General features: G+C 47.9%; 1 protein-coding gene across 1 annotated transcript; it reads right to left on the minus strand.

Moving 5' to 3' along the window:
- Positions 1–34394: 34394 nt before the first annotated feature.
- Positions 34395–112869, minus strand: GUCY2F (guanylate cyclase 2F, retinal). Its single transcript, XM_054387283.1, has 18 exons — positions 112131–112869; positions 109242–109543; positions 106240–106594; positions 99633–99717; positions 91759–91855; positions 90837–90971; positions 90171–90251; positions 88398–88574; positions 85493–85649; positions 81690–81839; positions 77546–77694; positions 75403–75566; positions 74159–74351; positions 73796–73970; positions 61882–61980; positions 54825–54919; positions 51283–51368; positions 34395–34533 (listed from the first exon to the last, which is right to left on the minus strand). The coding sequence occupies exons 1-18, from the start codon at positions 112867–112869 to the stop codon at positions 34395–34397; spliced, it is 3378 nt and encodes a 1125-aa protein (XP_054243258.1).
- Between the last annotated feature and the right edge of the window lie 30752 nt (positions 112870–143621).

Here is a 143621-nt window from a genome sequence, read left to right on the forward strand (position 1 = left end):
AGCTACTGTCTGCCTTCTTCTCTCTGTCCTCTCCCCGCATGCACCTCTATCGTTTGGCCAACAATATTTCCCCACCAAAAATGAACATTTCCAATTAACTGGACAAACAAGGGCTTAGCCAGTCCCCCTACTTCATTCAGCTCTCTCCAGGAAAGAAATGAGAATGAGAACTGCATGAAACACACCAGCCTGGAGACTTTGTGAGCTGGCCAAAGGGGCAACAGCAGAAGGGAAAAGGAGAACAAGAACACTTCCATCAACAAAAAGTGACATGAGCTGGCATTTACAGATTAAATTCTCTGACCTCAAAATGCTTTCCCTGGAGAAACTCAAATTCAGGAGCTAAAGGACTTTGTTGTTTTTTTTTTTTTTCCCTCACCAGCTTTAATGTAGCAAAGAGACAGAAAAATTTGGCTTTTAATTCAGCAACTTTTCTGTTACTGAGAGTGGAGTCAGTGTGTGAGAAAGGGTGGACTCCATTTATATGATCCAACAGGAGATGAAATGAACTATTTCTGAGAGATGTGTCTTGCATGATACCAATACCCACCCTTGAATCCATCCATCACTGTATTAGTAAAAGGCCAAGCACTGACACCATCACTAGGCTGTAACCATCTCCTTTAAAAAGAGGAGACTGGTTGTGAAGTTTTGTTATTGAGAACTAATGAATTTCTGTGTTTTAAAAGAGTAATAAAATGATTTTAAAGTTTCAATCATGATGTCTTAGTTAAAAAAAAAAACAAAACAAAACAAAACAAAGCAACAACAAAACAAGCAAACAAACAAACAAACAAAAAAAAACAACCCCCAAACCAAAAAACCCACAATAAACACAAACCCAATGGATTTCCACTGCTGTGGAAAACCAAACTTTTGGCTTCTGTTTAAAGGGAACTTTAAACAAAAGTGTACTTTTAGCAAAAACACAATAGGGTTTGGCTTTAGAAGATTATCTTTGACTTTCATATAAACCAGGATTTTCTCAAACTTCCCTGAGTTTCCAAAGATTGCCCAAAGAAGAATTCCTCAGGGTAACAGTCCAGATGCAGCAAAAACGCTGTCAGTAAGTCATCCTTCCCCCCAAGGTGACATTCAAGCTGTCAGCATCTTAAGAGGAGGAAAAAAACAACCCTGTCCTCTCACACCTTGTGCTCCAGCAGGGAGAGTTCAGTGACAGCACTGATAGTGAGAAGAGCAGACAGCATTTTGGCCATCCCACCCCAGGCACTGTGTGATTTGCCCATGGCTGTGTTAGGATTCGGTGAGCTGGGTGAGCAGCACTTAACCGGCGCATCCCTGCAGCACTCCTGCTACAATGCAGCAACACCAGAAATAGACTGAAGTCCCATGAAGAGAGAAAGAAAGAAAGGAAGAAAACCCACCCCACCGACATCTCCTCATCTTCCATAGTTGTAAACACTGAGAATTACAACAAAGCAGGCAGATGACAGCTGTATTGTTATCAACTAACCGGTGCCTCCTTAAAGTAAAGGCTCTAACTCGCTGCAGTGCAAGTCCCTGATGGATTAAATATACAGCTGTGTGCATAGAGCCATCTACACAGGGTGTTTAGTCCCTTCCTCAGCCTATTCATAACACAGCATATTTTATTTATACAGTACCTTCCTCATCTGTGTTATTTTTTAAAGGCTGCAGCTCTAAAGTCACCACAGAGCCCCCATCTCTCCTGCAGTCGAAAGCTCAACTTTCCAGCAGGCTCCCGGTTTCGCACGCGTCTCCACGTACCTGCTCCGCGGCTGGAGGAGGAGGAGGAGGAGGTGGAGGAGAAGGAGGAGGAGGAGGTTTCGCCTCTGCTTGCAGCCTTCTGCCTCCCAGACTCTCCCAGCAGCCTTTCCAGCTCAAGCTGAGGAAGAGTTTCCTTGGGGAAGTCGTACCTCTGTTGCATGCCAGCTGACTAAAACTCTGCGAGCTCCGAGAGAAGTTTGAAGTCACAGGGAAAAAAAAAAAAATAGAAAGAAAGAAAAAAAAAATACTCCCCATAGACTGGTCCTTGAATTCATTCCTTTGCAGTCATGAGCTGTTATATATTCCCAGGCTCCCATGAGCACGTGAATACATACCTCTGTAATAGTTTTAAAATGTGTGTGTGTGTCCTCTGCTCGTCGCTCGATTTTCCATGTCGTTTGTTCAGCCTTGGCTGGCTTCCTGCAGTTTCTCAGCTGGTAATTACGCTCCCCTCGCACTGACACATGAAACACTCTTGTGATTACCACAAAAAAAATCCCCTCCACAAGCTGCAGGCACATGTGCTTGCCTCTGAAGTTCACCGTGCCTGTCCCTGAACCAAGTTCAGCCTGCCTGTCCCGCATATGCGAGCTGTGCCTTCAGCCCCGTGGACCTGCAGGTTCTGGAGGGCAGAGGCTCTCTCCAGGACTGGAGTAAATCACAGGATCACAGAAACATTCAGGTTGGAAAAGACCCTCACAGAATCACAGAATTAACCAGACTGGACCTCAGAGATCATCAAGTCCAACCTGTCACCCAACACCATCTAATCAGCTAAACCATGGCACTAAGTGCCTCAGCCAGGCTTAGTTTAAACACTTCCAGGGACAGTGACTCCACCACCTCCCTGGGCAGCACGTTCCAATGGCCAATCTCTCTTTCTGGGAAGAATTTCTTCCTAACACCCAGCCTAAACCTCCCCTGGCACAGCTTGAATCTGTCCTCTTGTTCTGTCACTGGTTGCTTGGAAGAAGAGACCAACCCCCTCCTGGCTACAACCTCCCCTCAGGTTGTTGTAGACAGCAATGAGGTCTCCCCTGAGCCTCCTCTTCTCCAGGCTAAACAACCCCAGCTCCCTCAGCCTCTCTTCTCAAGGCTGTGCTCCAGACCCCTCCCCAGCTTTGTTGCCCCTCTCTGGGCACATTCCAGCATCTCAACATCTTTCTTGAATTGAGGAGCCCAGAACTGGACACAGTACTCAAAGATCACCAAGTCCAACCCAGAACCCTACTCTACAAGGCTCACCCCTAAACCATATCCTCAAGCACCACACCCAATCCACCTTTAGACACATCCAGGGTTGGTGACTCAACCACCTCCCTGCCCAGCCCATTCCAATGCCTGACCACTCTACCTGGGAAAGAATGTTTCCTACTGTCCAGTCTAAACCTACCCAGTGGCAGATTGAGGCCATTCCCTCTTGTTCTATCACTAATTACCTGTGAGAAGAGACCAGCACCAGCCTCTCCACAATGTCCTTTCAGGGTATGAGCTCAGTGGAAATCCTAAGTTTCAAATCCATTCAGGATATTGTGTGTGGGAAAAGGGAATGTCAGAGGGGAAGCATCAGAGTAGGGCAAACACATCACATTTGGTGTCCCAGCAGCTCAGGTGTGTCTTTGTGGCACAGCAGTGGGATAGCCAAATGTACCTTTGGGGGAAAGGATAAATTCAATTTAATGCTTGGATGGGTAATAATGTAAATGTCTTCTAAAAAGGGCAGTGGGATGGATTTCTCTTTCTTCTTCTTGGGTGTGAAAATTCCTTTTATTCCAGAAGCAATACTCCTGTGTAAATTGATAGGAGACCTGTAAATTGCTCCTGTTGTCTTCTGCTTAGAAGCATCCTGGTATCTGGGCAAATGTCCACTGGCTCCCCATGATTGCAAGAGTACAGCCTGCTAAAAGGGTTTTGCTAGCTCCTGGGTAGGTGTCTTAGGAACAAATTGAGTCTTGACTTTACCAGCTAGGACCCTACCTATTCTGGGTCACCCTATTGCAGAACTCCCACAGACATCAGGGTTCACTGCAAATCTCCTAACCTTCTCTCCTAGGTGCATGAAAAACATCTCCACCAAGTGACTTCCCTCTCAGAGGAGAGGTTTGGCTTCAGCATTGTGCATTTTCTCTTAAAGTTTGACTTCACCATCATGTGAAGCCCTCAATATAGGACCTGACTGAGCAGATCCAGAGGAGAGCTAGGAAAATAATCAGGGAGTTGGAGCACCTCTGCTATGAGGACAGGCTGAGGGAGCTGGGGGTGTTCAGCCTGCAGAAGAGAAGGCTCTGGGGAGACTTAATAGCAGCCTTCCAGTACCTGAAAGGGGCTACAAGAAGGATGGAGACTGTTTACAAAGGCCTGCAGTGATAGGATGGGGACCAATGGCTTCAAACTAGAGAAGAGGAGGTTTAGATTGGATGTTAGGAACAAGTTCTTTAGCATGAGGGTGGTGAAACATGGAACAGGTTGCCCAGGGAGGTGGTTGGGGGCCCATCCCTATAGATATTCAAGGTGAGGCTTGACAGGGCTGTGGGCAACCTGATCTAGTTGAGGATGTCCCTGCTGACTGCAGAGAGGATTGGACTGGATGACCTTCAGAGACCCCTTCCAACCCAGACCTTTCTATGCTTCTATGATTCTGATTGCATGTGTTTTCCCCCCACCTTTCAACCAAGACATGCACTGGTGGCCAACAATCTGCTTCCAAAAACTGGCTGCTGACTCCCTTCTCCTGGACAGCATCAGTTCTGCCTCACTTTCCTGGATCAGCTTATTCGAATCAGAGAGAAGCCATGGCCTTTTACACCATGTGCCAAGCACCATCTCCTAGCCCTTCCTCACAACAGGTTACTGCTCATTTGCTGCAGCATGCCAGCTCCTGCGAGTTCCTAAGGTCTGTAGTACACTGGGAGACTCCAGATGAAAACATCCACAGATGTGAAACCTGTGGTTCATTACAAGAAGGACGTTGAGTTGCTGGAGCATGTCTAGAGAAGGGAAATGAGGCTGGTGAAGGGCCTGAAGAAAAAGTCTTGTGAGGAGTGGCTGAGGGAACTGGGATTGTTTAGTCTGCAGAAGAGGAGGCTGAGGAGAGACCTCAGTGCTCTCTACAACTACCTGAAATGAGGTTGGAGTGAAGTGAGATCTGGTCTCTTCTCCCTAGTATCAGGTGATAGAATGAGAGGAAATGGCCTGAAATTGTGGCAGGGAAAGTTCAAATTGAATATTATTAAAAAGTTCTTTGATGCAAGACAAGGAACAGCAAGTTCTCCATGGAACAACAATGTGCTCTTGTGGCCAAGAGAGCCAATGGGATCCTGGGATGCATCAGGAAAAGTGTGTCCAGCAGGGCTAGGGAAGTTCTTCTACCTCTCTACTCTGCCCTGGTGAGACTACACCTGGAATCCTGTGTCCAGTTTTGGGCTCCCCAGTTCAGGAGAGACAGAGACCTGCTGGAAAGAGTCCAACAGAGAGCCAGGAGGATGCTTAGGGGACTTGAGCATCTCCCCTGTGAAGAGAGACTGAGAGGCCTGGGGCTGTTTAGTGTGGAGAAGACTGAGAGGGGATCTGATCAATGTCTCTCAATAGCTGAGGGGTGGGTGTCAAGTGGAGGGGGCCAGGCTCTTTTGGGTGCTGCACAGTGATAAGCCAAGGAACAATGGGTTCAAAATTGAACAGAGAAGATTTCAGCTCAACATGAGGAGAAATTTCTTTGCAGTGAGGGTGACAGAGCCTTGGAACAGGCTGCCCAGAGGGGTTGTGGAGTCTTCTTCTCTGGAGACTTTCCAAACCCACCTGGATGTATTCCTGTTTGGACTACCCTAAGTGATGCTGCTCTGGCAGGGGGGTTGGACCTGATGATCTCTGGAGGTCCCTTCTAACCTCTGATATACTGTGAGACTGTGAGGAGTGGTCAGGCAGTGGAACAGGCTGCTCAGGGAGGTGGTGGAGTCTCTGAAGGCATCAAAAAAATGTGTGGACATGGCACTTCTGGCCATGCTTTAGTGGGCATGGTGGTGTTGGGTTGATGGTTGGACTTGATGATCTTAGAGCTCTTTTGCAACCAGACCAATTCTGTGATTCTGTGATTCTGTGATTAAATATTGCAGTAAATATGTTTTGCACATTTGGGACATGGGTTAGGGAGGGTGGTAGTGTTGGGTTAGTGGTTGGCTGTGATGATCTTAGGGATCTTTTCCAACCTTAATGGTTCTGTATTGTTGCAGTGAGTGTGTAATAAGAATAATAAATTTAATATTGACAGGTAGCTAATGCTAGGTTGATTCTGATTCTAAGCACTAATGATTTTGTTGCTGCAGGACATGTATAGCTGTGCATGTTTATCTATTAAAGGGCTTATCAATTAGTGCACAATTTCTCACTGACTTGTCTTGCCAACAGAACCAGATCCTGTGGAGAACTTTGCTCCTGTATAGCAACCCCCAAACCTTCTTGATGTCCTCAGACAGCATTACTATGGGATATAGATGGGGCAGGACCAAGGAGTGAGCATATGGTCTGACAAACCTCTGTAGCCCCAACAACCCTGTGCAGTGACTAAACCAGCTGTCCACCATTCTTCATCACTCCATCTTGTGGCATCATGCCTAGTGAATATGGCTGCAGCATTTGGTTTGCCATGAGCTTGACTTCAATGTGTTGATGCAGATCTTCTACCCAAGCTGGTACTCACCTCTTAGTTCCTTCCTTTGGTTATTAGGCCAGGACTGACCCATGATAAGAGTTCACTGAGGCACAAGAACATATTGTATCCCCTCCTGTGACCATGCCAGGCCAACTTAATGGCCAACTTGATGTCATAGCAGCCAAACCTGGAGGATAGCTCTGGAACTGCTGTTTAGAGATGGGACTCCAATTGCATTTTCCACATGGTGCATGGCAGGCTAAGAGGAAAATGCCCTACCATAGAATTATAGAATCAACAAGGTTGGAAAAGATCTCAGAGATCATCAGGTCCAACCTATCACCCAGCACCTCATGACTAACTAAACCATGGCTTCAAGTGCCACCTCCAATCCTTTTTTGAACACCTCGAGGGATGGTGACTCCACCACCTCCCTGGGCAGCACATTCCAATGGCAGATCACTCTGCAGAAAGGACAAGAAGTCTCCTGAGGATCAGTTTCAGACTCATATGGAAGCAGAAGGAATTGTTCCCACAGATCTTGCTGTTGTTAGGCCTCGATCTCTGGTGTGCAGGCAGCAGAAATCTTGGGTCAACCTGTGGCTGATTCTCAGTGACATTTGAGTACTGGTCAGCTTCTCCAGTTACACCTCTCCCACTAAAGATGCCTCTACCAGGGAGTCATCTCTGGCCTGATCTGCACAGACTTGGCCAATCCTCTAGAGAAAACTGGTGATGCCTCAGTATCACAGTATCACACAGTCTCACAGGATATCAGAGGTTGGAAGGGACCTCAAGAGCTCATCAGGTCCAACCCCCCTGCCAGAGCAGGATCACTTAGGGTAGTCCAAACAGGAATGCATCCAGGTGGGTTTGGAAAGTCTCCAGAGAAGGAAACTCCACAACCCCCCTGGGCAGCCTGTTCCAGGGCTCCATCACCCTCACACCAAAGAAGTTTCTCCTCATGTGGAGCTGAAATCTTCTCTGTTCAAGTTTAAACCCATTGTTGCTTGTCCTATCACTGTGTACAGAGTAAGCATCACTCAGATGTCTAACTCTGGATGGTGTCCCCACAGCCCTGAGGTCACTGTTCCACTGTTACATGTCTGCCAGAGTGCCTTCAATAATGTGGGGACACCATACAAAGCCCTCTGGAATAGTGTGGGAGGACCTTGTGGAGCAGAAGCAGCCAAACCAGATGCAGGCCCTGAAGGAAACTCCAGAACTACACCCAAGCTGGTTTGGTGGGGAAGGGTGCCCAGGAGAGAGAGCTAAACCTCAGTGTGGGGAGGCAGATTACCTGACAAGGTTGATGTACCCATGCATACCCCATGAAAGAACCTGAGGACACCAGGAGGGACACCACACCCTGAAGACTTGTAGCATCATGCCTCCAAAACTGCTGACAGGCACCAGTCCTGTGATGATTTCTGCTGCTACCTGCATGCCCTCACATTAGGGCAGCAGGATGTGGCAAGAGGGAAATCCCACTTCAAACAAAAGGCCACAGGTCAGTGCTTGGTGACACAAAGTCAAGCATGGGCCATGTCCTACCTTAGGCTCAACCTTTCCTAGTGTCTTGGAATTCTCACTCTACCACGGAGGAGATGAGAAGGCTTTGTTGATGGGGCTGGCATGGAGATAAGCAGAAGGGCATGAACAGAAAGCAAAACTTGAAGCTACTGAGATGCTCCAACGCCTCATTGCCACTATAACATAGGATGAATCACAGAATCATAGAATGGTCCAGGTTGGAAGGGACCTCCAAAACTCATCCAGTCCAAACCCCTCTGCAGTCAGCAGGGACATCCCCAACTAGATCAGGTTGCACAGAACCTCATCGAGCCTCACCTTGAATATCTCCAGAGAAGAGCTCCAAATCACCTCCCTGAGCAACCTGTTCCAGTGTTCCACTGCCCTCATGCTAAAGAACTTGTTCCTAACATCCCATCTAAATCTGCTCTTCTCTTGCTTGAAGCCATTGCTTCTCCTTCTGTCACTGCAGGCCTTTGCAAACAGTCTCTCTGCAGCCTTCTTGTAGCCCCCTTCAGGTACTTGCAGGTTGCTATTAGGTCTCCCTGGAGCTTCCTCTTCTCCAGGCTGAACACCCCCAGCTCCCTCAGCCTGTCCTCATAGCAGAGCTGCTCCATCCCCCCCGAGCATTTTCATGGCCCTCCTCTGGACCTGCTCCATCAGGTCTGTGTCCTTCCTGTATTGGGGGCTCCAGACCTGATGCAGTACTCCAGGTGAGGTCTCAGCAGAGCAGAGCAAAGTGGCAGAATCTCCTCTCTGGATCTGCTGCCAACACTGTTTTTCATGCAGCCTAGGATGTGCTTTACCTTCTGGGCTGCAAGCTCACACTGCCTGCTCCTGTCCAGCTTCTTGTCCATCAGCACCCCCAAGTCCTTTTCCTCAGGGCTGCTTTCTATCCCCTCCTCCCCCAGACTGTATTGAGACTGAGGATTGTTCCAGCCCAGGGGCAGAACCCTGCACTTGCTCTTGTTAAACCTCGTGAGGTTCACCTGGGCACCACCTCTCCAGCTTGTCCAGGTCCCTCTGGATGCCATCCTGTCCCTCTGGCATATTGACAACACCACCCAGCTTGGTGTCATCTGCACACTTGCTGGTGGTGCTTCAATCCCACTGGCTGTAGCATTGATACAAATAGTAAAGAGCACAGGTCCCAGGACAGACCCCTGAGGGACACCACTTGGCACTGCTCTGCATCTGCACTTCATCTTCTGCTGATGTCAGTCCAGTTGGTTTTTTGAAATTACACTAAAGGAAAAGAAAAGGAAAAAAGGAAAAAAGGAAAAAAGGAAAAAAGGAAAAAAGGAAAAAAGAAAAAAAAAGAAAAAAGGAAAAAAGAAAAAAAGGAAAGGAAAGAAATCAACCACAAAGAGAAGAACTGTCAGTTTTTAATCTTGGGAAAGGTTAGAGGTGGCCCACTTACTCAGGTAGGTTGTCCCATGTCAAGAGGATGCTCCTCTGGAAATGGTATTGCCCCAGACTTGACCAAGTCTGATATTTGTGCTCCATTTCTTCCAGCTCTGAGGAACATGAGGAACAAGATGGCCAAAAGCTCTGCTCTGACCACTAGTTTTCTATTTCTGCCAAGGAAACTTGCTGTTAGGGGCACGATGATGTTTTACAGGTTGGGATTTTGGCTTGCATTGTTGATGATGGTGGTGGTGAGCAGGATAAGAGGGTTGTCCTCATCATCAGGTCAGCTGTGGTTCCTGTCCTATCTCAGCCTCATCACATGGCACCTGTCACATCTCAGGCATTGTTAACTCAAGGAAGATGCTGACCTTGGCATCTCCCTGGACTAAGCTTGGCTCAGTCCTCTGTGATGCCAACTCCAACCTTCCTCAGGTCCACCTAGCCTTGGGGTCATGAAGACATTGCCATTGCAAGATGCAAACAGCTCCACTTACAACTGCAAAGGAGACACAAAGTCATAGAATGCACTGGATTGGAAGGAACCTTTAAAGGTCATCTAGTCCAACCCCCCTGCAGTCAACAGGAGCATCTCCAAGTAGGTCACAGAATGACAGATTTAACCATGTTGGAAAAGACTTTCAAGGTCATTTAGTCCAATCTGTCATCCAACACCAGATCAGGTTGGTCAGAGCCTCATTATACCTTAACTAGATCTAAACCAGGTACAAGGAACACAAGCACCTGTGAAATTCATCCAAAACTTGGAGGGAAAAAAGCCATGTTTGGTTCTCCTGGGACACTCCAGACTCACCCATGCAGATGTGAGTAGTTATGAAGGGGCCAACTCTGCCCATGTTATGATGCAGTGATTTGCAGGACGGGCATAGTCCTGGCTCATCTTGTCACTCTTGGTTGGATGCCTGTTCCCAGGCACTGCTTGAGACATTTGTGGAGTGCTTGAGGGACATTGAACATCACTTGGAGTGGCAGACATTGCTGAAACTCCCAGCAGAAGCAGATCCCACCACAGGGTACAGCTGAAGTGATCTGGATGACTGAGGGTCTTCTGCAGAGTGAGGAACCACAGAAGATAACACAAATACAGGTGGGAAGGAAGTGATGGCCAGATGTAGGAGTTGATGGGGCAGCAAGACAGCAAGAGAAAAAAGAGAGGGAGAAGATGAAGACATGGCACTCTGGGCCATGGTTTAATGACCTTGGTGGTGTTAGGTTGGTGGTTGGACCTGATGATCATAGGATTGTCAGGGCTGGAAGGGACCTCAAGGACCATCCAGTTCCAACCCCCTGCCATGGCCAGGGACACCTCACACTACATCAGGTTGCTCAGACCCACATCCAGCTTGGCTGCAAAAACCTCCAGGGATGAGGCTTCCACCACCTCCCTGGGCAACCTGTTCCAGTGCCTCACCACTCTCATGAGGAAGAACTTCTTACTGACGTCCAATTTGACTCTCCCCATTTCTAGTTTTGTTCCATTCCCCCAAGGCCTATCACTCCCTGATAGCCTAAAAAGTCCCTCCCCAGCTTTCTTCTAGGTCCCCTTTCAATACTGGGAGGCCACAAGAAGGTCTCCTCAGAGCCTTCTCTTCTCCAGACTGAACAGCCCCAACTCTTTCAGTCTCTCCTCATAGGAGAGGTGCTCCAGCCCTCTGCTCATCCTGGTGGCCCTTTCTCTGAACACCTTCCAGCATCTCCATATCCCTATTGGAATAGAGGCTCCAGAACTGGATGCAGTACTCCAGGTGGGGTCTCAGCAGAGCTGAGCAGAGGGGGAGAATCACCTCCCTTGCCCTGCTGGCCACACTTCTCTTGATGCAGCCCAGGCTCTGCTTGGCTTTCTGGGCTGCAAGTGCACATTGACAGCTCCTGCTGAGCTTCTCATCCCCCAGCACCCCCAAGTCCCTCTCATCAGGGCTGCTCTCCAGCCAGTCCCTGCTCAGCGTGGATTCGTGCTTGGGATTGCCTCCACCCAGATGCAGGCCAGGATGAGGGCTGGAGCACCTCTCCTATGAGGACAGACTGAAAGAGTTGGGGCTGTTCAGTGTGGAGAAGAGAAGGCTCTGAGGTGACCTTCTTGTGGCCTTCCAGGATCTGAAGGGGGCTCCAAGAAAGCTGGGGAGGGACTTTTTAGGATCTCAGGTAGTGATAAGACTGGGGGGAATGGAATCAAGCTGGAAGTGGGGAGATTCAGACTGGAAGTGAGGAAGAAGTTCTTCCCCATGAGAGTGGTGAGAGCCTGGAATGGGTTGTGCAGGGAGGTGGTTGAGGCTCCATCCCTGGAGGTGTTTGCAGCCAGGCTGGATGAGGCTCTGGCCAGCCTGATGTAGTGTGAGGTGTCCCTGGCCATGGCAGGGGGGTTGGAACTGGATGATCCTTGTGGTCCCTTCCAACCCTGACTGATTCTAGGATTCTATGACTTGCAAGCAGAGCTGCCAGAGGAACCATCTCAAGAAGAGAGAAATAAGGGCAGAGACCTTCTGCCTTGCACTTGCCCTGCCAGCTCTGATGTCTGGAGGCAGCCTGCATCCACCTTAGATTTTTCAAGGTGTCTCTGGGCTTTGCCTACACCAACCCCCACATCTCCAGGGATGTCTTTCTTTACTGTGCTTGAAACATCCCAATCTTTACCAACAGGTTCAGGAAACTGTGTCTCTGTGTGACAAATCTGGTTTGGCTTGAAATGCAAACCAGATGGGACTGATGTGGTTTCTCTTGCAAATACTTCTCATATCTCTGCCTGCCACTGCAGCAGCAGGAGGGGCCCGGAGTCAGGTGGTGCCAAACAAGCTGCAGAACAGTTTGCTCTGTCCCCTGTGCTAATGGGGTTAAAGATCATGCTTCTTTCTTTAGATCTCAGCTCAAAGTGTGAAGCAGAATCCTTTCTTCTTCCTTCTTTTCATTTTCTTTTGGCTGGGAGAAGGAAGAAGAAAGTTGGTAGCTCCTCCTGGTGTTTTCAGTCCCTGCTATTGACTCAGACCTTGGAAAAATGACTTTAAGCTATTGACCATGATTGAAATCACCAATTCTCCCTTCTTCTTGTCCCTTCTGATGTGTCCTCTTTACTGTGTTTGCTTTAGGTAGGTGGAGATTTACTGCAGTGAAGCTATAGTGAACAGGCTGCTCAGAGAGGTTGTAGAGGCTCCAAGCAGTTTGGAAGCAGTCAAAACCCACATGGATGTTTTCCTGGGTGATTTACTCTGGGTAATCCTGCTCTAGCAGTGGGGCTGGGCTAGAGGATCTTCAGATTTCCCTTCCATCCTCCATCATTCTGTGATTCTGTGGTTCTGTGATTCTGTGGTTCTGTGGTTCTGTGGTTCTGTGATCCTGTGATTATGATTTTGTGATTCTGTGATTCTGTGGTTCTGTGATTCTCTGATTCTGTGGTTCTGTGGCTCTGTGATTCTGTGATTATGATTTTGTGATTCTGTGATTCTGTGATTCTGTGATTCTCTGATTCTGTGGTTCTGTGGCTCTGTGATTCTGTGATTATGATTTTGTGATTCTGTGATTCTGTGATTCTGTGATTCTCTGATTCTGTGGTTCTGTGGCTCTGTGGCTCTGTGATTATGATTTTGTGATTCTGTGGTTCTGTGATTCTCTGATTCTCTGATTCTGTGGTTCTGTGGCTCTGTGGTTCTGTGATTATGATTTTGTGATTCTGTGATTCTGTGGTTCTGGTGTTTTTTGGTTCTGTGATTCTGTGACTCTCTGATCCTGAGGTTCTGTGAAGGAGGCTTTCTGGCATTATATCTCCAAGACCTTGAATCCAGTAATAGAATCATAGAACCACTGAACAACTGTGCTTGGAAAAGACCTCTAAGATCTCCAAATCCAACCATTGACTCAATACCACCATGTCCATTAAACCATGTCCTGAAGTGCCATGTCCACACAGTTTTTCAATACCTCCAAGGATGGTGACTCCACCACTGCCTTGGGCAGCCTGTCCCAATGCCTGACTACTCTAAAAACCAAAATAAATTATAATATCCAACCCAACTCTACCCTGGTGCAATCTCAGGCCATTTCCACTCATTCTATCACTTGATACCAGGGAGAAGAGACCACCTCTGGAGCCCCTATTACAAGAAGGATCTGGAGGGGCTGCAACATGTCCAGAGAAGGGCCATGAGGATGATCAGAGGGCTGGAGCTCCTCTCCTGTGAGGACAGACTGAGAGAGTTGGGGCTGTTCAATCTGGAGAAGAGAAGGCTCTGAGGTGACCTTCTTGTGGCCTTCCAGTATCTGAAAGGGGACTACAAGAAAGCTGGGGTGGATGTCAGGGAGTGATAGGATGAGGGGGAATGGAATAAAACTAGAAATGGGTAGATTCAGATTGGATGTTAGGAAGAAATTCTTCAGCATGAGGGTAGTGGCTAGTGAGACACTGGAACAGGTTGCCCAGGGAGGTGGTGGAAGCCTCATCCCTGGAGGTTTTTGCAGCCAAGCTGGATGTGGGTCTGAGCAACCTGATGTAGTCTGAGGTGTCCCTGACCATGGCAGGGGGGTTGGAACTGGATGATCCTTGAGGTCCTTTCCAACTCTAACAATTCTATGATTTTATGATTCTATGAACCAGACCTCCCTACAGCTTCTTTTCAGGGAGTTCAGTATCACAGTATCAGAGTATCACAGTGTATCAGAGGTTGGAAGGGACCTCCAGAGATCATGAGGTCCAACCCCCCTGCCAGAGCAGCATCACTTAGGGTAGTCTGCACAGGAATGCATCCAGGTGGGTTTGGAAAGTCTCCAGAGAAGCAGCCTGTTCCAGGGCTCTGTCACCCTCACTGGAAAGAAGTTTCTCCTCATGTTGAGATGAAATCTATGTTCAAGTTTGATCACACTGTTCCTTGGCTTATCACTGTGAACCACCACTCATAATGAGCATGAAGGTCTCCCCTGAGTCTCCTCTTCTCCTGACTAAACAATCCCAGTTCCCTCAGCCTCTCCTCACCAGCCCTGTTCTCCAGACCCTTCACCACCTTCATTGCCCTTCTTTGGACACACTCCAGCAAGTCAATGTCCTTCTTCCAGTGAGGGGCCCAAAACTGAACACAGGATTTGAGATGTGGCCTCAGCACTGCTGAGTACAGGGCAACAATCACTTCCCTACAGCATTCCTGATATAAGCCAGGATGCTCTTTGCCTTCTTGGCCACATGGGTGATGTTCAGTTGGCTGTCAGCCAGCAGCCTCAGGTCCTTTTTCTGCTGGGCAGTTTCCAGCCACTCCGCTCCACACTGGAAGCGTTCATGAGGTTATTGTGACCCAAGTGCAGGACCCAGCACTTGGCTTTGTCAAACCTCATACAGTTGACTTTGGCCCATTGATCCAGCCTGTCCAGATCCCTCTGCAGAGCCTTCCTACCCTCAAGCAGATCAACATTCCCATCCAATTTGGTGTCACCTGCAAACTTACTGAGGGTGCACTCAATCCCCTTGTCCAGATCATTGATAAAGATGTTAAAGAGAACTGACTCCAGCACTCAGCCCTGGGGAACATGACCTGTGACTGGTGGATTTAAGTCCATTCCCCATCACCTGCCCATTCAGCCAGGTTTGGGTTTTTTTTCAAACCCAATGAGTTATGAAACAGGTAATCTTCAGCTCTTGTGGAAAAGGATTTCACCACAGTTGCTTGAAAGTTTGATCTACTCTCGTCCTTTGCTCCTTCTATGCTGATATTTTTTTTCTTTTCAGGCAAACCCTGAAAAAAAAAAAAAGGAAAAAAAGAAAGTTGCAATCCTAATCCTAGGGAAGGAAGAAATGAGTTAGAAATGCTCTATTTCTGTCATGTTCCTTAAACCCTTTGATCCTTCCCATAGCCCCTTGATCCATCACTACGTCATCACTTATTGAAAGCATTTCTTCTTTCAATTTTTTTAGAGCCCACAGCTGGATTCTGGGTTATTTCCAAAATGTCTTTGCTTCCTGTGCAGTGTGTTGGCCTTTCTGGAATAACCTAACTGCCACCCACCCTCAGTGATCTATTTTGGATCTTTTGTTTGTTTGTTTGTTTTTGGCATGGAGTAAAAATAATGAAGCCCTGGTTTGAGCCGTGAGCATGCCTCTGCTGTTCTGACACAGTACATCATGGGCAGTCCCTGTGTGGATTCAGATGGAGCATACTTCTGGAGGAGAAAGGTACCTGCACCATCTAGCAGCCTCTTTGGACCAAACAATGAAACTGTGGGAAGCTATGAGGACAGACTGAGAGAGTTGGGGCTGTTCAGTCTGGAGAAGGCTCTGAGGTGACCTTCTTGTGGCCTTCCAGGATCTGAAGGGGGCTCCAAGAAAACTGGGGAGGGACTTTTTAGGATATGAGGTAGTGATAGGTCTAAGGGGAATGGAATAAAGCTGGAAGTGGGGAGATTCAGAGTGGAGGTGAGGAAGAAGTTCTTCCCCATGAGAGTGGTGAGAGCCTGGAATGGGTTGTCCAGGGAGGTGGTTGAGGCTCCATCCCTGGAGGTGTTTGCAGCCAGGCTGGATGAGGCTCTGGCCAGCCTGCTGTAGTGTGAGGTGTCCCTGGCCATGGCAGGGGGGTTGGAACTGGCTGAGCCTTGTAGTCCCTTCCAACCCTGACTGATTCTATGATTCTATGATTCTGTGACTCTATGTTTCTATGATTCTATTATTCTATGACTTAAGGGAATCACAGAATGCATCAGATTGGAAGGGACACTCAAAGGTCATCTGGTCCAACTCTCCTGCAGTGAGCAGGGACAACTCCAGGTTGTTCAGGGCCCCATCAAGTTTAACTCTGAATGTCTCCAGGGATTGGGCTTCCACCACATCTCTGAGCAACCTGTTCCAGTATTTCACAGAATCATAAAATCCTAGAATGGTCTGGGTTGGAAGGGACCTCTGAAGGTCATCTGATCCAACCCCCTCTGCAGTCAGCAGGGACATCCTCAACTAGATCAGGCTGCCCCTGTTGAGCCTCACCTTGAATATCTCTGGGGATGGGGCCTCAACCACCTCCCTGGGCAACCTGTCCCAGTGTTCCACCACCCTCACAGTAAAGACCTGTTCCTAACATCCAATCACCACTCTCATGGTAAAGAACTTTCTTCTTAAGCCCAACCTAAATGTCCATTGATCCAGTTTCAAACCATTGCCCCTATCTCTCCAAGCCCTTCTAAATAGTCCTTCCCCAGACTTCCTGTAGGTCCACTCCAGGTATTGAAATGCAGCCTTATGGTCTCCCTGGAGCCTTCTTTTCTCCAGTCTGAACAGCCCCAACTTTCTCAGCCTGTCTTTGGAAGAGAACTGCTCCTCTGATCATCTTTGTGGCCCTGCTCTGGACCTGCTCCAGCAGGTCCATGTCCTTCTTGTGTTGGGTGTCCCCAAAGCTGAACACAGTATTCCAGGTGAGGTTTCATGTTGGAGTTAGAATGTCAGAGTTACTTCAATGGAGACAGAAAGAACAAGAATGGTGTAAGAACCTGAAAGGGGAAAAAAAAAAGTCCTTTTTAATTCTTCTCATCAGTCTATCTGATTTTTCCAGACACTGAAAATTCAGTGTGATGCTGAACATCTCCCTCTAGATTTCACACCACTGGTCACCAGACACCAGCTGGATGCTGCAGCATTCACAACCACTCATCCAGACAGTTTTTAACACAGCAAAGGGTGCACCTGTCCAAGCCATGGGCTTCCAGCTTTTCCAGGAGGATGCTGTGGCAGACTGTGTCAAAGGCTTTGCTGGAGTCTAGGTAGACCACATCCATAGCCCTCCCCTCATCTACCAGGCAGGTCACCAAGATGCTCTCAGCAAAGAAACCTCTGAAGCCATCAGACAGAAGCTCCATCCCTGGAAATATTCAAGGTCGAATGGGACTCTGAGCAACCTGATCTAATTGAAGATGTCTGTGATCACTGCAAGGGGGATGGACTGGATGATCTTTAAAGGTCACTTCCAACTCAAAAACATTCTAGGATCCTATGAGGTTTAGCACATTGGAATGGTGAAATATGGAGAACATGGAAGCAGAGATAACTATGATCAAACATTTGTGTCCACTTCTGGGCCCCTCAGGTTATAGAATCATAGAATCCTAGAATCAGTCAGGGTTGGAAGGGACCACAAGGATCAGCCAGTTCCAACCCCCCTGCCATGGCCAGGGACACCTCACACTACAGCAGGCTGCCCACAGCCTCATCCAGCCTGGCTGCAAACACCTCCAGGGATGGAGCCTCAACCACCTCCCTGCACAACCCATTCCAGGCTCTCACCACTCTCATGGGGAAGAACTTCTTCCTCACCTCCACTCTGAATCTCCCCACTTCCAGCTTGATTCCATTCCCCCCAGTCCTATCACTGCCTGATAGCCTAAAAAGTCCCTCCCCAGCTTTCTTGTAGCCCCCTTCAGATACTGGAAGGCCACAAGAAGGTCACCTCAGAGCCTTCTCTTCTCCAGACTGAACACCCCCAACTCTTTCAGTCTGTCCTCATGGGAGAGAATGAGGAGAGACTGAAAGATTTGTGAAGATGCTGAGATGCTGGAATGTGTCCAGAGATAGACAACAAAGCTGGAGAGGGGTCTGGAGCACAAGCTCTGAGAGGAGAGGCTGAGGGAGCTGGGGTTGTTTAGCCTGGAGAAGAGGAGGCTCAGGGGAGACCTCATTGCTGTCTACAACTACCTGAAGGGAGGTTGTAGCCAGGTGGGGGTTGGTCTCTTCTCCAAGGCAACCAGGGACAGAACAAGAGGACACAGTCTCAAGCTGCACCAGGGGAGGTTTAGGCTGGGTGTTGGGAGGAAATTCTTCCCAGAAAGAGAGATTGGCCATTGGAATGTGCTGCCCAGGGAGGTGGTGGAGTCACTGTCCCTGGAGGTGTTTAAGAAAAGCCTGGATGAGGTCCTTAGTGCCATGGTTGAGTTGATTAGATGGTGTTGGGTGATAGGTTGGACTTGATGATCTCTGAGGTCTTTTCCAACCTGGTTGCTTCTGTGATTCTGTGACTTATCACCAGCCCCTCATCAAGCACAGGTAGAAGCTACAGCATCAGCACTGAGTGAACTCTTGGTTTCCTTTCTCTTATACAAATCTGTAACCCCAGAATGATGTCATAGGTGAAGCAGCTGAGATATCTCTGATCAAATGTAGACATCTGCACGGCTGGCATCTATCAAAGGAACCACTGATCTTGATATCCTTCACAGCTCATGGAGGGAAATGGAAACCCTTTCTTCCCCCTGATTGATCTCATCCTCCAGCAGATGAGTCACTCACAAGGAGCTTCTACTTTCTCCTGTGAACTCAAGGGAGTGGTGAGTGACTAACACAGACACAGATTCAAGACTAAAGGAAATGAATCCCTCTGACAGTCAGGGGACAGAGAACTGGAGCTTTTGCTGGTTGTGGGTATACCTCCTGCTGGTGTCAACCCCCAGCTTTCCCACCCAGGTTGAGCATCTCAGCCACTTAAAATACTTTCCAGGTTCCCTTGGAAGAAGCCACTTAGAGATGGTATTTCTAGATGTGTGGCAAACATTGCAAGTGAAGCTGGGGAGGGACTTTTTAGGGTGTCAGGGAGTGATAGGACTGAGGGGAATGGAGCAAAACTAGAAGTGGGGAGATTCAGATTGGAGGTTAGGAAGAAGTTCTTCCTCATGAGGGTGGTGAGAGACTGGAACAGGTTGCCCAGGGAGGTGGTGGAAGCCTCATCCCTGGAGGTTTTTGCAGCCAGGCTGGATGTGGCTATGAGCAACCTGATGTAGTGTGAGGTGTCCCTGGCCATGGCAGGGGGGCTTGGAACTGGATGACCCTTGAGGTCCCTTCCAGCCCTGACAATTCTATGATTCCATGATTCTACCATTCTGTTGTTGCTTTGAGAGTCTGACCTCACAGAATCACAGAATCACAGAATGCTAGGGGCTGGAAGGGACCTCAAAAAATCACTCAGTCCAACCCCCCTGCCAGAGCAGGATCACCTAGAGTAGATCACACAGGAATGCATCCAGAGAGGGAGACTCCACAACCCCCCCTGAGCAGCCTATTCCAGTGTTCTGTCACTCTCACAAATCCCTGAGCAGGGCACCTGTCCTGAGCAGCCTCTGTACCACTATAAAGCAGCTCCTTGTACAGACATGAAGACATCTTGATGAGTAAATTGGGGTGCAGCTTCTCAGGTTAGATTGTACCTCAAAGGTCATAGCCATTGGGATATAGACAATGATCCTAATAGATCTCATAGAAGCAGGGAATTTGTTTGGTTGGAAGACACCTTTCAGGTCATCAGATCCCATCACTAACCAGCACTGCCAGGTCACCACTAAACCATGTCCCCCAGCACAACATCTACAAGTCTTTCAAAACTCTGCAGAGATGGTGACTCCACCACTACCCTGAGCAGCCAGTTCCAGGGCTTGACAACCATTTCAGGGAAAATTGTGTCATGATGTCCAACCTAAACCTCCTGTGATGTACTTGAGGTCGTTTCATCTTGTCCCATCACCTGTTCCCTGGGACCACCTCTTTTCAGGTAGAATCATAGAATCCTAGAATCAGTCAGGGTTGGAAGGGACCACAAGGCTCAGCCAGTTCCAACCCCCCTGCCATGGCCAGGGACACCTCACACTACATCAGGCTACCCACAGCCTCATCCAGCCTGGCTGCAAACACCTCCAGGGATGAGACTTCCACCACCTCCCTGCACAACCTGTTCCAGTGTCTCACCACTCTCATGAGGAAGAACTTCTTCCTCACCTCCACTCTGAATCTCCCCACTTCCAGCTTTACTCCATTCCCCCCCGGCCTCTCACTACCTGAGATCCTAAAAAGTCCCTCCCCAGCTTTCTTGGAGCCCCCTTCAGATACTGGAAGGCCACAAGAAGGTCACCTCAGAGCCTTCTCTTCTCCAGACTGAACAGCCCCAACTCTTTCAGTCTCTCCTCATAGGAGAGGTGCTCCAGCCCTCTGCTCATCCTGGTGGCCCTTCTCTGGACACCTTCCAGCATGTCCATATCCCTCTTGGAACAGGGGCTCCAGAACTGGATGCAGTACTCCAGGTGGGGTCTCAGCAGAGCTGAGCAGAGGGGGAGCATCACCTCCCTTGCCCTGCTGGCCACACTTCTCTTGCTGCAGCCCAGGCTCTGCTTGGCTTTCTGGGCTGCAAGTGCACATTGACAGCTCCTGCTGAACTTCTCATCCCCCAGCACCCCAAGTCCCTCTCCTCAGGGCTGCTTTCCAGCCACTCCCTGCCCAGCATGGATTTGTGCTTGGGATTGCCTCCACCCAGATGCAGGCCAGGATGCTCTTGGCCACCTGGGCACACAATAAGCCATACAATAAGCATCTCCTAGTGGGCAGCAAGTTTGCCATGGGACGAGGCAGCAATGTGCCTTTGTGGCCAATAGGGTCAATGGTATCCTGGGGTGCATCAGGAAAAGTGTGTCCAGCAGGGCTAGGGAAGTTCTTCTCCTCCTCTATTCTGCCCTGCTGAGACCACACCTGGAATCCTGTGCCCACTTTTGGGGTCCCCAGTTCAGGAGAGACAGAGACCTGCTGGAGAGAATCCAAGGGAGAGCCAGGAGGATGCTTAGGGGACTTGAGCATCTCCCCTATAAAGAGAGACTGAGAGCCCTGGGGCTGATTAGTCTGGAGAAGAGAAGACTGAGAGGGGATTTCATCAATGTCTATCAATGTGTGAGGGGTGGGTGTCAAGTGGAGGGGGCCAGGCTCTTTTGGGTGGTTCACAGTGATAAGCCAAGGAACAATGGGTTCAAACTTGAACATGGAAGATTTCAGCTCAACATGAGGAGAAACTTCTTTCCAGTGAGGGTGGCAGAGCCCTGGAACAGGCTGCCCAGGGGGGTTGTGGAGTCTCCTTCTGTGCAGACTTTCCAAACCCACCTGGTTGCATTCCTACTCTAAGTGATCCTGCTTTTGCAGGGGGGGGTTGGACTCAATGATCTCTTGAGATGCCTTCCAACCAGGTTGGGGGAGCATGCTTCCTAGTATCTACTTTCTCATGTCTTGACCCCTGTATTTTCATCCTTTCCATTGTATGGCTGAAAAGAGAAACTTTTCATTGCTCAATGTGCTTTTCGAGAAGCTCCATGATCCTGCTGGTACCTCACCTCCTCTTAATGGACAAATAAGCTATTCCTAGGATTCAGGACTGTGAGAGTGGCCACATCACTCATTGATTCATGGCAAGACTGCTGTAGTTAGATCTCAGTTGTTGCCAGTTGTCAGGTAAGACAGTCTTGAGAAATGTCTAACACACCCCAGCCCTTTTACTGTGCATTCTCAAACCTTGTCATAAGGCTCAAGATTCAGGGTAAAAAAAGTCATTGGAGATCATAGAACCAAAGAATGGTTTGGGATTGAAGGGACCTTAGAGATCATCTAGCTCCAACTAACCCACCACTGGCAGGGACACCTTCCACTAGCCCAGGCTGCTCAAGGCCTTGTCCAATCTGGTCTTAAAGAATTCCAGGGAAGGGGCATCCACAACTTCCCTGAGCAATCTGTTCCAGTGTCTCACCACCCTCACTCTAAAGAATTTCTTCCTAATCTCCAGTCTAAATCTCCACTCTTCCAGATTCAACCCATTCCTCTTTGTCCTATCACCACAACCCTTGTTAAAAGTCCCTCCCCAGCTTTCTTGTAGCTCTCTTCAGCTGTTCTAAGGTCTCTCCACAGCCTTCTCTTCTCCAGGTTGAACAGCCCCAACTCTTTCAGCCTGTCCTCATATGGGAGGTTCTCCAGCCTCTGATCATCTTCATGGTCTCCTTTGGACCTGCTCAACCATTTCTGTGTCCTTCTTGTGCTGGGGGCACCAGACCTGGACTCAATATTCCAGGTGGGGTCTCACCAGAGCAGAGCAGCGGGGCAGAAACACCTCCTTGGTCCTGCTGGTCACACTTCTTTGGATGCAGCCCAGGATATGGATGAGGAAAGCAAACATTGGTGATACCTTTCTGGCCAGCAACTAAGTCACTCCCTGACCTGGACAAGCTGGAGAGGTGAAGCCCAGGTGAACCTCATGAGGTTCAACAAGAGCAAGTACAGGTTTCTGCACCTGGGCCAGAACAATCCTCACTACCAATGCAGTCTGGGGGATGAGGTGTTAGAAAGCAGCCCTGTGGGAAAGGATTTGGGGGTGTTGATGGATGAGAAGCTGGACAGGAGCAGGCAGTGTGAGCTTGCAGCACAGAAGGCAAATCACATCCTGGGCTGCATCCAAAGCAGCATTGCCAGCAGATCCAGAGAGGAGATTCTGACACTGAGCTCTGCTCTGGTGAGACCTCACCTGGAGTACTGCATCCAGGTCTGGAGCCCTCAATATAGGAATGACATGGACCTGATGGAGAGGCCACAAAATGCTGAGGGGGATTGGAGCCCTCTGCTCTGAGGACAGGCTGAGGGAGCTGGGGGTATTCAGCCTGGAGAAGAGAAGGCTCTGGGAAGACCTAATAGCAGCCTTCCAGTGTCTGAAGAGGGCTACAGAAAGGCTGGGGAGAGACTGTTTACAAAGGCCTGCAGTGATAGGATGAGAGGCAATGGCTTCAAATTAGAGAGGAGCAGATTTAGATTGGATGTCAGGAAGAAGTTCTTCACCATGAGGGTGGTGGAACACTGGAGCAGGTTGCCCAGAAAGGTGGTTGAGGCTCCATCCCTGGAGATATTCAAGGTGAGGCTTGACAAGGCTCTGGGCAACCTGATCTAGTTGGGGATGTCCCTGCTGACTGCAGGGAGGTCAGACTGGATGACCTTTGGAGATCCCTTCTGGCCTGGACCATTCTAGGAGTCCATGTGAAAGGAACACAGAGGACAACTGATTTCCATATTCTCTGCCTGCCCTCTTGTGGTGAGTGGCTGCTGATTAATTGTCTAGAGGGATTTATATTATAGCCATACATTAACCTCTAAATGTATGCATAGATACATATATATTTATACACCTCTGGATGTTCATTGGCATACAGGGCAGAAAATGCTTACACAGAATCACAGAAACACAGAATTGTTTTGGCTGGAAAAGTTGCACCTTAAGCCTGCACTTAGAGATGTGAGGAGTAGCAGCAAATTATTGTCATTATCTGGTCTTTTAAATGCTAAAGATTTTCCACTTTCACTGTGATTTTGTTAAAAATGTTCTTTTCTTATCTATTATTTTTGTTTAAAATGTTCTAAAATAATTCAGCATGAAAATAATAAGAGGAGAGTTAAATGTTTGTTCCAGCTTGCAGAGACCAGTGAGCTCCTCACATGTCTTTTCCCCCCTCTCTAGAGATAAACTCTGCTGAAACTGGGTGAGCTGCACAAAATCAAGTGAAAAAATGTGGGATTTGGGTTTTTTTTCCAGGACCAGTTCTTATAGCAAACACAAGACAGCATAAAAAAATAACTGCTGCAGCATAGATGTGCTTTTCCTTACCCAGTGCCAGCCTGGGTTAGCAGGAGGGCATGAGAGAAATGTGGCCCTGGGCTGAAAGCTTGTAGGATCTGCCACTTGGTGAGGTTTATTTTCAATGTTTATCAATGTCTAAAGGGTGGGGGTCAAGAGGATGGGTCCAGACTCTTTTCAGTGGTGCCTAGTGGCACTGGAAAAAGGGCAGTGGTCACAAACTGGAGCACAGGAGGTTCCATCTGAAGATGAGAAAAAAATTCTTTCCTCTGAGCGTGCCAGAGCACTGGAGCAGGTTGCCCAGAGAGTCTGTGGTGTCTCCTTCTTCAGACAGACTCAAAAGCCATCTGGATGTGATCTTGTGCAACCTGTTCTAGGTGACTCTGCTTTAGCAGAGTGGTTTGGCTAGATGACCCCCAGAGGTCCCTTCCAACCTAGGTGACTCTGTGATTCTGTGATTCTGTATTTCAGTGATTCAGTGATTCTGTGATTCAATGATTCTGAAATTCTGTGATTCTGAGATTCTGTGTTTCAGTGATTCTCTGATTCAGTGATTCTGAGATTCTGTGATTCATTGATTCTGTGACTCTGTGACTGATTCCGTGACTCTGATTCTGTGATTCTGATTCTGTGACTCTGATTCTGTGACTCTGTGATTCTGTGACTCTGTGATTCTGTGACTCTGTGATTCTGTTCAATTGATACCACTGGTGGTCCCTAGGCCAACAACCACCACCCCAAATCTTGGAGCATTTCTGGGGTCAAGGATGGCCCCCACCATGCCCTTTGGGTGTTTGTGAGGGGAAGGCAATTTATTACCTGGCTGCAGTGCTAGGGAAGGGTGTCAGGCACATCTCATTTAATTTTGCAGCATCTCCATTGCTTTCTGAGGAGCACCCATTGGTGCTTTTCCTTTTCTAAGTGTACAGGAGTATTTTGCCAGCTTGGCTGCTCTTAACACTCAGGGCCTTCTGTTTTTCCAGATATGGGGAATGATTTGCTGAGGATCTCTTAGGATATGAAATGGGACTCCCTCTCTGGGGTGATTCTTCACTTAGTTCCTTTCTATCTGTCCATCTTCTGCTGGCTGGGCACATATGGACAGCAGTGCCTGAATGTACAACCAAGGCAGGTTCACCCCACTCAAACGAAGACCTTTTGGCTTCTAACCTCACCTGGTCAGCAGGTTAGCATTCTTATGTCCTGTCCCTCAGGAGAGAAGGCTCTGGGGAGGATTTACTGTGGCCTTCCAGTACCTGAAGGGGGCCTACAAGGAAGTTACTATTTATAAGATTTTGTGGTGATAGGACAAGGAGCAGTGATTTTGAACTAGAGCAAGGTAGATTTAGATTAGACTTTAGGAAGAAGTTCTTTAGTATGAGGGTGGTGGAACACTGGAATGGGTTGCTTGAAGAAGTTGTGGCTGCCTCATCCCTGAAAGTGTTTAAGACCAGGCTGGATGAGGCTTGGAGCAACCTGGTCTAGTGGGAGGTGTCATAGAATCATAGAATCAAGAAGGTTGGAAGAGACCTCAAAGATCATTGAGTCCAACCTGTCACCCTACACCTCATGACTACCTAAACCATGGCACCAAGTGCCACGTCCAATCCCCTCTTGAACACCTCCAGGGATGGTGACTCCACCACCTCCCTGGGCAGCACATTCCAATGGCCAGTCTCTCTCTGTGAAGAACTTTCTCCTCACCTCCAGCCTAAACCTCCCCTGGCACATCTTGAGACTGTGTCCTCTGGTTCTGGTGCTGGTTGCCTGGGAGAAGAGACCAAACCCTTCCTGTCCTTGTCCATAGCATGGGGGTTGGAACTAGGTGACCTTGACGATCCTTCCAACTCAAGCCATTCTGTGATTCTCACCACACACACTAGTGCTGGACAGCCTCCACCTTTCCCAGTGCTCAGCAACCAGGACAAATCCACAGCAGCAGGGATAGAGAGGAGCAGAATGTTTTCAGCCTGATCCTTCTTCTTCATAGTGTAAGCAAATGTGTTCAGTGTGTCACCTTGCAGCCTGGACATGAGGCTTGGACCCCCACCCCCATGATTATCAGGTCATCATGGAATCGTTGAAGTGTTTGGATTGGAAGGGACCTTAAAGATCATCGAGTTTCAACCCCCCTACCATGAGCAGGGACATCTTCCACTAGATCAGGTTGCTCAAGGTGCCATCAGACTTGGTCTTGGACATTTCAGGGATGGGTTATCCACAACCTCCTTGGGTAACTTGTTCCAGTGCCTCACCACCCTCACTAAAGAATCTCTCCCCAATATCCAGTTTAAACCTACCCTCTTCCAGCTTAAAACCTTTCTCCCTCATCCTATCACTACAAGCTCTTGTAAAAGGTCACATTTCCCTCCTGTCCTGACTCTGTTGCATCCTGACAGCTGCAGTCAACCAGAGCAACCTCAAAGACACCTCTGCACAAATAAACTTCAGCACCTTACCCAGATCCCAGCTGGGGATTATTGCCCCTGGTGCTGTCTCTGTGCTGATGTTTGGGTAGCTAGAGTTGCAGATTTGGCTGTGCAGACCATCACCTCCTCAGGGAGCCCACACAAGGAGGTTAAAGAAAAGCTTCCATTCCACACAGTGTTTCTGGGACAGGGTGCCAAGATTTCACAGACAGCTGAAAGCAAGGCTTGGCAAGGAATGCTCTGCTCCTGCGATGCTTTCTTATTGCAAACAGCCCTGAGACACAAATTGGATGTTCAGAGCCAAGGCTGAGCTGCTTCTAAAATCACAAGTGTGCAGATGAACACTTTCAGGTTTAATTTTTAAAGCAATAAGGCACCAGAGCAGAGCTCACATCCAAAGCTTGTGGGCAGCTGAGAGAGCTGGGGTTGTTTACTCCAGAGAAAAGGGAGCTGAGGGGAGACTTCCTACAACCATGTGAAAGGTGGTCCTGGTGAGGTGGGGATCAGCCTCTTCTCCCTAGGGATAAGATGAGAAGAAATAGCCTCAAGTTGCACCAAGGGAGGTTTTGGATTGGATATGGGAGAAAAGGAAGCTGAGGGGAGACTTTCTACAACCATGTGAAAGGTGGTCCTGGTGAGGTGGGGATCAGCCTCTTCTCCCTAGGGATAAGATGAGAAGAAATAGCCTCAAGTTGCACCAAGGGAGGTTTTAGATTAGATATTGGAGAAAAGGAAGCTGAGGAAGACTTTCTACCACCATGTGAAAGGTGGTCCTGGTGAGGTGGGGATCAGCCTCTTCTCCCTAGGGATAAGATGAGAAGAAATAGCCTCAAGTTGCACCAAGGGAGGTTTTAGATTGGATATTGGGAAAATTTTCTTTCCTGAATGAGTGTTCTTGGGGAGATGGTAGAGTCACCATCCTTGGAGGTGTTCAAAAAAGTGTAGATGTGGTACTTCAGGACATGGTTTAGTGGGCACAGTGGTATTGGGTTGACAGTTGGACTGGATGATTATAGAGGTCTTTCTAACCTTAGTGATTCCATGATTCAAAGCAGCTTCTCCAGCACCAGATTCAATCCATGTCCTGAGATAGGCAGACCTCAGAATCTTACCCCTGATGGAATGAAGCCTTTGGGATTACAGCAGAAAAAAAAACATTCAATAAGCCATGGTTATTAAAGTGCTTGATTGGAGTAATTCCTGCCATCAGATATTATCTTATACTACACAATTTTCAGACTCTTGGTGAGAGAAGACCTCAAGACTGCAGCTTCAGCCAAGCAGAGTCTGTTTGTTGCTTGCTCTTTCTGCCCACAGTCTTCTGAGGAGCACAGAGAAAGGTCACTTGGTTTCCTGCAGGATTTCAATAACTTGGAACTCTGTTTCAGTTCCAGCTTTTGAACAAGAAAATAATAAATGCTAAGGAAATTGGATGTGGAGGCTGGATCTGAAACCTCTGTCCTCAGGGCTGCTTTGTTCTCCCTGGTAACAAGTGACAGAATGAGAGGAAATGTCCTCAAGTTGCACCAGGGGAGGTTTAGGTTGGATATTAGAAGAAACTTCTTCACTGAAAGGGTTCTGAAATGCTGGAACCCCAGAGAGGTGGTTGAATCATCATCCTTGGAGGTGTCTAAAAGATGAAGAGATCACAGAATCATATTCAGCTTGGAAAGGACCCTCAGGATCACCAAGTCCAACCCACAACCCTACTCTACAAGGCTCACCCCTAAACCATAGCCACAAACACCACATCCAAACCACCCTGAAACACATCCAGGCTTGGGGACTCAACCACCTCCCTGGGCAGCACATTCCAATGCCTGACCACTCTTGCTGGGAAAAAAAATGTTTCCTAATGTCCAGTCTAAACCTACCCAATTGTATCTTGAGGCCATTCCCTCTTCTTCTATCACTAATTACCTGTGAGAAGAGACCAGCACCAACCTCTCCACAATGTTCTTTCAGGTAGTTGTAGATTACCTGATGTGGTGTTGAGGTACCAGACTAGGTTAGAGTTAGAGAATGGTTGTACTGGATGATCTTAAAGGTCTTCTCCAAACAAAAACTCTATGACTCTATGCAGGGCTGGAACCCCTGGCTGCAGTAGCCCAGCAGACAGGCATCTGAGGTGCCTGGCAAACAAAGCAGTACAAAACCAGACCATTTTCCATTTCTAAACTGTAGAACATTTGCAACTTGGCAAATTCTGACAACAATGGCATTAAAAAAATAAAAAAAAAGTTTTCAGTGCTAATAAATACCTTCTGTTCAAGCCCAATTGGAATTTCATGCATCACATTGTGGTTTTCATTTGGACATCAGGTCTATGTAGATACAACATATTTCAGCATTGCTCCTTGGCCTTACATCCACTTCCCCTGAGCTCCTCTGCATATGCTCATGAAAAAATGTTTCAGCCAGCTAACTCTGTGAAAATGAATCTATTTATTCTCAGAGGCTGTGGTACAGTTTTTGTAACCATGCCTGCAGCCTGTACTGTCTGGTTTGGCTCCTGGACAGTCCCAAGTTGAGAAGAGATAGTGGCAAAAAGAGGATTTAATTCCTTTGAATAAAATGGGTTTGCTGTGTCAGTGAATGCAGGCAACAAGAGAGGGGATTCTGCCCTTTTGCTCCACTCTGCTGAGACCTTACCTGCAGTGCCAGGTCCAGCTTTGGGGGTCCTCAGCTTCAGGACATGTTGGAGAGGGGCCAGAGGAGGCTACAACAATGATGGGAGGGCTGGAACCCCTCTGCTGTGAGGACAGGCTGGGGTTGTTCAACCTGAAGAAGGCTCCAGAGAGATGCTATAGTGACCTTCCAGTACTGAAACAAGCTGGTAAGAAAGCTGGGGAAAGGCTTTATAGCAGGGCCTGTGGTGACAGGACAAGGGGGGGATAAGTTTTAGACTAAAAGAGGGAGATTCAGACTAGAGAGAAGGAAGAGATTTTTTATGCTGAGGGTAGTGAAACACTGGCCCAGGTTGCAGAGAAGTGGTAGATGCCTCATCTCTGGAAACAATCCAGGCCAGGCTGGGGGGACTCTGAGCAACCTTTTCTAGTTAAAATGTCCCTGCTGACTGCAGGGAGTTAGACAAAATGACCTTTAAAAGTCCCCTTCAACCCAAACCATTCCATGGTTCTGCCTCCCATGAGCTTGACAAAGAAACAAATCCGCTGCTGGTAGCAGGATGGAAGGTTGTGGGGAAGTGAAGGCTCCTACTTCAGTGACCATGGAGCTATCCCTGACCTCACCAGTGAAGGACACATCTACACTGCCAAGGTAAATAACCAGGGCTTCAGTGAAGGCAGACATGCTGAGGATTTTGCATGAGGATGTCAGGACAGAGACAACATAGTTTCTTGAGTTCAGAGAGGGGTAATGCTGGGGAAGACTTACCCTCAGCTCTGATTTGGCCTTCACCCAGCTGCAGCCCCAAGCCCCAGAGCAGCAGAGAATCATAGAATCATAAAATGATTTCCTCTGTTTAATGACTCACAATCACTTCAGTCTTTTTCTAATCATAAGAGGATCAGACTGACAAAATCCTGTTAGTACTTGCAGTATGTTAGGGGTTGGAAGGGACCTCCAGGGATCATCAAGTCCAACTCCCCTGCCAAAGCATCTTGATGTATCAAAGCATCTTCATATTTTCCAATGAGAAGGGTGCTGTGAGGAGTGGCATTACCTCCTCCTCCCTTTATTATTCCCTGTCATGGAAAACTTTCCTAAACATAAGTCCTTGTAGCTGTTTGGACACCCATCCATGCTGGGGCTGCTCCATACCTTCCTTGGATACTTCTGCATCTCCTCATAGCTCCTCTGCCTGACTGTCCTGCTGCTGGCTTGCTTCTGAATTGTTGAATAATGGAGCCAAGACGTGAACAAGGGTCTCCACAGGTGCTTTATCTGCAGAGAGGGCTGAACAGCAAGCTGAGAGGTAAGCTGAAGGTAAATACAGGATCAAAGGGTCACGGAGTGTTACATGTTGGAAAGGACCTCCCAAGATCATTGAGTCCAACCCCCCTGCCAGAGCAGGACCATAGAATCTAGCACAGGTCACACAGGAATGCATCCAGATGGGTCTGGAAAGTCTTCAGAGAAGGAGACTCCACAACCTCTCTGGGCAGCCTGTTCCAGTGCTCTGTGAGCCTCACAGTGAGGAAGTTCCTCCTCATATTGAGGTGGAACCTCCTGTGCTGGAGTTTATATCCATTACCCTTTGTCCTATCCCAGGATGCAAGTTAATCATAGAATCAGTCAGGGTTGGAAGGGACCACAAGGCTCAGCCAGTTCCAACCCCCCTGCCATGACCAGGGACACCTCACACTACAGCAGGCTGGCCAGAGCCTCATCCAGCCTGGCTGCAAACACCTCCAGGGATGGAGCCTCAACCACCTCCCTGCACAACCCATTCCAGGCTCTCACCACTCTCATAGGGAAGAACTTCTTCCTCGCCTCCACTCTGAATCTCCCCACTTCCAGCTTTATTCCATTCCCCCCAGTCCTATCACTACCTGAGATCCTAAAAAGTCCCTCCCCAGCTTTCTTGTAGGTCCCCTTCAGATACTGGAAGGCCACAATTAGTCTGTCCCCGGGGGGGGGGTGGGGGGGGGGGGGTGGGGGGGGGGGGGTGGGGGGGGGGGGGGGGGGGGGGGGGGGGGGGGGGGGTGGGGGGGGGGGGGGGGGGGGGGGGGGGGGGGGGGGGGGGGGGGGGGGGGGGGGGGGGGGGGGGGTGGGGGGGGGGGGGGGGGGGGGGGGGGGGGGGGGTGGGGGGGGGGGGGGGGGGGTGGGGGGGGGGGGGGGGGGGGGGGGGGGGTGGGGGGGGGGGGGGGGGGGGGGGGGGGGGGGGGGGGGGGGGGGGGGGGGGGGGTGGGGGGGGGGGGGGGGGGGGGGGGTGGGGGGGGGGGGGGGGGGGGGGGGGGGGGGGGGGGGGGGGGGGGGGGTGGGGGGGGGGGGGGGGGGGGGGGGGGGGGGGGGGGGGGGTGGGGGGGGGGGGGGTGGGGGGGGGGGGTGGGGGGGTGGGGGGGGGGGGGGGGGGGGGTGGGGGGGGGGGGTCCCCCCCTCCCCCCCCCCCCCCCCCCCCCCCCTCCCCCCCCCCCCCCCCCCCCCCCCCCCCCCCCCCCCCCCCCCCCCCCCCCCCCCCCCCCCCCCCCCCCCCCCCCCCCCCCCCCCCCCTCCCCCCCCCCCCCCCCCCCCCCCCCCCCCCCCCCCCCCCCCCCCCCCCCCCCCCCCCCCCCCCCCCCCCCCCCCCCCCCCCCCCCCCCCCCCCCCCCCCCCCCCCCCCCCCCCCCCCCCCCCCCCCCCCCCCCCCCCCCCCCCCCCCCCCCCCCCCCCCACCCCCCCCCCCCCCCCCCCCCCCCCCCCCCCCCCCCCCCCCCCCCCCCCCCCCCCCCCCCCCCCCCCCCCCCCCCCACCCCCCCCCCCCCCCCCCCCCCCCCCCCCCCCCCCCCCCCCCCCCCCCCCCCCCCCCCCCCCCCCCCCCCCCCCCCCCCCCCCCCCCCCCCCCCCCCCCCCCCCCCCCCCCCTCCTCCCTCTTGACCCCCAGCCCTCAGATATTTATAAACATTTCTTAAATCCCCTCTCAGTCTTCTCCAGACTAACCAGCCCCAGGGCTCTCAGCCCCTCCTCATAGGGCACATGCTCCAGTCCCTTCATCACCCTGCAACACACAAACAAGAACAAGACTTTCAGATGGAGGGGTAGGTCTCCAAGGATTCTTTATTGCTTTTGGTTTTAGTTAACTATTCAAAGTCATGCATGAAATATGAACTACATTCAGACAGTGTATATGGTGCATCAACACATCCCCTACAGCTCTCAGCTGGTTTGCATGATTACACTAAAATTCATCCTACAACATTAGTGGGAAAACCTCCAGCAGTCAACATGGATTGGGGCTTCCTGATAGTGGTTCCCACAGAATGGACTTCACTATCTCAGAAGTCCCCCAGGTGGCCACAATGACCTGGGAAGCTGGCTGTGAAGCTACAAAACTTGCCTCAAGGTTCATAGCTTCCAGCCTCCATTAGCCACATTGCAACATTCAAACATTAGGTGAAGGAGCAAAATAACAAGAGGAGAGCCTGATCACAGAATCACAGTATCACAGAATCACAGAATCACAGTCTCACAGTATATCAGAGGTTGGAAGGGACCTCCAGAGATCATCAGGTCCAACCCCCCTTGCCAGAGCAGCATCACTTAGGGTAGTCCACACAGGAATGCATCCAGCTGGGTTTGGAAAGTCTCCAGAGAAGGAGTTAATGAGAGTTAATATGGGAAGAAGTATCATGGGTAAACCTAAACCTGCCTACACAGAAGAGTGCCAGGAAAATAGAAATATATTTTATGGCTTTCTACCAGCAGAGGTTATCACACCCAGGGATGAGTCCTTGGCCTCTTCCTGTTGAAATTATAAGGAAAAGAAAAATACCACTGGCTTCAAAGAGAAATAAGAATTATCCAGGGATTACTAAAGTCCTCACTGATCAGAACTTTGCTTCTTTGCTACCCTTTCCCACAGAGTGACAATTGTGGTTTATAATGTTTTTAATAAATACAAAGAGCATTGTTTATTTTGGGAGATTCCAGGCTGAAGAAAGAATTCCAAAATTGTGTGCAAAAGGGTGGGTTGAAATCCTCTTGTTTAAATTGTCTTCAGCTGGAAAATTCAGGTTTGGGCAACTCAATTTTTTTTTTTTTTTCCTTAAAAAAAAAATTTGTTTCCTTGGCCTAACAAAAACCTTCTGAGGTGGTTACCCCCAAATTGAAATGGCTGGGGGTCAAGGAGGAAGGGAGAGCCTCTTCTCACTTCTGCCTTGTCATAGGAGAAGGGGCAATGGATGTAAACTACAGCACAGGAAATTCCACTTCAACATAAGGAAGAACTTCTTTACTGTAAGGGTCCCAGAGCACTGGAACAGGCTCCCCAAAGAGGTTGTAGAGTCTCCTTCTCTGGAGACTTTCTGGATCCATCTGGATGCATGCCTGTTTGACCTGCACTGGATTCTATGGTCCTGCTCTGGCAGGGGGTTGGACTTGAAGATTTCCAGAGGTCCCTTCCAATCCCTAACATCCTGGGATCCTGTGATCAATGGGTGGAAGCTGAGGCATAGGAAGTTCCATGGAAACATGAGAAATTTTTTTTTTCCCTGTGAGAGTGACAGAACACTGGAACAGGCTGCCCGGGGGGGTTGTGCAGTCTCCTTCTCTGGAGATATTCAAGACCCACTTGGATGTGTTCCTGTGTGATCTGGTACAGGTGACCCTGCTCTGGCAGGGGGGTTGGACTGGATGATCTCCAGAGGTCCCTTCCAACCCCTACCATTCTGTGATTCTGTGATTCACATTACTCAGCTAAAGGAACTGCAGGATGCCCTTCTCCACATCTCCATTTTCCAATACCCTGGCATTCTGTTTCCATCCTGCTTTGGGATGAAAAGCTTAAAATGTTTTATATATGCTCCGTGTGTGTGTCTGTAAAGAGAAACAAAATGTTCTTCCAGTCTAGATCTGGATCTGTGAAGATGCCACATTTTGACATTTCAAGCAGAATCACATTTTGGCATTTGGAAACAAATATTGATTCATACCAAACTGTTTCATTTCAAAACTGCCATTTCAGTTGAGGGAAAAGAAAAAAAAAATAGCATTCAAATGGCACTTGCTGCTGAAATGTCGTTTCTGGAAGAAAATGTTTCAGCTTGACACAGAAGGGACAAACCAGTTTGATTTAAAAGTTTCTCTGTGTGGAGGTGTCAAAGGATACTTTTTGTTGATTTTCATGCAAGCAGAGTTTCCTACAGCAACAAATCTATTTAATGCAAAACAGCTAAACCATTCTAGCATTAGTGTTCCCATCCTGCTCCAAGTGCAGCCCTACACATTTGTGCTGCCATGCAGACCTGGCTAAAGTACTCTTGGAGCTCATCTTTGGGACAGAAGCTGATGAAGAGCTGGCACTGCCATCCTTGTCCTCCCCAGTGGGCCACTGCCAGAAATGCACACATACAGCTCTGAGCTGATGCTCAGTTTCACAAGAGATGATGGTCAGGATTCATCTGCCTGCTCAGGATTCATCTGCCTGCTCAGGATTCATCTGCCTGCTCAGGTTCACCCTCTGCAAGAGCTAAGAGGCTCCATCTATTGCCCTGCTTCTGGATGGAAGGGAATTAAAAGGAGAGTGGGAACTCCTCTATTGTCTATCTTCAAGGTGTCTATCTTGATCTTACTACTCTTTTGCTGTTCTCTTCAGATTTCATCCTCTTCAGTACTTATTTCAGCCTCCTTCATGCTCCCCAGATCTTTAAAGGTTGCTTTTGTCAGTGACCTCTTTGTGCTCCTCAGGACAGATTTGAGTTTCCTGGTCAGTACATCTGGCCAGTTGTGGCTGTAAAACAAAGAGAGGAGGAGTTACCAACCCTTAAACCTTTTGTCTTTCATCATTTTATGTCAGACAAGCAGAAATATTAGATGTTCTCAAAGCCAGCAAGAAGCATCAGGAAAATGGGGATGTTGGCAGAGAACTGCAGGGACGTGGTGGTCTTAGAAGACCACAAAACTACTGAAGCTGGTCAGAATCAATCAGAATCAGAATCAACCAGGTTGGAAAAGACCTCCAAGATCATCAAGTCCAACCTATCACCCAATCCTAACTAATCAACCATTGCACCAAGTGCCTCAGCCAGGCTTATTTTAAACACTTCCAGGGACAGTGACTCCACCACCTCCTTGGGCAGCACATTCCAATGGCCAATCTCTCTTGCTGGGAAGAATTTCTTCCTAATATCCAGCCTAAACCTCCCCTGATGCAGCTTGAGACTGTGTCCTCTTATTCTGGTGCTGGTTGCCTGGGAGAAGAGACCAACCCCCAGCTGGCTACAACCTCCCTTCAGGTAGTTGTAGACAGCAATGAGGTCTGCCCTGAGCCTCCTCTTCTCCAGGCTAAACACCCCCAGCTCTGTTGCCCTTCTCTGGACATGTTCAAGTGTCTCAATGTCCTTCTTAAATTGAGGAGTCCAGAACTGGACACAGCACTCAAGGTGTGGTCTAACCAGTGCTGAGTCCAGGGCAGAATGACTTCCCTGCTCCTGCTGGCCACACTATTCCTGATGCAGGCCAGGATGCCATTGGCCTTCTTGGCCACCTGGGCACACTGCTGGCTCCTGTTCAGCTGCTGTCAACCAGTACCCCCAGGTCCCTTTCTGCCTGGCTGCTCTCAGCCACTCTGACCCCAGCCTGTAGCTCTGCATGGGGTTGTTGTGGCCAAAGTGCAGCACCTGGCACTTGGATTTGTTGAATGCCATCATGTTGGACTCTGCCCATCTGTGCAGCCTGTCAAGGTCCCTCTGCAGAGCCCTCCTACCCTCTAAGAGACCAACACCTGCCCCCAGCTGGGTGTCATCTGTTGCATGGGTCAATGGCAGAGCAAACATCCAAGGACAACTACTTTACAAATGTAAATTGCATTTGCACAAAAACAACCAGAGGGCTTCAGCTGCTTCTGAAAAACATCCCTAAGCTGTGCATCACAAACCTCATAAAGCCCCTGGCTGGTAACAACAAGAGTCCCTGTTAATCAGTTGGATTTCTCTGGGGTTGAAGTCATTCACTGCCATCACTGTGAAATGCTGCTCATCCTGCAAGGCTGGCTGCTCTGATCACCAAATCATCATCCCAAAGCAGGATGAACAGAGAAGCAGAAAGCCCTGACATCCATCCCAGATCCAGGAGTGGTTTTGGTGCCTTAGCCTGGCCCTGTCCCAGACAGAATGAGCTCTGCTGAGTACCAGCACTTAAGAGCTGGGCTAGCTGAGAGACTACATCTAGCTCCAGGCTAGTAAAGGAGTGTGATGGAGCTGGACAACCATTTGCTGTGCTGCTCCAAACCTCTATGATGTCCAGGTTCTACCATCTGTTGGTGGGCACAGATTTGTGAGAACATAATGAGGGTTTCAGAGACAAAACAAACATCCAGGCCTCGTAGAAGGCCAGAAGTTGAGGGAATGGCAGAGCTTTAGGCAGGCCTCAACTCTGCAGCTGTCCTGTCCTACATCACATTCATTGTGGATAAGAGAAGACAATTTCATTCTAGCTGTTGCAAACTGAAAAGGACCAACTGCTAACCCACCCCAATGGCATCATTGTGACTGCACAGGCAGTACAAAGAAATAGCTGAGAAACTCTTGTGTGCATACACACATATTTAAACTGCAGACACCACTGATATGTGCAAGGAGGCAGCAGTTGCTTCAGAACAGAACTGTGTGCAGAACTGACTCTCTGCTGGAGAGAATCCAAGGGAAAGCCACCAGGATGCTTAGGGGACTTGAGCATCTCCCTTATGAAGAGAGATTGAGAGCCCTGGGGCTGTTTAGTGTGGAGAAGAGAAGGCTGAGAGGGGATCTGATCAATGTCTATCAATAGCTGAGGGGTGGGTGTCAAGTGGAAGGGGCCAGGCTCTTTTGGGTGCTTCACAGTGATAAGCCAAGGAACAATGGGTTCAAACTTGAACAGAGAAGATTTCAGCTCAACATGAGGAGAAACTTCTTTCCAGTGAGGGTGACAGAGCACTGGAACAGGCTGCCCAGGTGGTTGTGGAGTCTCCTTCTCTGGAGACTTTCCAAACCCACCTGGGTGCATTCCTGTGCAGACTACCCTGAGTGATGCTGCTCTGCCAGGGGGGTTGGACTTGATGTCCTTTCCAACCTCTGACATCCTGTGACACTGTGAAGCAGGGATACTGTTGCAACAGGACAAGGAGTGAGGGTTTCAAATTAAAAGACACCAAACATCAGGAAGATATTTTTTATGTTGAGGGTGGTGAAATGCTATCACCAGAGAGGTGGAGGATGCCCCATCCCTGGAAACATCCTAGATCAGGTTGGATGATACTCTGAGCAACCTGATCTAGTTGAAGATGTCCCTGCTCACTGCTGAGGAGTTGGACTAGATGACCTTGAAGCATCCCTCCCAACCCAAATCATTTCATGGTTCTGTGATTCTATCCCACAAGTGTAAGATACAAGGTCTTGAAAGAAGGGGATCAAATGTTATTAGATCCAAGGACTATTCACACTAATGACCAATTATTAATACAGAATTGTTAAGCAGCCTAATGAAACTGTTCTTCATGCCAGGACAGGGTGAGCTGTCTTTAAAGTACCTATGGCTTTGAAGCTGGGCATGAGCAGGCAGTGTGAACTTGTAGCCCAGAAAGCCAATGGCAGCCTGGGCTGCATCCACAGCAGCACTGGCAGCAGATCCAGAGAGGAGATTCTGCCACTTTGCTCTGCTCTGGTGAGACCTCACCTGGAGTACTGCATCCAGGTCTGGAGCCCTCAGTACAAGGACAGACATGGAACTGATAGAGCAGGTCCAGAGGAGGGCCATGAAAATGATTAGGGGCTTGGAGAACCTCTGCTACAAGGGTAGGCTAAGGGAGCTGGGGGTGTTCAGCCTGGAGAAGAGAAGGCTCTGGGAAGACCTAATAATTACCTTCCAGTACCTGAAGGGGGCTACAAGAAGGCTGGAGAGAGACTGTTTTTGAAGGCCTGCAGTGATAGGATGAGAGGCAATGGCTTCAAACTAGAGAAGAGCAGATTTAGATTGGATGTTAGGAACAGGTTCTCTACTATGAGAGTGGTGGAAGACTGGAACAGGTTGCCCAGGGAGGTTGTTGAGGCCCCATCCCTGGAGATATTCAAGGTGAGGCTCGTTGAGGCTCTGTGCAACCTGATCTAGCTGAGGGTTTCCCTGCTGACTGCAGAGGGGGTTGGACTGGATGACCTTTGGAGGTCCCTTCCAACCCAGACCATTCTATGATTCTATGATCATGGGATGCTACTGCAGGCTTCCAAGTAAAGTCCTCAAGCCACAGACCCCACATGAATTTATGATTAGTTATCTATAAAGCAGATAAAAATACTTTAATATTTGTAAGGCTATACAAAGTCAGCTAATAGCACAGGCACCAGCACTAGGTGTGCAGGGTTGACTCCTCAGATGCTCTCTAGTGTAGCACTACATATCTAATAGCTTTTTGTTACTCAAGGGAGTTATATTTGATTATCTTATCTAATGTTCTGCAGGTGGTGTTTGATGGTCTGCTTACTTGTGCCTGAGACAGAACACTAATTATTCTGGATTCAACAAGAGAAGAGCCAGGACCTTCAAACAGCACAAATCATGTTTCTTTCACTCATAGAATTTCCTGGTTGCAAGAGACCTTAAGATCATTCAGTCACAGTATCACAGTCTCACAGTCCCACAGTATATCAGAGGTTGGAAGGGACCTCCAGAGATCATCAGGTCCAACCCCCCTGCTAGAGCAGGAATGCATCCAGGTGGGTTTGGAAAGTCTCCAGAGAAGGAGACTCCACAACCCTCCTGGGCAGCCTGTTCCAGTGCTCTGTCACCCTCACTGCAAAGAAGTTTCTCCTCATGTTGAGCTGAAACCTTCCATGTTCAAGTTTGAACCCATTGTTCCTTGGCTTATCACTGTGAAGCACCCAAAAGAGCCTGGCCCCCTCCCCTTGACACCCACCCCTCACACATTGAGAGACATTGATCAGATCCTCTCTCAGTCTTCTCCAGACTAAACAGCCCCAGGGCTCTCAGTCTCTCTTCACAGGGGAGATGCTCAAGTCCCCTAAACATCCTCCTGCCTCTCCCTTGGACTCTCTCCAGCAGCTCTCTGTCTCTCCTGAACTGGGAAGCCCAAAACTGGACACAGGATTCCAGGTGTGGTCTCACCAGGGCAGAGTAGAGAGGTAGAAGAACTTCCCTAGCCCTGCTGGACACACCTTTCCTGATGCATCCCAGGATCCCATTGGCTCTCTTGGCCACAAGAGCACATTGTTCTTAATTGTTAAGGTCACAGGCACTGCTGCAGGACAAAATACAAGCACCACTACTGGTGTAGCTGAGAGGTTTATCTTCAGGCAACTGAAGGTGCACTTTTGTGTTCCTTACACTTTGCTGTATTGAGATCTATTGAGATCCCACCAAAATCATCACTTCTCTTCAAAAACAGATCTTCACCAAGGACAACAGAGCCCACATTCAGCCTTTCAAGGTTAGAGGATTTGCTTCCTGAGCATGAGGAGCAGAGGCTTGGCCTTCCTCTAGACTCCAGGAAAGATGAACACTCAAAAAAAAAATATATATATTCAGCCCAAGATAGGGATCTCTGTCTTGTCAGAGCAAGGAGACTGTTAGCAGTTTATAGTCCCAGTCTAATGGGGTTGTAAATTGGGTGAATGGACTACAGATCACTACATCTCAGATCCTTGTAGAGCATTCCTTTATTGCCTTCAAGGGTTATTGATGCCATATTCCCTTTCATCACAAATGTCTAAGACAGATTAGCTGGGAATTCCACTAAACCACCAAAGAGGCACGTGGGAACAAATGGCTGCTGAAGACATAATTGCCTCTGTTGAAAGCTTCATGCACACAAGAAGAATTGAACTAAGAGTGTTGAAAAGCTCCAGGTACTAATGCCTTATTGATTTTTCTGCTGTGTCCCATGATTTGAGCCAAGTGGGCTAATGAGGACCCTCTGTTCCTGATAATTTACTGGTAATCAGCCTTGCTTCAGTGCTGAAGTCTCTGTCTGCAGGTGATGCAGTTGCTAACCCAAGTGAGCAACCCTTTTTTTCTCTCTGGTTTTGGAGAGGAGTAGCTTGTGCTCCTAGGTGTAGAGCAGCAGGGTGGTCTTCTGTGCCTTGAGGCTTACATGTAGCAGTGATTGTTCACACATGGTAATGCTTATGCAGCACAGCATGTCCCATATTTACATCTTCTATTTAAATGAGGAGTTTTTCCTAGAATAGGGAGAGCCTCAGGAAAAAAAAAAATAGAATCTCTTAAGGGAGATAAAACAGCAGAGTAAGCCCCTCCTTGAGCATTCCAAAGTTGGAGATGGGAAAGAGGAACACAGCCAGAAGTTGCCAGAGAGGTTGTGGAGTCTCCTTCTCTGGAGACTTTCAAAGCCAGCTTGGATGTGTTCCTGTGTGGCCTGCCCTAGGTGCATTCCTGCTTTGGCAGGGGGTGTTGGACCTGATGAACTCTGGAGATCCCTTCCAACCCCTCACATTCTGTGATTCTGTGAAGTTCTCTTCTGAGTTTTACTCTTCTGAGAAAATGGGTTGGATCCTTCATCTTGGGAGTAATCTGTCAGTTTGACATGGGATGTCAGTTTGACATGGGAGGTTCTTCTACCTCTCTACTCTGCCCTGGGGAGACCACATCTGCAATCCTGTGTCCAGTTTTGGGGTCCCCAGTTCAGGAGAGACGGAGACCTGCTGGAGAGAATTCAACAGGGAGCCACCAGGATGATTAAGGGACTTGAGCATCTCCCCTCTGAAGAGAGACTGAGAGCCCTGGGGCTGTTTAGTGTGGAGAAGAGAAGGCTGAGAGGGGATCTGATCAATGTCTATCAATAGCTGAGGGGTGGGTGTCAAGTGGAGGGGGCCAGGCTCTTTTCAGTGCTTCACAGTGATAAGCCAAGGAACAATGGATACAAACTTGAACAGAGAAGATTTCAGCTCAACATGAGGAGAAATTTCTTCAGTGTGAGGGTGACAGAGCCCTGGAACAGGCTGCCCAGGGGGGTTGTGGAGTCTCCTTCTGTGCAGACTTTCCAAACCCACCTGGATGCATTCCTGTTTGGACTACCCTAAGTGATGCTGCTCTGCCAGGGGGGTTGGACCTGATGATCTCTTGAGGTCCCTCCCTTCCAACCTCTGATATACTGTGAGACTGTGATCTTAGAGGGTTGTAAGCAGCCAGTGTCTAAGCACTGGAGGCTTTCAGCCACCTCTGCCTTTTTCTGAGAAAGTGGAAATGAAGTAAGCTTTAGTTTAGAGGCACCAAGCAGAAATGTTAATGCTAATTTCAGAGATACTATTCAAGACCACCCCAACCAGACAGCATTTCCATGGAACATCAAACCCTCTCTGTGCCTGTGTGGCTGTCCAGGGTTATATGCCAGCATTGCTCTGGCAACACCTCTTTGATCAGGCACCTCAGGTCATGCTCTTTTATTCCATGCAACTTCTGAATCCCAACCAAACAGTCCTATTTTCCAGGAAAGCTGGTGAAGGACTTCTTAGGGTGTCATGTAGTGATAGGTCTAGGGGGAATGGATCCAAGCTAGAGGAAGGGAGATTTAGATCAGACATCAGGAAGAAATTCTTCACCATAAGGGTGGTGAGACACTGGAACAGGTTGCCCAAAGAGGTGGTAGAAGCTCCATCCTTATATGCTTTTAAGGCCAGGCTGGATGTGGCTCTAGGCAACCTGCTGTAGTTTGAAGTGTCCCTGCCCATGGCAGGGGGGTTGGAACTGGCTGATCCTTGAGGTCCCTTCCAACCCTGACAATTCTGTGATTCTGTGAAATCCACATTTCTTTCTTGTACCAGTGGGTACCATAGTGATGAACAACAGAGCTGAGCACTGCTGCTGTGAAAAAGCTGAGACATTTGGGGTTGGTCAAGCCTGGAGAAGAGAAGGCTCCAGGCAGATCTGACTTTTCAGTACTTAAAGGGGCCTGTAAGAAAGATGGGGACAGACTTTTTAGCAGGGCCTTTGGTGACAGGACAAGGGGTGGTAGTTTTAAACTGAAAGAAGAGAGATTTAGACTAGATGTGGAAAATATTTTACACTCAGGATGGTGAGACACTGGCCCAGGTTTCCCAGAGAGGTGGTAGGTGCCCCATCCCTGGGCACACTGCAGGTCAGGCTGGATGGGACTCTCAGCAACCTGCTCTAGTTGAAGATGTCCCTGCCAAATGCAGAAGTTTTGGATAAGATTACCTTGAATGGTCCCAAACCACTCTATGATTCTGTGAGATACAGAATGACACTAGACAGGAAAGCAACCACAGGCAATTTGGAGTCATCCAGTGTATACCATGGACTGGGCTCTCCCTGGAACAGTGCCTATCAACATCTACTGGATTGATAACACACAGCAGGTAAGCACACTAATGCTGTAAGTCTTTCAGAAGCTAGAATCATAGAATCATAGAATGATTTGGGTTGCAAAGGACCTCCAAAGGTCATCCAGTCCAACCCCCTCTGCAGTCAGCAGGGACATCCTCAGCTAGATCAGGTTGCCCAGAGCTCTGTTGGGCCTCACTCTGAGTATCTCCAGGGATGGGGCTTCAACTACCTTTCTGGGCAACCTGTTCCAGTCTTCCACCACCCTCATGGTGCAGAACTTCTTCCTAACATCCAATCTAAATCTGCTCTTCTCTAGTTTGAAACTATTGCCTCTTGTCCTGTCACTGCAGACCTTTGCAAGCAGTCTCTCTCCAGCCTTCTTGTAGCCTGCTTCAGGCACTGGAAAGTTGTTATTAGGTCTTCCTGGAGCCTTCTTTTCTCCAGGCTGAACACCCCCAGCTCCCTCAGCCTGTCCTCATAGCAGAGCTGCTCCAGCCTCCTGATCATTTTGTGGCCCTCCTCTGGACATACTCCCTTCAGGTCATGAATTTGTTAGGAAATCACCCAACAAGGCTGCTACTGTCTTTAGACAGCTTTGCTGCTGTTCCAGCCTTTGATTGAGGTGAATGCTCATTTTTGACCAAAAAAATCCTACCCAAACCAAACCAACCAACCCCCCCCCAAACCAAACAAAAAGAACAAAACCCAACCAAACAAAAAAAAAAAAAAAACCAACAAAAAGCACCAAAAAACTCAACAACAACAACAACAACAAAACAACATAAAAACTAACCAAAAAAAACCCCAAAAGAAGACAGGACACAAAGACCAACACATAGTGCAGACAACACATAAGCAGGCACTAAATAGCAGAGCTAGGTTGGAACTCTCCTACAGCTACTACCTGGGGTCTAGGCCTTTTTGCCAAGGAGTTTTGCAGCTTTCCTCCTTTTGAACTCTGCAATTTCTTCCTCAGGTAACCCATGAGCTCTACACCTGCAGTGAACATGTAGGCCATTAGAGAAAGAACCACTTCAGTTTCATCTGCAATAAAGAACAGACCATGATGGAGACTCAGGGAAAGCAAACTGTCTCCTGGTGTGAAAAAAGAAAACAAATATTGGGTCTGGTTCTGATTTTCATAGAATTACAGATTTCAGTGAGAAAGGACTTTAAAGATCATCTAGTTCCAATGGTGCCTTCAAGTTCATTAAGAAGAGTGTGAGCAGCAGGTTGAGGGAGGTTCTTCTGCCCTTCTACTCTGCTCTGGTGAGACCACATCTGGAGTATTGTGTCCAGTTCTGGGCTCCCTGGTTTAAGAGAAACTACTCCAGAGAGTTCAACAGAGGGCTATGAGGATGTATAAGGGAATAAAAATCTCCTATAAGGAAAGGCTGAGAGACTTGGGGCTGTTTAGCCTGGAGAAGAGAATCACAGAATCACAGAATCACAGAATTAACCGGGTTGGAAAAGACCTCAGAGATCATCAAATCCAACCTATCACCCAACACCATCTAATCAACTAAACCATGGCACTGAGGGCCTCAGCCAGGCTTAGTTTAAACGCTTCCAGGGACAGTGACTCCACCACCTCCCTGGGCAGCACATTCCAATGGCCAATCTCTCCTTCTAGGAAGAATTTCTTCCCAACACCCAGCCTAAACCTCCCCTGGTGCAGCTCTTGTTCTGGTGCTGGTTGTCTGGGAGAAGATACCAACCCCCACCTGGCTGCAACTTCCCTTCAGGTAGTTGTAGACAGCAATGAGGTCTCCCCTGAGCCTCCTCTTCTCCAGGCTAAACAACCCCAGCTCCCTCAGCCTCTCCTCACAGGGCTGTGCTCCAGACCCCTCCCCAGCTTTGTTGGCCTTCTCTGGTCACATTCCAGCATCTCAACATCTTCTTTGAACTGAGGAGCCCAGAACTGGACACAGCACTCAAGGTGTGGTCTAACCAGAGCTGAGTCCAGGGCAGAATGACTTCCCTGCTCCTGCTGGCCACACTATTCCTGATGCAGGCCAGGATGCCATTGGCCTTCTTGGCCACCTGGGCACACTGCTGGCTCATGTTCAGCCTACTCTCAACCAGTACCTCCAGGTCTCTTTCAGCCTGGCTGCTCTCCAGCCACTCTGTCCCCAACCTGTAGCACTGCATGGGGTTGTTGTGGCCAAAGTGTAGAACCCTGCACTTAGATGTGTTAAATCTCCTGCCCTTGGACTCTGCCCATCTGTGCAGCCTGTCAAGGTCCCTCTGCAGAGCCCTCCTACCCTCTAACAGATCAACATCTGCCCCCAGCCTGGTGTCATGTCCAAAGTTACTTACGATGAACTCAATCCCCTTGTCCAGATCATCAATAAATATATTGATCAGGGGATTTTGAAGGCTAAGAGGAGATCTGATCAATGTTTACAAATATCTTAAGGGTAGGTATCAAGAAGAAGTCTCTTTTCAGATATAGGACAAGGAGCAACAGGTACAAACTGGAATCCAGGAAGTTCCTCCTCAACATCAGAAAACCATCCAGGGTGATGGAGCCCTGGAGCAGGCTGCCCAGAGAGGTTGTGGTGTCTCCTTCTCTGGAGACTTTCAAAATCTGTCTGGACATATTCCTGTGTGGCCTGGCCTCGGTGATCCTGCTTTGGCAGGGAGGTTGGACTCAGTGATCTCTAGAGGTCTGTTCCAACTCCTAACATTCTGTGATTCCAACCTCCCTGCCATGAACAAAGACACCTTCCACTAGAACAGGTTGTTCAAAGCCTCATCAGAGAATCAGTCAGAGTTGGAAGGGACCACAAGGATCATCCAGTTCCAACCCCCCTGCCATGGCCAGGGACACCTCACACTACATCAGGCTGGCCAGAGCCTCATCCAGCCTGGCTGCAAACACCTCCAGGGATGGAGCCTCAACCACCTCCCTGCACAACCCATTCCAGGCTCTCACCACTCTCATGGGGAAGAACTTCTTCCTCACGTCCAGTCTGAATCTCCCCACTTCCAGCTTTATTCCATTCCCCCCAGTCCTATCACTACCTGAGATCCTAAAAAGTCCCTCCCCAGCTTTCTTGGAGCCCCCTTCAGATCCTGGAAGGCCACAAGAAGGTCACCTCAGAGCCTTCTCTTCTCCAGACTGAACAGCCCCAACTCTTTCAGTCTCTCCTCACAGGAGAGGTGCTCCAGCCCTCTGTTCATCCTGGTGGCCCTTCTCAGGACACCTTCCAGCATGTCCATATCCCTCTTGGAATAGGGGCTCCAGAACTGGATGCAGTACTCCAGGTGGGGTCTCAGCAGAGCTGAGCAGAGGGGGAGAATCACCTCCCTTGACCTTTCAGGAGTTGTAAAGAGCAACACTTTTTTTTTTTTTTGGACACACTCCAGCACCTCAATGTCTTTATTTTAGTGAAGGGCCCAGAACTGAATGCAGTATTTGAGGCACAGTCTCACCAGACCCAGTACAGGCAGACAATCAATTCCCAGTCCTGCTGGCCTCACTATTCCTGATACAGGCTAGGATGCTGGTGGTCTTTTTGGCCACCTGGGCACACTGCTGGCACATCCTCAGCAGTCTGCCAACCAGCACCCCCCAGGCCCTTTTCTGCTGGGCAGTGTGGTAGTTTTAGGCTATACCTTCAAAAACCTTTCACAGAGCTCAAGCAGAAAGTAGTAAAATGTTAATAAATCACCATTGGGTGTAAAAAGGAGAAGAATGATAATTCTACACAATCCTACTGGGTAGATATCTACCATGAGATTTGGTTCCCAAAACAATCTCTCTCTCTTCTCACTTCTTTGCTCTGGGAGAGACTAACTTGCTCTGCTTGACCTTGGCTATATTGTTTTAGCTAAGTCCAACACCAACTTTCTCTGCTCCTTTCTCTTGTCCCTTTTGTACAGGAGAGTAAGGGTGAGGCAGGGGGGGAAGAAGTTGTTGCAGCTCCCCTGGTCTTTGGCCAGGGGGGTCCTTGTGTTGTTCATTAATTGTAAATACCTGTAAATATTGCAAATCTTGGATATTTTGTACATATTAATTACATTCCAGTGTAGATTGTAGCTTTGCTTGTAAATACAGCTTTCATTTGCTTCCAACTGAGCTGATCTGGCAAAGTTAATGTTGGTGGGGGTGGAGTTTTCAACCCATGGCTGCTTTCCAGCCATGATGTCTCAAGCCTGGAGGATTGCAGGGGGATGTTGTGACCCAAGACCATCTTCCAGCCAAACAATGGCACCACCTGACTCTGCTTCATTTCTGAGTACTGCCTGTAGAGTTCTCCTGCTGTCAGCAGCAATTCTCTAATCCAGCCCTTTCCAGCAGGTCATTCCATAACCTCTACTGGTTCAGGGGCTTATTCCCAGATCACAGTCTCACAGTGTATCAGAGGTTGGAAGGGACCTCAAGAGATCATCAGGTCCAACCCCCCTGCCAGAGCAGCATCACTTAGGGTAGTCCACACAGGAATGCATCCAGGTGGCTTTGGAAAGTCTCCAGAGAAGGAGACTCCACAAACTCCCTGGGCAGCCTGTTCCAGGTCTCTGTCACCCTCACTTCAAAGAAGTTTCTCCTCATGTTGAGCTGAAATCTTCTCTGTTCAAGTGTGAACCCATTGTTCTTTGTCTTATCACTGTGAACCACTGACAAGAGCCTGGCCCCCTCCACTTGACACCCACCCCTCAGCTATTGATAGAATTGATCAGATCCCCTCTCAGCCTTCTCTTCTCCAGACTAAACAGCCCCAGGGCTCTCAGTCTCTCTTCATAGGGGAGATGCTCAAGTCCCCTAAGCATCCTCATGGCTGAGATGTGACCAGACCCAGAATGAAGGAGATAATCCTTCTAAGTGGAGAATTCTCAGGGACAGGAGCACTCTCTGCAATCTGGGCTTTAACCTGGCACTTTCTCTTCCTTGTGTCCTGGGACTGCTACTGCCTTTCCACCCTCTCCCATAAGAGCTTGCTTGGTTTCCAGTAAGCTTTTTCACATCTGAAAACAGATTTACAGACCCTGAGCAGCTTCATGCAAGGTTAATTTTAAGAAGAGCCTTTCAGTTAATCTGATTTTATACATGGCTGGAAGACAGCAGTAGTGGTAAATAAGAAAGGGAGGTATTAGGTCTTGTAATTGAATTACCTTTCTTCTTAATTAAAAAGCTTTCTATCCTGTGTGAGCCATGTCACCCACAGCACCTGGGGTTTAAGAGTGAAGTCCATTTAGCTGAACACTCTTAGACAGCTGTGTAGGTGCATGGAAGCCTCCTGCAAACCATGAGAATGCTCCAACTCCTGCCTCCAGTAAGTCTGTAACTGGGATTAAGCAAAGGGCATGATGCAGATCCATCAAATTCCAACTATGTAGGATGCAACAATTGTTCCTTTGTTAATAATTCAGTGGTGGCTTCAAATTTATTGCCAGACAATGAGATGCATCTCCCTCAATTGTCTTGTTGCCATTTCAGCAGCACCAGAAGGAGCTGTGGGCACAGTAGTTTATTGGAGCATTAGTATTAGCTCCACCACATAATGAAATGTTCTTCCAGATTATTAAATTTGGCTTCTGACCTGTATCTAAAGTCACCTTTGTAAGGTCAAGGACCATTCTGCAGGGTGCAAGCACAGTAGGGTGAAAGCTTGATTTATCCCTAGGCATCTATGAACAGCTCTGTGAGCTACTTGATCACAGATCTGCTCATCACTGTCTACCAGAGGTGGAAAATTGCTTTCACATATCAAGAAGTCATGCTGCCAAAGACTGTGCTTACAGCTCTGTGAGCTACTTGATCACAGATCTGCTCATCACTGTCTACCAGAGGTGGAAAATTGCTTTCACATATCAAGAAGTCATGCTGCCAAAGACTGTGCTTACAGCTCTGTGAGCTACTTGATCACAGATCTGCTCATCACTGTCTACCAGAGGTGGAAAATTGCTTTCACATATCAAGAATTAATCTGTCAAGGGCTGGGCTTACAGCTCTGTGAGCTACTTGATCACAAATCTGCTCATGACTGTCTACCAGAGGTGGAAAATTGCTTTCACATAGCAAGAAATCATGCTGCCAAGCACTGGGCTTACAGCTCTGGTTGGTTTTACATCATGGGAATTAATAGGAAGTTAGGGTTGGTTTCTTTCTTTTTTCTCTTTTCCACAGTGAAGAGAGGCCTGAAATACTCCAGTACTCAAGACCTATGACTTGTCATGGCAGCAACCAGCATGGAAGGTGAAACTTACTTCATTGAAGCAAATCCTCTTTCCTTGTTGTTTAATACTTGGTGAATGTGATTTCCTGGGGGGGTCTAAGTCAAGAGCTCAGGGAAGAAGCCAAACTGTGTCTCCACCACTTCTCTTGGAAGAGATCAATCACTAACTTTGGTGAGCCATGAGGAACTGAATGATGAGGAATATGTGGGATGAAGTGGAGAGAGGTGTGTGCCTTGCTCTGGGTGATCTTAAAGGCCTTGCCTTTGAGGATCTTAAAGGACTTTTTGAATCTAAATGATTCAATAATCTAAATGATTCAATAATTCTATGACTCATTGAATAGGAGAGGAAAATCTGCTGCTGCCCGCTGATCTCACCAGATAGGAGGGACTGGTCCATGGAAAGGGAAGAGCTCAATCAGAAATGAGCTCTTTCAGAACAGAGTGAAAAGATAAGTAGAAGTGGACCTTGTTCAGCACCTCCTTCTTGGCACAAGAGCCTACAGATGAGGAAACTCCTACAGAACTGTATCAAAGCACTGCCTTGGCCAACACATAGACATAACAGAGAAACAACTTTCAGCCCCTCAGAAACCTCCATCAAATAGAACCATCAGACAAGGCTGGAAGCAGAAGACCACATCCCACTCTGCAGTGCTACTGGTAGATTCTTCTGAGGTTACACATGGGTGGTGATCTTGGGTACATGGAGAAGCTTTCTACCTCCTCTTACTGTCCCCCTGGGCCTGATGTATTTTCTGACACTTGCAATCCATCTTTAAAAACAGCTCAGACCTGCAGCCCAGGCCTGACTTAAGTCTGACTTGGGCATACCTGACCAGAGGACAGGATCTTTGAGGATTATGGGAAGAACATCAACAGCCAGCAGAGGCCTAACACATGACATTTAGGTGGTAAAATCAGGATGAGAAGAACTTAGTCTCATGGCAGAAGTCTTGGTATTTCTATGGGCTCATGGTAAGCCAACCCACCTTGCTTACCTGGCAAAGCTCCTCCATGGTTTGTCTTCACAGACTCATAGAGCTGTCTGGTTGGAAGAGATCTTTAAGATCATGTCCAGTCCTTAATCCAGCACGGCCAGGACACCACTGAACCATAGCCCTCAGCACCACAGCTACACAGCTTTGAAACCCCTCCAAGGATGGGGACTCCACCACTGCTCTGGGCAGCCTGGGTCAGACCTTAACAACTCTCTCAGTAAAGAATTTGTTCCTCATGTCCAACCTAAACCTCCCCTGGTGCAACTTGAGGCCATTTCCTCTTGTCCCATCACTTGTTCCTTGGGAGAAGAGACCAATCCCCACCTGGCTCCAACCTCCTTTCAGGGAGTTGTAGACAGCCAGGAGGTCTCCCCTCTGCCTCCTTTTCTCCAGACTAAACACCCCCAGCTCCCTCAGCTACTCTTCACCAGTCCTGCTCTCCAGACCCTTCACCACCTGGGTTTCTCTTCCCTGGACACACTCCAGCCCCTCAACATCCTTCTTGGATTGAGGAGTCCAAAACTGAACCCAGCACTCAAGCTGTGGCCTCACCAGTGCCCAAACCCAGAGAGACAATCCCTGCCCTGGTCCTGCTGGCCACACTATTGCTGATCCAAGCCAGGATGCTGGTAGCCTTTTTGGCCACCTGGGCACACCCTGGCTCATCTTCCACTGGCTGTCCACCACCACCTCCAAGAAACACCTCCTTTGAACCCCTTCCACAAGCAGTATTAACAAGCCTGAAGCTGTACCTCGCTCTAATGTCTGCCTTAGGTTTTTCTCCTTCAGGCATCAAGCCTCTCAGAGCAATGTGTAAGATGTGAAGGTTGAGGCACTCAGAGCAATAAGGTCGAGACACAAGACTTTGGTCTTGAAGAAACAAACACAACAGCATTTCAGCACAGGGAGAACCTTGCCCCATGAATAAGACATCATTGGTATCAACACACATCCCTCAGCAGCTCTCTTCCATCAAGTATTGCCAACGAAGTGCCTCCAAGCCTACAAATTATTGTCTCTTAAAATTATCTTCTATCTTTCACCCTGACAGGCATCCAAAAACCTTAAAAGGTATGACCCAAAATGCTGCTGATTCCATGCTCCTCCAAAGAGAGCTCTGGGAGGGCTCTGAGCACATGGACTGTCTTGTACACTACCACTCAAGTAGTTAACCATTGTCTGTGAAGGGAGAAAAAAGCTGTCTGAGAGGCAAGGAGGCAAAACTTAGCACAAGACTGCTCAGGAGAAGTCAGAATCAAACCAAAACCAGACCTTGTTTGTTGACAGACCTCCATCTCTGAGCTAGTCACTTTATAGTCACAAAAACAAGGTTGACTAGCTTTAGTGTGGGTGTCTACCCTGTTCTTGTCAAACAAATCCCTCTCCTGCTTTTAATGTCCTGACCACAACATCCTTTCAACAGCAGAAGAGGGAATTTGCCAAGTCAGGTATTACTGTGCTCTGTCTTTCCTCATCATCATCTGTATGGAGGCAACCTTGGTGACTCTCTCATTCCCTAATGGTGCCATATTTTCCCAGCACAAAGTCTCCTTACTGCTCTGTTTGAATGAGCAGTGCTACAGGGAAGAGATACTGATGTGGGGAAGGAGGCTTCTCTTTCCTGCACTTTGATGCAAGGGGAGAAAAGTCCATGCAGAGGTGACACCAGAGTTAGGAGAGTGTCCCTGCTTCTGTGTGTCCCATATCTACACAAAAGAGGAAGGAGACTCAGGAAGAAACTTCCTGGTGCTGCATCTCCAAAGAACTACAGGGGAGATGCAGCAAGTTGCCATCAGACTTCTTGGGAACTGTGATCAGTCTGAGGAGCTGAAGAAACTTCATCACTTCTGAGTCCCAGTACTGTGCCTGACAATGTAAGTCACCTAAGGAAAATGAGGTGGACTTGGCAAACAGCCAAGAGAGCCATGGAGAGACAGCTCTTCAGCCTCTGAACTCCAGCAAGGACCTTTTACTGATTATATTGAACAGAAATGAAGTCATACTTACCCTGGCTTCATCTCAGGAGGTTTAGGCAAGGGCTTCAGAAAGCCTTTTTTCCCAACAAGCCAATATGTGTCTTCTATTCCTTTACCCTAAAATAAAAACCAAAAACCCAGATAGTGGCTCCATGTCCCAGTGGAGGCCAGGGACAAGCAGAGTCCCTCAGGGCTCAGTCCTGGGACCAGGCTTGGTCAACATCTTTGTGGGTGCCATGGACAGTGGCATTGAGTGCACCCTCAGCAAGTTTGCTGCTGACACCAAGCTGTGTGGTGCAGCAGACAGGCTGGAGGGAAGGGATCCATCCAGAGGGACCTGGACAGGCTGCAGAGCTGGGCACAAGCCAACCTCAGGAGGTTCAACAAGACCAAGGGCAGGGTCCTGCAGCTGGGTGGAGGCAATGCCAAGCACAAATGCAGGCTGGGCAGGGACTGGCTGGAAAGCAGCCCTGAGGAGAGGGACTTGGGGGTGCTGGGGGATGAGAAGCTCAGCAGGAGCTGTCAATGTGCACTTGCAGCCCAGAAAGCCAAGCAGAGCCTGGGCTGCAGCAAGAGAAGTGTGGCCAGCAGGGCAAGGGAGGTGATTCTCCCCCTCTGCTCAGCTCTGCTGAGACCCCACCTGGAGTACTGCATCCAGTTCTGGAGCCTCTATTCCAAGAGGGATATGGAGATGCTGGAAGGTGTCCAGAGAAGGGCCACCAGCATGAGCAGAGGGCTGGAGCACCTCTCCTATGAGGACAGACTGAGAGAGTTGGGGCTGTTCAGTCTGGAGAAGAGAAGGTTCTGAGGTGACCTTGTGGCCTTCTAGGATCTGAAGGGGGCTACAAGAAAGCTGGGGAGGGACTTTTTAGGCTCTCAGGTAGTGACAGGACTGGGGGGAATGGAATAAAGCTGGAAGTGGGGAGATTCAGAGTGGAGGTGAGGAAGAAGTTCTTCCCCATGAGAGTGGTGAGAGCCTGGAATGGGTTGTGCAGGGAGGTGGTTGAGGCTCCATCCCTGGAGGTGTTTGCAGCCAGGCTGGATGAGGCTCTGGCCAGCCTGCTGTAGTGTGAGGTGTCCCTGCCCATGGCAGGGGGGTTGGAACTGGCTGATCCTTGTGGTCCCTTCCCACCCTGACTGATTCTAGGATTCTATGATAGAGAGCAGCCTCCTGACTACCCTCTGCTCAATACATACCTTCCTCACTGGTTTTCTGAGGGCTTCCTATCTACCTAGAGACAGGGTATGGCTGGAAACCTGGGGTTGTCCTTCACAATGGTTCAGGGATGATTGGAATTTCACTATCATAAAAGAGGAAGCCTTGTTCAAATTGCCATTTACAGATGACCCTCATTGATCTGGGTCAGTGAAACTCCACAGAAATGAGAAACCAGAGGATCCCTAATCATCTTCTGTGAAAGCACTAACAGCATTAATTGAAAAAATTTCACAACGGTTGCTGGGCTGAGTATCAGAATAACTCCTCCTCTCCCAGCACTGATGGTTTAGCTTTTCAGATGAGATACATCTGATGAAGTACAGGCATCCATGTCAGAGGCAATCACCCTTGACTGGAGGAATGAAGGCAAACAGATGCTTTGAGGGCAACATTCATCTACCCATGAAATGGATGCTGAAAGTAAGTCAGGTTAATATGCTCCTAAAGTGCCAATTTATCTTCACTAACTATGTAAAGGTTTCTTTCCATTGATTAAACCTGGGGAAATTACCTCAGATCTCCACTTGCAGACATAGCACAGAATCACAGAATGTCAGGGGCTGGAAGGGACCTCAAAAGCTCATCCAGTCCAACCCCCCTGAGAGAGCAGGAGCACCTAGATCAGATCACACAGGAACACAGCCAGGTGGTCCTGAATATCTCCAGAGAAGGAGACTCCACAACCCCCCTAGGCAGCCTGTTCCAGTCTTCTGTCACCCTCAAAGTGAAAAAAAAAAATTTCCTTATGTTTCCATGGAACTTCCAATGCCTCAACTTCCACCACTGCCCCTTGTCCTGGCATTGGGCATCACTGAGTAGAGCCTGGCTCCATCCTCTTGGCACTCACCCTGCACATCTTTATCAACAGCAATGAGGTCACCTCTCAGTCTCCTCCAAGCTCCAGAGCCCTCAGCTCCCTCAGGCTCTCCCCATAAGGAAGATGTTCCACTCCCTCCATAATTTTTGTGGCTCTGCACTGGACTCTTTCAGGCAGTTCCCTGAGGTCCTTCTTGATCTGAGGGGCCCAGAACTGGACACAATATTCCAGATGTGGCCTCACCAGGGCAGAGCAGAGTGGAAGGAGAACCTCTCTCAACCTGCTAACCACTCCCCTTCTAACACACCCCAGAATGGCACTGGCTGTCTTGGCCACAAGAGCACATTGCTGGCTCATGGTCAACCTTCCAGCCACTAGGACCCCCAGGTCCTTTTCCCCTTCACTGCTCTCCAGCAGCTCAGTCCCCAACCTGTGCTGCTCCATGGGGTTGTTCTTTCCCTTGGGTGCGATGATTCCACCTCTCATGAAGAATTGTTGAGGGATCAGGGCCCACTTTCAGACCTCTTACTCTAGGTATTCAAGGCAAGCAAAGCTCTTACTTTTCTCTATGGACTATGTAAAGGAGGAAATCATGAGGCCAGCAGGATCAGGGAAGTGATCATGACTCTGTACTCAGCACTGCTCAGGCCACACCTCAAACAGTGCTTTCACTTTTGGGTCCTCACTACAAGAAAGACATTGAGGTGCTGGAGCATCTTCAAAGATGATGAAGCTGGTGAAGGATCTAGAGCAGTGAGGGGTGGCTGAGGGAAGTGGGCTTCTTTTGGTCAGGAGAAAAGGAGGCTGAGGGGAGACCTACTTGCTCTCTACAACCACCTGGAAGAAGGGTGTAAGGAGGTGGAGATCAGTCTGTTCTCCCAAGTAACAAGCAATAGGACCAGAGGAAATGGGCTCAAGTTGTACCAGGGGAGGTTAGGATTGAATATTAGGAAAAAATCCTTCCCCAAAAGGCTTGTCAATCCTTGGAACAGGCTGCCCAGGGAAGTGGTGGAATCATCATCCCTGGAGGGATTTAAAAGCCATGCAGATGTTGTGCTGAGGGGCATGGCTTGGTGGTGACTTGGCAGTGCTGGGTTGATGGTTGGGCTTGATGATGTTCACAGAAACACAGAATTGTCATGGCCGGAAGGGACCTCAAAGATCACCCAGTTCCAACCCCCCTGCCATGGGAAGGGACACCTCACACTAGATCAGAGCCACATCCAGCCTGGCCTTAAAAACTTCCAGGGGTGAGGCTTCTACACCATCTTTGTTTGTCTTCCAAACAAAACCATGGTATGATTCCAAAAAGCATAAGCTTCTCTCAAGGCTGGACTAAACTATTTAAACTCAGCACACACAGCTGGGTCCTGTGGCCTTTCAATAATTACCTCATGGACTGGAACCACTGGTGGGGGCAACTGGGGAAGGATCCAGCAGAAGAGTGGTGGAAGAAGGCCAAAGGAGCTTAATTTGAAAATTCCTTAAACAAGAACCTTGCCCTGTGGAGCATTTCACACAGCCCCAGCCTTCTTACCTTCAGTTCTGTTTTTCCTCTAGGTATGATTTCATAGCCTTCATTCAGACTCTGAAGGGTATCCACAGTGCTTTGGCTGACATGAATCCTGTAAGCTGGGAAAGGAAAACAGAACAGCTGGGTCACTGTACTGCACACATGCTGGGAAGTCCCCACTGCTTTATACTGGCAAGGAAAAATGCTTCAAAACATGGCAGGTGTGTAGCTGGGAGTAGCTGTGTGGTGTTCCTCTATGTAGAGTTTGATGCTAATGGATGGATCCTTCCAGGGAGGGTTGGAACAAGCACAGGGTGGGAGGAATCATTGAGGAGAGGCTGAGGGAGCTGGGGGTGTTTAGCCTGGAGAAGAAGAGGCTCAGGGGAGACTTTATTGCTCTCTACAACTACCTGAAGGGAGGTTGTAGCCAGGAGGGCTTTGGTCTCTTCTCCCAGGCAACCAGTGGCAGAGCAAGAGGACACAGTCTCAAGCTGTGTAGGGGGATGTTTAGGCTGGAGGTGAGGAGAAAGTTCTTCACAGAGAGAGTGGTTGGCCATTGGAATGGGCGGCCCAGGGAGGTGGTGGAGTCACCATCCCTGGAGGTGTTCAAGAGGGGATTGAACGTGGCACTTGGTGCCATGGTTTAGATAGTCATGAGGTGTTGGGTGACAGGTTGGACTCGATGATCCTTGAGGTCTCTTCCAACCTTCTTGATTCTATTCTATGATTCTATGATTGAATCACTTGGTTGGAAAAGGCCTTAAGATCATCAAGTCCAACCATAACCTAACACCTCTCTGTACACAACTGTTAGACCATAGAATCATAGAATCAGCCAGGTTGGAAGAGACCTCCAAGCTCATCCAGACCAACCTATCACCCAGCCCTATCCAATCAACCAGACCATGGCACTAAGTGCCTCATCCAGGCTTCTCTGACATGGTTTAGTAGTCATGAGGTCTTGGGTGACAGGCTGGACTTTGATGATCCTTGAGGTCATTTCCAACCTTATTGATTCTGTGATTCTGTGATCTCCAGGGTCAGTGACTCCACCACCTCTCTGGCAGCCCATTCCAATGGGCAATCACTCTCTCTGTGAAGAACTTCCTCCTGATATCCAGCCATGTTCATAAGCACCTCACCTAAACATATTTCATACACCTCCAGGGATGGTGACACCACCACCTCCCTGGGCAGCTTGTTCCAGGGCTTGACAACCCTCTGAGGGAAGGTTTTCCTAATATCCAATCTACACCTCCCCTGGTGGAACTTGAGGCTGTTTCCTCTCATCCTATCACTTGTTACCTGGGAGAAGAGGCCAGACCCCACCTTGCTACAACCTCCTTGCAGGAGATCTACACTGAGGACATCCTGGGGAAGGATACCAAGCAAACCAAGTATAGAAGTGCAGCTTTTAATGTGGATGGCAAGAGGTTTTTCAGCAACATTGTCAGCTGCAATTAAAAGTGGTTGGGCTTGTCTATTGCCACAGAATAACAAGGGAGTAAGAAAGAAAAATAAAACAACCAATTGCCCTCTTCCAGACACCTAATGCCGTTTGAAAGTTGGGATGAAGAGCAGAAAGCTGGAGTTTGCAAGGGAACACAAAGAAAATGTGGCTGTGCCTCTAGATCCATTTGGGTTTTTCAGTAGCTGATTCCATCCAGATGTGCCATTAACAGTCTAGACATGGAAAGGGCAAAGGTGGAGATTAGCTTCTTCTCCCAGGTAACAAGTGATAGGATGAGAGGAAACAGCCTCAAGTTGCATCAGGGGAGGTTTAGGTTGGGCATTAGGGAATGTTTCTTCCCCCAAAGGGTTGTCAAACCCTGGAACAGGCTGCCCAGGGATGTGGTGGAGTCACCATCCTGGAGGTATTTTAAAGATATGCAGATATCACAGAAGCACAGAAACATCCAGGTTGGGAAAGACCCTCAGGATCACCAAGTCCAACGAGAACCCCACTCTGCAAGGTTCATCCCTAAACCATAGCCCCAAGCACCACATCCAAAACACCTTTAGACACATCCAGGGTTGGGGTTTGCTGTGAGAAATTTTTTCCTACTGTCCAGTCTAAACCTACCCAGTCACAGCTTGAGGCCATTCCCTCTTGTTCTATCTCTAAATACCTGAGAGAAGAGACCAGCAACAGCCTCTCCACAATGTCCTTTCAGGTAGTTGTAGACAGCAATGAGGTCTCCTCTCAGCTTCCTCTTTTCCAGACTAGCCATCCCCAGCTCCTTCAGTCACTCCTCATAAGATTTATTCTCCAGGCCCTTCCCAGCTTCCTTGCCCTCCTCTGCACTTACTCCAGCACCTCCACATCTCTCCTGTACTGAGATGCCCAAAACTGGACACAATAATATGATGCTGAGGGATGTGGTTTGGTGATGACCAGGGAATGTTGGCTTCATGGCTGGAATCAGTGATCTTCAAGGTTTTTTCCTATCTAAATGATTCTATCTTTGTTAAATTCCCATCCACCCCTGTTTATTTTACAGCCATTGCTGGAACTCACTGAGATTTGTTGCTCTGCTGGAGTGACATAACCAGAGGATGCCCTTATGGTGATAGGCTGCAGGAGTTGGGGTTGTTCAGCAAGGAAAATAGAAGGCTCTGGGGAGACCTTCTTGTGGTCTTCCAGTACCTGAAGAGAACCTTCCAGAAAGCTGTGAAGGGACTTTTGATAAGGGCTTGTAGTGGTAGGATGAGAGGGAATGGATTGAAGCTTGAAGAGGGGAGACTTAGACTGGAAATTAGGAAGAAGTTCTTCAGAGTGAGGCAGGTGAGACACTGGAACAGGTTGCCCAGGGAGGTTTTAGATGTCCCCACCCTGGAGGTGTTCAAGGCCAGGGGGACAGAGACTTGAGCAACCTGGTCTAGTGGAAGGTGTCCCTGCCCATGGTGAGGGATTTGAAACCAGATGATCTTTAAAGTCCCTTCCACCCCAAACCATTCCATGACTCTATGAATGTTTCTAAATAATTTCCCCCCTAAAATAGTTTTCTTTGTTGTTCTTTCTGTTGAGCTTGTATTTCCAAAGTGTCAAAAACATTCCCTTTCCCCTTGAAGGACGAGCCATGAGCCAATTCCATTTTACTTGCAGGATAATCAGAAAGAAGGATGTCAGTTCACGTGTGTAGAGGAAGACCACACAGCTTTGAGCTGCATCTCCTGAGACATTAACCTACTGCTAAACCTTCCTGTTGCTGTGTATTTAGCTCCACATCTACTACTGTCTGAGGATGCTCTGCAGTGCTCCTGCTGTCTCCTTTCTGCATGGGACTTTACTTCCAAGAGTCTAAACTTGGAAATCCTTCAAATATCTGTCTTGCCATCAATAATCTGCTATCCAAGTATTTCCTCCTCTCCACTGCTTTCCAAATGCAATCCTTGCCTCTTAAAATAAGCCAGCCATAATCACAAGAAAGGCAATTTCCCTTTATTAATGATTAGCCTAATTGTTAGTCTTAATGAGTGCAATCAAAATCACTGGAGCTGGAAATGTGAGGGTGGTATGAAAGAGTGAATGAGTCCTGGTGTGGCATCAATACTGCAACACATTTCTGGCTAGACCTCAAGTTTTTCATATTAGACACCACAGGCTTTGGGTAGCTTGCAGACCAGCCAGCACAGGTAATTTCTTAGAGCTGTGGAAAATATATCAAAAGGGAGATCAGAGACCAAAGATCAAAATGTATGAGATCTTACCTTTGGAAATCAGCCTGTACTGACCTCCTGAGCATCAAAAGGAAATTCCAAACACATCCAGGGCTCTGATTCTGCTGTCCCCCACTGTGCCATCCACATATGCTGTTTGCATATCCCTGTCTTAGGACAGCACCAAATGTACACACAGGACTGAAAAGCAGGTAAATGGTTCTTCTCCACCAGCTCTTTTTGCATATCTCAAAGTCCCCAGGCACAGGACAGAAAGACTCACCTGAGAGGTGGCATTGTCTTATCTGGTGCAGCTATTGGCTCTGCACATGTACACTGTCATTTTTTGACTGGAATTATGGAATCACAGGATGGATTGAGTTGGAAGGAACCTTAAAGACCATCTGTTCCAACCATCTTGCCATGGACAGGGACATCTTCTGCTAGATCAGGTTGCTCAAAGCCCCATCACCCCCTGACCTGAACACATCCAAGTATGGGGCATCCACAACTTCTCTGGGCCAATCTTTCACCATCTTCATACTGAAAGAGCTTTTTCCTTGCATCTAATCTAAACCTCCCCTCTTTCAGTTTAAAGCTTCTTTTTCTATCCTTGCACCCCCTGGACAAAAGAATCTCTCCTCATCTTTCATGGAGCCCCCTTTATGTACTGGAAGGACACTGTAAGGTCTCCTTGGATCCTTTTCTTCTCCAGGCTCAACAACCCCAAAGCCTCAGGAAAACAAAGGCAAGACTTTGAGGGAAAAAAACAACACAAACATCAACCCACCAAGAAAGACATAACAAAGACTTGAAGAGGGATAGAAGTTGGAATTTGGCAGGGGGGGGTTGGAAGTAGATGATCCTTGAGGTCCCTTCCAACCCTAACAATTCTGTGATTCTAAGTTTAAGGACTTTGTTAGGACCTGCCAACCCTTCTCTGTGGAGTTGTTATTGCTGATAAATGAGGCCACTAAAAAACATGACCTTCATGGTGCACAACATCACTGCATGTGCTCTGTTTTTCTCTCTCTCCAGCATGATGGAAACTGTGCCCACACACACTTCTACCCTTGCCATGTACTGGCCATGACCAGTAGGTGCAGATGGTGAGACTCTGGCACAGGTTGCCCAGAGAGGTGGTAGAAGACCCATCCCTGGAAACATTCCAGCTCAGGTTGGATGGGACTCTGAGCAACCTGATCTAGTTGCAGATGTTCCTGCTCACTGAAGGGGGAGTTGGACTAGATCAACATCTTTGTGGGTGCCATGGACAGTGGCATTGAGTGCAGCCTCAGCAAGTTTGCTGATGACACCAAGCTGTGTGGTGCAGCAGACAGGCTGGAGGGAAGGGATCCATCCAGAGGGACCTGGACAGGCTGCAGAGCTGGGCACAAGCCAACCTCAGGAGGTTCAACAAGACCAAGGGCAGGGTCCTGCAGCTGGGTGGAGGCAATCCCAAGCACAAATGCAGGCTGGGCAGGGAGTGGCTGGAGAGCAGCCCTGAGGAGAGGGACTTGGGGGTGCTGGTGGATGAGAAGCTCAGCAGGAGCTGTCAATGTGCACTTGCAGCCCAGAAAGCCAAGCAGAGCCTGGGCTGCAGCAAGAGAAGTGTGGCCAGCAGGGCAAGGGAGGTGATTCTCCCCCTCTGCTCAGCTCTCCTGAGACCCCACCTGGAGTACTGCATCCAGTTCTGGAGCCCCTGTTCCAAGAGGGATATGGACATGCTGGAAGGTGTCCAGAGAAGGGCCACCAGGATGAGCAGAGGGCTGGAGCACCTCTCCTATGAGGACAGACTGAAAGAGTTGGGGCTGTTCAGTCTGGAGAAGAGAAGGCTCTGAGGTGACCTTCTTGTGGCCTTCCAGGATCTGAAAGGGGCTGCAAGAAAGCTGGGGAGGGACTTTTTAGGCTATCAGGTAGTGACAGGACTGGGGGGAATGGAATAAAGCTGGAAGTGAGGAGATTCAGAGTGGAGGTGAGGAAGAAGTTCTTCCCCATGAGAGTGGTGAGAGCCTGGAATGGGTTGTGCAGGGAGGTGGTTGAGGCTCCATCCCTGGAGGTGTTTGCAGCCAGGCTGGATGAGGCTCTGGCCAGCCTGATGTAGTGTGAGGTGTCCCTGGCCATGGCAGGGGGGTTGGAACTGGATGATCCTTGTGGTCCCTTCCAACCCTGACTGATTCTATGATTCCATGATTCTAGATGACCTTGATGGTCCCTTCCAGCCCAAACCATTCCATGATTCTATGGTTTTATTTTACTGTGAAGAACAACTCTGAATTAAAGGTTCTCAGCACTGACTGCAAGTACAATCCACCCCATGTAGGAGAAATCTAGGGAAATATTCAGGTTGATTTTGGTTGATGGGACCCAAATCAGAGATCTATAGCTGGCAAACATGGTCCTAAAGCTTGACCTGTGATGGCAAAGCTGATGACCTCCCCTTCACAGCCTTGGAGGTCTTTAGGAAAAGCCTGGATGAGGCACTTAGTGCCATGGTTTAGTTGATTAATTAGGGCTGGGTGACTGGTTGGACTTAGATGATCTTGGAATTCTCCTCCAACCTGGCTGATTCTGTAATTCAAGCTGTACATCATTTGCCTTGCTGCTTTCTTCAGAGCTGGTTCAGGTGCAGTTTCACAGAATCACAGAACCACAGAATCAACCAGGTTAGAAAAGACCTCAGAGACCATCAAGCCTAACCTATTACCTAATACCCAACACCTCCTGACAACTAAACCATGGCTCCAAGTGCCACATCCAGTCTTTTTTTGAACACCTCCAGGGAGGGGGACTCCACCACCTCCCTGGGCAGCACATTCCAGTGGTTAGTTACTCTTTCTGTGAAGAACTTTCTCCTCACCTCCAGTCTAAACCTCCCCTGGCACATCTTGAGATTGTGTCCTCTTGTTCTGGTGTTGGTTGCCTGGGAAAAGAGACCAACCCCCACCTGGCTACAACCTCCTTTGAGGTAGTTGTAGAGAGCAATGAGGTCTCCCCTGAGCCTCCTCTTCTCCAGGCTAAACACCCCCAGCTCCCTCAGCCTCTCCTCACAGGGCTGTGCTCCAGACCTCTCCCCAGCCTCGTTGCCCTTCTCTGGACATGTTCAAGTATCTCAATGTCCTTCTTAAGTTGAGTTGTCCAGACTCAGTACTCAAGGCGTGGTCAAACCAGTGCTGAGTACAGGGCAGAATGACTTCCCTGCTCCTGCTGGCCACGCTATTTCTGACACAGGCCAGGATTCCATTGACCTTCTTGGCCACCTGGGCACACTGCTGGCTCCTGCTCAGCCTACTGTCAACCAGTACCCCCAGGTCCCTCTCAGCCTGGCTGCTCTCCAGTTTGTAACTAAAGATGTGCATTTCTCCCTCTCTCTTGGGAAGTTTGTTCAACCCCCAGCCCAGAGACTGTCCCAGATACTCACGCAGTCCTGTGGACTCCATCCGTGATGCTGTGTTCACTGTGTCTCCAAAGAGGCAGTACCTTGGCATGGTAAGCCCCACCACACCTGCCACACAAGGCCCTGCAAGACATGTCATCTGCAGAATCCAGATGGGAACTGCACAAATCAAGCAGTTCACCCACAAGCACACCTCTTCTTCTCCTCTGATATTCAAACCCCGCTTACAGACAGAGGAAAATGCTTTTTAAAGATCTCATTGAGCTTGGTTCTTGCTACAAGTGATCAACAAATGATAGAATCATTGAATTATCAGGGCTGGAAGGGACCTCAAAGATCAGCTAGTTCCAGCCCCCCCCTGCCATGGGCAAGGACACCACACTACATCAGGCTGCTCAGAGCCACATCCAGCCTGACCTTAAAAACTTCCAGGGATGAGGTTTCTACCACTGGGCAACCTGTTCCAGTGTCTCACCACCTTCATGGTGAAGAACTTCTTCCTAACATCCAATCTGAATCTACCAATTTCTAGTTTTGTTCCATTCCCCCCAGTCCTATCACTATCTGACACCCTAAAAAGTCCCTCCCCAGCTTTCTTGTAGCCCCCTTCAGATACTAGGCCACAATAAGGTCTCCTCTGAGCCTTCTCCTCTCCAGACTGAACAGCCCCAGTTCTCTCAGCATGTCTCCCTAGGAGAGGTGCTTCAGCTCATCCTCTCCTCTGATATTCAAAACCCACTTAGAGACACAGAACAGAACCTTTTAAAGATCTCATTGGTCTTGGTGCTTTCCACAAACATCACTCTGGATTGCACATTGGCGTTTGATGACTGAGAAAGGTCTCACATGGTAGGACTCAGTTCACCATCATCTGGGAGAAATTCATTCAGAGTTCATGGAAGCTCAAGGACTATCTCAATCTCATTTTTAAAAGACTTCCTTTTCCATCTGAGAAAAGTAAAGTTCAGATTCTGAGACATGCCCTGTTGCCCAGTAAAACAGGCTTGAAAATCAGCTGTGGAAGTCCAGAGATGCTGGCAGCATTCTGGACCACCCTGTGTCCCTTCCTTGGAAAGGAAGACATCGTTAGCCTGCCTGTCTAGCCAAAAACTGTTTGTTTTTCCTCTTTCTCATTCTTTAGACAAGATTCACTCCCTTCCAAAGTAGCTCCCAAAGAACCAGTGCCAAGTTCTCAGGGAGAGGTGCATGTGTAGGATTCATACAAACATGCACACACAGAGAGCTAAAATGTGTGACAGCCAAATAGCACAGACAACTGTCAGCTGGGGCATTTGGCTTAGCTCGTGTTTGGATTGTGGTCTGAAGGATGAGATGTTGAATTTCATCGCCCACAGCTGAAAATATCAGGCTTGTGAAATGAACATACTAGAAAAAGAGAAAAAAAAAGAAAAAAAAAACCCAGAAAAAAGAAAAAAAGAAAAAAGATGAAGGAAAAAAATGAAAAAGAAAAAGGAAAATTTAAAAGAAAAATAAAAAGAAAAAAGAAAAAGAAGATTTTTTTAAAAAGAAAAGGAAAATAAGAAAAAGAAAAAATAAGAAAAATAAACAGAAAAAAAAGAAAAGGAAAAGAAAAAAGAAAAAGAAGAAAAACAAAAAGAAAAAAGAAATAAAAAAGAAAAGGAAAAGGAAAAGGAAAAAAGAAAAGGAAAAAGAAAAAGAAAAAAGAAACAAGAAAAATAAAAAGAAAATTATTTTTTTAAAAAGAAAAGGAAAATAAGAAAAAGAAAAAAGAAAAATAAAGAAAAGAAAAAGAAAAGGAAAAAGAAAAATGAAAAGAAAAAAAAATTGAGAAAGAGAAAGAAAAAGAGAAAAAAGAGAAAAAGAAGCAGAGAAAGAAAAAGAGAAAGAAAAAGAAAAAGAGAGAAAGAAGAAAGAAAAAGAAAAAGAAAAAGAAAAAGAAAAAGAAAAAGAAAAAGAAAAAGAAAAAGAAAAAGAAAAAGAAAAAGAAAAAAGAAAAAGAAAAAGAAAAAGAAAAAGAAAAAGAAAAAGAAAAAGAAAAAAGAAAAAGAAAAAGAAAAAAAAAAAAAGAAAAAAGAAAAAAAAAAAGAAAAAGAAAAAGAAAAAGAAAAAAAAAAAGAAAAAGAAAAAAGAAAAAAAAAGAAAAAGAAAAAGAAAAAAGAAAAAGAAAAAGAAAAGGAACAGAAAAAAAAAAAGAAAAAAAAAAGAAAAAGAAAAAGAAAAAGAAAAAAGAAAAGAAAAAGAAAAGAAACAGAAAAAGAAAAAGAAAAAAAAAGAAAAAGAAAAAGAAAAAAGAAAAAGAAAAAGAAAAAGAAAAAGAAAAAGAAAAAGAAAAAGAAAAAGAAAAAGAAAAAGAAAAAGAAAAAGAAAAAGAAAAAGAAAAAGAAAAAGAAAAAGAAAAGGAAAAAAAAAGAAAAATAAAAAAAGGAAAAAAGAGGAAAGAAAAGGAAAAACTAAAAAAGGAAATTAAGAGAAAGAAAAAGAGAAAAAGAAGAAAATAAAAGAAGAAAAAGAAAAAGAGAAAAAGAAGAAAATAAAAGAAAAATAGAAACATTAAAAAGAGAGAGTGCTCTGAGCAATGTGAGCAGACAAAAGAGCCTCAGGCTCTTCCAGTGGAAGCATTTATGTCATATTTCTTCTCAGTCTCTGTCTGGGTTTTCAATGTCATGGTCCTTCAGGGTTAAGATTTAGCAAAATTTACATCTAGGACATCTTTTCCCATGCAAAGGTTGCAAGAGATGTGAATGAAGTACATCAGAGAGTGGCAAGGGTTGGAAGGGACCTCTGGGGATCATTGAGTCCAACCTCCCTGCTAAAGTAGGATCACCTAGAGCAGATGGCACAGGATGGGGTTCAGGTAGGTTGCAAGAGAAGGAGACTTCACCACTTCCACTGCTCCATCATCCTCAAAGGAAAGAAGTTTTTTCCTTATGTTTAGGTGGAACTTCTTTTGTTCTGCCCATTGCTCCTTGTCCTGTCACTGGGCACCACTAAAAAAAGTCTGGCCCCATCCTTTTGATCCTTTGGCTGTTGATCAGCATTGAGAAGATCCTCCTTCAGTCTGATCTTCTCCAAGCTAGACAGACCCAAGCCTCTCAAACTCTCCTCATAAGAGAGATGCTCCATCTCCCTCATCATCTCTGTAGCTTGTTGGAGTCTTTCCAGTAGTTCCTCATCTCTCTTGACCTGGGGAGTCCAGAACTGGACCTAATACTCCAGATATGGCCTCACTAGAGCAGAGCTGGGGGGACAACCCCACTCCACACTCTTCTTCATACACCCCAAGAGACTATTGACCTTTTTGGCCACAAAGGCACGTTGCTGGCTCATAGTGAACTTGTCCACCAGGTCTCCCAGGTCCTTCTCTGTATAGCTGCTTTCCAGCAGGTCAACCCTTAACCTCTCCTGGTGCAGGGTGGCTTTCCTCCCCAGGTGTAGGACTCTACACATGCCCTTATTGAACTTCATGAGGTTCTGCTCCAACCAACTCTCCAGTCTGTGCAGGTCATACATCAGCAGTTAAATTTTTCACAGGAGAAAAACTACTAAGTGAAAATGTTGAAAAAGTTGCTTAAATAATACTAATACTAATAATAATAATAATAATAATAATAATAATAATAATAATAATAATAATAATAATAATAATAATAACAACAGCAGCAGCAACAACAACCACAACCTAATTTAGATGTGGTTATTTACTTGCTTTAGGACAATGGAATTTGACTAAGATTTTCACATTCTTAGTTGGAAAAAGTGATGCTTCATCCAGTTCTCAGATACATCCTAAAGACAGGAGAGCAGCCAGGCAGAGAAGGACCTGGGGGTACTGGTTGACAGTAGGCTGAACAGGAGCCAGCAGTGTGCCCAGGTGGCCAAGAAGGTCAATGGCATCCTGGCCTGGATCAGGAATAGTGTGGCCAGCAGGAGCAGGGAAGTCATTCTGCCCTGTGCTCAGCACTGGTTAAACCACACCTTGAGTGCTGTGTCCAGTTCTGGGCTCCTCAGTTGAAGAAAGATGTTGAGATGCTGGAACATTTCCAGAGAAGGGCAACAAAGCTAGGGAGGGGTCTGGAGCACAAACCCTGTGAGGAGAGGCTGAGGGAGCTGGGGGTGTTTAACCTGGAGAAGAGGAGGCTCAGGGGAGACCTCATTGCTGTCTACAGCTACCTGAAGGGAGGTTGTAGCCAGGAGGGGGTTGGTCTCTTCTCCCAGACAACCAGTGAGAGAAGGAGAGGACACAGTCTCAAGCTGCACCAGGGGAGGTTTAGGGTTAGGGTTAGGAAGAAATTCTTCCCAGAAAGGAAGATTGGCCATTGGAATGAGCTGCCCAGGGAAGTGGTGGAGTCACCATCCCTGGAAGCATTTAAAATCAGACTGGATGGGGCACTTAGTGCCATGGTCCAGTTGATTAGATGGTGTTGATTAGATGGTGATAGGTTGGACTTGATGATCTTGAAGGTCTTTTGCAGCCTGGCTATTTCTGTGATTCTGTAACAATGAAACTCCTTAGCTGAAACCTGTGGGGAACTGTGCAAGAACCCTTCCTGCTGTGACCTCTGAAGAATCCAAGTAGGAGGATTTCCACCTAATTTACAGAGGATGCAAACTGTGAGGTGAGAGAGATTTTAACTCCTGGCTCATGAAAGATAGTGATCTTTAATCTTATTTAAAGATTAAAGTGGGGGAAAAAAAGAGAGGAAAAAACAATTTATACCAAAGCTGTTGCAAGGACTCAAAGAGCTTCTCTGGGTCACACACAACATGCTGGAGATCAGGAGAACCTGATTTAATGTTGGAGTGGGGTTTTTACTGCCACTATGTTGTGCAGCTCTCAGAATCTCTTCTAACTTAATTCCCATCCTTATCAGTAGTCACTAATTTGGTTCAAGCTCCTCAGAACAGGAGCTGTATCCACCAGAGGAAGTTTCTTCAGGGTCTGGTGTATGAGTACTTTAATAGCACAACTGTTAAGGCATTGTTGGTACTCCTGGGTCAAGGACTTTACCTTTACCTGCCTGGTCCTTAATGTGAGCTCAATGATGTGACACATGCATGCAAAAAGGGTTGTGCTGGAGACTTTTAAATCCATGTTTCAAGAAGAACTTTCCCTGAGAAAATACAGCACCACCTCCCTTCATCTTGAGATGATGCCATGACAGAGCCACTCAAACCTCAGTAAGGATCAAAGCTCCTTCAGTAAGGAGGTGTTGCAAGGACACAAAAAAGTGATTCTGGTCCACTGACCTCAGTGAGGAGAGTTTGAGTCCTGTTTTAAGAAGCACAAATAGGGACAGCTGAATTCCTGCTGTAGTTGGTGGAAGCTAAGTCAATAAAGTCAACTGAGCTGTGAAAGCCTTTCCACTCCTGCACCTGAGCATCTATTCAGAGTCCACCATCTGTCCACCAAATCCCCACTGATCACAAACTGAGAGCAGATCACAGATTCACACTGAATCACAGAATGTCAGGGGCTGGAAGGGACCTTGAAAGCTCGTCCAGTCCAATCCCTCTGCCAGAGCAGGATCACCTACACCAGATCACACAGGAACACAGCCAGGCAAGTCTTGAGTATCTCCAGAGAGGGAGAGTCCACAACACCCCTGGGGAACCTGTTCCAGTGTTCTGGGAAATAATTCTTCCTCCTGTTTTCATGGAATTTCCTATGCTTCAGCTTCCACCAATTGCTCCTTGTCCTGGCATTAGGCATCACCTAGCAGAGCCTGGCTCCATCCTCTTGGCACTCACCCTGCACATCTTTATCAACAGGAATGAGGTTCCTCAGGCTCCTCCTCTCCAAGCTACAGAGCCCTCACCCTCTCAGTCTCTCCTCATCAGGAAGATGTTCCACTCCCTTCATCGTTTTTGGGGCTCTGCACTGGACTTTTTCAGGCAGTTCCCTGAGGTCCTTCTTGAACTGAGGGCCCCAGAACTGGACACAATATTCCATATGCAGCCTTAGCTGGGCAGAGTAGAGAGGGAGGAGAACCTCTCTCAACCTACTGACCACAACCCTTCTAATCCACCCCAGGATGCCACTGGGCCTTCTTGGCCACCAGAGCACATTGCTGGCTCATGGTCAACCTCCTATCCACTAGGACCCTCAGGTCCTTTTCCCCTTCACTGCTCTCCAGCAGCTCAGTCCCCAACTTATACTGCTACATGGGGCTGTTGTTACCCAACACTCCTGGAAGCATTTCCACATGGATGCCTAAATTTAGGTTTCCTACTCAGTCAGTGCAATCTTCTAACCTTTTCTGCAAAGCTCACAACCAAGTTAGGGTGAAGTGCTGTCTTTCTAGAGTAGAATCACAGAATCATAGAATGGTCTGGGTTAGAAGGGAAGTCCAAAGGTCATCATGTCCAAGTCCAAGCAGGGGTATCCTCAACTAGATCAGGCTGCCCAGATTACTGCTTTTACTCCTGTTCTCCTGATACAGTTGAAGAAGTTCTCCACCATGGGAGTGGTGAGACCCTGGAATAGTTTGCCCAGGGAGGTGGCTGAGGCTCCATCCCTGAAGGTGTTTAAGGCCAGGCTGGATGAGGCTCTATCCAGCTTGATCTAGTGTGAGGTGTCCCTGCCCATGGCAGGGGGGTTGGAACTGGCTGATCCTTGTGGTTCCTTCCAACCCTGACTGATTCTATGTCCCTGCTGAACACAGCAGGGTTGGACTAGATGACCTTTAAAACTCCCTTCCAAGCCAACCCATTCTATGATTTCTCTTGCCAAAGGTTCTGAGTTCAAAACCAACTCTACAGTGTAAGCATTCCCAAAGGATGTCTCTGTGTTGAAGGCATCCAAAAGTTAATTTGCTCACTGCCTTTGCTGCCTGTGTGTGTTCCCCTGTGTCTAGACAGCTTCAGCAAAGGGCTAAGAAAAACTTCCAGCAATAGATCTCCCACAGTAACAAGTTTCAGAGGAAAGCAGATTCCCTGTGATGAGAACACCATGGCCTCATTGTTAATTACACAGGCTCACTGGTTTGTTTTGAGATGGCTTTCTGCCATGGCTTGCAGGGTCACTTAATGAGCCATGTTGACCAGGACTCTGCAACCACCATCAATGGTGCCACAGAGGTTAATAAGCTTGATTGAGGTGCAAGGCTCCCTGAAAGAGAGCCTGACCAACACATAGATCTTCTTCAGTCTCCATGGAAAAGGTTGTCTTCACACCACCACTCCCCTGACTGTCCAGCTCCAGCCCAGACATGGTCAGCGTGGGATCAGCTGAGTCAGCTGAATTTTTCTGGATGTGCAGTCAAGGCAAGAGGAGGACAGCCAAGATTCCAGAGTGCATTTTAAGCAGGGGAGGAACTGCAGACCAAACACTGGTCTTCCTGTCCTCTTTGCCTTACCCAGCCCATAGGCATGGGCCAGTGAAACTTCCCAGAGGTGCAGCTCTCCATCGGGGTTGGAGGGATGCAGGCAGTCTGTGTCCAAATGGCATTTACTGCTTTTTCAGAGAGGGGATCATGAGTTCTTCTTGGCACCAGCTTCCAGAGAGCAGCTGACCTGAAAACCTGGTGGTCACACCCATTCTTCATCCTTTCCAGGGTAGAGAAAATGTTAGCCAGGCTCTCCTTTCCCCCAAGCTCTCCTTTCCCCCAGGCTGTTCTCAATGCTTTCATGAAGCTGGTGATTCCCTCTTCATGCTTCTTTCCTCAGGAGAAAGAGGGTCAGGGGTTAATCAAACTCTGTTGTCAGCTCGGTGGCTGAGTGAGCTGCTTTGCTTTGCAGCATGGATTTCTGGCTGCTCTCATGACAGGATGACATTGCCAGATCTGTGCAAAACAAGGTCTGGTTTCTGCTGCTTTAGAAAGAAGACACCAATTCCTCCCCCTCTTCTTCTCACACCCTACCCAATAGCTCATAGCAACTCTACTTTCCAGATATACAGAGTTCATAAAAACATGAGCAAAATTAACTCCCACACACACATCACCTAGGGATAGATTTTTGGCTGGGTGTGGGGAAGATGCATTGCAGAACTACTATGAACAGGCATCAGCAGTGGTTGCATGCCTAATCCTCCTCTTCCCATGTTGCTGGTGCTCCAGAGACTCCTGTTCTGGGCAAAAAGAAGCTGAGGCTGTAGTCTCCTTTGATTTCTGACAGAGTATAAAATCCCACAGTGCTCCTCCAACCATTCCTTAACACTTCAGACTTCTGAGAAGGGTCACCTACAATCCCTGAACTGCAAAGAAAACAGTGGGGAGAAGAGTTTTCAGAGACAGCCAGGAGAACCTGAGCTAGCAGTGTGCCCAGGTGACCAAAAAGGCCACCAGCATCCTGATCTGGATCAGCAATAGAGTGGCAGCAGGAGCTGGGAAGTAATTGCCCTCCTGTACTCAGCACTGGGGAGGCCACACCTTGAGTAGTGGGTTCAGTTTTGGGTCCCTCACAACAACAGGACATTGAGGGGCTGGAGCATGTCCAGAGAAGCTGAGGGAGCTGGGGTTGTTTAGCCTGGAGAAAAGGAGGCTCAGGGGAGACCTTCTTGCTCTCTAGAGCTCCCTGAAGGGAGATTGGAGCTGGGTGATGGGAGCTAGAGGAAATGGGCTCAAGTTGCACCAGAGGTTGGATATTAGAAGAAAATTCTTCACTGAAAGGGTTCTCAATAGGCTCCCCAGGGAGATGGTTGAATCCCTGGTGGTGCTCAAAAGATGCAGATTTGTGGTGCTGAGGGGCATGGTTTAGCACCAAACTTGGTAGAGTTAGATGATGGTTGGACTCAAAGATCTTGAAGGTCTTTTCCAACCAAAATGATTCTGAGATTCTGTAACCCCTGAAGAAGTACTTCTATGGTCTAGGAGATAAGAAATATTGATTTTAGGTCAGCTCAAGTCACAGCTCTGTTCTTGGCATATGCTGGATCACATTTTTTTCTTTCTCTACTGTTGTTTCCCAATGTGTACAACAAGGAGCAGGATACAGACTTCTGTAAAACACTTATGTGCCAAAAGTGAAGGCATTGTCAGGTGAGCAGAAGGACAAAACTCCCCTGTACTAGTGGGACAGGCTCATGGACAAACTTATTCACTGTTTGGCTTCCCACAATGGGCAGTACCTGGTACTGCAGAGGAAAAGTCAACAAGTCAACAAGAGGTTCCCTGCCCATGGCAGGGGGTTGGAACTGGATGATCCTTGTGGTTCCTTCCAACCCTGACTGATTCTATGATTCTATGATTCTGTGTCTGGGGAAGAATAAACATCTGGAGGTGTTTAAAAGACATTTGGATGAGGGGCTTAGGGACATGGTCTAACAGTTGTGCACAGGGAGATCTGAGAACCATAGAACATTTGAGTCGGAAGGGACCTTGAAGACCATCTAGTTCCAACCCCCCTGCCATGGGGTTGCTCAAGGCCTTGTCCAACCTGACCTTGAACACCACCAGGGAGGAAGCTGTCACAAGCTGCCTGGGCAACTCATTCCAGTGTCTCACCACCATTACCTTATGGATGCACTCAATGAGTGCCTTAAAAGACCTTAAGATAAGGTCTTTCCAAACCAGGCAATTCTATTATTCTCTTAAAAAAAATATTATGAATGATATAAAATCATGAAAGTTCATGTGTCTTATAAAAATACTGATTGCATGACACCAGCAGATGTCTTCTCCATTTAAAATGCTGGTCATACTCTTGCTTATGTGACTGCAGTCCTCCTGGAGATATTTTGGTTTGGTTCTGGAGGCTAATTTACACCTTGAATTAAAAAAAAATAAAAAGAACTTCCCGTCTTCTTTGTGGTCAATGGGACAGAGTCTAGTTGGAGGCCTCTGTCTAATGGAGTCCCTCAGGGGTCAGTACTAGGACCAGTACTATTCAATATATTCATCAGCAACCTGGATGAGGGCACAGAGTGCACCGTCAGCAAGTTTGCTGATGACACAAAGCTGGGAGGAGTGGCTGACATCCCAGAGGGTTGGGCTGCCAGTCAGCCAGACTTAGACAGGCTGGAGAGCTGGGCTGGGAGAAACTGGATGAAATTCAGTGAGGACAAGGGGAAAGTCTTGCACCTGGATAGGTTTGAGACTGACCTGTTGGAGAGCAGTGAAGAGGAAAAGGACCTGGGGGTCCTAGTAGGTGGAAGGTTGACCATGAGCCAGCAATGTGCTCTTGTGGCCAAGAAGGCCAAAGGCATCCTGGGGTGGATTAGAAGGGCTGTGGTCAGTAGGTTGAGAGAAGTTCTCCTCTCTCTCTACTCTGCCCTGGTGAGGCTGTATCTGGAATATTGTGTCCAATTCTGGGCCCCTCAGTTCAAGAAGGACCTCAGGGAACTGCTTGAAAGAGTCCAGTGCAGAGCAACAAATATGATGAAGGGAGTGGAACATCTTCCTAATGGAGAGAGACTGAGGGAGCTGAGGGCTCTGGAGCTTGGAGAGGAGGAGCTTGAGAGGTGACCTCAATGCTGTTGATAAAGATGTGCAGGGGGAGTGCCAAGAGGATGGAGCCAGTGATGCCAAATGCCAGGACAAGGGGCAATGGGTGGAAGCCGAAGCATAGGAAACAGGAGGAAAAATTTTTCCACTGTGAGGCTGGCAGAACTCTGGAACAGGCTGCCCAGGGGGGTTGTGGAGTCTCACTCTCTGGAGATATTCAAAACCTGCCTGGCTGTGTTCCTGTGTGATCTGGTCTAGGTGATCCTGCTCTGGCAGGGGGATTGGACTGGATGATCTTTCATGGTCCCTTCTAGCCCCTCATGTTCTGTGATTCTGTGATTTTTAATAAGCCTTTTTTTTGTGATTGTAGTTGTTCATTGAATAGGTTAATTGAATTCTACATTAGAGAGAACTGACTTTCTCTAAAACATCCTTTTTTCTCACCTATTCTCCCTGTTATGCCCTACCTGTAAAAATCCCCCCCACCCTTTCCCCTCTTCCACTCTACATTCCTGTTTTTCTGTGCTGTTTCATTTCAGAACAAAGTTACAAAGGCCTCACTGAATGCCCTCCTATCACACCAGTGAAGATCCTGTGGCACATCAAAGAGACACCCTTACAACAAAACCCTTGTGACTTAACATGTCTGATGTAGCTCCTGACTGTGACAGAATACAGAATTTCTCCCCTAAATGACACTGAACCATTTCCCTCCTCACTCAGGGTTTGTGCTTCCCTTGGAATGACCTTGTTGCTATGGCAGATTTTGAAGCATCTTCTGAGGGTGTGTGTTTTGAGGCAGGTATGGAGAAAGCATTCAAATACAACTGCAAAGGAGTTCTTTGGTGTTGAGGTAGGAGGGAAGTGTCCCTGTACTCAGCACTGGTGAGGCTGCACCTCAAATACTGGGTTCAGCCTTGGGTCCTTCACCACAAAGAGTACATTGAGGTGCTGGAGCATGTCCAGAGAAGGCAACAAAGGTGCTGAAGGGTCTGGAGAACAGGGCTGATGAGGAGTGGCTGAGGAAAGTGGGGTTGTTTAGTCTGGAGGAGGTCAAGGGACCTTATTGCTCTCTACAACACCCTGAAAGGAGGTTGCACTGAGGTGAGAGTTGATCTCCATAGTATCAAGTGATAGGACAAGAGAGCTTAAGTTGTACCAAGGAAGGTTTAGATTGGATAGTAGAAAATATTTCTTTACTGAAAGGGTGGTCAGGCATTGGTCAGACAGAGGTGATGGAGTCACTATTACTGCAGGAGTTAAAAATCAGGACATGGCTAAATGGCCATGGTGGTGTTAGGTGGACTGTTGGACTCGATGATCTCAGAGGTGTTTTCCAACCAAAACAATTCTACTGTTCTGCAATAGCTACAGGCAAGTTCACAGAAACATTCAGGTTGGAAAAGACCTTCAGGATCATCAAGTCCAACCCAGAACCCTACTCTAAAAGGCTCACCCCTAAACCACATCCCCAAATACCACATCCAAACCACCTTCAAACACATGCAGGGTTGGTGACTCAACCACCTCCCTGGACAGCCCACTCCAATGCCTGACCAGGTGGCTCTGCCTACCTGTGTGCAGCCCAATTCGTATCCTGAGGGGGATGTCTGGCATGTGCCTCATCCTGAATGTTCCCACTGAGCTGAGGATGTCCAGGGACATGTTGGCTATCTCAGCTGCATGCTTGTTTCCATTCCTTTTTGGGAGCCCCGAGGCAACCATGTAGGCATCACCAATTGTCTCCACCTAGTAAATACCTTTATATTAAAACTAAATACATATCTTTTTACCAAAAAACCCCAACCAACCAAACAAACAAACAAAAAAAACCCAAAAAAAACAAACCACAAATCCAGCAAACAGAGATGCAGAATCAAATCACAAGGATGTTTGACCCACAGACAGTTTGATCATCATGCCCAGGTACTCCTCACCTTATAAACATCATGGTTTCCAAGAACAGCATCAAACAGAGTGTAAAGGTCATTCAGAAGGTCAACCACTTCAATGGGTTCACTGAGGGCTGAAATGGTGGTGAAGCCCACAATGTCACTGAAGTAGATGGTCACCTGGTCAAAATACTCTGGCTCCACAGTGCCACCAGTCTTGAGGGCTTCTGCCACTGATCTGAAATAACAGTGCAAGCAAAGATGTTGGGGCACAAATGCTTTTGCAGCACATGGCCATGAGCTCATACACTCTTCACAGAATCATAGAATTGTTAGAGTTGGAAGGGACCTCAAGGATCAGCCAGTTCCAACCCCCCTGCCATGGGCAGGGACACCTCACACTACATCAGGTTGCTCAGAGCCACATCCAGCCTGGCCTTAAAAACCTCCAGGGATGAGGCTTCCAGCACCTCCCTTGGGCAACCTGTTCCAGTGTCTCACTACCCGCATAGGGAAAAACTTCTTCCTAACACCCAATCAGGCTGGCCAGAGCCTCATCCAGCCTGGCCTTAAAAACCTCCAGGGATGAGGCTTCCACCACCTCCCTGGGCAACCTCTTCCAGTGTCTCACTACCCTCATGGTGAAAAACTTCCTAACACCCAATCTGAATCTCCCCACTTCTAGTATTGTTCCATTTCCAATAGTCCTATCACTCCCTGACACCCTAAAAAGTCCCTCCCCAGCTTTCTTGTAACTCCCTTCAGATACTGGAAGGCCACAAGAAGGTCTTCTTGGAGCCTTCTCCACTCCAGACTGAACAGCCCCAACTCTCTCAGTCTGTCCTAATGGGAGAGGAGCTCCAGCCCTCTGACCGTCCTTGTCGCCCTTCTCTGGACACATTCCAGCACCTCCAGATCCTTCTTGTAATAGAGGCTCCAGAACTGGACACAGTACTCCAGGTGGGGTCTCACCAGAGTGGAGTAGAGGGGGAGAATCACCTCCCTTGACCTGCTGGCTATACTTCTCTTGCTGCAGCCCAGGCTCTGGTTGGCTTTCTGGGCTGCTTTCTTGTCCTACTGTGCTCTTGTCCTACTGTGTTCAGAAGATCTCCCAGTAAACAGGAGGATCTACATGGCCACAACAAGCACTGATGAAAGTTTCTTATTTTGATTGGAAGGTGCTTGTCAAAGTTGGAGTTCAGCTCTACAGTCCTTTTCACTTCTAGGGGACAGTTTTTGTCCAACCTAGCAAGCAGAGGTCTTTTTACCACCTAAGTAGCAGTACTCACGGGGGGAGCATTTGTGAGAGGAGTTTTTCTGTCTTCTGTTTTTCAATCTCCAGCTGTTCGGTCCGCTCTCTGATCAAATCTTCCAGGTTGCTGGAATACTGCTCCAGCATCCTCAGCATTGAATCAATGATATTGCTCTTTTTCTCTTTGTTGATGGTTTTGAACTGGGAAAGCAAACTGGAGAGTTAGTTCTCTATCCTTATGGCTCTAGGATTGGAAAGGAATAAAATGCAAACGCTTCAAAGTGACAGAGCTAAAGATCAGCTCTGCCAGTAGCAGCAGCTCAGCATGAAAGGAAAACTGCAAACTAGAAGGTGGATTTGTTTAGGTCAAGGAAAATGCTTTTAAGGGGAGAACAGTTCAAGGCACATGCTTTTAAAGGGAGAGCAATCACAGAATCACAGAATTAACCAGGCTGCAAAACACCTTCAAGACCATCAAGTCCAACCAATCACCCAACACCATCTAATCAACTAAACCATGGCACCAAGTGCCTCATCCAGGCTTTTCTTAAGCACCACCAGGGATGGTGACTCCACCACCTCCCTGAGCAGCCCATTCCAATGGCCAATCTCTCTTGCTGGGAAGAATTTCTTCCTAACACCCAGCCTAAACCTCCCCTGGCACAGCTTGAGACTGTGTCCTCTTGTTCTGTCCCTGGCTGCCTGGGAGAAGAGACCAACCCCCACCTGGCTACAACCTCCTAGTAGTAGACAGCAATGAGGTCTCCCCTGAGCCTCCTCTTCTCCAGGCTAAACACCCCCAGCTCCCTCAGCCTCTCCTCACAGGGCTGTGCTCCAGACCCCTCCCCAGCTTTGTTGCCCTTCTCTGGTCACCTTCCAGCATCTCAACATCTTCTTTGAACTGAGGAGCCCAGAACTGGACACAGCACTCAAGGTGTGGTCTAACCAGTGCTGAGTCCAGGGCAGAATGACTTCCCTGCTCCTGCTGGCCACACTATTCCTGATGCAGGCCAGGATGCCATTGGCCTTCTTGGCCACCTGGGCACACTGTTGGCTCACGTTCAGCCTACTCTCAACCAGTACCTCCAGGTCTCTTTCAGCCTGGCTGATCTCCAGCCACTCTGTCCCCAGCCTGTAGCACTGCATGGGGTTGTTGTGGCCAATGTGTAGAACCTGGCACTTAGATTTGTTAAATCTCCTGCCCTTGGACTCTGCCCATCTGTCCAGCCTGTCAAGGTCCCTCTGCAGAACCCTTCTACCCTCTAACAGACCAACACCTGCCCCCAGCCTGGTGTCATGTGCAAAGTTACTGATGATGGACTCAATCCCCTTGTCCAGATCATCAATAAAGATACTGAACAGGATGGGGCTCAACACTGATCCCTGTGGGACACCACCAGTGACTGGCTGCCAGCTGGCAGTGGCACCATTCACCACCACTCTCTGGGCCCAGCCCCGAGAATTGATTTGCATCAATTACTGTGGAAGCTGCCCAGAAGCATATTGTTAATCTTTGAACTTTTAGTGAGGTTTAAGTGAAATGTTCTCTCTTTGTATCTAACAGCCTTTGGGGAATTTTCCTTTCAAATTAATCACCTTTAAGATACTTTAGAACATCAAAAATCTGTTGACCTGAAGGTGCTACCATAATTTACTGCTCTTCATTCTTCATGAGGCCATTCATACAGGTACACTGCAAATGTGAAGACATCAAGCCCATGTCAGGCACATGGAGCAGGACAAGGAGCAATGGATATAAACTGCAGCACAAGAAGTTCCACCTCAACACAAGGGGGAACTTCTTTACTGTAAGGGTCACAGACCACTGGAACAGGCTGCCCAGAGAGGTTGTGTAGTCTCCTTCTCTGGAGACATTCAAGACCCATCTGGATGTGTTCCTCTGTGACCTGAGCTAGTCCTGCTCTGGTAGAGGGGGTGGATTTGGTGATCTCTTAGGGTCACTTCCAACCCCTGGCATCCTGTGATCCTGTGATGTCCATCCTGCTTCACACCATACATGATAGTGCCATAGGTGGCCAAATTCAGGACAAGGTGCAAGCCAAAACACCACAAACTATAAAACAACTCCATAGCAAAGACAAGAGTAGAGTTCTGGGAACTTCTTCATTTGTTAATTCAGGGCTCACTTAAGGCTTGTAGCTGCTGCTCTGTTCACCAACCTTATTAAACACCTCCTCAAAGGTTGGACGTCGTTCAGGGGCTTCCCCCCAGCACTGCTTCATTACTTGGATGCACTCCAGGGGGGCCAGCTCGGGGGCTACGTTTGGGCGGCACAGGGGAGGAGGCTTCTTCACTTTCTTTATAATTTCTGTGAGAAAAAAGGAGAATGGGAAGCATGTTGTGAGTTGGAGTCCAAGGTCATGGATCTTTTCACCTGTGCCTTGGTCATTCCTTCAGCCATTAGTGTTGCTCTTCATCACCCAATGGCTGTGTCAAATAAATCACAGAGACATAGTGTCATAGAGCCATAGAATCATAGAATCATAGAATCAGAGTCATAGGATCATAGAATCATAGAGTCATAGGATCATAGAATCATAGAATAATAGGATCATAGAATCATAGAAGTATAGAATCATAGAGTCATAGGATCATAGAATCATAGAATCATAGAATAATAGGATCATAGAATCATATAAGTATAGAATCATAGAGTCATAGGATCATAGAATCATAGAATCATAGAATAATAGGATCATAGAATCATAGAAGTATAGAATCATAGAGTCATAGGATCATAGAATCATAGAGTCATAGGATCATAGAATCATAGAATCATAGAATAATAGGATCATAGAATCATAGAAGTATAGAATCATAGAGTCATAGGATCATAGAATCATAGAGTCATAGGATCATAGAGTCATAGATTCATAGAATAATAGGATCACAGAATCAGAATCATAGGATCATAGAATCATAGAATTATAGAATCATAGAATCATAGATTCATAGAATTGTTTTGGTTGGAAAAGACCTTTAAGATCATCAAGTCTGGCCATTTTCTAACTCTGCCAAGTCTGGTGCTAAACCATGTCCCTTACCACCACATCTCTGTGTCTTTTCACAGTATATCAGAGGTTGGAAGGGACTTCAAGAGATCATCAGCTCCAACCCCCCTGCCAGAGCAGGATCACTTATGGTAGTCTGCACAGGAATGCATCCAGGTGGGTTTGGAAAGTCTTCAGAGAAGGAGACTCCACAAACCCCTGGGCAGCCTGTTCCAGGGCTCCATCACCCTCACACCAAAGAAGTTTCTCCTCATGTTGAGCTGAAATCTTCTATGTTCAAGCCTGAAGCACCTCCAGGTGTGATGATTCAATCACCTCCCTGGGGAGCCTGTCCCAGTTTTGGAGAACCCTTTCACTGAAGAACGTTCTTCTGATATCCAACCTAAACTTCTCCTGGAGCAACTTGAGCCCATTTCCTCTTGTCCTATCACTTGTTAACAGGGAAAAGAGACTGATCCCCATCTCACTAAAACCTCCCCTCAGGTAGTTGTAGAGAAAAATAAGGTGGTTTTTGCTTTTCTCTGCCAGGAATCTCTTGGAGGACTTAAAAGGCAATGGCTTCACCTTCCTTCTAGTCCCTGAAGGACCAGCTTGTGAGCAATAAAGAGGCTGGATGGGGGAAAGCTATGTGACAGATGGATGTGTAAACCTGCAGGCTTGCATTTAATGACATTGCTTCTGATTCTGTCCATGAAGTTCTGGAGTCCTCTAGGAGAGCACGGGGTTATTGCTGAGTCCAGACAGGAGGATGCCAGGTTCTGAGGCTTCAGTGTTAATTAAAAATCAGTATGTAGGAGGTTGATGGGAATGGAGACAGTGGGAATTGTTTTAAGGGAGGAAGTTTGGGTTCCAAACAACATCTGGGAAGTGACTCCCTGTTCAGAGATGAAATAAGATTAATAAGAAATTGAGCTTGGGCTTTCAGACCCTGAGAAGTCAGTCAAAGAATCCTAGAATCAGTCAGGGTTGGAAGGGACCACAAGGATCAGCCAGTTCCAACCCCCCTGCCATGGCCAGGGACACCTCACACTACAGCAGGCTGGCCAGAGCCTCATCCAGCCTGGCTGCAAACACCTCCAGGGATGGAGCCTCAACCACCTCCCTGCACAACCCATTCCAGGCTCTCACCACTCTCATGGGGAAGAACTTCTTCCTCACCTCCACTCTGAATCTCCCCACTTCCAGCTTTATTCCATTCCCCCCAGTCCTATCACTACCTGAGACCCTCTAAAGTCCCTCCACAGCTTTCTTGTAACCCCTTTCAGATACTGGAAGGCCACAAGAAGGTCTCCTCAGAGCCTTCTCTTCTCCAGACTGAACAGCCCCAACTCTCTCAGTCTCTCCTCATAGCAGAGCAGCTCCAGCCCTCTGCTCATCCTGGTGGCCCTTCTCTGGACACCTTCCAGCATGTCCATATCCCTCTTGGAATAGAGGCTCCAGAACTGGATGCAGTACTCCAGGTGGGGTCTCAGCAGAGCTGAGCAGAGGGGGAGAATCACCTCCCTTGCCCTGCTGGCCACACTTCTCCTGATGCAGCCCAGAATCTGCATCCTTGAATCTGCACTGTTTAGGTAAACCAGGACTTGAGAACCTGGAGGTTTTGTTGGTAGCTGAAGCATGAATGTTGGAGTGATGTCTGAACCCCACCTGGACTTCATAGAATTCATAGATTCATAGGATGTTAGGGATTGGAAAGGACCTCCAGAGATCACAGGGTTCAAACCTCCTGCCAAAGCAGGATCACTTAGGGCAGGCCACACAGGAACACTTCCAGCCTGGCTTTGAAAGTCTCCAGAGAAGGAGACTCCACAACCTCTCTGGGCAGCCTGTTGCAGTCCTGTCACCCTTACTGTAAAGAAGTTTCTCCTCATGTTGAGGTGGACTTTCCTGTGTTCTAGCTTATATCCATTATTCCTTATCCTATTACTGGGTGCCACTGAAAAGAGCCTGACCTCTTCCTCCTGACACCCACCCCTCAGATATTTATAGACATGAATAAGATTCCCCTCTCAATAAGATCCACTCTCCAGTGTAGGTATCCTTTAGAGGTCTGTCCTGGAGGAGGAGATATAATTTCTGTAAGGTGGAACAGTATATTCTTGCTTAAAAAGAAAATCACCCATGTGTTAATATTTGAAGTTTTCATTTTGTGCAGTGCAGAGCAGCCAAATGGAGTGAAAATCACCTTCCTTCTGGCAGCAGCCCTGCATTTCCACAGCTGTTACTGTGAGTACCCAAAGCTTTTGTGGTGTTGACAGTTTACTTTAAAACTCTTTGGCTCATCCCACCAGTTTCCACCAAAAATCAGCTGGCCCATATATTTCCAGGAGCAGCCAAGGGGAAATGGCTTCCCCAGGCAGTTTTAAAGTTCATGCCATGAGTGAAAGCTCCTTGGGGATTAGGAGGCAATGAGTAGAAATTCCTCATTTTGTCAGGTCAGGAAAGCAATGCACCATGGGCAACCTTTGTTGGAGGTTCCTCATGGGGAATGGTTGGGCAGGCTGGGTGCAGAGTGGGTTGAGAGTAGCTCCAGAGAAAGAGACTTGGGGGTGTGGGTTGGTAGGAAGCTCACCATGAGCCAGCAGTGCCCTCATGCAGCACACAAGGCAGATGTGTGCTGGGCTGCAGCAAGAGGAGTGTGGCTAGCAGGGTAAGAAAGAGGATTCTGCCCCTGTGCTCTTCTCTTGTTAGACCCCATCTCAAATTCTATGTCCAGTTCTGGTGTCCTGACCATAAGAAGGACATAGAGCTGGTGAAGAGAGTCCAGAGGATGGCCACAAAGATGAGTCAAAGGCTGGAGCACCTCTGCTATGAGGATAGGCTTGAGGGAGATGAACAACCAGCCTGGAGAAGACCCCTGGGGAACCTTACAGCTGCCTTCCAACACCTGAAGGGATCCATCAGGAAGGCTAGAGAGGGACTTTTCCTAAGGGCATCTAGCAGTAGGACAACAGGGAATGGTTTTATGCTGAGGGAGAGTAGGTTTTGAGTGGATCTTAGGAAGAAGTTCTTTAGTATGAGAGTGATGAGACTCTGGAACAGCTTGACCAGAGAGGTTGTGGCTGCTCCTGCCTAGGAGTGTTCAAGACCAGGTTGGATGAGGGCTTGAGCAGCCAAATTTAGTGGAGAGTCATCCCTGCACATGGCAGGGAGGTGCAAGTAGATGACCTCCAAGGTCCCTTCCAACCTAAGCCAGGCTATGATTCTATGATACTCATGTTTTGCCCAAGGGGCTTGGCCTGACATGTTTGGAGCACTCTGAAGCCTTAAAGACAGTGAAATAGTTGCCTACCTTCAGCTGAGAGTTCTGACATGCAGAATGGTGGACCCCGAACGACCACTTCTTGTAGGATGATTGCAAAGCTGTAAATGTCCCCTTTGAAGGTGCCCTTTCTGCACATCTCTGGGTCCCTCAGTAACTCAGGAGCTGTCCAGAGCAACTCTACAAAAGCCAAGAGCATCAATCACATTTCTGACATTTGAGCTCAGACCATCTCAAATGAAGTGCTTAAAAATGAAGGCTTTGTTTCAGCTGTTTGAGGAGAGATTGGAGCACATGTGATTATTTACTGAATCAAGTCCTTTTTTTCTTGTGATGTGTTAGAAATTAAACTTCCAACCTGACCCAAAAAACACGAATTTTCCAAATTTCACTCTATCTTTCAAGAAAAAAATTTGCTGTAACTGTTTACTTGCTACAAGGTCAGCTTGGCCATCTACATAAGAAGTCTTCCCACCACTGCCAAGAACTTTAACAGGCTGAGGAAAGACCTCATTGCTCTCCTGAAAGGAGGCTGGAGTGAGGTGGGGGTTGGTCTCTTCTCCCTAGTGTCAGGTGATAGAAGGAGAGGAAATGGCTTGAAATTGTGTCAGGAAAGGTTTAGGTTGGATAGTAGGAAAAATTTCTTTACTGAAAGAGTGGTCAGAGATTGGAACAGGCTGCCCAGGGAGGTGGTAAAGTCAGCATCCCTGGAGGTGTTCACAAAACCTGTGGACATGACACTTTGGGATATGGTTTAATGGCCATGATGGCCTTAGGTTGATGGTTGGACTCCATCATCTTGCAGGTTTTTTTCTACCAAAACAATTCTATGATTCAATCACTCAGACAAAGCAATGCCACTTGAAGCCCAGCTGTCCTGTTAGTGTTGCTTTGGCTGAGCTGGAGTTAATTTTCCTCAGAGCATCTGTCTAGTTATGTGATTTGCAGTGCTGTAGCTGGCTGTTGCTAACACAGCAGTGATTTGGCAGCTGCTGAACACAGCACCCAGGCTGTGCTTTTCCAACATTTCCCCACCCCAAGAGTACACTCAGGGGTGGGCAAGATCTTGGGAGGGGTTACAGTCAAGCCAGCTGATCCAAACTGGCCAAAGGGGTATTCAATGCCATATGACATCAGCTCAGATAGAAGAACTAAGTGAGAGAAGGAAGTGTGGGGAATACTCACAGGATCACAAGAATGACTCCCAAGTTCATCAAGTCCAACCCCCTTGCCAGAGCAGGACCATAGAATCTAGTGCAGGTTGCACAGGAACACATCCAGATGGAGTCTCCAGAGAAGGAAACTCCACAACCTCTCTGGGCAGCCTGTTCCACTGCTCTGTGACCCTCCCAGTGAAGAAGTTCCTCCTCATGTTGAGGTGGAACCTCCTGTGCTGTAGTTTATATCCTTTGCCCCTTGTCTTATCACAGGGTGCAAGTGAGCAGAGCCTGTCCCCTCCCTCTTGACCCCCAGCCCTCAGATATTTATAAACATGTATTAAACCCCCTCTCAGTCTTCTCTTCTCCATACTAAAAAGCTTGTAGCATGGAAATGTGTGGGAATTAAATCCTGTGACAAAAGGTTCAAAACACAATGGGTTTGAGGGTCTGGAGAACAGGTTTTATGAGGAGCAGCTGGGGGAAATGGGTTTGTTTAGTCTGGAAAAAATGAGACTGAGGGGAGACCTTCTCAGTCTCTACAACTACTTGCTAGGAGGTTGCAGTGACAGGGATGTTGGGCTCTTCTCCCTAGTATCAGGTGATAGAACAAGAGGAAATGACCTCTCAGTCTTCTCTTCTCCAGACTAAACAGCCCCAGGGCTCTCAGCCTCTCCTCATAGGGCAGTGCTTCAGTCCCTTCATCATCCTGGTAGCTCTCCGTTGGACTCTCTCCAGCAGATCCCTGTCCCTCCTGAACTGGGGAGCCCAAAACTGGATGCAATATTCCAGGTGAGGTCTCACCAGGCCAGAGTAGAGGGGGAGGACAACCTCCCTGGATTTGTCCATGGCCTCTGTCCCCCAGAGCAATCATTATGTGTAGAACTCTGCTTCCTGGGACAGAAGATTGTCTGCTGTTGGGAAGCAGAGAATAACCTCTCTCTTTGCTTTTGCTTCCACCTGTAGTCTTTGCTCATTGCCTGTGCTTAGCATTATTAAATTGTTTCTACCTTATTACTGGCTTGGGTTATATTTCCCCCTCTCCCCTGTCCATCTAAGGGGAGTGACAGAGTGGCTTTGGTGGGCATTTGGCCCCCAGCCAGGGCCAAACCACCACAAGTTCTTTTTAGATGAAAGTAGCTTCTGTCAAAGCAGTTTGTGGCAGTTTGAAGTACAATCACTCTTTATCATCCAACAGATCAAGCAATGAGAGACACGGTTGTGAAACATACTCAGACCCACCAAGAAATGAATCTGCTTCAAAGCAGGATATTGTTACCCTGGAAACAGAACATTCCCAGTAATGGGAATAAGGAACATTTCAGCTACTGCAGTATGCATCACTTTTTAAAGGGAGAAGGTCTTCTGGCCACTGCTCTACCTGAGACAGTTGGATTAGATGATCTCCAGAGGTCACTTTCAACCTCTGCCATTCTGTGATTCTCTGATTTCATGACAATGGATCACAGGATGTTAGGAGTTGAAAGGGAGCTCTAGAGATCATTGAGTCCAACCCCCTTCCCAGAGCAGGACCATAGAATCTAGCACAGGTTGCACAGGAACACATCCAGATGGATCTTGAAAGTCTCCAGAGAAGGAGACTCCACAACCTCTTTGGGAGCCTGTTCCAGTGCTCTGTGACCCTCACAGTGAAGAAGTTCCTCCTCATGTTGAGGTGGAACCTCCTGTGCTGTAGTTTAAGAGTCATCTGCCATTGGAATGTGCTGCCCAGGGAGGTGGTGGAGTCACTGTCCCTGGAGGTGTTCAAAAAAGGATTGGATGTGGCACTTGAAGCCATGGTTTAGTTAGTAATGAGGTGCTGGACCTGAACAGGCTGAGAGCTGGGTGCAGGCAAACCTCATGAAGTTTAATAAGAACAAGTGCAGGGTCCTGCATCTGGGGAGAAATAAAACAGGAACCAGGACATGTTAGAGGCTGCCCTGCTGGAAAGCAGCTCCACAGAGAAAGACCTTGGAGTGCTGGTGGACAGCAAGTTCTGCATGGAACAACAATGTGCTCTTGTGGCCAAGAGAGCCAATGGGATCCTGGGATGCATCAGGAAAGGTGTGTCCAGCAGGGCTAGGGAAGTTCTTCTACCTCTCTACTCTGCCCTGCGGAGACCACACCTGGAATCCTGTGTCCAGTTTTGGGCTCCCCAGTTCAAGAGAGACAGAGACCTGCTGGAGAGAGTCCAAGGGAGAGCCAGGAGGATGATTAAGGGACTTGAGCATCTCCCCTATGAGAGACTGAGAGCCTTAGGGCTATTTAGTCTGGAGAAGTCTGAGAGGGGATCTGTGTATAAATATCTGAGAGGTGGGTGTCAAGTGGAGGGGGCCAGGCTCTTCTCAGTGGTGCACAGTGATAAGCCAAGGAACAATAGGTTCAGACTTGAACAGAGAAGATTTCAGCTCAACATGAGGAGTTTCCAGTGAGGGTGACAGAGCCCTGGAACAGGCTGCCCAGGGGGGTTGTGGAGTCTCCTTCTCTGAAGCCTTTCCAAACCCACCTGGATGCATTCCTGTGCAGACTACCCTAAGTGATGCTGCTCTGGCAGAGGGGTTGGAGCTGATGATCTCTTGAGGTCCCTTCCAACCTCTGACATACTGTGAGACTGTGACAATGGAGACATCAGTGAAGAAACCTTTCCAAAAAAATCTCTTTCCTTCTGGCACTTACCTTCAGGGGGTGGCTGTATGTATGGGCACCTCTGTGCCTCTAGGAGCTCATTATAACCATAGTCAGTGATCTTCAGCACAAACCGGCCGTCCACCACGCAGTTCCGGGACTTGAGGCGTCCGTGGGCAAACTCTCGGTGGTGTAAATACCTAATTCCCTAGGAAACACAGAAAAAGATTGAGGTGGCTCCTCAGGAATGATATTATCCCTCTGCAATCAGAGAAACCAAGCTAAACTGTCACCTGAGATTGCATCAGACACATTAACTCTATGTCAAATGCAGTCGTTGAACAACCCGTGAAAGGATGGGGAAGTACAGAAATGGATTAGGAATAAGAATTTGCTTAGCTGCAGCCTAAAGTAATACTAGAAATGGCTGACAGCTTTAGGAACAACTAGATGTCTCCCTCTGTAGCCCTGGGACTCACTGAACTCAGAAGTTGTGCTTTTAGACAGGAGTGGAGACCTTCTCACTCTCTACAACTAACTGAAAGGAAGTTGCAGTGACAGGCAGAGTGTTGGGCTCTTCTCCCTACTATCAGGTGATAGAACATGAGGAAATAGCCTGAAATTGTGCTAAGGGAGGTTTAGGTTGAATAGTAAGAAAAATTTCTTTACTAACAGAGTGGCCAGACATTGGAAGAGGCTCCCCAGGGAGGTGGTGGAGTCACCATCCCTGGAGGTGTTCAAGAAATGTGTGGGCATGACACATGGGGACAAGGTTTTAATGTCCATGGTGGTCTTAGGTTGACAGCTGGACTCAAAGAGACTAAAGATCTCTTCCAACTGGGTTCTAACATTCTAAGAAGGTGGGCAGGTGTGGTATCCCAGGTAAAGGGAAGTCACTAAGAGCTGGATTCTCTGACCCAGCTCTCTCAATCATAGAATCATAGAATCATAGAATCATAGAATCATAGAATCACAGATTGGTCTGGGCTGGAAGTGACCTCCAAAGGTTATCTAGTCCAACCCACTCTGCAGTCAGCAGGGACATTACCAACTAGATCAGTTTGCACAGAGCCTCATGGAGCCTCACCTTGAATATCTCCAGGGATGGAGCCTCAACCACCTCCCTGGGCAACCTGTTCCAGGGTTCCACCACCCTCATAGTGAAGAACTTCTTCCTGATATCCAATCTAAATCTGTTCTTCTCTAGTTTGAAGCTATTGCCCTTTGTCCTGTCACTGCAGGCCTTTGCAAACAGTCTCTCTCCATCCTTATGGTAGGCCCCCTTCAGGTACCAGAAGGCTGCTATTAGGTCTCCCTGGAGCCTTCTCTTCTCCAGACAGAACACCCCCAGTTCCCTCAGCCTGGCCTCACAGCAGAGCTGCTCCAACCCTCTGATCATTTTCATGGCCCTCCTCTGGACCCTCTCCATCAGTTCCATGTCCTTCCTGTATTGAGGGCTCCAGACCTGGACACAGCACTCCAGGTGAGGTCTCCTCAGAGCAGAGCAAAGTGTCAGAATCTCCTCTCTGGATCTGCTGCCAATGCTGCTTTTGATGCAGCCCAGGCTGCCATTGGCCTTCTGTGCTGCAAGCTCACACTGCCTGCTCATATCCTCAAGGATGATCAGAAGGTTGCAAGAATGGTTCTGGAAATCCACCCTCCATAGGCCACCTGTCCCATACTGTTAGTTCATCTCTAGGGGATGAAAATTCAGGGGACATGATTCAAAGAACATTCTTCTAAAGTGTCCATCCATGTAGCTGTCCTGTGACAAGGGATGGCTGTGATTTGCTTCTATGCTGGATGCATTTCTGATTTCTGACAAGGAAGAGTCCTGCTCACCAGCTTCATTATTCCAGGTGACCAGTTCTAACCTGAGCTGTGTTTTTAACCTCTCAAACTCCTGTGTGGATGTAGTGCAAGTACCCCACGTAGGGCTTCTCTCAGCTGGGAACAAAAGAAGAGTAAGAGGTCTCCATCAAAGTCCCTATATACTGCTACAGCCACATCATAGAATCATAGAATCAACCAGGTTGGAAGAGACCTCCAAGATCATCCAGTCCAACCTATCACCCAGCCCTATCCAATCAACCAGACCATGGCACTAAGTGCCTCATCCAGTCTCCTCTTGAACGTCTCCAGTGATAGTGACTCCACCACCTCCCTGGGCAGCACATTCCAATGGGCAATCACCCTCTCTGTGAAGAACTTCCTCCTAACCTCCAGCCTAGACCTCCCCTGGCACAACTTGAGACTGTGTCCCCTCCTTCCGATGCTGGTTGTCTGGGAGAAGAGACCAACCCCCACCTGGCTACAACCTCCCTTCAGGTAGTTGTAGACAGCAATGAGGTCTGCCCTGAGCCTCCTCTTCTCCAGGCTAAACACCCCCAGCTCCCTCAGCCTCTCCTCACAGGGTTTGTGCTCCAGACCCCTCCCCAGCTTTGTTGCCCTTCTCTGGACACCTTCCAGTCCCTCAACATCTCTCTTGAACTGAGGAGCCCAGAACTGGACACAGCACTCAAGGTGTGGCCTGACCAGAGCTGAGTACAGGGGAAGAAGAACCTCCCTTGTCCTGCTGGCCACATTATTCCTGATGCAGGCCAGGATGCCATTGGCTCTCCTGGCCACCTGGGCACACTGCTGGCTCATGTTCAGCTACTCTCAACCAGCACCCCCAGGTCCCTCTCTGTCTGGCTGCTCTCCAGCCACTCTGTCCCCAGCCTGTAGTGCTGCTTGGGGTTGTTGTGGCCAAAGTGTAGAACCCTGCACTTAGCCTTGTTCAATCTCAGCCCATTGGCCTCTGCCCACCCATCCAGCCTGTCCAGGTCCCTCTGCATAGTCCACACTGTTTTTTTTTCTCTGCATTACTATAAAAATCCCAATGTCCTTGATGAACTATCCAGGTCAATATAGCAGTCACATGCAAGCCATGCCTCAGCAGGAGCAATGGATTTACTTTAATTAGATCCATCAGGAGAGAGGACTTGAACATCCAATCCAGTTTCATATCCTCACTTCTCAGCAGGTCCTCCAGGCTGCCTCGGGAGCAGTATTCTGTCACTATGGCAAAGATGCCACAGTCAGAGAAGAAGCCCAGGAACAGATTCACATTTTCGTGACGCAGATCTTTCATCTGAAACAAGACAGTGAGTTACAGAGAGGCTGAATCAGCCAAGGGTCTCCTCAGCAGCTTCTTTGTATCACAGAATCACAGAATGGCAGCACTTGGCACCTCTGGATGCCACCTTCTCCAGCCCCTCTGCAGGTTAAACCTAGAGCAGGTGGCACAGGACCACATTCAGAGTGGTTTTGAAAGTCTCCAGAGAAGGAGACTCCACAAGCTTTTTGGGAAAGCTGTTCCAGTGCTCTGGCACCCTCAAAGGAAAGAAGTTCTTCCTTATGATTATGTGGAAGTTCCTGAGCTTTAGTTTGTGCCTGAAAGTTGTTTAGCCTTGAGAAGAGGAGGCTCAGGGGAGACCTTCATAGAATCACAGAATCCTAGAATCAGTCAGGTTTGGAAGGGACCACAAGGATCAGCCAGTTCCAACCCCCCTGCCATGGCCAGGGACACCTCACACTACATCAGGCTGCCCAGAGCCTCATGCAGCCTGGCTGCAAACACCTCCAGGGATGGAGCCTCAACCACCTCCCTGCACAACCCATTCCAGGCTCTCACCACTCTCATGGGGAAGAACTTCTTCCTCACCTCCAGTCTGAATCTCCCCACTTCCAGCTTTATTCCATTCCCCCCAGACCTATCACTTCCTGATATCCTAAAAAGTCCCTCCCCAGCTTTCTTGACCTTATTGCTGTCTACCTGTTCCAGTGTCTCACCACCCCACAGTGAAGAATTTCTTTCTAACATCCAATCTGAATCTACCAATTCCTATTTTATTTCCATTCCCCCTAGAGCTATCATTACCTGACATCCTAAAATGTCCCTCCCCAGCTTTCTTGGAGCCCCCTTTGGATACTGGAAGGCCACAAGAAGGTCTCCTCAGAGCCTTCTCTTCTCCAGACTGAACAGCCCCAACTCTCTCAGTCTGTCCTCATAGCAGAGGTGCTCCAACCCTCTGCTCATCCTGGTGGCCCTTCTCTGGACACCTTCCAGCATCTCCATATCCCTCTTGGAATAGAGGCTCCAGAACTGGATGCAGTACTCCAGGTGGGGTCTCAGCAGAGCTGAGCAGAGGGGGAGAATCACCTCCCTTGCCCTGCTGGCCACACTTCTCTTGCTGCAGCCCAGGCTCTGCTTGGCTTTCTGGGCTGCAAGTGCACATTGACAGCTCCTGCTGAGCTTCTCATCCACCAGCACCCCCATATTTTTTTCTTCCAGTGTTCCACCACCCTCCTAGTGAAGAACTTCTTCCTAATGTCCAATCTCAATCTCCCCTGATCTAACTTAAGCCCACTACTGGAAGATGGAAGCATCCTGCTTTTTGCCAACAAGGTCTCTTAGAGGATTCGTTGTACATTCAGCTTGGAAATGGCAGGTCCAGGCTGGGTGTTTGCAAGCTGCTGGCTGACTGACAAGGGTCATTGATAAGTTTGTCAGCTGCAATTGTTCATGGTTCATTCCACCAGATTTCACCAGGCAAGTCTCATTGACAGCCATGACGTGATTCATTGGATAAACAGGAGACAAGGAGAGCAAAACCACCCTGCAGTCATAAAAGTCCCCCTGAGCACCCTTCCCTCCACGTGCCCCATCACCCTTTGTTCCTCCTACCTTCCTCAAGATGCTGGTGGAGCTTTGTCTTAGCTCATGAACCGCTCCTCCCTCAAATTTCTTCAGCCATACGCAGTCTCCCTGTCCACAACAGAGGTGGGTGAATGACAGAGCAAGACTCTGAGCAACAGGTGACACTGGGACCCAGGTCTGGACTTCACATCCTTGACTCTTGGAGGGAAGGACTTTTTAAGATACTTGTAGCAAGCACCAAGAGCAATGAGATGCTTAAAAGGCTCTGTTCTCTCTCTTCAAGTGGGTTTTGAATATCAGAGGAGAGGATGAGCTGAAGCACCTCTGCTATGAGGACAGACTGAGAGAGTTGGGGCTCTTCAGTCTGGAGAGGAGAAGGCTCTGAGAAGACCTTATTGTGGCCTTCCAGTATCTGAAGGGAGCTACAAGAAAGCTGGGGAGGGACTTTTGAGGGTGTCAGGTAGTGATACTTTTAAATCCCTCCAGAGATGGGGACTCCACCACTTCCCTGGACAGCTTGTTCCAGGGCTTGACAACCCTTTCTCCATGCTTGGGAACTTACTTTCACCCTTAGGGTCCACCAGCAGTATTCTCACCCTGGGACCTTCAATACACCCATCCAAATCTTTCCTTGTTTGAGCAGCTCAGTGAACAGAAGGGGTGGGAGAAGGCTGCATGAGGGTCCTGACCTACCTCACACAAAGCCACGTTGGAGGTTTCATGGGTGGCAGCTGCACTTTTGGAGGAAGAAGAGGGGGTTACAGACTTCAGGCTTCTGCCATCAGCTGCCATGCTGTTTGCATCAGTCAGACTGTCCAAGGTCAGCCTCTGGAGGGAGAGGAAAGCAGGTGCAAGACAGTTACCACCTATAGATGTGAACCTTCCCTCAATCTCTGCCTTGGGCCATACATTTCACCCATGGTAGGAACTTCCCAAACCTTTCAAATGTTCCATCTCACCTCTCTAAGAGGCTCATGAAGTCCACCTTGTTTAGTGCCTTGAAGCACCACTGCAGGATTGGAGGTGATGGAAATGCCATGGCTCAGTGGAGACACCAGAGGAGACACATGGCTCTCAGAGCAAGGCACAGGGAAGTGTCTCCTCTGGCAGATGCAAGAAGCCTGTACCTGTGCTAGGCAAAGGAATCGACCCATAGCAGCTGATGTTGTTGGCACGGTCCTGGGCATTTCTCTGGCCTGTGTCAAGTAATACTCCCTCAGCAGCTTTCCAGCATGGGCAGGAGCCAGTACAGCCCAGGAATGGTCCCCAATAGGTAGTTTGGTTGCAGATATCTTATTTTAGAGGACAAGATGGTTCAGCTATACAGACATGAACTATGCTACACCACCCAGCCTCAAGAACAAAGAGTAAGCCCTGGCTGTTAGAATAAACACAACCAAGTGAACTGTTTTACATCATCAGAACCTCTCTGACACTGCATGTACACCTAAGCCAAGACTCAAAAACACCCAGCAGGGAGGAAATCTTCTGATATGAAGGGGGAGATGAGGCATGGAGAAGTAAATGACCTTCCCAGACCATCACGGATATGAAAGTACCATAGAGCAAACCTATCTTTGAATGTCCCACCAGACTCATGAATGGAAAGATTGACCTTTTTATGTAGCTCTGGGTTGATGAAGATGAGGTCCTCCAAGGTTAGTATTATCTTGTTAGGTCCCCTGAAGAGCTGGCTGTTCAAGATGTTATGCCTGGGAGATTTGGAGAGCCACAGTTATCATTTTTAGGTAGGCAACCAGTGTACACCACTTCTAAGTCCCCCCACATATGGCTTCCCTGCACTGGAGAAGAAAAGGCTCCAAGGAGACCTTCTTGTCGCCTTCCAGTGTCTGAAGAGGGCTACAAGAAAGCTGGGGAGGGACTTTTGAGGGTGTTAGGTAGTGACAGGACTGGGGGAATGGAGCAAAACTAGAAATGGGTAGATTCAGATTGGGTGTGAGGAAGTTCTTCCCCATGAGGGTGGTGAGACACTGGAGCAGGTTGCCCAGGGAGGTGGTGGAAGCCTCATCCCTGGGAGTTTTTGCAGCCAGGCTGGGTGTGGTTCTGAGCAACCTGCTGTAGTGTGAGGTGTCCTTGCCCATGGCAGGGAGGTTGGAACTAGATGATTCTGGAGCTCACTTCCAACCCTGACAATTCTGATTCCATAAGGAAAGTGCAGCATGTGGCGTGGCAGCAGGGATGGACATGGGTGAAAGAAGTAGACTAAACATGATGTCCTGACTTAGACTGACATCTCCTGAGTTAAACAGCAAGGGTTATCCAAACCAAAGACAACAAGAGCTACAATTTCAAAAGTTCTCAGCACAAACAGGTGTTATAGAACCATGGAATCATAGAAATATTTGAGCTGGAAGAGACTTCCATACAAGAAGGACACTGAGTTGCTGAAGCATGTCCAGAGAAAGGCAACAAAGCTGAGGTCTTCTCAGGAGCAGCTGAGGGAAATGGAGTTGTTTAGCCTGGAGAAAAGGAGGCTGAGAGGGGACCTTCATGCTCTCTACAACTACCTTAAAGGAGGTTGTAATGGGGTGGGTGCTGGTTTCTTCTCCCTAGAATCAATTGATAGATTGAGAGGAAGCAGCCTTTAGTTGTACCAGGGGAGGTTTGGGTTGGATATGAGGAAAAGTTCTTTACTGACAGAGTTGTTAGGCCTTGGAACAGACTGCCAGGGAAATAGTGGAGTCACCATCCCTGGAGGAACTCAAAAACTGTGTAAACATGACACTTTGGGATATGGTTTAATGGCCATGGTGGTGTTAGGTTGACTGTTGGTCTTGACAACCTTAGAGGTCTTTTCCAGTCAAACCAATTCAGATTCTATGAACTTTAAGATCATCAAGTCCAGTCACTAACCCACCACCACCAGTTCACCAGTGAGCCATGACCTCCAGGGATGGTGGCTAAGGGATGGTGACCTTGAGACAGTCTGGTTACAAATATGAACTGGAGGTGTATGTAATGCATATTTTGTTTCACTTGGGCTTACTTTTCATATCCCAAATCATACTCCATCAGAGGACAACAATAAGGTTTATTAGAGCAAAGGGCTCTCAGGCACACCAACCTTTCTTAGGGTCTGGAACGGAACCATGGGCAAATTATGAAAGCCTCCCTGGACACAAGTCACCATCACAAGGTGCTGGCTGGCTCTCTATATTGTAGCCTGATGCAGCATGAAGCACACAGTGAGCTGAGGCCATATCCTTGGAGATTATTCAAGGCCAGGCTCAGCAGGGCTCTGGGCAAGATCCTCTAATGGAGAATGTCACTGCTTACTGCAATGGGTTTGGACTAGATGACCTTTGGAGGTCCATCCTAAATCATTCTATGATTCTATGCCCTCCTTGTAATGACTGCAAGCTCCTACAGAGGGAAAAGATGCAGGGGGATGAGCAGTTTGACATGCATGGAGGTCTTGGAAGAAGTAATGCTGAACCACTGCTGTTCCTCTTGCTCAGGAAGAATTAGATCAAGTAGACAACTGTGCTGATTCAGATCTACTTCTTCCATGACCTGAGCCAGATGGGATGTCATGCACTGTGTAAAGCAGGACAAATGTGCTTCTGGCATCTCCACAGGATGCTGCTCCCTGTTTTCCAAGGGATTGCTCCCTGCACTCCTTGGTAGGCTACCAGATTTGCAGAATTGCCACAGGAAAGAGAGAAACTTCAGTCATCTGACCAGCAAAGACACTGTCTTGACTGCAACCCCCTATTTGCCCAACTGCTCTTGAAGATGCAGGGCAGAAGAGACCACAGCAAGAAATGTTGCCCTCTCAAGGGCTACATGTTCACAGAATCATAGAATATTTTGGACTGGAAGGGATCTTTAATGGTCATCTAGCCCAACATCTCTGCAGTGAGCAGGGATATCTGCAAGTAGAACCCCAAACAACCTGACCTTCAGTGTTTCCAGGGATGGAACATCTACAACATCTGAACCTGATCCACCAGGTCCACGTCTCTCCTGTGCTGAGGATTCCAGAGTAGGACCCAGGTGGGGTCTCAGCAGAGCAGAGCAGAGGGGTAGAATCCCCTTTCTCCAGCTGCTGCCCATTCAGCCCAGGACATGGTTGGGTCATGTCCAGCTTTTCATCCATGAGTACCCTCAAGTCATTCTCCACAGGACTGCTCCTCTTGGTCTCGTTCACAGAGACTTGTGTCCACCTTGTGCAAACCAATATGAAACATTCTAGTTTCTGTGTGAGTGGTTTGGAGGGACACTAGTGCCCACCACATGGCCATCTTCGGGTCTCAGGGAAGAGGCAGGGACTTTTTAGGCTATCAGGTAGTGACAGGACTAGGGGGAATGGAATAAAGCTGGAAGTGGGGAGATTCAGACTGGAAGTGAGGAAGAAGTTCTTCCCCATGAGAGTGGTGAGAGCCTGGAGTGGGTTGTCCAGGGAAGTGGTTGAGGCTCCATCCCTGGAGGTGTTTGCAGCCAGGCTGGATGAGGCTGTGGCCAGCCTGATGTAGTGTGAGGTGTCCCTGGCCATGGCAGGGGGGTTGGAACTGGCTGATCCTTGAGGTCCCTTCCAACCCTGACTGATTCTATGATTCTATGATTCTAAGTCACATCTCATCATTTTGAATGCACCATCCCAATGGAAATCAAGGTCTAACACTGAGCAGAAAGCACAGTGCATCTATTAGACAGTCAAAACCTCATTGAGCATCAACAGAGAAGGGAAACAAAAGCTCCCACATTGCTCTCAGTGTTACTTCAGACTAAAATTAGCACAAATGTCTTTACTGCAAGAGTGGTCAGGCATTGGAACAGGCTGCCCAGGGAGGTGATGCAGTCACCACCCTGAAGGTGTTAAAAAAACATGTAGACATGGTTCTTTGGGACATGGATTAATGGGCATGGTGGTGTTGGGTTGGTGGTTGGAGTCAATGATCTTGAAGGCATTCTCAAGCCAAAAGGATTCTATGAGTTTTCATTTAAGACTCTTTCCTGGTGCTACAGCAGGTATCTGAGCGACTCACAGCCAAGACTTTTCCTGATGAGGTGAGCAATAGGCTGCCTTTTGCTGACTGAAGAAACCAGAAGCAGTAGAAGGAGTCTACTTTGCAAAATCACAGAATATATCTGGGTGGAAGAGACCTCAAAGATCATCCAGTCCAGCCCTTGATTCAGCCCTGAAGGGTCAATAACAAACCATGTCCCCATGCACCAGGTCCACACTCTGCTTGAACACCCCCAGGGATGGTGACTCCACCACTGCCCTGGGCAAACTATTCCAACGTTTGATAACCTTTTCAGTGAAGAAGTATTTCTTAATATCTAGCCTAAAGCTTCCCTTGATGCAGTGCAACTTGCTTTAGGTGACCCTGCTTTAACAGAGGGGTTGGACTAGATGATCCCCAGAGGTTCCTTCCAACCCTCACCATTCAGCCACTACACAGTCTCAAGCTGCACCAGGGAAAGTTTAGGCTTGAGATGAGGAGAAAGTTCTTCACAGAAAGAGTAATTGGCCAATGGAATGTGCTGCCCAGGGAGGTGGTGGAGTCACTGTCCCTGGAGGTGTCCAAAAAAAGTTTGGATGTGGCACTTGGAGCCATGGTTTAGTTGTCAGGATGTGTTAGGGATTAGGTTGGACTTGATGATCTCTGAGGTCTTTTCCAACCTGGTTGATTCTGTAAACCATACCCCTAAGTGCCAGGTCCACACACTGCTTGAAGACCCCCAGGGATGATGACTCCACCACTGCCCTGGGGAGGTCATTCCAATGTCCACCACAATTTCAATTGCATTTTAGAAGAGCATGGCTAATTTTGTGGAGTTCAGAAGAAGCCTTGACCATATGGCCACAGGCATCACTTGGGATGATGTTTTATAATCTTTCTCTAATTGGAGGTTACAAAGGGCTAGTGGAGGTTCATTAAGATGCTGAGGAGCCTGGAGCATCTCTCTGAAGAGGAAAGGCTGAGTGATCTGGGGCTGTTTATCCTGGAGAAGAGAAGACTGAGAGGGCATCTTCTCAATGCTTGCCAATATCTAAAGGGCAGGTGTCAACAGGATGGAGCCAGTGGTGTCAAGTGATAGAACAAGAGGCACAAACTGGAACACAGGAGGTTTCACCCAGACAAAGGAAAAACTTATCTCCTGTAAGGGTGCCAGAGCCCTGGACCAGGCTACCCAGAGAAGTTGTGGAGTCCCCTTCTTTGAAGACATTCCAAACCTGCATGGATATCATCCTGCTCTAGGTGACCCTCCTTTAGCAGGGGGGGCTGGACAAGATGATGTCTAGAGGTCCCTTCCAACCCCTACAATGCTGTGAGGTGGGGGTTGGTCTCTTCTGTCTAGTATCATGTGATAGAACAAGAGGAAATGGCCTGAAAAATGTGCCAGGGGACATTCAGATTTTTGTCATTAGGAAACATTTCTTTACAGAAAGAGTCAGGCTGCCTAGGGAGGTGGTCATGTCACTGTCTCTGGAGGTGTTCAGGTGTGGATGTGGGAGTTCAGGACATGGTTTAATGGCCATAGTGGTGTCAGATTGATGGTTGGACTTGATGATCTGGGAGGTCTTTTCCAATTGGGACAATTTTATGATTCTGTGATTCTGTAACTCTGTAACTGCCTTGTCCCAACTCACACAACTCAGCTTCATGCAAAAACCTCACCACTGATGCACTTATCACCATGTTTGGCCAGTCATATCCTCTCCCCCAACCATGGAAGGAAACACCTCTCTGTTGAAAGCAAAACGCAGAGAGTAGGCTGAATCATAATTAAGACCATTGAGCAGATCCCTGGCCATGCTAAGATCAGAGCTCCCACAATTCAAGTCAGACCATGCTGTGGTTTAAATTCAGTTCCAGACAAACCCTTCCCAACATAAATCATGGTCTGAGTCATGCTAGACTTTATATTTTTTCCCCCCTTGCAGATGGTCATACATCTTCACTCAAGCCTGAGCCTTCCCAAGCACAGTCTGGTACTCGTGGAGCAGCTTACAAGTAGAGTAGGCAGACAAATTGTCCTTTATTTACATCACCATGGAGGCTGCAGGCCAAGGGCTTGAAAGTGTGGATGGATGGAGGCAACCTCCTCAGTGGCTGAGGTAGCAGCAGCAGCTGTGTGTTACAAGCAGGAAAATCACTGGGGGTGTTGCTTGCTGGGTGGCCTTACATCATCTGTGTTTGGAGGAATGAATCAGGAGTGGAGGGAAAAGAAGTTTGGGGATGAGTCAATAGGCAGAGCTGGACAATCCAGGAACTCTGCTCTGCTGAACTCATGGCTGTGCTGCCTTCTGATTTCAGTCTAATTTTACTCTGATTTCAGTCATGCACCATAAAGATATCAATAATGACAGACAGATTGCTCCAGGGACCAGTCTGGACTGGATTACCTGAAGTTGTGGCCATATTGTCCTTGCCATAGCTCCTAGACCACCCAACCTATGCTGCCTCAATTCCACCTTGGATAGAGGGATGGAATTCAAGTGCAGTTTATGCAGTTGCTGGAAATTGTTGCTTCCCCTGCAGACTGCTTCCTTTGCTGCAAAGATCCCCCAGCCAGACTAATCTCATGGCCTGGGAGATGGATTCCAGCTCAAAGCAAGGAGTGAATCAGCTTGGTAATGAAGAAGCATCCTAACTGATTGCTCCAAACCATCTCCAGAGATCATAGAATCATAGAATGCCTTGAGTTGGAAGGGAGCTTAAAGACCATCTAGTTCCAACTCCTCTGTCATGGGCAGGGACACTTCCCACTAGACCAAGTCACTCAAAGCCTCACCCAGCCTGATCTTAAACACTTCCAGAGCTATACTCTCTCATTAGCACACAGAGAAAGTCAAGAGGGTCAGCCTAAGTGCATCATGGAAAATATTAGGGACAGAAACTCAGGAAAGAAAGATCTGGAATGAAAATAAAAGAAAAATGCATATAACATGGTAGCCTGCTCAGTCTCCACCAGCATGTCCCTAAAATAATCTCTTGTGTTTGGTTTGTACTTCCAAAGTGATAGTCACCTTCCTAATGCTTCAGAGCCATCACCCAGCTAATCCTTCCAGCAAAAGCCTGCAATGCTCTTTTAGATCTGGAGTGGATTAAGGGTAAGATGGCTCCTCCTGAGATTGCAGAATCAGTATCTTCAGTGCTGAAGCCACTATCACTTAATAATGTCACTTAGCCACAGAATCACAGAATGTTAGGGGCTGGAAGTCCAACCCCCCTGCCAGAGCAGGAGCACCTAGACCAGATCACACAGGAACACAGCCAGGCAGGTCTTAAATATCTCCAGAAAGGGAGACTCCACACCCACCCTGAGCAGCCTGTTCCTGTGTTCCATCACCCACACAGTGAAAAAATTCTTCCTCATGTTTCCATGGAACTTCCTATCCCTCAACATCCACCCATTGCCCCCTGTCCTGGCATTGGGCATCACCAAGCAAAGCCTGGCTCCATCCTCTTGACACTCAGCCTTTACATATTTACAAACATGAATGAAGTCACCCCTCAGGTTCCTCCTCTCCAAGCTACAGAGCCCTCAGCTCCCTCAGTCTCTCCTCATCAGGAAGATGTTCCACTTCTTTGCTCATCTTTGTGGCTCTGCACTGGACTCTCTCTAGTAGCTCCCTGTCCCTCTTGAACTGAGGGATCACTTAATAATGAAGAGACAGGTGTCTGGAGGTCAAAGACCATAGACAGCTATGTGTTCACAGAAACATAGAATGGTTTGGGTTGGAAAGGATCATAAAGATCATCAGGTTCCATCCCCTTTGCCATGGGCAGTGACACGTTCCACTAGATCAGATTCTCAAATCCCCACCCAAGCTGGCCTTGAATGCTTCCAGGGATGGGACATCCATGACCTCTCTGGGCAACCTTTTCCAGTGTCTCACTATCCCCATAGTAAAGAATTTCTTTCTTATATCTAATCTAAGTCTACCCTCCTTCAGTTTCAAACCATGACTCCTTGTCTTGTCACTGTGCTCCCTGAAAAAGAATCATAGAATTGTCAGGGTTCGAAGGGACCTCAAGGATCATCTAGTTCCAAACCTCTGTCATGGGCAGGGACACCTCACACCACAGCAGGTTGCTCAGAGCCACATCCAGCCTGGCTGCAAAAACTTCCAAGGATGAGGCTTCCACCACCTCCCTGGGCAACCTCTTCCAGTGTCTCTCCACCCTCATGGGGAAGAATTTCTTCCTAACCTCCAATCTGAATCTACCCACTTCTATTTTATTTCCATTCCCCCTAGTCCTATCACTACCTGACACCCTAAAAAGTCTCTCTCCAGCTTTCCTGTAGGACACCTTTAGATACTGGAAGACTACCATAAAGTCTCTCTGGAGCTTTCTCTTCCCCAGGCTGAAAAACCCCAACTCTTTCAGCCTGTCCTCATAGAGGAGGCATCCCAACCCACTTTCTTGACATGGTTTAAACTGCTGGGTGAAATGCAAATCTTCCACAGCAGGTGAAAATTGGCACCAGAGCAAAATCTGCAATTCTCACCTGATGAGAGAAGCCAGACCCACAACACAAAGCAGAAGGGCACAGATCAGCATCACTCCCAACGTTATGACCTCAGGCTCAATCCCTGTGCAAAGAGGGGAAAAAGAATCAATGAATTAGAAAATCCCTTTGATTTAGGCAATAATATGGAAAATATCAAACCATTAGGCTACAAAGGCAAATATTCAGCCAGGAGAATGCCAGAGGACAATTTTGAGGCAATATTAATTTCTGAATACCCAAATGCTTACTGACTTTATTTTTCACGAGACTGCAACTAATTATTTAATGCCATGCATATATTATGTTTGTTTTTTTTTTTTCTATGCCAGACCTAAAGCCTTGGATCAGTGGAAAAATAGTTTTTCTTCAAGTAAATAAAGTCTGGACTCCCAGGGAAGTATTAAATTTCAGAGGCAGCTTCTTCCAAGGTCATAACTTTGGAGCAGTTGACCTCCTTCTCTCCAGAAGCTGCAATGCTGAGCAATCTTTATCATGTGGTACCAAACTGATGGCCAACATGAGTCACCAGCCCAGCTGGGATCTTTCATTCCCTGCTATGAAGCCCCAGTGTTGAAAAGAGGAGGAGAGAAGGAGAAGGAGGAGGAGGTTGATGTTTTCCTCAATGGGCTCACCTACAGCAAGGGATGTCTCCAGATCCTTTGCTCACCAGTGCCTTTGCTAGAGAGCTAAGGAAAGCTGGCATGAGTGGAGGAGCCAAATTCCAGTGTGAACTGTTTGCTCTCACTGTCTCTTCTGAATTGTTTTCTTTTTCTGTTTTATTCTGTCTGTATTCAGACATCCTTAAACAGCAACCAAGCTTGGAGAGGTTCGGTTCACAACTCTATGTCACACTCGGACCTAAACCACAAGCCTTGGTGCTAGCATTGAAACCTAGAGCTTCCCAGTGAAAACTGAAGTCATTTTCAATGTAGGAAAAGAAAGAATATTTTAGCTCAAATTTTCATGCTGGAGTTGAATTTCCTTTCTGCTTCCCCACAAGACCCCAGTCCCTGGTTGTCCTCACTCTGACTAGGTTACTAGTTGTAGATGCCTCATCCCTGAAAGCATTCAAGGACAGGCTGGATGAGGCTCTGAGCCAGCTGGTCTAGTGGGGGGTTGGACTACATGGAGTGGTTGGAGTAGATGACTCTGAAAGGTCCTTTCCAACCCAAAATGTTCTATGATTTTACTGAAGGATGACCTTCAAGGGTCCCTTCCAACCTTGAGTATTGTGTCCAGTTTTGGACACCTCAGTACAAGAGATGCTGGAGCCAGGGCAGAGCAGGGCAAGGAAACTGTGAAGGGCCTGGAGAATAAATCTTATGGAGATTTGTGAAAGAGCTGGGGATGGTTATTTTGGAAAAGAGGAGGCTGAGGGGAGACCTCATTGCTGTCTACAACTACCTGAAAGGAGGTTGTGGAGAGGTTGGTGCTGGTCTCTTCTCACAGGTAATTAGTGGTAGAACAAGAAGGAATGGCCTCAAGCTGCAGCAGGGGAGGTTTAAAACGAACACTAAGAAAAATTTATTCACAGGTAGAGTGGTCAGGGATTGGAATGGGCTGGGCAGGGAGGTGGTTGAGTCAGCATCCCTGGATGTGTTTCAAGGTGGTTTGAATGTGGTGCTTGGGGCTATGGTTTAGGGGTGAGCCTTGCAGAGTAGGGTTCTGGGTTGGACTTGGTGATCCTGAGGGTCTTTTCCAACTTGAATGTTTCTGTGATTCTGTGACCTTCAAGGGTCCTTTGAAAACCAAATTATTCTACTATTTTAGTGAAAGATGATCTTAAAGGGTCCCTTCCAACCCAAAATATTCTATGATTTTAGTGAAGGATGACCTTAAGGGTCCTTTCAACCCAAAATACTCTATGATTTTAATGAAAGATGACCTGCAAGGGTCCCTTCCAACCCAAAAGATTCTATGGTTCTATGTTGAGAAGAAGGGTGAAAAAAAATGGAGAAAAAGAGAGATGAGTGTGTGTTGGGGCTGCTCAAGTATGGCATGCTGGAGGGGATGGGGATGTTAGTCACACATAAGCATCACAACCAGTAGTACCTTCTTCTTAACACCTGTTCCTAATTTTTATCCTGCATGAGTGTGATCTCTGCCTGCTCTGTGATATTTGGAGACTTCACATCAACCTAACCAACAGGGAAGATGAGAAGTCCTTGAGCTTGCAACTCATGACAGACTAAAAGTCAAGAGATCTGCAACTTTAGAGACCAAAGGGCTTGAAAAGTGGCTATGAGGGAATCACAGGTTTGGACCATCTACCAGAGGATGAATTTATGTGTGTGCAGGAGCTGGGGTGGTGAGATCTGGTACCAAGCTTGGAGGATGATTAAGTGCTGCATAAGAACAGGATCAGGAGTTATGCGCTCCTCAGTTCAAGAGAGATAAGGAAGCACTGAAGAGAGTCCAGCAGAGGCTATGAAGATGTTGAGGGAACTGGAGCATCTCTCTGATGAGGAAAGTCTGAGAGACCTGGGGCTGTTTAGCCTGGAGAAGACCGAGATGGGATCTTCTCAATGCTTATCAATAGCTAAAGGGCAGCCAAGAGGATGAGGTCAGACTCTCTTCAGTGGTGCCAAGGGTCAACAGGCAGAGGGGGTTCCATATAAGCATATGGAAGAACTTCCTTCCTCTGAAAGTGCTGAAGCACTGGATCAGGCTGCCCAGAGAGGTTGTGGAGTCTCCTTCCCTGGAGAGATTCCAAACTTGCCTGGACACAATCCTGTGCAACCTGCTCTGGGTGACCCTGCTTTAGCAAAGGGGTTGGACTAGGTGATGCTCAGAGGTCCCTTCCAACCCCTACCATCCTGTGATTGGGAGATCAAGCCACACCTTGGCAACACTGGCTGTGGGTAATGGTGCCTGCAACCACATTGGTCTCCAGCAGGTGTTGGAGTGCTTGTGACTGGTTGTGTGTGGAGTGTGTGTCTGTTCATGCTCTGGGAGCACCTGCTCCCCCATAATGCTGGTGGACCTGGGGTCAGGAACAACATCACAGAATTATTGAGGCTGGAAAAGACCTCTCAGATCATCAAGTCCACCCTATGACCTAACACTACCACATCAGCTAAACCATGCCCCACAGCCAATCTTTTCTTAAAGACCTCAAGTGATGGTGACTCCACCATCTCCCTGGGCAGTCCCTCCCAGTGCCTAATCAGCCTTTCTCTGAGGAAGTGCTTCCTGATATCCAACCTTAACCTCCCCTGGTACAGCTTCATACCATGCCCTCTTGTCCTGTCACAAGTTGCCTGGGAGCAGAGCCTGACCCCCACCTGACTACAACTCCCTTTTAAGTAGTTGTAGAGAGTGATAAGGTCCCCTTTAAGTCTCTTCTTCTCCAGGCAGAACCACCCCAGCTCCCTCAGCCTCTCCTCATCAGGTTTTCCCTCCAGCCCCCTCCCCAGTCTCGTTGATCTCCTCTGGAGCTGCTCCAGCATCTGAGTATCCTTCCTGAAGTGAGGGGCCCAGAGCTGCAGACAGTGCTGAAGGTGAGGCCTCACTGGTGCTGAGTGCAGGGCAGAATGACTTCCCTGCTCCTGCTGGCCACACTGTTCCTGATGCAGGCCAGGATGCCCTTGGCCCTCTGTGCCACCTGGGCACACTGCTGGCTCCTGTCCAGCTGCTGTCAAGCAGCACTCCCAGGTGCCTCTCAGCTGGGCTGCTGTCCAGCCACTCATCCCCCAGTCTGTAGCACTGCAGTCTGGCAGCTCCCTCCCTGGAGGTGTTCAAGGCCAATTTGGGCAAGCTGAGCAGCCTGGTCTAGTGGAAGGTGTCCTTGCCCATGGCAGGGGGGTTGGAGCCTATAGATGATCTTTATGGTCCCTCTCCAACCCAAACAATTCTGCGCACCTATGAACTTCACACCCAATCTGCCCTCTCAGCTCTAACTCTACACGTTGCATGGATTTAATTCTAGCAATAAACTCCAGTCTCCAAGATATCAGTAATAACAATAAACTACCACTTTCCTGACAAATGCCTGCAGCTTTATGCTTTTGCAAAGGTGAGAACATAAAACCTGATCTCTCTAAAAATCAGTGAGGTTTCTCCATAGCCTGCACTGGGATGTTAAATTACTGCACTGCTCCTAGTAGCAGTGCAAAATTAGATCTATGGTAGCATTATATTTGTCTCTTGTATAGCTTGCTAGCTGCCCTAAGATCAATATATCTCCAATTTCCATGGAGAGACACTGATTTAAACCAGCTCTGGCAGAGCCAAGGGGTATGTTTTTCTCAGCTGCTGCATGAAATATTCTGTAGATGTGGTTAATTTTGTCTGTTTAAGTCATATCCTGGAGCAGTAGGAGTAAATGCTTAGCATTGTAAGTAAATATGTCAAGTGGAAGCTAAATATCTTACCCTGAGATTTTTTGGTGTCCCTGAGGACACTAAAATTGCTCCACAAATGCCTCAAATTAAAAATAATAAATACAACCAGGGTTTGGCCTTGCAAATCCAGGAAGCAACAGAGATATCTCTGCCTCTAAGTCTGCAATTTACCACCTCTGTGGGCTGCAGCAGCTCAGATTATTTTGAGTAAGGACAACCATCTATTCCTGATGAGGTGAGCTCTGATGATCCTTCCAGCTGCACAGCTACCTGGGTAAGGGAGCTGGAGTCAACCAGGAGAGGGGATGAGAGTATGTGCTGTGGGGCAGCAATCTCAGGCTGCCTCCAGTGCAAATCCTCTTAGTGCCCTGTCCCCTCAGAAGGACACAGAGCTGGCTGGAGCCTCTAGCACGTATTGATTGCTAACAGAAGAGGCAGATCTTAGAATCATAGAATTGTTTTGGTTGGGAAAAGACTCCAAGATCATTGCATCCAAGATCATTGCATCCAGTTTTGGGTTCCCCAGTTCAAGAGGGACAGGGATCTACTCAAGAGAGTCCAACAGAGGGCTACAAGGATGATGAAGGGATTGGAGCACTGCCTTGTGAGGAGAGGCTGAGAGCCCTGGGGCTGTTTAGTCTGGAGAAGACTGAGAGGGGATCTAATAAATGTTTATAAATATCTGAGGGCTGGGGGTCAGGAGGGAGGGGACAGGCTCTGCTCACTTGCACCCTGGGATAGGACAAGGGGCAATGGATATAAACTACAGCACAGGAGGTTCCACCTCAACATGAGGAGGAACTTCTTCACTGTGAGGGTCACAGAGCACTGGAACAGACTTCCAAAGGGATTGTGGAGTTTCCATCTCTGAAGACTTTCAAGACCCATCTGGATGCATTCCTGTGTGACCTGTGCTGGGTTCTATGATCCTGCTCTGGCAGGGGGGTTCCACTCAGTGATCTCCAGAGGTCCCTTCCAACCCCTAACATCCTGTGATCCTGTGAGTCCAGCTGTCACCCTAAGACCACCATAACCATTAAACCATGTTTTAAAGTGCCATGTTCACATGTTTTTCACCTCCAGGAGCAGTGAATCCACCAACTCCTTGGGCAACCTATTACAGTGTTTACTGCTAGACCTGGAAAACCCTTTCCAGCACAAAGCAATGGCAAGAGTCTTATTGACCTAACAAGCAATGAGAAGGTCTTGTGGAGTACTGCATCCAGGTCTGGAGCCTTCAATATAGGAAGGATACAGTCCAGAGGAGGGACACAAGAGTGATCAGGGGGTTGGAGCATCTCTGTTATGAGGACAGGCTGAGGGATTTGAGGGTGTTCAGCCTGAAGAAGAGAAGGCTCTGGGGAGACCTAACAGCAGCCTTCCAGTACCTGAAAGGGGCTACAAGAAGGCCTATCATGATAGGACAAGGGGCAATGGCTTCAAACTAGAGAAGAGCAGATTTAGACTGGATGTCAGGAACAAGTTCTTTACTATGAGGTTGGTGGAACACTGGAACAGGTTGCCCAGGGAGGTGGTTGAGGCCCCATCCCTGCAGATATTCAAGGTGAGGCTGGACAGGGCTCTGGGCAACCTGATCCAGTTGGGGATGTCCCTGCTTACTGCAGAGGGGTTTGGACTGGATGACCTTTGGAGGTCACTTCCAACCCACACCATTCTAGGATTTGATTCTATCTCTTTCTATAGCTCCCTGAAAGGTGGCTGTAGTGAGGTGGAGGTTGATCTCTCCCCTCCCAAGTATCAAGTAACAGAATAAGGGGAAATGGCCTCAAGTTGTGCCAGGGGATGTTTAGGATGGATATTAGGAGGAAAAAAAAAACAAACAAAACAAAACGTTTACTTAAAGTGTGGTCAGACATTGGAACAGGCTGCCCTGGGAAGTGGTAGAGTCACCATCCTTGGAGATATTCAAAGAACATGCAGAGGTGGCACTTCAGCACATGGTTTAATGGCCATGGTGGTGTTGGGTTGATGGTGGGACTTGATGATCTTAGAGTTCTTTTCCAACCTTAACAATTCTATGATTTATAGATATAGATGGTATGATATAGACAATGTGATCTCTTTATAGGTTTCCCATTACAAACAAGGATGATGACTGGTGATATTTATATGAATTTTTTTGAGTTTAAGGTTTTCTCTTTGGGATCTCTCCCCTGGAGTAAGAGAAAAGATGAAATAAATAAGAAATATGGACCCAATGCCGTATGACCCTCTTTTGGTTTTTTGTTTAGCTTTCTTACCTCCATTGCAGAGAACATCTGGATCAAACCAACAGCTGGAGTCTGGCTTGGGTGGAGCTCCACTGGGAAAGTGGATGGCCCAGTCTAGGGACTTCACAGAGTCTGAAGCCATGTCCAGCAAGTGGGTTGGGAAGAGCTGGTTCCCACGACCATCTGTGTCCAGTATCACATAGTTGCTCATCCTCTTCCCACAGTTGTCTGTCTGTATCCAGTTATTAAACCCAGGGAAGCTGAAGTTTTTTGTGTGCTCAGCTATGTTAAATCCTGAGACTCTGGCTCCATTCCTCCGAGTACTGTCTATAGCCGTGGCCATGAAGTAAATGGCATCATAGATTGTGCCAAAAAGTGGAGAAACCTAAAAACAGAGGAGAAATTTTGGTCAGGATATGCTGCTGCCAGCCTCTAGTTGGAGATCAGAATCACAGAAACACAGAATCACAGTTCAGGTTGGAAAAGACCCTCAGGATCACCAAGTCCAACCCAGAACCCTACTCTACAAGGCTCACCCCTAGACCATAGCCCCAAGCACCACATCCAAACCACCTTGAAACACATCCAGGGTTAGTGACTCAACCACCTGCCTGGGCAGCACATTCCAATCCCTGACCACTCTTGCTGGGAAAAAAATTTCTTAATGTCCAGTCTAAACCCTCCCTGCTGCAGCTTGAGGCCATTCCCTCTTGTTCTATCACTAATTACCTGTGAGAAGAGCCCAGCAGCAGCCTCTCCACAACCTCCTTTCAGGTAGTGAGCAATGAGGTCTCCCCTCAGCCTTGTCTTTTTCAAACTAGCCCCAGCTGTGACAAAAATGTCTTACTGGCTAAGCTGTAAACCCAAGAACCGAGATAGCTGAGCCTTAAGGTTCAGAGAGTAATGGGTTTGAAGAACCTTAGCTTGAAGGCTGTTCTGGATTACTCAATATGTGTAGAACTTTGAATATCTTTCTTTTCTAATGGAAAATGTTACCCCAAATAAAATGTCAAAGTATTTTTCAGACCATGTGAAATTGCTTCATCCCAGGAAGAGCCAAGCCCCTGGGCTGGCATTTTGTCACAACCTGCCACAAAGCACTCCACTAAAACCTCTTCCACAAACAGAAGATCAAAGTCAGAGGCTCATGTCTCTACCCAGGCAGGAAAAGTGTCATGCCCAAAGGATCTACCTTGTCAGTCAGAACATTCTATATTCCCAGGATGGAAAAAAACACACAAGGCAAAGCCACAGCAAACTCATTCTCTGGGTATCAGAGCCTTTTCTCCTTGCATTTCTCCCTTCAATGAATGACTTGTTTAGGAACCTGTCACAGAATTACAGGCTCTGGCCAGCCTGATGTAGTGTGAGGTGTCCCTGCCCATGGCAGGGGGGTTGGAACTAGATGAGCCTTGTGGTCCCTTCCCACCCTGACTGATTCTATGATTCTAGGATGTTAGGAGTTGGAAGGGACCTCAAGAGAGCATTGACTCCAACACCCCCCCCCCCCCAGAGCAAGATCAACTAGGGCAGGTCTCACAGCAGACAGAGAAGGAGACTTTTCCCTCTCTTAATTACACACATGGTGGCTTTTGCAATCACATGGTCAGCCCCAGCTGCTAGAGGAGGAGAGATTATAGCCACAGACTTGTGATAAAATGAGAAGTGCTGTTGGGAGCCATAGAACTTGGCAGCTGTGGTAGGATTCATTGCTCAGAGATAGACACCTACAGTGCAGAAGCCTACCCTCAATGCTGGGCTCTCCTTATAATGAAGAGAAAGAAATTAATGCTTTGAAGGCATGATTTATGTCCTCCTAAAGCAGACATCCACACAGATCTGATGAAACATGCTTTAAAAGTACTTGTGAGTTTTTTGCAAGGTCATAGTTAGAGGTGGAGATTGGCTCAGCTGAATCCTGCATCTCTTCAGTAATATGATGTAATAGTTGTCATGGATGCACCCCAGTGTGATCTGCTCTAGGTGATCCTGCTCTGGCATGACTGGATGATCTTTTGAGGTCCCTTCCAGCCCCTAACATTCTGTGAGTATGACAGATTCTCCAGTTCTTCTTGTAGGCAAAGACTGAATTTTGTTATAGGCTACTGGTGACATTTAGATAATTGTGCTGATAAAGAACAACTTTGATGATAGTGCTAAGAAGAAGGCAGCAGCAGTGATCCTGGACTTGATGATCTCAAAGGTCTTTTCCAACCTGGTTAATTCTGTGATCCTGAGCATTTTGATCTAGAAGCATTCAGTTTTTTGTTTTTCTCTTGCATGCCCACAAATGGGGGCATGCAAGTTGAGGCTCCATCCCTGGAGGTGTTTGCAGCCAGGCTGGATGAGGCTGTGGCCAGCCTGATGTAGTGTGAGGTGTCCCTGGCCATGGCAGGGGGGTTGGAACTAGATGAGCCTCGTGGCCCCTTCCAACCCTGACTGATTCTGTAATTCTAAATTCTCAGGCATGTGGACACCTTATTTTGGTTTCTTACAAACTCTATGGACTTTATCCACCTTAGGAGACAACTCTTAGCTTGGGGCTACAGCGTTTAGAACACAGAAGGTTCCACCTCAACATGGGGAGACACTTCTAATGGTGAGGGTGTGTCAGAGTACTAGAAAAGGCTGCCCAAAGAGGTTGTGGAGTCCCCTTCTCTGGAGAGATTCCAAACCTGCCTGGATGTGTTCCTGAGTGACCTGCCCTAGGTGATCCTGCTTGGGCAGCCATGTTGGACTCGATAATGCCTGGAGGTCCCTTCTAATATTCTATGATAGCAAACAAAATCTGAGAGCCCCAGAGACAACCCTTTTCTCTTGAATTTGCAGCACAGTCTTTCAGTTCAACCAACTGTGTTAGGCTGCCAGACATCCAGGAGAAAGAGTCTTTCCAGGTGAATGTAGACCACATCTAACTTCCACCATGTTTTTCTCAAAATCTAGGTTGTCTCTCCCCTGTACTGTATTACTATTGCTTTTCCCACATCTCCTGTTTCCAGGTCCCAGAAAAGGCCAAGAGAAAGAATATTTACCTGGGTAGCTTCCAAATCCCTGATGATTTCACCACTTTCTTTGGCTTCCCTGAATGCCTCATAGAAAGTCCTTTCTCCAGACTCCAGTGTGATAGTCAGCACAGCATCATAGGCTTCCTGGAGCTTGGTGTCATTATCAAAGATGTTGAATGAGTTGTTTTGGTAAGGAAGACTGTAAAGTAAAGTGTCATATGGAATGAAGACATATCTTCCATCTGCTAGTCCCATTTCCAGAGCTTTTGTGAGTAAGGTGGCCTGTTCCTCCCCTCCAATGAGCACAGAATGCATGCACAGCACTATAACTAAAACACAAAGATCACAGGCAGTGGTGTTAGTCCATTTGGGGGTTTCAGCACAAAATAGCTTCCTCTACCCCAATAAAATAGCTGTATCAGGTCAGACTCTAATGGTCCCCCATCAATCTCATATGCTGAGGAAGTTGAGGGCTGCACCGATTTTGTTTAGCCCCTGGAGATCTGCAACATCTAGCAAAAGAGGCTGTGAGCATTTGCCATTCCTGGAGCCACACAGAAGGAGGAGTGGAGGGAATTCTGACAGAGTGAAGCACAGGCCAACAGGATAGGTGGCCATGGTGAGTGTTGTCCTTGACTGAGAGACCTGAGCTTTGTGTGCCTTGAGCTGACAGGCACCATGAAGTCATCAGTGCCTGAGATCCACCCAGACACCCTGTTGCCATGTCTACAGATCTTAGGTTGGGCACTGTGTTCTGTTTCAACATCTGGTCCATGTTTGGCCATCCTAGGGTCTCTGCTTTTGCCTGTAAAATGCCATGGGACCAATGTCCCCAGTTATAGATCTGAAATATAGAGGTATCTGTTTCACAGGATTTCCAGTGGCACTTCATAGAATCATAGAATGGTCCAGACTGGAAGCTCATCCAGTCCAACCTCCCTGCATTCAGCAGAGACATCACCAACTAGATCAGGTTGCCCAGAGCTCTGTTGAGCCTCATCTTCAGTATCCCCAGGGATAGAGCCCCAACCACGTCCTTGGGCAACTTGTTCCAGTGTTCCACCACCCTCAGAGTGAAGAACTTCTTCCTGATATCCAATCTAAATCTGCTCTTTTCTAGTTTGAAGCCATTGCCTCTCATCCTGTCACCACAGGCCCTTGTAAACAGTCTCTCCCCATCCTTGTAGGCTCCCTTCAGGTACTAGAAGGCTGCTATTAGGTCTCCCTGGAGTCTTCTCCAGGCTGAACACCCTCAGCTCCCTCAGCCTGTCCTTGTACCAGAGATGCTCCAACCCCCTGAGCATTTTTGTGGCCCTCTCTGGACCCTCTCCATCAGGTCCATGTCCTTCCTGTTTTGAGGGCTCCAGACCTGGATGCAGTTCTCCAGGTGAGGTCTCCCTAGAGCAGAGCAAAGTGGCAGAATCTCCTCTCTGGATCTGCTGTCAATGATGCTTTTGATGCAGCCCAGGATGCCATTGGCCTCACACTGCCTGCTCCTGTCCAGCTTCTCATCCATCAGCACCCCCAAGTCCTTTTCCTCAGGGCTGCTTTCTATCCCCTCCTCCCCCAGTCTGTATTGAGAGTGAGGATTGTTCCAGCCCAGGTGCACAACCCTGCACTTGCTCTTGTTGAGCATCATGGGCAAAATACGCACCCCCACCCCCCCCCACCCCCCCCAAATTTCCTGGTCCTGCTGCCATCCTCAGGTGCTGTTTGCTTTGCCAAGGCCCCAACATGGGCTAAGTTAGAGCAAACTCAGCATGTCTGTGTCTTGCAGCCAGCTACAAGACCTGGACACAGTACTCCAGGTGAGGTCTCATCAGAGCAGAGCAAAAAGGAAAGGAAGCTCTCATAAAAGCTTCATGAAAGGAAGCTCTCATAATCTTTCATCCAGCACACCACTTCAAAGCTCAGTCAGTGAGAGGATCAAAGCAGGGCAATGATGAGCAGGGGAGTTGCAAAGGAGACCTGCCTGCAGGATCATTAGAGTAGTTGTGGTCTTTCCTTAGAAGAAAAAAAAAAAATCCTTGATAAAGTAGAAGCTGAAGTGAACAAGAGCATTTCCAGGGTGCTGAGTTACAGGAAAGAAATGAGGGTTTCTAGGCAATAATCCATCCCACACTATAGCAGAGGGTTTAAGCTGGTCAGATGAACCGTGTTTGAGGAGGAGCTGGTGATCTCCAGTGCCCATCATCTCCAAGGCACATGGAGAGGTGGGCAGGTGATGAGAAGAACCCACTCAAGGTCTTGAGCAAAGATTTGAGCACTGACAAAAACTCCTTGCTAGTCTTTGGCATAGAAGTCAAAGTCTTAGCTCACCCTCATCTGGATTCACAGTGCTGACTGCAGAGCTGTACATGCAGGACCAGAGCTCCACCCCAGACTTCCTAGCAGGGCTCTGAACCAGGAAAATATGATATTTTTTTTGCTCCCATTTTCTCAAGATGACAAAGATCATTCTTTAATACGTGCTGTACATCAACAAGAGCCCTTCCACTGCTTTAGTATGTGATGTACAACACTGGATTTCACTTCTGACACCTTCACTGGACACAGCATCAAAGGATGAGGTATTTGATAATCCATAATCCACAAATATAAAGCCTTACTGTCAAATCCTCTTTGCACTTGACAGGGGCAAGCACAGACACTCATCCACTGAATATAACTTTTTCAGATGAGCTATACCAAATCTTTCATGTTCTAGAAGACTATTTTGCCCTTATCTCCACCACATATAAAATGCTCAGTATTCTTTTCCTTGAAGTCCTGGCTCCATTTGGGTCAGAAATAACATTTCTTCTTGACTTAAAAGATATCACAACGTCACCCTCTAAGTTATGCCTGTGGGATAACAATGCAGCCCTACCCTGGAGAAAACATAAAAAGGAAAGGAATGATACTCAAAGCACTTACTTCTAATGCCATCAACTTCTTTAACCTCATTCCAGGTGTCTTCAATGCCTTTTTCTCCTCTGTGGATGGAGGTAACAATGCCTACAGGAAGGCCCTGGCTCCTGAGTGCACTTGCTAACTTGTTGGCAGAGTCCCTCCAAATATCATCATTGGAAGCAATGATGCCAACATGAGCCCAGCTAAAATGCTTCATCACTGTAAACAAAACATGGGCTGGAGAGGGCAGGGTCCTTGCAAAAGTAGGGTGATGGATGGTGGAATCCAGTCTGTAATTGACACACATCCACGAGAAGATAGCTTTATTCCAGTTTTCCCCTAAAAGTGTGGCCAGCTCACAGAATCCAGGGTTCAGAGGGCCTATGAAAGCTGAAGAAAGCTTCCCAAAGTCAATGAACTTAAGCAGAGCTCTTGGTGTCTCACATTCTTCTCCCAGAACCACATAATCCAGCCTGTGGCCAAGATCTAGAGAAGGATCTTTGCTTATCCGTTCCACTGCTAACCTGGCAGCTACATGGGGAAAGGCTTTGGAGAAGAAGGGGTCACAGTCCCAGGGTCCAAGCACTCCAATTTTAAAAACAGAGGAGTATGCTGGAGAGCAAAACAGGGTAATTCCCAACAGCAGCCAGCAGAAAGCCCAAGAAAATGTCTGGAGTGAATTTCCAGCGTTGGACTGATGCAATCTGATGTGCCTTGGCAGCAGCCAGAACAAACTGTGAGGACAGTGCAGGAGAAACAACATCATCTTGCAGGTGGGGAGGTCTTCAGGAAACCAAGCAGTGCACTACCAGCTGCTGGAAGAAAGGAATCACAGAATCACAGAATTAACCAGGTTGGAAAAGACTTTCGAGATCATCCAGTCTAACCTATCACCCAACACCATCTAATCAACTCAACCATGGCACTAAGGGCCTCAGCCAGCCTGATTTGAAACACTTCCAGGGACAGTGACTCCACCACCTCCCTGGGCAGATCATTCCAATGGCCAATCTCTCTTTCTGGGAAGAATTTCTTCCTAACACCCAGCCTAAACCTTCCCTGGCACAACTTGAGACTGTGTCCTCTCCTTTTGTCACTGGCTGCCTGGGAGAAGAGCCCAACCCCCACCTGGCTACAACTTCCCTTCAGGTAGTTGTAGACAGCAGTGAGGTCTCCCCTGAGCCTCCTCTTCTGCAGGCTAAACACCCCCAGCTCCCTCAGCCTCTCCTCACAGGGCTGTGCTCCAGACCCCTCCCCAGCCTCGTTGCCCTTCTCTGGACACCTTCCAGCATCTCAACATCTCTCTTGAATTGAGGAGCCCAGAACTGGACACAGTACTCAAGGTGTGGCCTGAGCAGTGCTGAGCACAGGGCAGAATGACTTCCCTGCTCCTGCTGGCCACACTATTCCTGATGCAGGCCAGGATGCCATTGGCCTTCTTGGCCACCTGGGCACACTGCTGGCTCCTGTTCAGCCTACTCTCAACCAGCACCCCCAGGTCCCTTTCTGCCTGGCTGCTCTCCAGCCACTCTGTCCCCAGCCTGTACTGCTGCATGGGGTTGCTGTGGCCAATGTGTAGAACCTGGCACTTAGATGTGTTGAATCTCAAGATTTTCTCTTTACCCTCCTTTATCTGTTCAGTGCAGGTCGATAACAGCTGAGTCAGCCCAAATCACACAGCACTGCTCAGGTGCAAGTTTATGAGGTACCAAAACCTTCTTGTCCTAGGGAGAAGAGACCAACCCCCACCTCACAACAACCTCCTTTCACATAGTTGTAGAAAGCAATAAGGTCTATCCTCAGCCTCCTTTTCTCCAGGTTAAACACCCCCAGTTCCCTCAGCTGCTCCTTAGAAGACCTGTTCTCCAGACACCTCCCCAGCTTTCTTGCCCTTCTCTGGACATTCTCCAGCACTTCAATGTCTTTCCTCTAATGAAGGTCTCAAAACTTAACACAGGTTTTGAGATGTGGTTTTATCAGTGCTGGGTACAGGGGCATGATCACTTCCCAGCTCCTGCTGGCCACACTATGCCTGCTCCAAGTCAGGATGCTGTGGGCCTTCTTGGCTACCCAAGGACACTGCTGGCTCATGTTCATGTGGCTGTCAGCCAACTCCCCCTAGTCTTCCTGTAAGATGAAAATGATGAAGGGAGTGAAGCATCTTCCTTATGAGGAGAGACTGAGGGAGCTGAGGCTCCTCAGCGTGGAGGAGACTAAGGAGTGACCTCATTCATGATTATAAAGATGTGCAGGGTGAGTGCCAAGAGGATGGAGCCAGGCTCTGCTCAGTGATGCCCAATGCCAGGACAAGGGGCAATGGTGGAAACTGAGGCATAGGAAGTTCCTTGGAAACAGGAGGAAAAATTATTTCATTGTGAGGGTGACAGAACACTGGAACAGGCTGCCCAAGGGGGTTGTGGAGTCTCCCTCTCTGGAGATATTCAAGACCTGCCTGGCTGTGTTCCTGTGTCATCTAGTCTGGGTGATCCTGCCCTGGTATGGGGGTTGGACTGGATGATCTCTTGAGGTCCCATCTAGCCCCTAACGTTCTGTGATTCTGTGATTCTCTGCCAGGCAGCTTCCCAGCCATTCTGCCCCAAGCCTGTGGCATTGCCTGGGGATAATTGCCAAACCACAATGACAGACACACATAAAGAAAACAAAAAGGTGAAACAGGCTCAGCCAGCAGCTTTGACCAATCCAAGACCTCAGTGAGTTTGGAATAGAGAATCATAGAATCATAGAATTGTCAAGGCTGGAAGGGACCTCAAGGATCAGCTAGTTCCAACACCTTGCCATGGGCAGGGACACCTCACACTAGATCAGGTTGCTCAGAGCCACATCCAGCCTGGCCTTAAAAACCTCCAGGGATGAGGCTTCCACCACCTCTCTGGGCAACCAGTTCCAGTGTCTCACCACCCTCATGGTGAAGAACTTCTTCCTAATGAAGAATTCCTAATATGAACCAGAGTCCATAGAAACATGAACACACTCACCTGCAGACCCATACATACCTCTGTTTGGAGATCCATGTGGAAGTCCACATCATCTGAACATTTTCTGTAAAAGTTTTTCAAGGACAACTCACAGCAAAGTGTCTCAAACCTTTCAAAAAGAAAGGAAGTCACAAAAGGAGGGAAAAGGAGGATTATGATTTGAATTTAGATAAAGAACTGGTAAATAACCTCTGAGGCAAAAGCTTGGCTTAAAATGCTCTTTGTTAGAGACCAGAAGCTGTAGGGATTTGGGGCATAACAACCTCACCCTTCACAGCCAGGAACAGAAACTGCAAACCCACCACAATGTCCCTGCCATCTGCAGTGGCTTAGAAACTGTGCTGATCCAAGCAGGTTTGTGCTCTAACAATAGCAGGTCCCTTACACCAGCTCACCTGTTCAGCACTGGGGAGGATATTTTTATCCTGGATCCTCAGACACGAGATGTGGGACCTGGAGCACTGCAATGCAGGCTTCTAAATGCACCTGCAAGTCATAGAAGCATAGAATCAGTCAGGTTTGGAAGGGACCACAAGGATCATCCAGTTCCAACCCCCCTGCCATGACCAGGGACACCTCACACTACAGCAGGCTGGCCACAGCCTCATCCAGCCTGGCTGCAAACACCTCCAGGGATGGAGCCTCAACCACCTCCCTGCACAACCCATTCCAGGCTCTCACCACTCTCATGGGGAAGAACTTCTTCCTCACCTCCAGCCTGAATCTCCCCACTTCCAGCTTTATTCCATTCCCCCCAGTCCTGTCACTACCTGAGATCCTAAAAAGTCCCTCCCCAGCTTTCTTGGAGCCCCCTTCAGATCCTGGAAGGCCACAAGAAGGTCACCTCAGAGCCTTCTCTTCTCCAGACTGAACAGCCCCAACTCTCTCAGTCTGTCCTCATAGGAGAGGTGCTCCAGCCCTCTGCTCATCCTGGTGGCCCTTCTCTGGACACCTTCCAGCATGTCCATATCCCTCTTGGAATAGAGGCTCCAGAACTGGATGCAGTACTCCAGGTGGAGTCTCAGCAGAGCTGAGCAGAGGGGGAGAATCACCTCCCTTGCCCTGCTGGCCACACTTCTCCTGATGCAGCCCAGGCTCTGCTTGGCTTTCTGGGCTGCAAGTGCACATTGACAGCTCCTGCTGAGCTTCTCATCCCCCAGCACCCCCAAGTCCCTCTCCTCAGGGCTGCTTTCCAGCCAGTCCCTGCCCAGCCTGGATTTGTGCTTGGGATTGCCTCGACTCAGTCCTCCAGCTCGATGGAGAGACACCACCAGTAAAAGCCACTCATCAACAAAGCAGCTTCTACTCACCTGTGACTATCCTTGGATGTATGTCCTACCTCAAGGAGAGGTGATGAGTAGCCAGCCTGCCCTGCAAGCGTGCTTCAGTGCCCACCTCCTTTGGCTTCCTGCTTGCATGGGACACTCCAACTGCATGGGAGCTCTGGGACCATCCACACTGTCAAAAGGTCTCTTCCAGCCAAAATGCTTCTATGATTCTGACATCTTCTTGTCCCTTTTGGTGAGGACCATCCTTCCCCTCCAGGGGTTCACAGCTTGGGGTACATCCCTGCAAGCCCTTAGTTCCTCAATGAAGGCCTTGAAGAGCCCCAAGGCTGCCTTGCTCTGAACTGTCTCAGTGCAGAGATGTGCTCATATCTAAGTAATTGTAGAGATGGCATCTTAAAGCTCTAGCCTGGGATTAGTGGGATTTAGCTCCTGGGATCTGTCCCTGGGAAACAGCTCTGTAAGTCTCTCTGCAACGCAGGAGGGATAACTCCTCTTCTGCCCTGTAAGCAGCAGAGACAAAAGCTCTTCTAGGTTTGGGGTAAGCAGAATATTTGATTTTGGGCTTTACCATCCTGCTGATGTGTAATATTCCTCTTTTCCCCATTTCTTCCTTCCACCCATCATGACACACAGAATGCTTTTTATGCTAGCATCAAAGTCCTCTTGGTTATTTCCCTGGCTCCTCTTGGTGTCTTCCTACAGCGCAGTCCTCCAATAACCCTCTGCACACTTCTAGACACCTTCCTTCCCCACTGGACTTGGCAATAAAACTGTCATCCTGGAAAGACCTTGAATGTCTCCATGCCTGTCCAAGTCAGGGATCCCTTTGCAATAATTCAGCTGAAGCCACAAGACCAGGTCTTGTGGTCTAGAGGAAACCATTTGTAACCCAACCTTTTAGCAGAGCTAACTACAAATGCATCATACAAATTATGGATATCTTGTTGGTGTGTGCTCAGGAGCTGTTCTTCATGACTAATGATTGAGGGAAGCCACAAAGTCTTTCAGATGCAGTGGGAAGAGCAGTTATTGCTATTATTTCGTTCATTTCCTTGCACAGCACATCTAGAATCGAAGAATGGTTTGGGTTGGAAAGGACCCCCAAAGGTCATCCAGTCCAACCCCCCTGCAGTCAGCGGGGACATCCTCCACTAGGTCTCTCAGAGATCTGTTGAGCCTGACCTTGAATATCTCCAGAGATGATGACTCAAATACCTCCTTGGGAAACCTGTTCCAGTGTTTCACCACCCTCATGGTGCAGAACCTGTTCCTAACATCCAATCTAACTCTGCTCTTCTCTAGTTTGAAGCCATTGCCTCTTGTCCTGTCACTTCAGGCCTTTGCAAACAGCCTCTCTCCAGCTTTCTTGTAGCTCCCTTCAGGTACTGGCAGGTTGCTATTAGGTTTTCCCATAGCCTCCTCTTCTCTAGGCTGAGCAGTCCCAGCTCCCTCAGCCTGTCCTCCCAGCAGAGGTGTTTCAGCCCTCTCACCTTTTTCATGGCCCTCCCCTGGACCCATTCCATCAGGTTATATCAGGGAAAGTTCCTGGACACATTTTTCATTGAGAATCATAAAATTGTAGAATGGTTTGGGTTGGAAGGGACCCCCAAAGGTCATCTAGTCCAAAGCCCCTGCAGTCAGCAGGGACATCCTCCACTAGATCGGGTTGTCCAGAGCCCTCTTGAGCCTGACCTTGAATTTCTGTGGCAATGGGGCCTCAACTATCTCCCAGGGCCACCTCTTCCAGTGTTCTACCACCCTCATGGTGAAGAACTTGTTCCAAACATCCACTCTAAGTCTCCTCTTCCCTAATGCAAACCATTGCCCCTCATCCTACCACTTCAGACCTTAGGGAACAGTCCCTCTCCAGCCTTCTTGTAGGCCCAATTCAGGTATTAGAAAGCCACTTTTAGGTCTTCCTGGAGCCTTCTCTTCTCCAGGCTGACCAGCCCCAGCTCCCTCAGCCTGTCCTTACAGCAGAGGTGTTCCGCCCCCCTCATCATTTTTGTGGCACTGCTCTGGACTCACTCCATCAGGTCATATCTGAGAAGGTTCCTGAGGACTGGTACAGCTGAAGATAGTTATCAGGAATTACCAAATAGCTTCACATTTAGAAAGCACCTAAGAGGAACACTGGCATCAAACCCTAACTCAGGACACTGCTTTGTATGCTACTGCTGCATTAGATTTTGACACCAGGTTTTAATCAAAGCATGAAATGAAAGAAAGTCCTTGCAGCTAGGAGTCTGATTGTTTGAATTGAATTGAAAAGGTTGAGTTATTCCTATACAAATGTACCACATCTCTCTCTATATATATCATATACTCCCTGCTCATTTCTTTTGCTATCAACAATGGCACTGCACTCAGAGTCAGTGGTCTCAAACTCTTGTGGAGTAGCTGCTAAACCCCAGTGACACTTCTAGGGGACATCTATAGCATTAAAACCTCCTGTGCTGAAAAAAAAAATGCCAGGGGTCAGGAACCCAACAAGGAAAGATTAAAAAAAATTATACATCATAGAATTGTTTTGCTTGAAAGAGACCTTTGAGATCCACTGCTAACCAAATACTGCCAGGTCACCACTAAACCTGATCTAGGCACACCTGTGTTAGCATGGGGGTTGGAATCAATGATTTCCAGAGGTTCCTTCCAACCCCTATGATTCTATGATTCCATGACTCTATGATTCTATGATTCCATGATTCTATGATTCCATGATTCTATGATTCTGTGCTTCTATGATTATACAATTCTATGATTCTATGAATCTATGATTCCATGATTCTATGATTCTAAGCTTCTATGATTCTATGATTCTATGATTCCATGATTCTATGATTCTATACTTCCATGATTTTATGATTCTACAATTCTATGATTCCATGATTCTGTGATTCTATGCTTCTATGATTCCATGATTCCATGATTCTATGATTCTATGACTCCATGATTCTATGATTCTATGCTTTTATGATTCTGCAATTCCATGATTCTATGAAACCATGTCACTCTAAGCACCACATCTACATGTCTTTTTAATCCTTCCAAGGATGAAGACTCCACTACTTCTCTCTTCCAGGGCTTGACAACACTTTTGCTGAAGAAATTTCTCCTAATAACCAATCTGAACTTCCTCTGGTGTGACTTGAGGCCGTTTTCCCTTGTTTTGTCCCTTGTTACTTGGGAGAAGAGATCAACCCCTACCTGGCTCCAGCCTCCTTCCAGGGAATTGTAGATAGTGAGAAGGTCTCCTCTGAGACTCCTTTTCTCCAGGCTAAACAACACCAGCTCCCTCAGCTGCTCCTCACAGGACTTGTGCTCTAGACCCTGATCAAGTTGGAAGTCTGTTCATTAGCATAATTAATGTGACTCTTAACCATTCACATTTCTCCACAGGAGATTGAAACCTTTATCACTTTCTGCCTTTTATTCTGATTCTTGTTTGCCAATGAAAAAAAAGAGAAGGCTCTGGGGAGACCCAAGAGCAGCCTTCCAGTACCAGAAGGGGGCTACAAGAAGACTGTTTAGAAAGGTCTGTGGTGATAGGATGAGGAGGAATGGCTTCAAATTAGAGAAGAGCAGATTTAGATTGGATGTTAGGAACAAGTTCTTTACTATGAGGGTAGTGGAACACTGGAACAGGTTGTCCAGGGTCGTGGTTGGGGTTCCATCCCTGGAGATATTCAAGGTGAGGCTCAACAAATCTCTGGGTAACCTGATCCAGTTGAGGATGTCCCTGCTGTCTGCAGAGGATTTGGTCTAGAGACCTTAGAAGGTCCCTTCCAACTCAAACCATTCTATGATTCTATGATTCTATGACTGAGAATAAAACTTCTACTTCTGCAAAACAACCTCAGGTCTTGACATGGCGTGACTTGCCTCAGCAGTGAACAAGCAGGGTAAATCAAGCAGCTGAGGCTAAAAAAAAAAAAGTTAAGCTAACTCATCTGGCCAGAGATCACAACAAACTTTAAGACCCAGAGTATTGTCTTCTGTCCTGGTTTGAGCTAGAACAGCACTAATTCTGTTCATCGATTTGACCTCTCACCTCAGTCTCTGCTCAGTGAGGGCACTTTCTGAAGTTCAGGACATGTTTTCACAGCTTTTAGCAGTGAGAAGCTGATGAGGAATGTCACTGCCAAGGCTTGGGCTGCAGAAAAGGCTCTGGCTTAGTCTTGCTCCTGTGCAGAGCAAGGTCAATGCTATATCTTGTGTGCACCACATTGGGATGTTGCAAAGCTAGAGGTAGCACCTGTGGAGAGGATGGGTGGCCCTAAGTTGACCAATAAAGGATTCCACTCCATGTATGTGATATTCAGGACAAAGCTGAGGGATCAGAAGAGTTAAAGCCTCTACTTCAATGATTGGCTTCAAGGAGGATTCTGTCTGTTCTGCTTTTAACCCTGATCTGCGTTGCCCCGAATCCAGTTCCCAAATCCAGCCCCTGTATCCACTTCACTGTTACTGCTGAGTCCAGTCTGGGATTTCCCATGCCTGCCCCCAGCATCAGTGGTGATGGTGACATCATTGCCATCAGAAGTCAGGTTTGATTTTTGGCTTGTGTCTCTTTCACTTATTGCTACTATTTCCCTTCAAGCTGATTTAATTTCTTTCCCATCCCATCGGTCCCTCTCCCTTATTCCCTTCCTCTGAAGAGAGGAATTCACAGAGAGTCTGTCACATACCTAGTGGCCAGCTCAACCCTAACCCTTGAGACCTCCAAACCTTGCTTTTCCCCCCCCCCCCTCACTTATTAAGCTCACCACTACTGCCACAACCCCACCAGAGAGCACAGGTTTCATTGCAATACTGTGCTGCTTGCACATCATCAGATTGATGATTCCCAGCACTCTCCCACACTCACTGGAGGGAGTAAAAGCTGGCCACACTCACACAGCCACACCATCCCCCGTGGGAAGGCTGAGCCACAGCTCCATTGCTTTGCTTTAAATTTTCAGAGCAGAAGAGGGTGCTCTAGTCTCTCTCTCTGACCTCCTACAACAGCTTGGCCAAACAGCCTCCCAGGAGCTGCTGCTGCTCTGAACAGTTCAAACATGCTGGACAGAAAAGGTATTCTCTAATGGTTTTGGATAAACAAATTCAGAGGATACCACTGAATAAAGCTGATGTGTCTGGAAGCCTTCTGCAGCCAGCAAAAAGGAACAGGGAAAAGGGTTGGCTCCTCTCCTGACTCTCCCTGGAGAAAAGTCTTGTATCTCCACTGCTTATGGACAAAACTGAGGGAGAGCAGCATGGCAGCAGCTGCTTTTCTCCATGTCATCTGAGCCTTAATTAAAAGCTCTAGCCTTGGAGGATCTACCAGGTTCCCACATCTATTATTGCAGCTCTTAATTACCCTCACCATTAAAAATGTCTAGTGTGTCTGGTTTCAGCTTCCTGCCACTGGCGCTCACTCCACCTATGCCTGAGAAACAAAAAACCCAGGAAGCACAATAAATCTCACCTCCCTTTAGTCATCTGCACACCATAATTGGCTTACATCCTAGTCATCCTCTCAGTAAAAGAAGTAAACAGCTCCTGAAGGCTTTTGTCATAGAACAGGATTTCAGGATTTCATCCTTGCAGTGCTGCTTTTTTTTTTTTTTTTTAACATTCATCTTTAATTTTCTTTCTCTTTGCTAATTAATCCCAGTATCACAGAATCAACCAGTTTGGAAGAGACCTCCATGATCAAGTCACCCAACCCTATCTAATCAATTAGACCACAGCACTAAGTGCCTCACCCAGTCTCAAACACCTCCAGGGGCACTGACCCCACCACCTCCCTGGGCAGCCCATTCCAATGGGCAATCTCTCTTTCTGTGAAGAATTTCTTTCTAAGATCAAGCCTAAACTTCCCCCTGCACAGCTTGAGACTGTGTCCTCTTGTTCTGTTAGCAAGCCTCAGTCTTCAATGTTGAATATAGAGGAGATATGTAGGCTTGGGGCAGAATGGCTGGAAAGGTGCCCTCTGGAAAAGTACTTGGGAGTATTGGTCAACAGCCAGCTGAAGATGAACTAGGTGTATGCCCAGGTGGCCAAGAAGGCCAACAACATCCTTGCCTGGCTCAGCAGTAATGTGGCCAGCAGGAGCAGACAAGGGTTTATTCCCCTTTGTTCAGCTGCATCTTGAATCCTCACTTCCATTTTGGGCCCCTCATTACAAGAAGGATATTGAGGTGCTGGAGAATGTCCAAAGAAGGACAACAAAGCTCCTGAAGGGTCTAGGACACAAGACTTGAAAAGAGCAGCTGAGGGAACTGGAGTTGTTTAGCCTGGGGAAAAGGAGATTCAGGGGAGACATTATCACTGTCTCCAACGCCCTGAGAGGAGGTTGGAGCCTCCTCTCCAAAGGAATAAGTAGTAGGATGAGAGGGAATGCTGTCAAGTTGCAACAGAGGAAGTTTACTTTGGATATTAGGAAACATTTCACACCTGAAAGAGTTGTCAAGACCTGGAATGTTCTGCCCATGGAAGTGCTGGAGTCACCATCCTTGGAGGTATCTAAAGGCTGTGTAGATGTGGTGCTGAGGGAAGTGGTTTAGTGGTGACCCTGGCAGTTCTGAGTTAATGGTTGGACTTGAGGATCTCAAAGGCCTTCCAGTATCTTAAGGGGGCCTATAAGAAAGCTGGGGAAGGACTTTTTAGGGTGCCAGGTAGTGATAGGACTGGGGGAAATGGGGCAAAACTGGAAATGGGTAGATTCAGATTGGATATTAGGAAGAAGTTCTTCACCATGAGGGTGGTGAGACACTGGAACAGGCTGCCCAGGGAGGTGGTGGAAGCCTCATCCCTGGAAGTTTTGAAGGCCAGGCTGGATGTGGCTCTGAGCAACCTGATGTAGTGTGAGGTGTCCCTGCTCATGGCTGGGGAGTTGGAACCAGATGATCTTTAAATTCTCTTCCAACCCTGAAAATTCTGTGATTCTGTCTTTCTTCCAACCAAAATGATTCTATGATCTTTTTATCACTCTTTGTTTTGTTTTTTTTTTTCTCCACTTCGATTCTGTAGCTCAGATGTTTTCAAGCCCATGTGTGCTTTTGTTAATGCAATCCTTGGATGTGTGCTACGAATTCTTTATTCCCAGATGTACACAAACTTGCCTGGTTTCAGTTCAGTGGATGCTTTTCAAAGGTGTCCATGCAACGAGAGCTCCAGAGCAATCTGCAAGTTTGATGAATAATGATTTTTTTCCTGTTTCTTCCAGATAATGTGCTGCAGTTATTGAACAGCCCTGGAAGAAATGAGATCCCAGTGGCTCTACTACAAAACATTACCAGAAGAGGCATCTTCAGCAATTTTCTTTCCAAATAACACTTAACCATTTTATATTTCCTTATGATGTGGACACATTGACTATGCAGCACAAATTTTCTCCCTCAATATCACCATTTGGGTAGGATAAAAACCTGTAGGTGTTTAAGAAGGCAATGGCACCACTTGACTTTTCAGGCACTGGAATGTGCTGCCCAGGGATGTGGTTGAGTCCCCAAGCCTGGCTGTGTTTCAAGGTGGTTTGGATGTGGTGCTTGGGGCTATGGTTTAGGGGTGAACCTTGTAGAGTAGGGTTCTGAGTTGGACTTGGTGATCCTGAGGATCTTTTCCAACCTGAATGTTTCTGTGATACTGTGATTTTGTGATTCTGTTATTTGCATGCCAGGCTTGTGACTCAGTCACAAAAAATTATGTGAAGTCAGACTGAAAAGATTTATTATAGCTCTAGCCTCAATGCCTGGTATTAGTCAACCTCCATCCTTTAATTCTTTGCAAGTTCATCTTCATTTTGTCCTTTCCATGACTTTGATGTCAAGCCAATCTGACATCAGCTTCTTGGCCATGCAACACAGGAAGGATTTGGTGTCCCATGGTTTTGGTGGTGCTGGTTTTTTTTAGGGGGGGAGAGGATGTGTCCTGCTGTGCCATATTATCCTATTTTTATGTTGCTGTCCAGCATGTGGAATCCAATTTCCTCCAGATTATCTGCTTTGCATCAGAGCAGCTACATGTCTGTGTCTCAGAGCAGCTATTTGTCAGTCTTGGAGTGTCCTGCAGAGTTGAGTTCAAGCAAATCCTCTTCTTTCCCAGTAGGGCTAAATTTGTTTAACTTTCTTGAAAGCTGATTTGGTAGCCTGTGAGAGCTGAAGTCTCTGGCACTGGCACTAGCAGAATATATGATGTTGCAAGAGTTTTGATAGTCAATATTGGAGCTGGAAGGAAATGGTTTCATAACACTGGGTGAAGCATTTGTATCTGCATTTGTTTAGGTCCAAACCCCAAGAGTTTTACTTGACAGCCTCGTCTCCAGGAGTTCTTCATGCAGAAACAGACTGAGAGCATTGGGGTTATTCAGTTTGGAGAAGAGAAGGCTCTGAGGAGAACTTCTTGTGGCCTTCCAGTATCTGAAGGGGGCTACAAGAAAGCTGGGGAGGGACTTTTAAGGATGTAAGGTAGTGATGGGACTAGGGAGAATGGAGCAAAGCCAGAAGAGCGGAAATTTAGATTGGATGTTAGGAAGAAGTTATTCCCCATGAAGGTGGTGAAACACTGGAACAGGTTGCCCAGGGAGGTGTTAGAAGCCTCATCCTTGGAGGTTTTTGCAGCCAGGCTGGATGTGGCTCTGAGCAACCTGATGTAGTGTGAGGTGTCCCTGGCTATGTCAGGGGGGTTGGAACTGACTGATCCTTGAGGTCCCTTCAAACCCTGACAATTCTGTGATTCTATGAAACATAGGGAAATATTCCTCTTCCATGGGACATCTCCAAAACTCTTAGAATTCAGCTGTGACTCAACCTAAGAAGTGGCTACTGTTCATCATTTTCTTTACATGAGGCTTAACAAAGCTGGGCTTTTAATAAGCAAGTTAAAGCCAGGTACTGGAGAAGATGGAAGCATTGGAAGACTTGCCCAACATGTCTGAAATGTTTCTTTTGAAATATGTCAAGTTCACCACACTTCAGACATGTCTGGATCTGTGTCTGAAAACCTTAGAAATTGCCAGGTGTCATCTGGGCATTAAGATATCCAGTGGGTCTGTTTTGTGGGCAATCCCAAGCACAAATCCAGGCTGGGCAGGGACTGGCTGGAAAGCAGCCCTGAAGAGAGGGACTTGGGGGTGCTGGGGGGTGAGAAGCTCAGCAGGAGCTGTCAATGTGCACTTGCAGCCCAGAAAGCCAAGCAGAGCCTGGGCTGCAGCAGGAGAAGTGTGGCCAGCAGGGCAAGGGAGGTGATTCTCCCCCTCTGCTCAGCTCTGCTGAGACCCCACCTGGAGTACTGCATCCAGTTCTGCAGCCTCTATTCCAAGAGGGATCTGGACATGCTGGAAGGTGTGCAGAGAAGGGCCACCAGGATGAGCAGAGGGCTGGAGCACCTCTCCTATGAGGACAGAGTGAAAGAGTTGGGGCTGTTCAGTGTGGAGAAGAGAAGGCTCTGAGGTGACCTTCTTGTGGCCTTCCAGTATCTGAAGGGGGCTACAAGAAAGCTGGGGAGGGACTTTTTAGGCTATCAGGTAGTGACAGGACTGGGGGGAATGGAATAAAGCTGGAAGTGGGGAGATTCAGACTGGATGTGAGGAAGAAGTTCTTCCCCATGAGAGTGGTGAGAGCCTGGAATGGGTTGTGCAGGGAGGTGGTTGAGGCTCCATCCCTGGAGGTGTTTGCAGCCAGGCTGGATGAGGCTCTGGCCAGCCTGATGTAGTGTGAGGTGTCCCTGGCCATGGCAGGGGGGTTGGAACTGGCTGAGCCTTGTGGTCCCTTCCAACCCTGACTGATTCTATGATTCTATGATTCTAAGTTCACCAAACTTCAGACATGTCTGGATCTGTGTCTGAAGACCTTAGAAATTGCCAGGTGTCATCTGGGCATTAAGATATCCAGTGGGTCTGTTTTGTGGGCTGAGAAGCTGAAAGCAGATGGGTCAGTGACAATATGTTTCTCAAGCCTGGCCCTCAAGGAGAAGCCTGAGAACCAGCCCCAGAAGCTCAGTGACAATAAAATAACTTCACTGATGGCCTTAGCAGAAAACCTGCAGGAAACAGCAAACCCACCCAGCACTTGCAAAGTTCAGGAAGCTTGCAGTTCTTTAGATAATGAAAAACCAAATCATTCAGGCAGAGTGAGAAACACACACACAGACACAAAAAAAAAGGAACAGAAAAATATTGCACTAAATCTTCTGGAAGACAAAGAATGATGGCTTTTGGCCAATCCTTGTCATGGTGAGGGGCAGCAAGACTTCCAAGTGCGTCAATGGACTCATGAATGCTTGGCTGATGTTTTACATGATGCCTTACCTTGTGCTGTGTTGCAAACTCTCCCACAAGCTCATAACCTCACTGGAGCAGTCAGCAGATCCTGCCAGATCTGATAAGAGGCATTTATCCCTAAGACAAAGCTTGAACACGACATTGAGCTGCATTGTCTTTACACCAAGGCTTTACAAAGCCTGTGGAGGACATAAACCCAGAAGATCTTCTGTCCCAATAGGTCTTTCCTAGCCTCTGGCATTGTTGGCAGCTTGAAGGAAATAGCCACTTTTACAACCTGATCTACACATCTGAGCCTGCAGATGTTTGCTGCAGGGACTGGGATTCTGAATTTCAGCACAAGCCACAGGGTACTGGTGTTGTGTCTTCCTTCAGCTCTCACCTTGTCTACAACAAGAGAGTTTGAGAGAGACAGAGATCTCCAACAGAGAGCCACCAGGATGCTTAGGGGACTTGAGCACCTCCCCTATGAAGAGAGCCTGAGAGCCCTGGGGCTGTTTAGTCTGGAGAAGAGAAGGCTGAGAGGGGAACTGATCAATGTCTATCAATAGCTGAGGGGTGGAGGGGGGCAGGCTCTTTTCTGTGGTGTACACTAATAAGACAAGAAACAACAGGTTCAAGCTTGAACATAGAAGGTTTCAGCACAATATGAGGAGAAACTTCTTTACAGTGAGGGTGACAGAGCACTCGGACAGGCTGCCCAGGAGGGTTGTGGAGTCTCCTTCTCTGGAGACTTTCCAAACCCACCTGGATGCATTCCTGTGTGGACTGCCCTAAGTGATCCTGCTCTGGCAGGGGAGTTGGACTCCCTGAGGTCCCTTCCAACCTCTGATAGACTGTGAGACTGTGATAATATGAACCTTTGTCCTCTGTTATCAGGCTACCCAAAGACCCAGGCAATAAGTGGTGAAAGAACAACAGTCTGCTCTTTGCCAGGCTAAACAACCCCAGGTCTCTCAGCCTTTCCTTGGAAGAGAGATGCTCCAGCTCTTTCCTCATCTTTGTAGCCTCCACTGGACTCTCTGCAGTAGTTCCCTGTCTCTCTTGAACTGGGGAGCCCAGAATTGGACGCAGTAGTCCAGGTGTGGCCTCACTAGAGCAGAGCAGAAGGAGAAAACCTCTCTGGACCTGCTGGTCACTCTCTTCTTCATGCACCCCAGGATATCACTGGCCTTCTTGACCACAAAAGCACGTTGCTGGCTCATGGTGAACTTCTTGTCCACCAGGCTTCCAAGGTCTTTCTCTGTGGAGCTGTTTTCTAGCAGAACAACCTTTAACCTGTACTGGTGCAGGACTCTACACTTGCCCTTGCTGAACTTTTATTTTTTTCCCTCTCCACCCAACTCTCCAGCCTCTTTCAGTTTGAACTGCAGGTATTGATGGTTATTTGATGACTAGGTGGCAGTCAGGACTGATTCTTTCTATACCCCCCCAGGAGGCAAAGAAAAAAAGAATCTCTGTGTGTGCTTTGTTCTGTTATCTCTGGTCTTAGCTTTCCTGGAGCATGTGTTCACCAGATGTGTCAGCCTAGCTGGGTCAACTGCCTTTGAGCAGCACTACAAAACAACCATCTGCAACAGTCTGTGTGGTTCAAATTGCCTTGGAAAGAGCCATCTCAAGGCCTGTGTTCATGAATGACAGTTAAAGGGCACTAAAAAGTAGGTGTGCTCTGAAACTGTGTACATTGACCCTCATTAAGTTTTGTGCAGGCTCTGGAAACAAAGAGAAAGCAAAATATTTCCTTCTCAGAAAGGCTTTAAACACAGTTTTCAAGAGTACCAGTAGAAATTCCTACAGATTTGCTTTTCTGCCAGTTTAAAATAGGACCAGTTAATTCCTATTAAATTATGCAAGCACCTGCCCAAGCCTGTGGGCATAGAGGGGATTAGTGGGAAGGCTTGGGAAGACCATAGGCTGTCCATGGGAAAGGGCTTTGCAGGGAGTCATTGAAGCCAGACTGCAGTGCAGAGCTGGCACTCCTGCCACACTGCAATGCAAAGCAGCTGCCAGACACTGCCAGGGCAGCCCAGGGGATAGATATAAAACTGAATGCATGTATAGAGATATCAATAATAATAATAGATTTAAATATATTAAAATAGAGATAGAGAGATAGAGAGAGATGAGAGAGATGATATAGCTATAGATAGATATAGATACAGAGATAGAGGGAGATAGAGATAGAGCTAGAGATTAGAGCTAGAGCTAGAGCTAGAGCTAGAGACAGAGCTAGAGACAGAGCTAGAGCTAGAGCTAGAGATAGAGATTAGAGATAGAGACAGAGCTAGAGCTAGAGCTAGAGCTAGAGCTAGAGCTAGAGACAGAGCTAGAGATAGAGCTAGAGCTAGAGATTAGAGATAGAGCTAGAGCTAGAGCTAGAGCTAGAGCTAGAGATAGAGATAGACATAGAGATAGAGATAGAGATAGAGATAGAGACAGAGCTAGAGCTAGAGCTAGAGCTAGAGATTAGAGATAGAGACAGAGATAGAGCTGGAGATAGAGATTAGAGATAGAGCTAGATAGAGCTAGAGCTAGAGCTAGAGCTAGAGCTAGAGCTAGAGCTAGAGATAGAGATAGAGATAGAGAAATATCTCACAGAATCACACAAACATTCAGGTTGGAAAAGACCCTCAGGATCACCAAGTCCAACCCACGACCCTACTCTACAAGGCTCACCCTTAAACCACAGCCCCAAGCACCACATCCAAACCACCTTGAAACACATCCAGGGCTGCTGACTCAACCACCTCCCTGCCCAGCACATTCCAATGCCTGACCACTCTTGCTGGGAAAAACTTTTTCTTAATGTCCAGTCTAAACCTACCCAGTGGCAGCTTGAGGCCATCCCCTCTTGTTCTATCACTAATTACCTGTGACAAGAGACCAGCACCAACCTCTCCACAACCTCCTTTCAGGTGGCTGTAGACAGCAATGAAGTCTCCTCTCAGCTTCCTCTTTTCCAAACTAACCATCCCCAGCTCCTTCAGTCACTCTTCATCAGATTTATTCTCCAGGCCCTTCACAGCTTCCTTGCCCTCCTCTGCACTGGCTCCAGCACCTCCACCTCTCTCTTGGATTGAGATGCCCCAAACTGGACACAATACTCGAGGTGTGACCTCACTAGAGCTGAGTGCAAGGGGACAATCCCCTCCCTGCTCCTGCTGGAGTGTTATATAAGTAGAACACTGAATTAGGAGGGATGAAGCTAGCAAGTTGCTGGAGTCTGCTGCCTGCTAAGACTTTCCACCTACCTAGGGAAGTTCATGCCTAACACATGTTCCATATTAATTCATTAATTGATCTAGATACATTTTGGTGACTGCTCATTATGGATGAAGTGGTGCTAGAAAAGAGAGACATAAGAAATTATTGGTTATGCTGCTGGCAAATTAGCCAAGTGTGTTGGGGCAACAAAATTCTTACCTAATAGAAGTTTGTTCTTGGGCAGATCAGATGCTGTCAGACATGCCATGGACACACAGCTCAGAGCCTTGGATGATTTCTTTCTCTTCTCTTGAATGTACTTTTCTTTAAGATCTGGCTGGTCATGCAGAGATCTCATCTTAAAAATGCTGAGCCAAGTCCTCCATGGTGGAAATCCACATTTAAGACAGTGGAAACATACCTCCTGGGCATTGTTTCATCCCACAGTAAAAATAACATAAAACTTTGGGTCTGGGACACAGATTTCATATGCAGCCTAGGCTAGATAGCTGAACTTCGTGGAGTTCTCAGTTTCCAAACCTTTAAGTGCGTTAGTAAGGGTGACCAGCAGGTTAAGGCAGGTTCTCTTCCCCCTCACTCTGCCCTAGGGAGGCCACATCTACAGCATTGGGTCCAATTCTGGGATCCTCACTTCAAGAGAGACAATAAATGACTGGAGAGAGTCCAGTGGAGTCTACAAAGATGCTGAGGGGACTGGAGCATCTCTCTCATGAGGAAAGGGTGAAAGACTTGGGTCTGTTTAGGCTGGAGAAGAGCTGGCTGAGAGGGGATCTTCTCAGTATTTACCAATATCTATAGGGCAGGAGCCAAGAGGATGAGGCCAGGCTCTCTTCAGTGGTGCCCAGTGATAGGACAAGGGCCTTCAGGCACAAACCAGAACAGAGGAAGATCCACATAAGGATAAGGAAGAACCTTCTTTCCTGTGGGGGTGACAGAACACTGGAGCAGGCTGCCCAGAGAGGTTGTGGAGTCTCCTCTGGAGAGATTCCAAACTCACCTGGACTTAAAAACATAAAAAAACAGTTTGGATTGGAAGGGACATTTAAGATAATCTAGTTCCAAACCCCCTGCCATAGGCAGGGACACCTTCCACAAAACCAGGTTGCTCAGGGCTTCATCCAACCTGGCCTTGAACACTTCCAGGGAGGAGTCATCCAGAGCCTCCCTGGGCAATTTGTTCCAGTGTCTCACCACCCTCACTGCAAATAATGTCTTCCTCATACCAAAGTCTAAATATACCCTCCTCAAGCTTAAAGCCAAAAAAAATCACAGAATATATCTGGGTGGAATAGACCTCAAAGATCATCCAGTCCAACCCTTAGCCCAGCACTGAAGGGTCAATAACCAACCATGTCCACAGCAATCACATCCACAGGCTGCTGGAACACCCCCAGGGTTGGTGACTCCACCACTGCCCTGTGGAGACCATTCCAATGTTTGATAACCCTTTCAGGGAAGAAGTATTTCCTAATATCTAGCCTAAACCTCTCCTTGATGCTGTGCAACCTGCTTTAAGTGACCCTGCTTTAGCAGAGGGGTTGGACTAGATGATCCCCAGAGGTTCCTTCCAACCCCTTACCATTCTGTGATTTTATGTAACTATAGAAAAGGGAAAGGAAATTAAACAATCTATCTTCATGCCAACCATGTGATGGTTTTGTTCTGTCTGGGTTGTGTTGTTTGTTGTTAAGAGGAATTATAATTTAATGAAAACATTGACAGCAGCAAGGCAGAGGATAAATCCCAGGGTAAACATTGCCTTAATCCCAACCCAGATTCTGCAGGTGTCCCAAACAAACCCCCCAGATATTAATCCCCTCATCTGAACCACACACATCCAGGCTAACACCTCCCTAAGTCCCTATCATCTGCTGCTGCACAGTGTGGCAGGCTACAGCAAGGCAGCTGGGGGATGCCCTCAGAGAGAGAAAAACCAGAGAGAGAGAAAAACCAGCTCAAAACTACTGGCAAAAAAAAAAAAAAAACAAAACATAAGCATTGACCCAGAAGACAACCAGTTCTTTCAAACAGCAGCAACCTGCTCCTGCTCCAGCTTTTCAGGGTGGTCATCATGAAGGGGCCCTCCCAGAGAGGTGAGAAGAATAAACAGCATGCTCCTTGTGGAGGAAGGAACCTTTCAGGGAAATTGAACTTTCAAAGCACATCTGTGGCCAAAGAGCCAGGCCATTAGCAGCTGAAGATCAGTGTGGCATCAGTGTGGTTCATAAAGCAATTTATTTCAGGCAGGATGAACAGAGGCAGAGTCCCAGAGCTGCAGCTCAGGTCTTCTGGTGCCCGTTTAAGGGAATTGATAATATCTTTGTCTCTCTGGGTGTGAAAGTGTCTCTGCTGATTAAGATTCCCTGAAGCCCTGCATCTCCTAAGCTGATAATGATAAGCCTCTCATGCTGCCTGTGTGATGCTCTGTTGCCTCCAGTGCTGGTGTGGATGAGCAGCAGACACGAGGCTCAAGCAGTCACTGCTGAGAGCTCTGCACACTGTGCTCAGAGCCATGGGAGGAAGAGGCAGGAGCAAGACAGGGGTCTGGGGAAGCAGCAAATCTGCTGCCCTAGGAACCACTCCCCCTGGCTTGCCTATGGGCAGATCCTGGTGCACGAATGTCTGTAGAGCAGGAGTAGGGAGGTGATTGTCCCTTGGGACTCAACTCTGGTGAGACCTTGAGTGTTGTGTCCAGTTTTGGACACTTCAGTCCAAGAGAGATGTGGAGGTGCTGGAGCCAGTGCAGAGGAGGGCAAGGAAGCTGGGAAGGGCCTGGAGAATAAATCTGATGAAGAGTGACTGAAGGAGCTGGGGATGGTTAGTTTGGAAAAGAGGAGGCTGAGAGGAGACCTCATTGCTGTCTACAACTACCTGAAAGGACATTGTGGAGAGGTTGGTGTTGGTTTCTTCTCACAGGTAATTAGTGACAGAACAAGAGGCAATGGCCTCAAGCTGCCACTGGGTAGGTTTAGACTGGACATTAAGAAAAAGTTTTTCCCAGCAAGAGTGGTCAGGCATTGGAATGTGCTGGGCAGAGAGGTGATTGAGTCCCCAAGCCTGGCTGTGTTTCAAGGTGGTTTGGATGTGGTGCTTGGGGCTGTGGTTTAGGGGTGAGCCTTGTAGAGTAGGGTTGTAGGTTGGACTTGGTGATCCTGAGGGTCTTTTCCAACCTGAATGTTTCTGTGATTCTGAGATCTGTAGAAGATTTAACAGAATCAGCTCAGGAAAGCCCTTTCCTAAACTGTCCTGGCCTCTGACAAACTTCTCCTAATTCCTGGCCATTGCTCCCCATCAGATACCTGATCTAGAGAGAACTGGCAGGAGATGTTCTCAATATGTTTATCAATATTTAAAGGGCAAGGGTCAAGAGGATGGGGCCAGACTCTTTTCAGTGGTGCCCAGTGATAAGACAAGGGGCTTCAAGCACAATCTAGAACACAGGAAGATCCACAAAAGCATAAGGAAGATCTTTGCTGTGAGGGTGCTGGAGCCCTGGAGCAGGAAGCCCAGAAGGGTTGTGGAGTCTCCTTCTCTGGAGGGATTCCAAACCTGTCTGGGCATTGTGATCCTGTGCAGCCTGCTGTGGGTCACCCTGCCTTAGCAAAGGGGTTGGACTAGATGATCTTCAGAGGTCCCTTCCAGCCCCCAGCATTCTGTAATTCTGTGATCTGAGCTCAGACCCATTCCCAGGCCAGGCCACTTCTCACTCGACCTTTCAAATCAAAGTCAAAGTGTCTCTGTGAGGCTTGCAGTGCTCAAAGGCAGGCAAAATAGAGAGGTGTAGTGAGAAATCACTTCCCCGGGTTCCAGGACTGCCTCCTTCTCAGATGGATTTAGTAGGGGCAAGGCAATGAGGAGGGCAGCTTGCCTTTTTCTAGGAGCACTGCAGATTTCCCGCTGTGAAAAAGGGATACAGTTGCTGCCTTCATTCTTCTATCATTTCACCTCCTGCAGCTGATCTGCAGCACACCATCTACTTTCATACAGTAAGGCCCCAGAGCCTTGATTACCTTTTCCTGTGTTTTAAGGAGCACAGGAGGTGCCCAAGCCTGCATCTGGATCAGCATCTCTGCGAGTGACTGAGACACCAAGTAGCTAATACAGCAGGTGCAGCAAAGAGCTGGCACTTCTCCTTCTTCCCTGAGACACACCAAGGACATAAGTGCAAGTCATATTTTACCCCATGCTGAGCAGCTGATGCTATTTTTCCTGAGCACTAGACTGTTCAGATGGGAATCTGCTAGAAGATTTCCTGTCTGGCTGACTGGCAGGCAGGATCTCGAGGAGCAGTGTAAATAGACCATCAGGTGTGCAGCTGGTGGAGTGAAGATGCTTAGACACAGCAGCAGCAAACTCTGCTTCAACCCTCTGCTCATGTCTGTGGCCTCCTATGGACCCATTCAAACAGGTCCACACAGTGTCTCCTGTGCTGAGGACTCCAGAGCTGGATACAACACTGCAGGCGGGGTCTCAGCAGAGCAGAAGAGAGGTGCAGAATCCCTGTCCTTGAACTGCTGGCCATGCAGCCCAGGATACGAGTGGCCTTCAGGGCTGTGAGCTCACACTGCCAGCTCATGTGCAGCTTTTCATCCAAGGTTCTTCAAGGAGAAGACCAAAACAACCTGACATCTGGCTGTATTTTACTGCCCTGCTGGCTTATGTCATATCTTTCTTCCACAGTCTTTATTTTCTTTATTAGTCATCTCTGAGCCAACACAGATGACTCAGGCTCGACTCCTGCCCCAGGCACTCCACAAGAGAGCCTTCCCTCACTGGTAGACTGCACATTTTGCCAACTGGTTAGGTGGGAAGTCAACTCAGCCAGGGTAGCTTGCCCCCTAGGCTGCCTTCTAATCCCCTACTCACACCCAAGTTCATAGAATCATAGACACATAGAATCATAGACACATAGAAACATAGAATCATAGAATCATAGAATCATAGAATCATAGAATCATAGAAACATAGAATCATAGAGTCATAGAAACATAGAAACATAGAATCATAGAATCATAGAATCATAGAATCATAGAAACATAGAAACATAGAATCATAGAATCATAGAATCATAGAGTCATAGAAACATAGAAACATAGAATCATAGAAACAGAATCATAGAAACATAGAATCATAGAATCATAGAATCATAGAAACATAGAATCATAGAATCATAGAATCATAGAATCATAGAAACATAGAATCACAGAATCATAGAAACATAGAATCACAGAATCATAGAAACATAGAATCATAGAATCATAGAATCATAGAGTCATAGAAACATAGAATCATAGAAACATAAAATCATAGAATCATAGAAACATAGAATCATAGAATCATAGAATCAGAGAAACATAGAATCATAGAATCATAGAATCATAGAATCATAGAATCATAGAAACATAGAATCATAGAATCATAGAATCATAGAATCATAGAATCATAGAATCATAGAAACATAGAATCATAGAATCATAGAAGCATAGAATCATAGAAACATAGAATCACAGAATCATAGAAACATAGAATCATAGAGTCATAGAAACATAGAATCATAGAATCATAGAAACATAAAATCATAGAATCATAGAATCATAGAAACATAGAAACATAGAATCATAGAATCATATAACCATAGAATCATAGAAACAGAATCATAGAATCATAGAAACATAGAATCAGAGAAACATAGAAACATAGAATCATAGAAACATAGAATCATAGAATCATAGAATCATAGAATCATAGAATCATAGAAACAGAATCATAGAATCATAGAAACATAGAATCAGAGAAACATAGAAACATAGAATCATAGAAACAGAGAATCATAGAATCATAGAAACATAAAATCATAGAATCATAGAATCATAGAAACGTAGAAACATAGAATCATAGAATCATATAACCATAGAATCATAGAAACAGAATCATAGAATCATAGAATCATAGAAACATAGAAACATAGAATCATAGAATCATAGAATCATAGAAACATAGAAACATAGAATCATAGAATCATAGAAACATAGAATCATAGAAACAGAATCATAGTATCATAGAAACATAGAATCATAGAATCATAGAATCATAGAATCATAGAAACATAGAATCATAGAAACATAGAATCATAGAATCATAGAAACATAGAATCATAGAAACAGAATCATAGTATCATAGAAACATAGAGTCATAGAATTGTTTGGGTTGTTTAGCCTGGAGAAGAGGAGGCTCAGGGAAGACCTTACTGATCTCTGCAACTAGCTGAAGGGAGGTTGTAGCCAGGAGGGGGTTGGTCTCTTCTGCCAGGTTACCAGCAACAGAATGAGAGGACACAGTCTCAAGCTGCACCAGGGGAGGTTTAGGCTGGAAGTGAGCAGAAAGTTCTTCACAGAAAGAGTAATTGACCATTGGAATCTGCTGCCCAGGGAGGTGGTGGAGTCACTGTCTCCGGAGGTGTTCAAAAAAAGCTTGGATGTGGCACTTGGAGCCATGGCTTAGTTGTCAGAAGGTGTTAGGTATTAGGTAATAGGTTAGACTTGATGATCTCTCAGGTCTTTTTCAACCTTGTTGATTCTGTGATTCTGTGGAAGAAACCTCTAAGATCATCAAGTGCAACCATCACCCCAACACCACCATGGTCCCCAAACCATGTCCCCAAGTGCCACAGTTGCTGTGAAGAGAAGTGTGGTGAGCTTCTCTCACTGCCTCATTTTAATGAAGTTTCCCTTGTGGTGAACTTCTGAGGATCCTGGGCTGCTTTGAGAGAAGTGTGGCCAGCAGGACAAGGGAGGTGATTCTCCCCCATCTACTCCTCTCTGGTGAGACCCCGCCTGGAGTACTGCATCCAGTTATGGAGCCCCTAGGACAAGAGGGATATGGACATGCTGGAAGGTGTCCACAGAAGGGCCATGAGGTGCTCCATGAGGCTGGAGCACCTCTCCTATGAGGAGAGACTGAAAGAGTTGGGGCTGTTCAGTCTGGAGAAGAGAAGGCTCTGAGGTGACCTTCTTGTGGCCTTCCAGGATCTGAAGGGGACTACAAGAAAGCTGGGGAGGGACTTTTTAGGATCTCAAGTAGTGACAGGACTGGGGGGAATGGAATAAAGCTGGAAGTGGGGAGATTCAGAGTGGAGGTGAGGAAGAAGTTCTTCCTCATGAGAGTGGTGAGAGCCTGGAATGGGTTGTGCAGGGAGGTGGTTGAGGCTCCATCCCTGGAGGTGTTTGCAGCCAGGCTGAATGAGGCTGTGGGCAGCCTGCTGTAGTGTGAGGTGTCCCTGGCCATGGCAGGGGGGTTGGAACTGGCTGAGCCTTGAGGTCCCTTCCAACCCTGACTGATTCTATGATTCTATGATGGCAGACAGTTCAGATGACTCCCCAAAATGCCAGACTTAGAACCACTCCTGGTTTTGTGCTGTTCTGAGGTGTTTTGATTTGGGTTTTTTTCCTTTTTTCCTGCTCAGACGGTCACTGGGTCTCATCAAGCCATGTGCCTTCAGAGTCCTCAGCTCTGGTGAGGCCACACCTTGAGTATTGTGTCCAGTTTGGGGCACCTCAATCCAAGAGAGATGTGGAGGTGCTTGAGCCAGTGCAGAGGAGGGCAAGGAAGATGTGAAGAGCCTGGAGAATAAATCTGATGAAGAGCAACTGAAGGAGCTGGGGATGGTTAGTTTGGAAAAGAGGAGGCTGAGGGGAGACCTCATTGCTGTCTACAGTTACCTGAAAGGACATTGTGGAGAGGTTGGTGCTGGTCTCTTCTCACAGGTAATTAGGGATAGAAGAAGAGGGAATGGCCTCAAGCTGTGACTCAGTAGGTTTAGACTGGACAGTAGGAAACATTTTTCCCAGCAGGCGTGGTCAGGCACTGGAATGTGCTGGGCAGGGAGGTGGTGGAGTCCCCAAGGACTGGATGTGTTTCAAGGTGGTTTGGATGTGGTGCTTGGGGCTGTGGTTTAGGAGTGAGCCTTGTAGAGTAGGGGTCTGGGTTGGACTTGGTGATCCTGAGGGTCTTCTCCAGACAATGTTTCTGTGATTCTGTAAGGAGCACATCACAGCTGCAACCCTCCACTTACCACACCCTGCTGCTGTGGTGTCTTGCCAGCAAAACATCTAATGAAGCATGATGCCTGAAAGCCACCCAGCTCATTCCTCCAGGGAATGGAAATGCCCTCAGCCATTCCTCACAAGGAATCATAGAATCCTTTTGATTGGAAAAGACTTTTAAGTGATGCTGAGAACTGGTGGCTGGTGGGGAGGATGGTGTTCATAGATTCATCAGAGAACCACAGAGTGGTTTGAGTTGGAAGACACCTTAACGTTTCAAACCCCCTGCCATGGACCAGGACACCTCCTTCTAGATCAGGTTGCTCTCAGCCTCATCCACCCTGGTCTTAAACACTTCCAGGGATGAGGAATCCACAACTTCTTCTGGGCAACCCATTCCAGAGCCACACCAACCTCATAGTAAAAAATTTCTTCCTGATATCCAATCTAAATCTACCCTGCTCTAGTTTAAAACCTTTGCCCCTTGTCCTTATAAAAAGTCCCTCCTCAGCTTCCTTTAGGTGCTCTTCAGGCCCTGGAAGCCTACTATAAGGTGTCCTCAGAGCCTTCTCTTCTCCAGGCTGAAGAGCTCCAGCTTGCTCAGACTGTTCTTGTAGGAGAGATTCTGCAACCCTCTCAGTATCTTTGTGGTCACCATCCATGTCCTTCTTGTGTTGGGTGCTTCAGAGCTGGATGCAGCACCCCAGGTAGTGTTTTACAAGATCAGAGTAGAAGGGGCAGAATCATGTCCCATGACTCATGGCCACACAGCTTTTGATGCAGCCCAGGCCATGGTTGGCTTTTTGGGCTGCCAGCAGACATTGCCAGCTCATGCCAAGTGTTGGCTGCCTGGATTGCTCTGTCTCTCACACTTTGCTCTCTGCTGGGTGGCACTGGTTGATCCAACACCTTGAGGTTTTGGATGAGGGGAAGAAAGACTGTCCTGTCCAGAGTCTTCTCCAGGCTGCCTCTTCCAGAGTTAGTTTAGCTGGAAGTGGCTGGTTATAAACATCCAGTCAAGGGTGGGAGTCCTAACCCCTATTATTTCATTGTCTGGCAGAAAACCAGACAAATTGAAGAAAAGCAAATAATCCTCCTGAGTGGCCATCTGGGGTGATGCTAAAGGAGCCCCAGCAAGAGCTAGAGAAAGGGTCATGCTTAGCAGTGAGTTAACTCTTGCAGAGGATCACATTAAAACCTCTGTTCTGCACTGAACTTGTCCAGCCCTCACCCCTGGAGCTGAACCCTCCGGCTGGGAGGACATCTCTGTCCTCAGCATCCACCTCCTCACAAGGCATCAGAGAATCCTTTTCATTGGAAAAGACTTCTAAGATCATTGAGTCCAAACATTAAAGCCTTCTTCCAGGGCAGGAGACATGTTGTTCCAGGGAAATGAACCCCCTGACACCAAGCAAAGATGAAGTGCAGTAATGAAGGGCTGCAGCCTGGGCTGCATCAAGAGAAGCGTGGCCAGCAGGTCGAGGCAGGGGAGAAGATTCTCCCCTTCTACTCCACTCTGGTGAGTGTGGAGTACTGCATCCAGTTCTGGAACCCCTGTTACAAGAAGGATCTGGAGGTGCTGGAATGTATCCAGAGAAGGGCTACAAGGATGAGCAGAGGGCTGGAGCTCCTCTCCTATGAGGACAGACTGAGGGAGTTGGGGCTGTTCAGTGTGGAAAAGAGAAGGCTCCGAGGAGACCTTCTTGTGGCCTTCCAGTATCTGAAGGGGGCTACAAGAAAGCTGGGGAGGGACTCTTTAGGGTGTCAGGGAGTGACAGGACTGGGGGGAATGGAGCAAAACTATAAGTGGGGAGATTCAGATTGGATGTTAGGAAGAAGTTCTTCCCCATGAGGGTGGTGAGACACTGGAACAGGTTGCCCAGGGAGGTGGTGGAAGCCTCATCCCTGGAAGTTTTTAAGGCCAGACTGGATGGGGCTCTGGGCAACCTGATGTAGTGTGAGGTGTCCCTGTCCATGGCAGGGGGGTTGGAACTGGCTGATCCCTGAGGTCCCTTCCAGCCCTGACAATTCTATGATTCTATGAAAGTTCATCACTAGCCAGATTTTGAGTTGCATCCTCATGGTGTCAAAAAACCCTGGGTGTTTAATCTTCCTTATCTTGGTGACTCTGCCAGCTTAGTTCAGAGGGAAAGCAGGAGAGTGAACTGGCTGAACCATGAACAGAACCAAACATCCCCACAAACTGTGCAGCCTGGAGCTCAGCAGTGTTGGCTTAGACTGCTGTGCTACAGGAATGTGGTGTGTGAAGCCAAAAACATCAGGTTGAGGTCTTTAGGTCTTGTGGGAGACATCAAAGACAGCTCGTGGCTCATGCTTCCCAGTAACACTGAGGTTTGATTAATCATAGAATCATGGAATCATAGAATTGTTAGGTTTGGAAGGGACTTCCAGGATCATCCAGTTCCATCCCCCCAGCCATGGCCAGGGACACCTCACACTACAGCAGGTAGCTCACAGCCACATCCAGCCTGGCTGCAAAAACCTGCAAGGATGAGGCTTCCAGCACCTCCCTGGGCAACCTGTCCCAGTGTCTCACCACCCTCAGATTAAGAGCTGGAACAAGACACACTCTAGATGCAAGAAATAGAGAAGGCAGGAAAAGAGGTGGAAAAAGGGAGAGGTGGATGCCTGGCATGGCTGAATTTTCCTTGAGGGTCTGTTGCCATAGGTAAGTGACAAACTTCTTTCACCATTTAGTCTTATCATAGAATCAGCCTGGAGAAGAGAAGGCTTCAAGGACACCTTAGAGCAGCTTTCCAGTGCCTGAAGGGGGCTACAAGGAAGCCAGGAAGGGACTTTTTACAAAAGCTTGTAGTGATAGGATGAAAGGGAATGGATTGAAGCAGATTGAGACTGGATATTAGGAAGAAATTCTTGGCAGGGAGGGTGGTGAGATACTGGAACAGGTTGCCCAGGGAGGTCGTGGGTGCCCTCTCCATAGAGGTATCACAGTATCACAGTCTCACAGTGTATCAGAGGTTGGAAGGGATCAGAGATCATCAGGTCCAACCCCCCTGCCAGAGCAGGATCACTTAGGGTAGTCTGCACAGGAATGCAGCCAGGTGGCTTTGGAAAGTCTCCAGAGAAGGAGACTCCACAACCCCCCTGGGCAGCCTGTTCCAGGGCTCTGTCACCCTCACACCAAAGAAGTTTCTCCTCATGTTGAGCTGAAATCTTCTCTGTTCAAGTTTGAACCCATTGTTCCTTGGCTTATCACTGTGAACCACCCAAAAGAGCCTGGCCCCCTCCCCTTGACACCCACCCCTCACACATTGAGAGACATTGATCAGATCCCCTCTCAGTCTTCTCTTCTCCACACTAAACAGCCCCAGGGCTCTCAGGCTTTCTTTATAGGAGAGATGCTCAACTCCCCTAATCATCCTTGTGGCTCTCCTTTGGATTCTCTCCAGCAGGTCTCTGTCTCTCTTGAACTGGGGAGCCCCAAACTGGACACAGGATTCCAAGTGTGGTCTCCCCAGGGCAGAGTAGAGAGGGAGAAGAACTTCAGGTTCAAGATGTGGCTGGATGAGGCCTTGAGCAACCTGTTCTAGTGCAAGGTGTCCTTGCACATGGCAGAGAGGTTGGAATTAGATGATCCTCAAGGTCCCTTCCAGCTAAAACCATTCTATGAATCTATGAATAAATCTCTGCAGCGATTTGTTATGAAACAGAACATTTATGCTGAACTCTTAAGCACCACAGACCTCCCTAAATGTCTCTAATATATGCAGAGGATCATTAAAATTTCAGTGTGCAATTCTGGAGGGAAAAAGCCAAAACAAAACAAAGCCAACCAAAATTAAGAAGGAGCTAGGAAGCAAAATTCTGAATATAAAATATCGTGTCTGATATCGTGACTAGGATGGAGCAGAGGTGTTATGGAGGAGCTCTTTATCCAAAAGAAAATCCAAAGAAGCTTGTCTGGAGAGGAGCAAAAGGTGAAATCTCAGGGGTCTCTGTCCCCATCCTTGGTAGATAACTATCCAGGTATTTCTAATAAGCTTCAGAGAACCTCATAACTGAACCACAGAATGCTTTGGGTCACAAGGGACATTTAAAAGCCATCAAGTTCAACAGCCCTGTCATGGACAGGAACATCTTTAACTAGATCAGGTTGCTCAGAGCCCTGTCCAGCATGACCTGGAATGTTTTGAGGGATAGAGTGTCTGCCACCTCTCTGGGCAACCTAGGACAGCATTTCACCACCCTCAGTTCCCTCTCTCTAGTCTGAATCTCCATCTTTTAACTCAAGACCATCACCTCCTATCCTGCTGGTACAGGTCTTGCTGTCCCCATCTTTCTTCTAGACCCCTTTAAGTGCTGAAAGACTGCAATAAGGATTCCCTGCAGCCTTCTCTGCAGGCTGAGCAACCCAAACTCTCTCAGCCTGACCTCACAGCAGAGTGGTTCCAGCCCATGCATCACTTTTGTGGCCTCCTCTGGACCTGGCCCAACGTATCCATGTCTTTCTTATGTTGAAGACTACAGAGCTGGCCCCAGCGCTGCAGATGGGGTCCCAGCAGAGCAGAACAGAGGGGCAGAATCCCCTCCCTGGGGATGTAGCCCAGGATATGGTTGGCTTCTGGGCTCTGGGCACACATTGCCAGCTCATGCCTAGCTTTTCACCCACCAGTTCCCCCAAGTAGTTCTCTGTGGGGCTGCTCTTCATCCCTTCACCTCCCAGCCTTTGTTGATACCAAGAATGCTGGCTGCAGTTCTGCACTGACACCACTGACAATAGCAGAAAGCCTCAGCAGTTGTGGTCTGCTGCATTTTGCCGTGGAGGAGATGCAGCATAACAGCCATAACAAATAACAGAGATGGGAACCCCAAGCAGGAACTGGAGCTCACATCCATGCAAAAGTCTGGCATGGCTGCATTTAGCTTTGTGGCTTGGCCCATTACAAAGAGAGATATTGTTTGCAGAGCTTCATGGTGGGAGAAGATTTCCAAATGCTTCAAAGTCTGAGGGATGCTTGGATGGAGAGCAAAGATTTGGGTTCTTGCTAAATAACAACAATAACAGCAACTTCTGGTTGCTATGTTTGACCCAAATATTTCCTTGGAAACAAAGCACAGCAGAAGCTTTTGCCAAGTCAGATGAAGCAGATTTGAAACTAAAAGCAAAATGTAAAGAGCAACAACCACTGGGAGGGCAAGTTACCCAAAATCTCAGGTAGGTAGCTGCAGGTGAATTTATCTACCTGAGATCTGCACAACCATGAGTAGGAAAAGTGGCCAGGCATTGGGACAAGGCTGCTCAGAGAGGTGGGGGAGTCACCATTCCTGGAGGTGTTCAAGAAACATGTGGACATGGCACTTAGAGGCATGGTTTAATGGTCATGGGGGTGTTGGCTTGATGGTTGGGCTCGATGCCCTTAGAGGTCTTTTCCAACCAAAACAATTCTATGATTATTCACTGTTTGATGAAGGAACTTCTGAAGAAGGTCCTGGTATCAAGTGTCCTGCTTCTAGGTGGCCTCTGGAAAATATAGGTCCATGGTAGGTGTGCAGAAAGTGTAGCCTATCTCAGAATCACAGAAACATTCAGGATGGAAAAGACCCTCAGGATCACCAAGCCCAATCCAGAATCCTACTCTACAAGGCTCACCCCTAAACCATAGCCACAAGCACCACATCCAAACCACCTTGAAACACATCCAGGGTTGGGGACTCAA

This window comes from Indicator indicator, chromosome 1 (assembly GCF_027791375.1).
Source record: "Indicator indicator isolate 239-I01 chromosome 1, UM_Iind_1.1, whole genome shotgun sequence".
In the NCBI taxonomy this organism is placed as follows: Eukaryota; Metazoa; Chordata; class Aves; order Piciformes; family Indicatoridae; genus Indicator; species Indicator indicator.

Excerpts from the sequence above, each read along its gene's own strand:
- GUCY2F (XM_054387283.1), bottom strand. The coding sequence starts at position 112,869 with ATGTTGTTTCTCCTGCACTGTCCTCACAGTTTGTTCTGGCTGCTGCCA. Across the intron at positions 109,544-112,130 it reads AGAAGTTGATGGCATTAGAA|TTATAGTGCTGTGCATGCAT; the intron begins GTAAGTGCTTTG and ends TTTGTGTTTTAG. Across the intron at positions 61,981-73,795 it reads ACGAATTGGGCTGCACACAG|GGCCTTGTGTGGCAGGTGTG; the intron begins GTAGGCAGAGCC and ends CATGTCTTGCAG.